This window comes from Dipteris shenzhenensis, chromosome 31 (assembly GCF_047967505.1).
Source record: "Dipteris shenzhenensis isolate YYH24624 ecotype China chromosome 31, Dip_SZ_1.0, whole genome shotgun sequence".
NCBI lineage: Eukaryota > Viridiplantae > Streptophyta > Polypodiopsida > Gleicheniales > Dipteridaceae > Dipteris > Dipteris shenzhenensis.
The window spans coordinates 5,248,611-5,392,789 of NC_141626.1; the positions used below are offsets into that span (position 1 = coordinate 5,248,611).

The following is a 144,179-nucleotide window of genomic DNA, read 5'->3' on the forward strand; positions in this document are numbered from 1 at the left end:
ATGAGATCTCTGATTGCTGCAAACAGCCACCTTCCTTTGGTCCCTAGTCGACTCCCTGAGGCAGGATTATTTGCCCAAAATATGACTCCAGTCTGAAGTAAAGAATGAGCCTTGGAAGGGCTCTTTTAATAGGCTGGAGGCTGGCCAAAAATACCGGACTGAACTGTCCCTTCTAGCCAAACCAGTCCGTAAACCCTACAGACTGGCCGACCTGGTAGATGCCCCCTGGACTGGCCCATTTCCTGTGCCCTCCTGCCACTTGCCACATCTGCCTTTTCTGCCTGTCTACTGGTCATGCAGTCCCCAGGCTCACATACCTCCAAGCCTTGTCTATAGTGCTTCGGCCTGCTGTGCAATCTGCTCCAGCCATTTGCAGCATCTTCCAAACTCTGCTCTCACCTGTGAAACAGTTTCAAAGTCAGCACCTGACTGCCATGTGGCAGCCCTGATCATGTGACCCTGTTCAGCTCCTTTCTGTGCATCAGATCTGCTCCAAACAAACACCAGGTGCCACACAGACTTTCACTGCTCATTGCAGCATCCAATGATAGCCAGGTAAGCTCTCTTGTGCTGCCCACATGGCAGCCTGAATGCTGCCCATGTGGCAGCCCTTCAATCTTATTATACTTGTTGCCCACATGGCAGCCCATGTGCTGCCCATGTGGCGGCCTTTCATTCTCTGTTAGATCTGCCCATGTGGCAGCTTCAATCAATATGCCTAGATGGCACCTAACCTATGCTTGGGCACCTCCCCCATGGTCTTCTCAGTTGGTGGCCCACAAATGGGGAGGTGACCACCTAAACTCAACAACCCCTCTCACTGATACATCGTGGGCCAATCCCAACACGTTGATGAAAAGCTCCATTAGCTCCCATGGAGAAGCCTTTTGGAACATCTCGGAGTCATCGCCGTCCTTTGACTTTCAACGAGCAGCTCTCGTTCCTCCAGGTTGAGTCCTGCACAAGAGAACCATCATGGTACACAGGTATAATCTTGGTAGTACCACAAGTCCATGGTACCACCAACTCCAATCACGAACCCGCCAATGATCTCAAGCAAACTTGATGCAAACATCATCCAGCTGTCCCTCTCACAACAAATGAACAGCCTAGAGTCTTCCAAGCGTCGTGTTCCTGAGGGTTGAACCTGTCCTTTCTCTGGCAAGCTCTGGATCCGAAGAACCAACCACAAATCTCCCAGCCCAAGTATAACTCCATATAACATGGACCATGAGCCCTCAAGCAAGTTCTCTTTTGGGTTCATCACTCTCTGCACCTGTAGATGTTCTTGTCTCCATCTCTAAGGCTTCAATAAGTTTGTAATCTCCACGTTCCAACAACTCGCTTCCAAGCTTTGAAGAAGCACCACGCTTTCCCTTTTGCCTTACACACTTTGAAGAAGCACCACACTTCCCCTTTTGCCTTCCACGAAGGCATACACCTCCCAACCTTTCATTACATGAGAAACAAAAATTACAAAATTTGCCCACGACATGCTATTAAGGCTTAATTGAATAAACAATGAATGCATATACTGCTTGATCCACCTACATGTTTGCGTGCTTTCAAAACAAGCCCTGTACCTCAAAGAGGCACTATGTGTAATCTTGAATTGCCCACTTCAGGGTCACGGCTTCCATCTGACCTTAAATCCTCAGGTCCTTCCAAAGAGCCTTCTCTTTGTACCTCAGTAAAGCATGGAAATGTCACCACAAAAAGTTCTTCATTGGCTACCATGTTTGATGACGTCTTTGTATCTTTTGATTCCTGATTGGACTTCTTTTGATATTGAACCTTCTTCTTCTTGTAGTCCTTTGCGAAGTGTCCTAGTAGGTCATAGTAGAAGCAATTCTTTTGGTGGTCTTTCTTTTTCTTGTTCTCACCATCAAAAGCGTTCTTGTCATCCTCAGAGTTGTCATTCTTGTTGGGCTTTCCATCGCTAGGCTTGCCCCTCCTATGCCTTGTCTTATCCTTGACATTAAAGCCCTTGTCATCAAATCCATCATACTTCTTCTCTTGAGCTCCTCTTGCAGAGGCAAAGGCACTAGCTGCAGTAAAGTTACTGGTGCCAACCGTTGCCTTGCAATCATAGTCGTGAGACGAAGCTCATGGCAGGTTCTTGAGAGCGTGCTTAGCATGGGCATAGCCATTCTTGACCAAGCACTGAGAGTTGGTCCGTCACCACCTTCATCTTGGTGATGCATTCTTGTGCTGAATCCCCCTCATTCATTTGCATGTTGTACCATTTATCTTGAGGTCAAGAATCCTTGCATCATTAGTCTCCTCGTACATGTCCTTCAAGATGGTCTAGACACCAAAAGCAATATCTACAAGATGAATATTTGGTAACCATTAGTTTGTAGGGTGCCAATAATGATGGCCACGGCCTCTGTCTCACACATCACCTAGTCTCCCATTGCTACAAGGGCCGCCAATGTCATAACCACAGTCGCAATCGTAGTGGTCGTGGTCATGGTGGGCTGTGGCATTAGCTCCACTCGTGTAGTGATCTCCCAACTCATCTTCACCACTAAGTGGCTTCGAACCTTCATTTTTCACAAAGGATAATTTGGACCATCAGGCTTACCTACTTTCCTAAATTTTGAATGTGATACCTTATAACCATGAGGAAATGAAAGGGCTAGGAATTTTGTACACTTGTTCGAATCTAAGTCACCCTACTTTTCGCAAGGGCACCTGTCCTTAGACATAGAAATTGATTTCTACAAGCTGAATCAAGAGCTGCTTTCCCAAGGTTGCCTTTGAGCTCCCACCACTCGTGAATCTCCTTGAGGGCTTTGATACCATGTTAGAATAGAAAGAGTGGGAGAGGTCGCTTTCTTAGGCCAACGCTTTCGCATGCAGTGGAAGCTCAAAGCATGGAGAGCCCAAGAAGTTGGAACTCACAGTGGTATATTCAAATCCAACTTCACTTCTGTGGTGTGTACTAGGTAGATATGCGAATAGTAAATGAACAATGCACAATAGAGATGTTTAAACAACAATATATATTTGTCCATGTGGACAAAATCATGTACAAATGGTAGGTAAGTGTGCCACCCTCTATTAGTAGAGTGTTGACTAGATGTGGGCCCTTGTACATCATTTCATTATAATGTTCACCTAAACAATACCAAGATGGCTTGAAATTTTTACTTATGAATTTACTTAAAAAATCTGCACTACTATAGGTATGGATGCAAAGGATTTGTTTGATAGATGGTTCAGATTTCCTTGAAAATCTCAACCCCACTTTCGATGAGCCTGAGGGAAAAAATATAAAATGGCTTGGGCTTGTGCAATCTTGTGCACTTAAATTGGAAAACTACCCCCACAATGGATGGTTTCTTTACGAGTTGGTAGCAGCGGTAGCAACAAGCTACTCATGCGAATTATACTTGAAAATACAAACCACAACCTTTTTGTTAAACTTTAAGGGTTTTTATAATTGTTTGTATGCCTTTCTTACCTTAGTTCTTGAAGGAGAGAGGAGATCTTTGTGATGATTTTAGCTTTGTACTTTGTATGGGTTAACATCTTGTTAAGATCCTCTATCACTAGGGAATCTAGGATTAAAAAGTTTCCCCTAACTCAACTAGGTGCAACACCACAGGAGCAGCATGGATACATCATCGTTTTTGCAATTTTGAAGGATGATTACAAGAGCTAAAAGAGAAGTTAATACTTGATCTTACATTTTCCCTACTCTTTCAAGGGGAATGAATATTTTGATATATACAAACCCTTTCTTTCCACTAAGGATACAGGAAGCTAAATTGTTTTGACAATAAATTTTGGAACCTAGGAGATATGAATGTGATGGCATCGATTGGCATGGATACTTGAATCATATTTTCCTTGTTGATCTTGTTACATGCTCTAGATTTGTTGGTTTGATGTTCACATACTCTCACATTTATTCTACGACTATTGATTATATCGCTAAAGCGCATTGCTAGCTACCACTAATGAAAATATTAGTTGACCTCAGGAGGCACAATATTCTTAGAAGATTATCTTGATGTGCCTTAAGGGGGGATTACCAAGTATTAACCTCAAGAAACATATTATCTTAAAGTTCCTTAAGAAGGGATTACCAGGTGCTTGAGAACATATTTTAAAAAAGATTAGTAAAAGAAAGGACCTATGCTATGTAAGTGCACTTTTTTTGGACTTCTTTAGGGCAAAAAATCCCTTCCTATAGTGCTAGGAGGGATTGTTGACCTCCCTTGCCTATGGAAGAAGAAAAATGGATAAGTTTGGCTCTCTTTCTCACGCATACGCGTACACACACACGTGTGCACTCTCTCTCTCTCTCTCTCTCTCTCTCTCTCTCTCTCTCTCATGCACATGCCCATATTCACACACATGAGCATGCGCATTCATGCGCATTTGCACTTGCATGCACGCAACCACATGCATGTGCACATGCATGCATACTCGTACACTCACGCACTCATGCACATACACTAGTTCACTGATACTTTGATTTGCATTCAAGAGAAGAATCTTTCTTGCATACATACATCGGGTTTGGGTTTTATTGGTTTTCGGATGGTTTACGAGTTTTGGGATTTGGATTCTGCATTCTATGGTTCTAGGTTTAAGGTTCACGGGCTTCAGATTCTAGATTCATTTTGTTCTAGGTTCTATGTTTCAAGCTCTAGATTCACTTGTTATGTGTACCTTGGTTTGGGTTCTAGGTTTCTATGTTTTGGGTTTTCATCCACTGAGCTCAATTGTTTTGGCTTTTGAGTTCAATTGATTGGAGTTTTGGGGTCAAACTTCAGTGATCTGAGTCCACTTGTTTGGGATTTCGGGTGAACCCAAAAAACCTCAAATCCAAAACAAGTGGACTTTGGTTCACTTGGGTTCACTTACCTTGGAATCTAGGTTCATTTACCTTAGAATCTGGCTTCACTTGTTTTGAATTCTGTGTTCCGAGTTCTATTAACCCAAGCTCCAAGTTCTAGATTTTGGGTTCACTTAGTCCATGTTCACTTGTTTCAAATTCTACAAATTGAGTTCTTGGTTCCATACTCACTTTTTTTTGATTTCATAGGTAACTTGTTCTAGCTCACTAACTCTACTATGCCATGTTCATTGGTTCCAAATTGTTTGTGTCCACAATATATTTGTTTGGATATTCTTGAAGCTAGATTTTCTTGTCCTAGGTTATAGGTTCGAGGTTTAGGGGTTCTAGGTCCACATGTTCTAGGTTCCTAGCATTGGTTCTCGATTTGTCATTTCAAGATGTTAGGAAATTAATTTCCCTAGAGGTAAACAAGGCAAACACAATGCCAACAACAATTATGATTAATAACAAAGTGTAGTATAGATGAGTGCATTATGGTTTGAGCAACATAGACATGATCCACCTAAAGATGAAGAAGCCTTGGATGACAAAATGAAGCTACAAAGCAGTCTCTCTCATTCTGTGAGGTGTGAATCGACAACATTCAAGGAGCCATTCCTTGGATTCTCTTGTTTACATGTAGATCTAATATGCTAAGGGTATATTAATAGATGTGACCTTACATGTCATTGTGAGATGCTGCAAATTGAAGCAACTAAAGTGGAGTTGGACCCCAACATCACATGTGATCATAGTTCTAGAGTTCAATAAAAAATAAGGTGATACATCAAGCAAGAGACTTCTTAATGTTAACATGAGGCATAGTTAGTAGTTTAGAGGGTTGTTAAAGCTTTGGTAGGGTTAGTTAGTAATTTAGAGGGTTGTTAAAGCTTTGGTTGGCCTTTATGAAATTTATGACATGGAGAATTAACAGTAGACAATGGCTCCACTCCCAACCTCTTCTTTTTATTCCCAATGATTTTCATTGAACCAGAGATTAGGAACCAAACTATATGAACCACTATTTGAAACTGACCACGCAACCATAGAGCTCACTCCAAAGGAGGTAACACATAAGTTATATGGCCTTAGATATTCAGATCACATACCACGAACCTCTCTCTACAAGGGAGGAATTGGACTAGCTTGCCAGCCTACCACACCTATGGTAGAGATCCACAATTCATGTACTAATATTACAATAAATTCACATGCACCAAGCCCTCAGGCTAATATCTTGCTCATCTATAGCCTATGCCATGGCCAAATATATCCATTTGGTATTTCTTAACATTAGCCTTAGGACCTTCCACCCTAGGCTAACAGCCTTGCCCTCTAGGATCTCCCCTAGCTGTAGGGCTAGCTATTGGCAACCATGGTTAGCTAGAGATGTAACTCCTCTCCTCTCCTCCCTCTTCATGCCTCTCACATCCCACCCCTATATGCATTCACCTTCACTCTCTTTTCTCTCATGTCCTCTACCCAACACCCCTCTTCTTCCCCCTTTTGTGTCCCACCCCCATATGCATTCACTTCACTCTCTTTCCTTCTTTCCTTTAACTCTCATGAGAGTCATTGCCTTCATCATCAAGCTAAAAATAGAGCCCTAGGGTCTTGTGACTCATCCTTGTCATCACCACTTCCCCCTGCACTACTCCTCTCCATGTCTGGCAGCTACTGATCATAGATGTCAAGGTCATCCACACAAGTCTACATATCAAAGACACAAAAGATACCAATTTACAGGGCTTTCCATGTCATAATCACGTGTTCATGTAATCACTTAATCATGTGTGGTAAAAACGTCCCCTAACCTTGTATTCACATTGATATTTAGGATGACTCGATATCCATGGACATGTTGACCTACCCATGGTGAACATGCATTTTATGGTGATGTCCATCGGATACCATTGGTATCAATCATTATATTGGTGGTATACTGGTATTGTTGGTATATGAATTTGTACCGATGGTAAGCTCAAGAATTCTATATGTATAAAGTATCTAGCTGCCAACAATGCCAATACAATAGCATATCCTATTTCTGGCACTTTGAGCTCTTTTGCAAGTTGGAAAAACCATTATGGGAATAACAAAAAGTATCTCAAACAAAAATATAATAAAATTTCCATTTTGTTTGCAAAAGTGGGGGGAAGGGGGTGGGGGTACAGGAAATGAGAGTGATTGTGAATGCATCTAAGGTCGGGAGGCAAAAGGGGGAGGGAGAGTGGTGGTGGGTAGAGGAAAGGCGACTATATCAAATTCCAATGATGAGTAAGGATGGCATGCCGCACTTGGTGGAGCCTTTTTAGGGTTGGGTAGCATGTAGCTATTGTGATAGTCTAGGTCAGCTTGTCCTTAAATGTCACTTTGGAATGAATTTTTATAACAATGTTCCTTTGAGAAATCCTTGTATATATATATATGTAATTATTTTAGGGCACACAGGCTATTTTAGCCTGATCTATCCTTTTTTGAAAAACCAAATTGCTAGCATTGATATAATTATCATCATAAGTCTCAATGTATTGATATATTAATGCTCATATCAACAACTATATCGACCTTATGTCAAGGTTCCTTGGCAACATTTTTATCCACACTTACTTCAATACTTTTATTTATTTTGCAAAAATAAAATCTATGTTATTTATTTCGTAATAACTATCACAAATTATGCAAATGGTTGTAGTAGTGGTGGTTGTTTTTATCTTCTTGTCTAAAAAGAGGGACCCCTTGCAAGAGTTAACAACAATACTTGGATACATAGAAATTAGTCCTTGAAACTGCATATGATGTTGAGATAAGTAGTTGTTCTCCTCCCCTCATGAAGCAACTCAAGTTTTATTGCATGCTTTGATCTTTTATTTTCAACTATAATAAACATGATTTGCATGCTTTTCAAAATTGATTAGTCCCTAACCTCTTGTTGCATGATGTAGAACGTGGTTGAAATAGTGGCATCTTGGAAAAAGCTGCTTGGGTCACACCTGGTTCCTGCTCTACGCGGCTCTGACATGAATCCATAGGACCTGATCCTAAAGGAGGCCATTGTGTCAATGGAGAAAAAGATTGAAGCTAAGAAGCACAATTAGATTCCCAAATAGTGCTAGAAAAACTTATTCCTTTAGTGTATTTTACACAAGCTGGGAACTGAGGAAAACCAAGAGTAGTGGGCAGAATTTTGAATGATTTAGTGTAAAAATTAAAAGATGTGTATGTTGTGAGATGAAGAAATGTCTTGAATTTGAAATTTTTGTTTTGATTGGCTAAAAAAGTTGTTGGCTAGCACTATGAATCCAAATCCCCCTGCCACACACCCTCGGTTTCTCATGTCCTTGGATCCCCTCTCTCCCTGTCCCAAGTCTTTGATGGGCACAATACTTTGAAGGGGCCATAATCTCACCATCTTTAAGGATCATGGAAAGCATTGTGCTCATTGAATCTCATTTGCATGGTCAACACATTTTTCCTTGTTTCTCACCACCCATCATGCATGAGGGTCAAAAAACACGCATTGAGGTGCCTCTTTTGAATGTGCAAGTCGTTGATGGGAAAAATACTTTGCATGGCCCTCAATATTACTCACTTTAAGACTTCTACAAAAGTATTTTAGTCATGGGATATCAATATCCTAATTGGGGATGCATTTTTCTTGTTCTTCACCACCTATCATTTATAAAGGTCAAAAGACATGCATTGGGGTGCCTCATTTGAATGTACGAGTCTCCAATAGGCATGGTACTTTAAAAAAGCTTAATCTCACCCACTTTAAAGTGTGTGAAAAGTTCCCCATCAAATATCATCTGCATGGTCAAGAACACATTTTTCCTTACTTTTCACCAGCCCTCATGCATGAGGATAAAAAACCACGCATTAGGATGCCTCATTCGAACATGCATGCTTTGATGAGCATGGTACTTTACACGGTTCTTAAAATCACCACCTTTAAGGCCCATGAACAGTAACTTGTCTGCATGGTTAGCAAAATAAATTTCTTCTTGCTTCTCACCACTTGTCATGCAAGAGGGTCGTAAACACACATCAAGGTATCTCATTCAAACATGGAAGCCTCCGATTGGCACAATACTTTACATGGGCCTTAGTATCATTCACTTTAAGTCCCCTACAAAGTACCATGCCCATTAGATCCCATTTGCATGGTTGGCGATATAATTTTTCTTGTTTTTCACCACTCGTCATGCATGAGGGTTTAAAAATACACATCAGGATGCCTCATTTGAATGTGTGTTTTTGGTGGGCACAAAACCTTGCACGGGTCTTAGTATAATCCACTTTAAGGCCCTAATGGTTTTATTAGGGTCCTTAATCTTACCCACTTTAAGGCCTATGCAAAGTACCATGCCCATCGGCTCTCATTTGCATCATCAACGATGCATTTTTCCTTGTTTTTCACCACTTGTAATGCATGAGGGTAAAAAAGCACTCATCGAGATGTGTCATTCAAGCGTGCGTAACTCTGATGGAGATCTATGGGAAGCAGACTAAATCAGCCCATAAAAGAAGGGGAAAGAAAGAGTTTGAAATGCTTGATTTGGTGCATTCAGACGTATGTGGTCCCATGCCTACACGGTCATTAGGTGGCGCTGAATACTATGTGACATTCATTGATGATGCAACTAGGAACGTGTGGGCTTATGCTATAGCTCGGAAGAGTGATGTGTTCCAGGTATTTCAGAAATGGCTGGCCTTGGTTGAGAATCAGTCAGGTAGAATGCTTAAATGCCTACGGACTGACAATGGTGGAGAGTATCTCTCTCATGACTTTCAACATTTCTGTGATACACGTGGGATTAAGAGGGAGCTCACATCCCCTCATACTCCAGAGCAAAATCCAGTTGCAGAAAAGATGAATTGTACCATTCAAGAAAGGTTGCAATGCATGCTTTCCAATGCAAGTCTTTCTGGTGGTTTTTGGGCTGAGGCAATGAAGACTGCAGTGCATGTGATCAATAGATCACCTAGTAAGAGTTTGGATGGTGGTATTCCTGAAGAGGCATGGAGTGGCAAGAAGCCCTCTTACTCTCATTTTCGTATATTTGGGTGTGAGGCATATGCACATGTGCCAAAAGAGCTTCGAAAGAAGCTAGATCCTAAGTCTAGGAAATGCATCTTTCTGGGTTATGGTGAAAGTGGAGAGATGGGCTATCATCTCTGGGATCCAGAAGCAAAGAAGATCATGCGCAGCCATGATGTCATCTTCAATGAGAAGAAGATGCATAAGGCACCCATGAGGGATGTGGAAATGAGGAGAATCACTTTCCAGGATGTGAATCCACCTGCATATGTTGATAGACAGCAAGCTATCCATGCACCAAATGTGCAAGAAATAGTGCCACCAAGTACTCCCATAGGTATACAATCAAGGGTAGATGATGGATCATCTATTGGTGGAAATGATGAGCCAAATGTGGCTGATATGCAGGTGGGACAGCAAGCTGAAATGCCCTTGAGAAGATCATCTAGAGTGTCTAGACCACCTGATAGTTTTGTTCCAGGGGTAGACTATGTGATGCTTACTGATTGCGGGGAGCCTTCTTGCTACAGAGAGGCTATGATGCGTGAGGATCAACGCAAGTGGGAGTATGCTATGCAATCAGAGATGAGTTCACTTATGAAGAATAAGACTTGGGACTTGGTTTCTTTGCCACATGGAAAGAAAGCATTGCCATGTAAATGGGTCTATAAAATGAAGGTCACAGGTGATGACGTGCCTAGGTACAAGGCCCGTTTGGTTGCTAAAGGACTCAAGCAAGAGAAGGGTGTGGACTTTGATGAGATATTCTCTTCGGTTGTGAAGATGACCACACTTAGATGCATGCTTGGACTAGTGGCAGCAGAGGATATGAAGCTTATGCAGATGGATGTCAAGACAGCTTTCTTGCATGGGGATTTGCATGAGGAAATTTACATGGTTCAGCCGGAAGGCTTTGAAGAAAAGGGCAAAGAGCATTTAGTTTGCAAGCTGAAGAAGAGTCTCTATGGTCTTAAGCAAGTGCCTAGAGAATGGTATCAGAAGTTTGATGCTTTCATTCGGTCCCAGGGTTTTAGAAGGAGTGAAATTGATCACTGTCTCTACACTAAAAGGGCTAAGGATAATAGCCTGATAATCTTGGCACTATATGTGGATGATATGCTATTGGCTAGCAAGAATACTTATGAGCTAGATGCATTAAAGGCCAAGTTGCATGAGGCCTTTGATATGAAGGATTTGGGACTTGCAGGTCATATTCTTAGTATGCACATCACGTGTGATCGGAGTAGGAAACTCCTTTGGCTTTCACAAAAAGAGTATGTTATAAAAGTATTACAACGTTTCAATATGGAGGGGGGGAAGGCAATGAGTACTCCATTGCCTCCATATGTGAAACTGAGTCATACAGATAGTCCCAAATCAGATGAGGAAAGGGCCATGATGGCCAAGGTTCCTTATGCATCTGCAGTTGGGAGTCTTATGTATGCTATGATAGCTACTAGACCAGACATTGCATTTGCAGTGGGAGTTGTTAGCCGGTATATGGCTAATCCAGGAAAGAGGCATTGGGAGGCAGTTAAGTGCATCATGAGGTACATGAAGGGTACCAAGGAGATGTGCATCTGCTTTGGTAGAGGAGACATGCGTGTACTTCGGTACACAGATTCAGACTATGCAGGGGGCATGTGGATAGTAGGAGATCCACTTTTGGTTATGTGTTCACCTTTGCAGGTGGTGCAGTTTCGTGGATGTCTCGCACACAGAAGTGCATTGCTTTGTCTACCACAAAGGCTGAGTATGTTGCAGCCATAGAGGGTTGCAAGGAGGCTATATGGCTTGATCAGCTAGTGGGAGATTTGGGGATTCATACAAGGGTACCGACATTGCATAGTGATTTACAAGGGTACCGACATTGCATAGTGATTCCATGAGTACTATTCAGCTAGCACGGAATCCGGTCTTTCATGCAAAGACCAAACACATTGAGGTCAGGTACCATTTCATCAGGGAGATACTTGAGGACAAGCGCATAGAGCTTGTCAAGGTTCATACAGATGATAACCCTGCAGATATGCTGATGAAGAGTCTACCTAGTTAGTGGTTTGAGTATTTTCGTGTATTGATGGGCATTGGATAGTATGCTCACTGGTTGTTCTCTATTAAAGGCACATTGTCCTTTAAGTGGGAGGTTGTGGGGGTTAAAGGTCACTGTGCCTTTACCCGGTTATGTACAATACTCAAACACATATATAAATGAATGAAAAAGAAGATTAGGGTGGTTCTGCACCCACCAAAACTTGTGTGGCTCTCTGTTTCTCTCTCTCCTTCTTCCGTTCTTGCTTTTGTTGAGAGCACTCTCAATATATCCCCAGGCATCATAGTAAAGTGTAAAATTATATCACATTGTCAACTTTGGTTCTCCATTTCATGCTTTTGGATCCATTCCTCTATCCAAAGCCTTATTTTTCCAAGAAAATACTACTTCAATATTGCTAACCCATCATCAAATCTCGTATCATGTCTATCTTTCTACACCCTTACACTCTTAGACTTTTGCATACAGCTAATTTGGTGTGTCCAATGCCTTATGCTCCCTATGCAACCCATGGTTACATCATGAAACACTCTAACACTGTCTTCTTTTATTCACTTTTTTTTTAATGGAACCCTTCTATATAGGGTGTAATATCCATTTTAGGGCATCTCATCTCACATCCTATGTGGGTGATTCCACAAGTCCATGCATCGCTCTTGATATGAATTAAGTGTGTGTGTGTGTGCACATGCACATGCACATGGAAATACGGGTGTGTGCATGGGTGTGTGTGTGTGGGGAGAGAGAGAGAGAGAGAGAGAGAGAGAGAGAGAGAGAGAGAGAGAGAGAGAGAGAGAGAGAGGGGGGGGGGGGGGGAGAGGGAGAGAGATTAATGTCTGTCCTCACGGGCCTATGGACACCTATGGGACAAAATACAAAATCTCAAAAAGACTTACAACATCTGGATAAACGAGAGAGTCAAGGAGTGCACATGGCATCTCAGCTTGACATTATTTTAGCACACATGTAAATTCTAGTCCTATCATAAAATGGCCTTCACTACATCAGTTTAAGGCTGAGGGTCTTTGGGTCTAGATTTGAAATCTCTAATTAATGCCAATCCATCTTGGTAGACTACCCATTTTCAGCTTTGTGTGCATATTTACTTTATAAGGTTTGATATTTCTTTGTTTAAGCTGAGTGCAAGTAAGCTACTCAAGTATCCATACCCATGTACCTTCAACTTGTTTGTCTAGCAGAGAATCTTTGTTGTATGTGGAGCCTGATCCTTTTTCACATATTGTTTTTTGTCATGCTTTGGACCCAGGGATGCTTATACCCATTCTATGAAGGGGGGTGGGGGGGGCAATGCCCCCCCTAGGACGTCACAGGGGGGTCCCGAGGGGGGTCGGCGACATGCATTAGGCCCCCCTTGGTGGGGGTTCATGGGTGGTGCCCCTAAAGCCAAAAATACATGAAAATTGGTGGATGAGTTGCTTATGAGCTGTGTGGTCAAAATTGTAAGATAAGGTGTGGCTCACATAGTAAGAAATCACTTGTATCTTCTCACTTGCTAGATGAGAAAGATGCAAGACTGGCTGTTTCTCCGTGGATGGACCACATTTGGTGAACCACATATATTGGTGTCTCTTTGTCTTTTCCATTCTATGCGCTTTCTGTATTGTGTATTTTACGCATTCTGCTTCTCGCATTGTTGCTCCTAACAATCTTTACTCTTCTTGCCCTCTCATTGAAATAATCTTGTAGCTATTTTTCCCTTTTTAGAGATACAATTAATGTCATTTGCATCCCACTCAACTTGCGCTAACTCCTTCTTGAGGCATGTGATCATCTCTTCTTCATTGTATCCTTCATTGTCTTCAAAGCAACCAAGGCAATCTTTAGATAACCCCCTAATGCATAGTATTTTCTTATTATATACTCTAGCTTCTTGCCCTTTTACTTTTATACAAAGTTCTTCTTTGTTGATTTTGTTGTTGGCCACAATGGCCATCTCTTGTTTGGCTAAACTTACTTGAGCAGCAGCCATCTGTTTGACCATGGAGACAAGTGCTGGAGCTGGTGGAGATGTACTACACTTTTGTTCGACCTCTGCAATTATTGCTTGCTTACCATTCCTGCCATCTCCTTCACTTTCTTATCAAGAGTTGCAACCATAAGTATGAGCTCTCTGACTTCTTGTCGTAGAAAGTATAATTGCTCCTTTGGATCAGCAGATCCAATCCTCCTCTTGTAATGCAATACATAGGGGCTGGTGTCAATGCCAAGGTTGCAACATTAGAGCTCCATTAGAGTAAGAGAGCTTTCTAATTGGTGTAGCGGCAAAAGTCTTTATCTTCAAGAACTCCATGGTGTCCTGTGTAGACTTTAACAAGTTCTTTTACTAAAGCTAGCCCCCCAAGCTGAGCCAAGAGCTCCGCTCAACCTAGGATAAACTTAAACCCTTCTCTACTATGCTGTACAGACGAGGCAAGTACACACTACTCTATTGCGCTATACAATGATGTATTGTACGATATGGATGATGGGTTGTATGAAGGTATGGGTGATGAGTTGTACAAAGGTACTTGAAAGGAGGTCAGGGTTATATGGGCAACTAAATATACAGAGATATGGATGACAGGTGAGGAATTTATGGCAAAGAGTGACGAGATGTATGGATGATGAGAGAGAGAGAGAGAGAGAGAGAGAGAGAGAGAGAAGAGGAAGGGGAGGAGGAAAAACCCCATTTGTGGATTCACTAAAGCCCCACTAAAGCAAAGCAAGTAAGTTCAAGACATGGTAGAAGGCTACACTTACAAATAGTTTGAATAATTGCAAAGTAGACATTGAATTGGTAGTTGTATATTGATATATATGTATGTATGTAGGTAGGTAGAGTGATATAATCCCAAAGGAATAAGAGAAAATATTGGGCTACCATCATGGATCCATTCACTTTTGTGCTAAGGCTTGTAGATAAATGGGTTGTATACCCCCACTAGGATTGGTCAAGGGATGTCCAAGTAAACCTAACATTAATGATGACCTTTGTGGTGATGCAAAATGGGAATAACTCAAGCCCACATAGTCCATGATTGGAGAGCAATTGGTCCATTATTAGGGAACATGATTAGGAAGTAGACCAACTCATGGTTCCCTATGAACAAGGAATAGTAGGGGATTCTCTTTGATAATACAAGTGAAGCCCGATTAAGTATTACATGATTGGGGAGAGTTTACTAACTCATGGTACCCCATGGGTGAGGAAGGGTAAGAAAATCCCTCCACAATTCTAGTGAAGCCTTCTAGTGAAGCCTAATGGAGTGAAGGGATGCTTCTAGCATATGTTATGATGTAAGGGGCAATGGAGTCCTTAGGTTGTACTAGTGTTGGACTCAAAGGCTATTAGGCCTGGTTGAGTAGTCCATGATTTGGGAGAGTAGACCAACTCATGACTTCCCCTTAAAATAGACTCTAGGAAGAGTGGGAGACTTCCCCATCAAGGGTACCTTGGTACATGAGAGAGTTATCTTGGAAGAGGTAGCCAAGAAAGGTAGAGAGCTTGGCAGGTACAAAAGGGATGTGGTGAACCTAACTCGGGCAACTTACCCCAACCAATCTTCATTAGCAATTGGGTATGGGAGAAGCTCATGAAACCCCGAAACATGGTCTTCTTCAAAGAATTTGTGGATGTGTTTCCTTAGACATATGATGATTTCGTAGGAGTATTATAGGGCATTGGAGTCCATTGCATCCCCCTCGCCTAAAGCCACTAAGGAATGAATCTCAATCATGAAGAGGAGCTAACAAAGATGGAGAGGGTAGGACTCGTAACACCTATAGAGCACTCATTCATTATGATAGTATCCATTACTTCCAATGATCATACCCATTCATTGATTATGATAGTGCCTAGTGTGAGCACTCACTCATTATAATAGTACCCGATAAAAGATTTTGTAGATTATCAGTAGTTCAAAGAAATATAGAAACCTACTACCATTAATGTATAGACTTTAAAGATTTGGTTAGATACTCCTCGTTCTCTTTCACAGATTTAGTGGGTATAAGCAAGTATCCATAACTGAGGAAGACTAGGACAAGATCACACATAAGTATGAGAAGATGGCATTTGACCTAAGAAACACCCCCAACCTTCCAAAGGGTCATCACCCAACTATTCCATGAGCATCTCACACATCCCATGCATGCATTCCTAGATGACTTTGCTTGCGAAAATGGGAAGGGTATGAAACCAAGAAATTTTATCTAAAGAAGCATATTTTACTTATTGCTTTGCTCAAAAACTCCAACACTAACACTATGAGCTACTCTTGGTGATGAGGGAAACTTTGTTGGGACATGTAATTTCCCACATGCGCAGGTTCCTTGACCTCAAGAAGATCATAAACATTGTGACCATGGAGCCTCCTATTGATGTCATGGTGCTGTGGGTCTTCCTTGGACACTTAAGATACCAGATGAAGTTTATCTTCCGTTTCACACACACTACCTATGCACTCATGGAATTGCTTTTCAACATGATGTACCCTTCCAACTAGGGGCACAAACCTTACATTGCCTTGAGTTAGTCCTACATCTCCATGTATATTGAAAATGCAAGTTGCATGACCATTTTCATGTTTAAAATCTTCTTTTGTGGGGTTTAATATATATACTCTCTCTCTTCACTAATTCCCTAGTTTGTTTCTTTGCAACACCTCAAAGATAGATTGACTATCCCTCATTATGATGGGATAACTCACCTAGATATCAGTCAACTACTCCTTGTTGCATGCTCTTCTAGATTCAAACTTATGTGAGCAAAATTGTTTTGAGAAAGGGACGCAACTTCACGAGTTCTATGCAGGTGCTTAAATTTTAGAAGTATTCATGAAATGTAGCATGCCATACTTTGTTCTTCTACCCCTCCATGTACATTAATCTATGATAAGTGGGCTAAGGGGGATGCATGATGCTTTTGCCCAAATGGCTACTTAGAAGGATAGAGAGAAAGAAAAGAAAGAAAGAAAGAAAGAGAGAAAAGAAAAGAATTTTGGTTAATGTCTACAACACACCAAAGGGTCTATGAGACTGAAAAGAAACCAGATACAATGAAAGTTAAGAGTGAGGCCACTAAAATGGAAACCCCTAGCCAAGGTTGATGCCTCTAATGAGAAAAAAACCTAGTACATTATGCTATTGCTTTGAGAGAAACCCACAAAGGGGGAGCAAACACCAAGGAGAATCACTAGGTCATCTATCAATCGGTCACCCTTCCTTGAGTAGTTGGACCTGTGTATGCTGTTTGTGTGATCAACACGACCAGACAACTAAGGAGGGACAAGAGGAGCTTGTCTAACAATGCCTCAGAATATGGCGAGCAATGGCATCGAGAGAAACAATCAATGATAGAACGCTACTATTGATCTATTTGTTTGGGTTCATCCCTCCTCTGTAGTCTCTATGATGTGACTAGCTATCTGATGTGTGCACATCACTCCAACATCTATCTTCCCACATTGAAGAGAGAGGATATGTGCGGGACCTCACGTGAGTCCCACTCAGGATCGGATCTGGCAAGTCATGTCCTCCAGGGGGGGGGAGAGAGAGAGAGAGAGAGAGAGAGAGAGAGAGAGAGAGAGAGAGAAAGAGAGGGATTACATGGCATGGTGGGAGAACAACCATGCTAGATTTTCCACTTTACATACATTAATAGTAAATTGAATGCCTCCAGATGACAACTGCTCTTCCATCATGGTTAACTACCTATTTACCTGCTTTCTTGGCTTCCTTGACTTTCTCGAATGCCCTTGGTTTTTGCTCGAGGTGAGTTGGATAAGATCATCTAATATTCAAACCATTGTGCCTTTTGGTTTCTTTGGCTTGTTTGAGAAACTCAATTTCAAGTTCTCGTGATTCAAATGTAACAATGTCATGCTTAGTAATTTAATCGATGCTAACTATCCAATCTCGAAATTCCATGCTATTTTTGGTACGACTTCCCTTAAATGCCTAATTCAAGTCCCATCCTACCTTCAACTTCTTTTTTAACTTCTTTGTGTACCTTCATGTCCAATGCATCATTTGTACCTGCAAAAGCCTCTGAGCCGTTTTATCCGAGCGCAATTTTTAGGAGATCTTAAAAATAGTATTTCTTTTGGAAACAAGGTTTTTGCATTTTTATTTTCACTAGAACTAGATTCCTCTGTCATAAAAGTAGATAGAATAGTCATTCATTTACTTTCTCATAAAGTAAATTTTCGTGTTCATAGACATCCTCTGTTCCCCTGTGATTAGCTAAGAAGAACATTAAAAAATAATTTCCTTAAGAAACATCCCTCACAGTCACTCTCAATGTACATATATAACTACGTATTAAACACATTTAAATCAATATGACAAGAGCTCTCTAGTATATTTATAGCATAAATAATAAGATATTTATGGATATGAAGCTACAATTACTATAAATAAATATTAACTTGGGCCTATATATCTACTCTCATAAAATACATGTAAGATTTAAGACTATATATGAAATATTGTGCAACATATAAACCCATAGATGTGCTCAAATGTCCTTATTGAATTTTCAATCACTTTGAGTGGTTGAATGATATTGGACATTGGATGTGAAAGTTGTGTTCCTTTTAAAAGTGTTGTCCAAGGTATTTTCGCGAGAGTGAAACTACTTTGGAAGACCTAGTTCAAAGAGGTCTCGTTAGCAAAACTACCTTGGATGGCTTGCTTCAATGGACAAAACCCTTTTGTGAAGATAGGTTCAAAGAGGGTCTCTACCCCCCCTATTAAGTAAAAGTTGTAAGAAGGACCATAAGGGAATTTTCATAAAGAAATCTACTCTACATGTGGGTTATCCTAGGATGTTATTCACCATCCCCAATGATTTATGTAAAAAATGGGCATTATTATAATACCTCGTATATTTCTAAGGGAAACTATGTTTTCTTTTGATCCATTTTTGCCATATTTTTATATAGTTGGAAGCGTTTTTTTCCCTGTGTAGATGCTTGGAAGATTTCACTCAGACAATGCAATGGTTATCCCCCTTCATGTCCATTTCCTAGTGAATAGCCTCAACCATCTTTCCATGAACTAGGGGGGGGGGGAGAGAGAGAGAGAGAGAGAGAGAGAGGGAGAGAGAGAGGGAGAGAGAGAGAGAGAGAGAGAGAGAGAGAGAGATCAAAACAATTGGCGGAAGTAATGCTAGGCGTGAATATGTACTTGAGAGTTCAGCACAAAGGCTATAAGGATCCCTTGGGCTAATATAAGGTTTGAACATACCTCCTCCATCCCTATCCAAAGGGGAAAGATGATGCAAGAGAAATAAAAGGTGCTTTACTTGTTTTGTAGAAAGTGCCATGTTTTGTGGAAAGTGTCACTCATTTTACTCATGCTCACGGAAGTGTTAGGTGCTTTAGTCATGTGCAACTTTATAAAAGGTAAAAAAGGGAAAGATGACTTTGTGTGTGTGTGTGTGTGTGTGTGTGTGTGTGTGTGCGTGGGTGTGTGTGCATGTGTGTGTGTGTGTGTGTGTGTGTGTGTGTGTGTGTGTGTGTGTGTGTGTGTGTGAGAGAGAGAGAGAGAGAGAGAGAGATTGGTTTATGAGGGGGGATTCGGGTGCTAAAGACTATAGAGACAAGATCTTTACATCCATCTCATCTCAAACCTCTCACCAATTGTTGCCTTCCTTGTTTGGATTTGGCAAGTAATAAATTTAATTCCTTGTAGAGAAAATTGCATGAATGTCATCAAAAAATAAACTCCTTCATGTTATTATTTTAGCATATTACAATCAGCATTTGTATCTACAAGCTCTAAAAACTGTATTGCTCTCCTTGCCAAACCCTAAGGCTACGTGTCTCAATGTGGTGTTACCTTTATGGGGCCTTTCAAGCCAAAAACACCTTATGTTACCTTCAATAACTAGAATGCTTTCCAAAAATAAATGACCATGTCTTTGATGCCATGTTTCTCTATCTAAAATTTAATATCCTAGCACTTGATCACGCACTTCATCACATTTGACTTATGGAGTCTATATCCCCTAAATTACTTTGCAGCTTGTAACCAAATTGGAATGATTCCTAGGACATCTTATAGCAGTATGTGACCGTATTTTTTATGCTATAGCACTCTATTGTTTGACATTGACAATCTTGATAATCCTTGATCATTTTTCTTATTGAGTCTATTGCCCCTACAATACTTTGCAACTTGTGGCCAATTGAAAATATTCCTACAACCTCTCGCAAAAATATATGACCATATTTTTATGCCATAGCTATCCACAATCTGAATTTGATGATCTTGACCCTTGATTGCAAACTTTGTCATGTAATTATAGAGTCTATTATCTAAAGTACTTTGGAAGCTATGACCAATCTAGATTGATATTTAGAATCTCTTGTAGGCATTATAACCTTTAGATTGATATTTAGAATCTCTTTTAGGCAATATATTTGAGATACTTTACTTGAAAAACTCCAGTTTCATATATCAGATTAAATCATCTGCCAATTCAAGCGCATACTAATCTTGATGGATTTGATATTACCTTTGCATATTTTAATTAGCACTACACCACCAAACTTTCAATGTGGATTATATGCTGTTGGCTCTTGAGATTGCATCCCCAATACTTAGCAAACGAAGATTTCCTAATAGATCCCTTAAATTCACCAAAGCTTCATAACTTTTACAATCACTCGACAGGAATCCCGTTTATGTTTTGGTTCAAATTAGTTCAAATTTAAAGTCCTTCGCAAAAGCGCCTCTATAACATCCCTATATGTACACCAAATTTTGGTTTAATGTGCCAAGTTTCACCCCCAAAACAAATTGGGGAAGGGAGCACATTTGTTTCCAAGGATGACCTAGTTTGACTTTAAGTGCTCGAAACAAATCTATGGATGTAGATCCATTTTTGGTTCAAAGAGGCAAGGGTCATTTACTTTTTCAAAGCCCACTTGTTTATGATAATATGGCACCTAGCCTAAACACCCCTCATCCTAAGCCAAGTTTGATGGATTTTTGCTAAAATAGCAACAATCACTCTCAAGTTTGTATGGCTCAGCTATATTGTTGTAATCATGGCCCATAGGTTGCATGGCCAATCATGTGTAGGGGTGTGAACTTCTAGCTAGTTATATCTCCTCAATTTCATGTCATTATGTGCTTCAGCCATAAATAGGATTAAGTATACTATTCTCTCTCTCTCTCTCTTCATAGGTCACCTACTATCCGAGTCAGCATGTCATCTATGGTTCTCTGCGGTGTTTTTACTAGACTTCTTTTGTTCCACCTTAGTCCACGTCCTTTTAGAGGAAATTCAAGAAGGGACTAGCACCACGCTGATATAGGAAGGGAACAAATGACCCATGCAAGTGCTATAAAACTAGAACAGGTACGCCCTATTGCGCACAAGATACCTTATTAAAAAATTGAGCACCTACCCATAGGTACCTTTTTTCCACACCACCTAAGTACTATGAAGTATGTTTTTTGTAATTAAGAGAGGTATCCATGATCTACAAGACCGTAAAAAGAGCTATCAATGATCTATAGGACACTGAAAATACAACAAGTGATTGGTATACTTGAAGGGTGCCCAACGTTGGGCAACAAAACTTGGTCAATGATCAAGTTAGAAGATCCCCCCCCCCCCTCTCTCTCTCTCTCTCTCTTTGTGCCAACATTTCTGCTATGCCTAGTGAGCAAACTTGTTGGTTACTGGAGTAACTCATGTGGTAGGGTGTCTTCAACTCCCGATCTGCAAGATTGACGTCTGATGACCCATGAGGCCCCTACCTTGCAGTGTAACTTTTAAAAAATTCCTCTCTGTTTCTCTGCCTCTCTCTCTCTCTCTCTTTTCAAAGAAGATTAACAAAAATAGTAATTCAAACAATTCTTTTTGTGTACAATAGTAGCCTTTCTTTCAAAGATACCTTTACATTCTTTCAAAGCCTTAATAGCATCACATATAAAATGGCTTTGTTGTGTTATATTGTGGTTTTGCATTATCATACATAGAAGTAGAAGGGGGCAATAAAAGTCAACAGCCAACATAATAGAAAAACTCTTTTTCAAGCATGCTTTTATATTATTGGTAGCATCACATAACAAGACACGAGCAGCAAGTATGCAGAGCAGAGTAGCAAGACGACAATGTGCACTCTTGAAATGACACCAATCTTTCTTAGTGGCTTTTAAAACATTCATTACTTGGATGAACTGTGTTTACACTTTAAGTGAAGAAATATTATATTCTAATCATATTAAAAAATTAGCCCCTTTAAATGAAGATCATGCATGCATTGTTCAAGTTAAGAAAGAAATGGTCTGGTGAACAAACCGACAACTAATATGTTTCTATAAAAAATCTCATCTACTGAGTTCGAGGGGCTTTGCTAGCATTATCACACTACCTCCTTTAAGACATGAATGGATATTAAGCTCATTGTCCCTTTTGGGCTAAGTTCTTCTCGAAATCATATGCTTTCGCATTGCATTACAACTTTAAAGCGTTGTTATTTAACACCTCTTTTTCTTTCCATAGTTGCACATTGTCACTACCTTATACAAGCTATAAGGCAAGCTTTGAGGTTACTAACACCTACCCAATGCTATGCTCTCTTCTTATCAACTAGCCAATACAAAGATTTGTTAAGTACTTGTATTTTCATGTGTTACTTCATTTAATGATTTCTTGTTTAAGCGCCAACTAAACAATTTTAGTGGGACCTTCATCATAACAAATGAATATGAGGGTTGCTTAAGATGGAATCCAAAAATCTATGACCAAATAAAAGGCCTTTACAACTCATTAGAAAATCCACCATGAAAATTCTCTTCAAGACATCCCAAGGGTAACAATCAAAAGAGGTGTTCACTATGAGACCAATTCTTCAACAATAAAAATAAGATTTTCCATTGAGGGACGCGTGATTCAAAGTCATATTATAATTGATTTGCAGGAACTAGAGATCCTAGAACCAAATCTAGCTTGCATCTTCATGTAATGGGAACTTCCAAACATTAAATAAATTTGTCATAAATAGGCTTGAAATGATGGATGACTCAATTGTAATCTGAAAGGGTTATGGTTACAATCATGAGAATAAACGTTGTCCAAGTGTATCCTCTTCTAGATAGATTGATATGCTTAACCAAAAAAAGGCCTCTAATGTAAAAAAGAGCTTGACAAGAAACATGTTGCCACTTCTACATCATTAACGAGTAGTATTATGGAATAGAGACTCAAACATTTCACCAACAAATGCCTCTACTATATAATAGAGTCCCGAATGCATACTCCACTGGGTCGTTAATTCTTACCCAATCTACAACAAAGATGAAGCTTATAAGAGTATATGATTCCAATAGGAAGCAAGGAACTATTTCTCGTCATCTTTAATGCAAAAAGGCATAGGGTTCTAGTGTTGCATGAATTTAGCACTTGGGGTTTATGTCCCCATTTGCTAGATGCATTAGCAATTTGCAAGTAATAACTTTAGACCTATTTTGAAAGGACACATCGTCAAGGAGCCTTACTAATATTCTTGGTAACCCTTTATCAAAGAAGGTGGTCATTTATGACCCAAAAGTCATTGAAGGTGGTATGTCTCAACCAATCCATGTACAAAGTAGCTAATAGCCATAAATCTGATCAAGAGCAAATTTTTCTTCTTAACCGATGGCCTCTACACAACATAAGGTAGCTAAAACCATCTCCTACCAATGCCACTCCTACCAATGCCATTCTTTCTTAAGCTGACTCCTAACAAAACCTAAAACCTTTTAAAAAGATTCTTTGATGTTAAGGCATGTGTCGTCTGATTCTTTATCAATACACTAAACTATTGAGCTATTGGCATTTCTTCAAGCACAAAGTTGTCTAACAAATACTGATTTGTTCAAACATTTAACCTGTAAGTTACTTGCTACTTTGCATTCAAAAAACATATTTGAAAGGATTTTGTATCAAGTGGCTCATCTAACAAGCCAACTCTGAGTAGCATTTGGATGCATAATTCAGCTGACTTGGACAAGGAGTTAGTAAGTCGAGAACCTCATAGACATGCATGCTTTAAGTCTTACCTCCAAAAGAGTGGGCTCGTTGATCAATAGCTTTTAAAAGATGGCTTGCAAAAATGTTTTTACTTGACCTTCCATACCCCGATGACAGGTGTGTCGTAACGTAACACATAAAACACAAATCAAATTTATTTCGTCCTTGTAAGACAGCCATCTTTTAGTATCGTTAGGCTTTGAATGCATGCTAGGATGGGGCCATTTAAAATGCTGCTTCTCAATGCAAGACATCAATGTGTATGTATCGAGCCCTTATTAATTCATCTCATCTTTTTTACACAGGTAAATATCTCAGATGAACCTAGCTTTCAAGCTATGTAAGGCATCATGCAACATACACAATTTAGACGTGTCAATTCCCAATCAACAAGATAACTTGCGACTTTGAAATGTCAACAAGTAGGACCCTCAAATAACAATAAGCATAAGACATGCCAGTGTCTCCCAAGCATTCAAGACTTGGGAAGACAACATTGTGTGACCAAAACTTATAAAACAGGTACTCTACTTCAGTAAGAGTCATCCTATCACGGGACAAATAGAGAAGAGTTGAAAAGGAAAGTAAAAATTAAAAAACTGGAAGAGAAGGCTCAGTCAACAGAACAAGACAAAGGGACTCTATCGACCCAACAGGAACCTGAGTCTCACCACGACACAGCTATGAAGCACGAATCATCTCCAAATACCTCTACAAATAGGACTTGTCTTTGTCCTACTGTGTTATGCCATGCAAAGTGACATGAGATTGCTTGACGATACATGCGGATGCACTGCTGTATTTTGAAAGCTATGAAACCCTTAGCAGGAGCACCAAAAAATGCGTATATCAATACAGAACAGAAGGCTTAACAGATCCCCGTGTGGATCGACATGACAGCCAACCTGATTTTCAGTTGAAAATGAAAACAAGTTTCGAAATGTCTTTTTCCTGCTACGTGGTGAAATGCCCAGTCTTGCATGTAATGACACCACCCAACAACTACTGTCAAGCTGAAGAAATATGTTTGGTGACGTGCAACTTAACCAAGCAGAAGAATAAGAGGTTTCTTGCCAGGTCTGATGGTAGCAACCTAATGATTCCTTTTTTCTGTTATGTTCGCTATTGCGTTAGTATATAATGTAAGAAATAAGGGGGGCAATAAATACAAGAAATTTAGCTACGTAAATCAAGTAGAGATGCCACTTTTTACCATGTCCCTGCAGCACCAAAGTGCACCCTTGATAAACTTCCTCTGAACACCACATTTGCATTTTGTATCTTCCCACAAAATCCACTCGCGCTCTCATCTCGATTGCCTAGCCTTCAGCTGAAACCATTTTGACACACCATAGTATGACTCTTTTTAGAGAAAACTTAACAACTACTCGTTTTCATCATTGCAGCCTTCCGACCATGCTCTACAGTCGAAGTCCATGAAACACAACTGCATTTCAACATCCACGGAGCCCATCGCAGTTAGAACTGTCTTGCAGTTTGTGGATGGATAACAACGTTCAGTACACCTTACATTCATCTTTACACCTTTCCACCAAGCTAGCAATAACATTTGCCCTTGTGTGCGACTCATGCATGATTACCTCTGGGATATAAATCCTGATAATTCGATAGCTTGAGACAAGTTATCTTCCTGCTGCTGAAGATATGATAAATGAAACCTGAGATTGCGACTGCATGGTCCCTTGAAAAAAAGATGCAGGGCCTAAAGCACCAATGCAACGGAGCAGTCCTATGTCTGGTACTTTAAAACAAGATTCATCTTATAACAATTTTACCCATCCACAGGTACCCTTCCATACATGAACAAATTAATGAAGCAGGAATTACAACAGTCAAGTCAATTTCCCAGTTTCCCTAACAAGCAGTCATATTTGCACCACAAGATAAGAACATCTGTGCCTGCCCATCAACGCTCACAGCTAGAGTGAAGATAATTTTACGATGTCTGCCAAAAGCTTATCGGCAGTAAATAGTCTGGTCAATCTGAGGCGGTATCGGCTTGATCTCGGTACCCAATTCCTGCTCAATCCTATATCTGCATAATAACGAGCAGAAAAAAAGAACATCAAGGAGATTAAGTCTGGAATGGTCTTGGGACAATGCAATCATCCTCTGTAAGCATAGCAACTGCAGCCAATAACTTCCACAAGCGTCTTACAAGTTGAAACGATCTTCATATGTGATGAGATTTACAGCCAATCCAAGGTGTCCAAATCGTCCTGATCGTCCAACCTGTTAAATATTTCCATGGCAATGTAAGAGTATACTAGAGTTAAACACAGAGATGCATGAATAGAAACCTGAGCAACTGCATCTTCTAAGAGACATAGGACAAATCGAGGACAAGAATAACTGTCAGGGCTTTACCCTGTGAAGATACGTCTCTGAATTCTTTGGAAAGTCAAAGTTAATAACTACATTGACAGCTTGAATATCAATCCCCCTCGTGAAAAGATCTGCAAAGAAAAACCCAAACACAGAAACTCATACCAAGCACCACAGTTGATACATTCTTTGTTATGTTCTCTCTCTGAAAATAAATCGAGTGGGAGAAGGTAGAGGTATAAGAGGTTACCTTCGTTAGGGGACAGGTACAGTGAAAACACACACACACACACATACACACATCAAAAAGAACCATAAAGAAAAAGAAGAAGAAGAAGAAGAAGCACCTGAACAAACAAGGTTCCTGCATGCACCATTCCGAAAGTCGTGAAACACCCTGTTACGGTGTGATTGCACCATCTTTGCATGAATGTAAAAACAAGAATATCCAAGCTCAGTTATCTTCTTTGCAAGAAGCTCCACACGATTGACGGAGTTGCAGAATATGATTGATTGGTTTATTTGCAGCTGCAACAATGAATGCACCAAGTGTCATCACCCCCCGAGAGTGGTTGCAAAACAACTGTAAGCACTAAGTAGATAGCGCCAGCATGCTTTGAATAACAAAGAGCCAGCTCCAAGTATTTTGCATACCTTAGAGAAAAGCGTGTTTAGGCAGTGCACTTTCTGTCTTTCCTCAACAAAAGCATAATATTGGGTAATACCTTTCAACGTCAACTCGTCCATCAGATTGATCACATATGGTTTTTGCAAAAATTTATCCTTAAAATACTTGACTGTAACAGGAAACGTTGCTGAGAAAAGCAAGATTTGTCGATTGCCAGGAAGAAAGCTAATCAGTTGCTCAACAAGAGGTTGAAACTCTGGAGAAAGCAGCTTATCTGCCTGCAAATCCAAATATTTTTTGCTGTAATTGCACAGAAAACTTCCAACTTTAAACCTACCTTAAAACATGCAAGAACAATCAGACACCCATTAGTCCAGGCACAAACCAGAGAGTATTCACCCATATAATAACGACGCTTTAATGAAGTAACAAAAACAAGCAACCACAACCAGGAAAAAATCTTGTGTGTGCAGGAGTAAAATGAGGGGGGGCAGGGGCAACCCAAAGTTTCTGCTCTTATCAAGCAGAAGGTCAAATTGTCAACAACGCTTGACATAGAACCCATATGTTCAAAAGTATGTGCACAAAGGAGGGGCAAACGGAAAGGACAATTGTTTAAAACAAGATCAATGAGAGTAATAAAATTAACAAAAGTAATGTCCGTCAAAGGGCCCAGATGCCTCCCTCAGACCCTTAACATAGTGAAACTCATTCTACCTCAATTTAATCCCAAGAAATGTATCTATCGGAGGTGATACACTAGGAGCATTGACATTGAAATTTCTAAAGGCTGAGAAACAGGAGACTAGTTGCGTGCGTGCATGTGTTTGTGTATGTGTGTGTGTGTGTATACACCCATCTAATAACAACACTTTACAGAAGTAATGAAAACAAGCAAGCACAGCCAGGAAGAAATCTCGTGTGTTCAAGAGTAAGACGAATGGGGGCAGGGGCAACCCACAGTTTCTGCTCTCATCAAGCAGAAGGGTCAAATTGTCAACAACGCTTGACATAGAACCAAAATGTCTAGAAGTCCATGTACAAGCATACACAAAGGACAGGGCGATGGGGAAGGGCAATTGTTTAAAACGAGGTCAATGAGAGCAATAAATGTACAAAAGTAAACTCCATTAAAGGGCCCCGATGCCTCCCTCAAACACTCAACATAGCCAAACTCATTCTATCTCAATCTATTCCCAAGAATTGTAACCATTGTAGGTGATACAATAGGAGCATTGATATTCAAATTTCTAAAGACTCAGAACAGGAGACTAGTTGCCTCTGTGTGTGTGTGTGTGTGTGTGTGTGTGTGTGTGTGTGTGTGTGTGTGAGAGAGAGAGAGAGAAGAAACGAAGTTTATTTAAAGCCTTCGAAAAACCTAAGGGTCTATGAGACTGAAAAAACCAGATACACGAAGCTGAATAAGCCGGCATCTGCACCCCAAAAAAATACAAACACAAAAACTATTATAAACTATCTGAGCCCATGGAGAGGATAGTGTGGTTGGGTAAGTATAGATATCAGTTAATTGCTCATTTACAGGGATCCTTGGGATAGGCTCCTTAAGACTGGTACCTTGAGCAGGCCTATGCCTAGTTCGGCTGAACACCTCAATCGGTGGACTCCTGGGTATGGGATGCAGGGGTAGTCATGGACCTGGGCTGTGCTTGGCTATCCTTAGGCTCAGAGGGTGATCCTTTATGTTGGATCTACCGCTGGGAGGTGGGCTTGCCAACTACTCCAGTATGAGTCTTCCTAATCTATTGTTGTTTTGCAAGTCTTGTGTTACGCTCAAGTTAAGATAGCATGGCCTCATAAGGGTAAATAGGCATTATCCTTTAAAGGCCGACAATTGTATTTGTGTTGCGCTTTATTATATGGTCAAGAGGTTTAATGCCAAGGTTGGCGGTGAGGGTGAATGGCACGGACTAGATGCGTCTAAGGCCAAAGGCTTGGTGCATCAAATTGTGCAAATGTGCCTAATGGGCAAATGGATTTAATGTATCCCAACATGGGGGGGGGGAGAGTGCGTCAAAGGAGGGCCTTGATTATGGGACATGCGATTCATCAAGGGAGATGGAGTTCGACAACAAAACATGGAATCGTGAAGGTTTATCTTTGTTTTATTCTACGTTGGTTGTTAAGGATGGTTGGGAGGAAAATCTGCCATTGCCCATGATATTTTGATAGTAAGTTCAGCAAATTCATCTATATTGTTATATTGTTTATCTGGAAAGAAGATTTAAGCGACCCAGTTCTAAGAATCCGTCTGGATGATCGGATTTCCTTGGTATTGATATCTTTGTCTCTACAAAAGGTCCAGAGAAAGAGGCACCACTCATCATAGCTAATACCATGATGTTAAACCTTAACGATTGAACCGTCTACAGATCACGAAGATCATAAGCCCGGCTGATTTGTGATGAGAAATGGAGCGCCTTCAGAGTTATGTGACGAACATTCTCCAATCGGTTGACGTTGATGGGCATGGGTCTTTGAAGTATGCATGTTTCATCACCGACATGTGCGGGCTGCTATACCTCAAAGTTGCGCCTCGGCTTTGTAATAAACAAACGCTTCTCAGCCGTGTGCAGCAAAAAGACAAATCGCTGCTTCTTAGTCGGGTGCTCCCAGTGACCGCTTCAATTCTGGTGTGTCTTATTTCAGGGCTAGCTTTTGAATTGTTTTTTACTTCTTACTAGTCCAAGAGTTTATTAGCAGAGCAAAGTTTGACTCCATATTGAGGTTGAGGAGGGGCTTGCGTCAAATCACAATTAGTTCACACAAGCAAATCTGGTCTGAAGACAAGAATTGATACATTTCAATTTTCAATCTCTCTGTTGTCATATTTCAAGGAGAAGCATAAGCGCGCCAAGGGGAACTCTCTATTCCTCATTGAATTCAGTATCATTAAGTTTTGAATTTCTTTAAATTGTCAAGTCGCAATCTTTTCATGGTTGCAGTTGATTTGAGACTGTAGGTATTTTCCTAGTCTATTTCCTTTAGTTATAGGCAATCTATAGCTTTGTAGTTTTGGAGTTGAAAACACTTACAAATGTTTGGGACTATGCATGAATAGTAGTGTTTTGAGATTCAATTTACACCGAAGTAATTACATCTTTGGATAGTGTACTATTTGGATGTGTATTGAGACAGGAGGGAAAAAAACCTTGGGATGCTATGAATAAAGTAAAGCAATAGAAATGGAGGTTGAGGGAGAAGCCTCATAGGTAGATCTCATGGAATCAGGAGTCCGGCCAGCAGCACAAGTGTCGCGTCCTATGGCCCATACACTAACTAGTAGAATTATTGTTTTGGAGGATACCTTTAAAAAAATGCTGACTTAGCAGCTACAAGCCGATCAATGACAGTCAAAGTTAAGAAGGATGGTTCAAGTACTATCTAGAAGGCCATCCAGGGAGGAGAAAGAAAAGTCTCATGTGGAACCGGTTCAAACTTTGAAAGCATATAATAATGAATTCATACGTTGCAGTCCTTGCTTCCCTCTTTTTCTGACCAGCTATGGCGACTATTTATTATAGTGTCTCCAACGAGACTATCAAAATGATGTTCACCAGAACAAACCTAGATCCTCCACAAAGACCTACAATGATACCATCAAATTGCGTGGCAAGAAAGGTGCACTTGATGGTTTTGAATTTTCCTCAAAAGCAGCAGCAAATGGATTCAAGAAACTCGGTAAAGGACAACAAGCAACTGTCACAAGGGGGTCACATGGCCAAGGACTGTACTTTTGTGGCCAAAAAGGATGGGGTAAAGAGAAAGCATTTCATGTGGCTGAAGTTTCTATGCCAGGTATGTCTGCTGAAATTTCCAGCATGATTTGTTTACCTCTGGCATGATTAGTGATATTTATGGTTTGTTTTCCTTGACATTTGGACCACATGATCTTATACTTATGCGTGGATCCATAAAAGGACATCAAGTGAATGTTCTCTTTGATAATGCTACTAGTCACAATTTTATTGGCATGTCTCCGGTGAAAATATTGAACTTGCCTATGGTAGGCAGTAACCACTCTTATGTGCTCAGGGGGGCTCTGAAGTTTGGGATCGTAGTGTACCAATGGCTCCTTCGCGGGTTCACAAAGATGAAGAGAATCTCTCTTTTCATGTTCTGAAGATGGGCTACATAGATACACTACTTGGCATACCTGTGGCCCCTTTGAAGATGAAGAGAATCTCTCTTTTCATGTTCTAAAGATGAACTACATAGATACCTTGCTTGGCAAAAATTGTATCTTTTGATGGAACCCAAATGTGAATTATATGAGCCACAATAATACCTTTTGTATGCACCATCAGCGCAATACTTCGAAGGCTGACCTCAATGGCCCTATAGCCAAAGTTTGTAATTCACATTATATTAATAAAGGCAAGCAGCTTTTATATCATGATGCTTCGATGTCTTTATACTCAATGGAGGTTGATATGATGATAAATAAGCCAGATGTTATAGCTCATCTTTGTTTCATTACATCATATTTCACAACTATCTCCTGTGAATCGCAAAAAGAGCTAATTTTCATATGTGAATGAAGCAATCCATTTGGCTCATATAGTTGGATGTAGTGCATGAAGCTCATTCCATGGATTTGGAATGCCATCCAATGGATTTTGGACGTACTAGCAAGATTATAAATACAATCCACTTGAATCCATCACTAGAGCTTCTAGTAAACTGGGACAAGCTGTCCATGCTGAGCTTAACTGATGTCAAATTTTAAAAACGACCACTTGTTGGTCCAGAATTGACATCAATGAGCATGCTAATTGAGCATTTACTCATGTCTTGTGAATGTAAACCCTGCCACAAGCCGTCCAAGATGACCAAATGGAGCTCCTAACATGTCAAACACAAGAATGAACCCTTTGGTGACTACTCATATGGAGATAGATGGCCCATATACATGCCCTGTAATTGGAATCATGTGTGTGTGACCACAACTCATCCCCCTTAAATGCAAGCTGCATAGATGATCAGAGCTCTCTCCAAGGTAGTCGATGTCTACCCACGTTTGTCATGTCAAGTATGTGATTATCTGCAATGAGACACCCACATGGACGCTCCAAACTCAGCCAAGATAATGTCATATGGAGATTTCCTAAAATAGATGGGGCTCGAGGGAAACCACACTCTAGAGTACAAGCCTAATTGAGTTTGCCACCCCACACTAACACAAGCACGCCACTTTAGTGACCAACACAATCTCAATTTTCAATTTGGTTGTTGTTGGCACCTCGTCCGCAGCACTTCTTGATCAGGATCCTGTACAGGTGCCTCCTCCTTTGGATAGAGGGAAGGGGGTCTTACATTCTATCCCTGCTTCGGTAGGAATCCTTCGTACACCCTCCCCAGTGTTAAAAATGGGGAGAGGGTGAGAGACACTCAATCATAGGTTAGAGACAAGAGCTGAGGCACGAACTGATGTTGATAGATTGTGTAATCATAGCAAGTACATAGCCTCATTTATAGGCTGGGCAAGCCTTATCTTCCCACACAGACACCTCATAGATGAGGTCACACACAAGAGAATCTGGATCCTATAATCTAGGGGAGGAATCACACCTACCACATGAGGTGGCACAAGTGGCCTCAAGACTCTTCACACACACAACTGTAGGACACTCCTAGGACTCTAGGACCACACACACTAGGACTCCGATAGTTCCAACAAACCCCCCTTCGGAGCTAGGGTGAGAAACTATGACATCATCCAGACTGTGAATCCCAGGCAATCTCAGAGGCTAACAGCTGAGCATAATTCAGAGGTTGAACCAAGCACTCTCATGGCTTAGGTGTCAACGTGATCAGAGACTCAAATCTGAGCATGGATGCATGACCAACTCATAGGTCTAGGGAGTACACCAACATCCTGGAACTCGGCCAGGCCTGATAAAGGAAAGACATAACAACCCCCCTGTCTCCTAACTGGGTACATGGAAATAAGTGGAGCCTTTCATAGGACAAGGCACACAAAATGACAAATTATTACATCATTTTAGGGAGACTACCCAAGGTAGGGTACCTTACACACATGAGGAATATAGAAAATATTTATGCATAGCAAGGGCAGAGAACCCGTATAAGCCCGAAGTAGCTGCTTGCTTAAGAGTGTGCATGCACATTCCCCCGTATCGATCAAGTGTCGATGAAGCGCATGATGGGAATGCCCGGAAGATATGTCGATGTCGGCCATGGGAGCAGCTACATGGGACAATCAGCCCATGACTCTCAAAGTGACAGTGTGAGAGTCACCAAGGGTCGGAGAAGAATCTCAAGTTTGAGCAATTAGGCCCAAGGGGGGGCAAAATTCCCAAATGAATGTACCAAATGGTGATGAAATTACACGAATTTGGCAAAATCCCCAAAAGATTTACATAGTAGAAGCTTCAATTATGCCAAAGGAAGACACAGGACAGAAAAGCCCTAAATTTTAGGGTTAGGGTTGCTGCAAAATTAGGGTTTGCAGAAAGTTGGGGCTTTTCAAAATTTCCTAGAGCATAGTGTTCTAGCAATACTAGGGAAGCTTCACATCATAAAAGCCCCAACAAATTCACCCAAAATGGGGTAAAATTCTTGAAAATCGCAATTTAGGATTTTGGGCTCAGAAATGGGCTGGAACAAGCCGCTCTTCAGGTCGTCATGGAGCAGAAATGCTGGGCTTCAAGGTCGGTCTGAATCCCCTCCAAATGTGGCGGCGATTTTGAAACGGGCAGCTGAAAGACGACTCCCGGGCAGCAAGATAGTGCAGCATACCTCCGAGTTCACAGCAGGGAAATGGACCGGGCAGTCAAGCTGAGCAAAGGCGGAACTGTTTGCTGAGGCGTGGGCAACACAGATCAGCACGGAAGCAACATAGGATGGTCTTCGATGTAGATTAAGGAAGCGTGAACTGCAAATCAAAAGAGCTGCGTTGACGTGCGAGTCGATGGCCACGGCCCTCACAAGGTCGTCAGTCGCCGGTACATGCGAGACACCGCCAAATCATCGCAACGACACCTTCGCAGGAGCTGTCGCAGGTCATTGGGGCAGAATGCTGCTGCTGGAGATTGCGCAGATCAGGGGCGGAAGGAGGAGAGCTGAGAGGCGGCAGCAGCAATGGGCAGAACTGAAGCGGCCATCTGGACAGCAACGTGGAGATGGCGGAAGAGTGGCCCAGCGGAGGAGAGAGGTAGCGGGTAGAGGAGTTAGCAGGAAAGAGGTAGCATCAGCATGGGTAGGATTACTGCCGCGACTTCGGCATTCTTGAGGCTGATGGCGCAACAAACAACATCAACTCGATGAACAACATAGAGCTGCTCAATCGAAGAGGAATGCCATCAAGCAGGAGCTTCAAGGTGGCTCTGATACCAACTGTTGAAAATGGGGAGAGGGTGAGAGACACTCAATCACACGTTAGAGACAAGAGCTGAGGCACGAACTGATGTTGATAGATTGTGTAATCATAGCAAGTACATAGCCTCATTTATAGGCTGGGCAAGCCTTATCTTCCCACACAGACACCTCATAGATGAGGTCACACACAAGAGAATCTAGATCCTATAATCTAGGGGAGGAATCACACCTACCACATGAGGTGGCACAAGTGGCCTCAAGACTCTTCACACTCACACAACTGTAGGACACTCCTAGGACTCTAGGACCACACACACTAGGACTCTGATAGTTCCAACACCCATGACTGGCTCAGCGCTCCTTTTCCGCTTTGGAGGACCTCTCTGAACTCCCAGATGATGATTTTGTACATTCTACTTTCAGAGATCCAGTTATCGGCATCCCTTGTGAGAGATCCTTCTCTTTCACCTGTGGACTTTCCTCCCCTTGGACCTCGTGTGTATGGCAGGAGGTCAGCTCCGGCGGAGGGTTCTTTTTCCGCCTCCAGGTCGGGTAAGGTATTCCAACCCGCTTCCTCCTGCCGATGAGGATAGCCAGTTGGAATATACAGGGATTGGGCGGCATCCCTCGCCATCGCAGACAGCTGATCGAGAATCAGCTCCATCCAGGTCTTCTCAGGTGGTTCCCTAGACATTCTTTTTCTTCAGTAACACAAATTGGATGTCAGAGATTCTTGCTCCAAGTCAGGTAAGCTACTTTCACGCCGGACTTTTTAGCTTCCTGCCTTGGGAACCAGAGGAGGTACATGCATATCAGTTTCAGATTCTATTCTCCCTCTGATCATTGGACACGGCACCATAACCCCCTCCAGAGTCCAGTGGGTTTTACTTCTGATTGACGGACGTAAGGTTGGTTTCCTCAACCTCCAACCTCTATGCTCCGAACAACAGAGGGGACCGTGTTCTGTTCTGGAAAGAGTTGCTCTCGTGGGCTGACATTGCAGATTCATGGATTATTGGAGGTGACTTCAACATGGTTGAGGCACCTTCTGATAAGCAAGGGGGCAGAGAAGGTGGTAATCATTCCCTCGAGAGAGCAACTTGGGATGCCTTCTTATTCAAGTTCAGTGGCAGAGACGTTTGGTCAGATGATGCATTTCATATTCAGTCTCAGTCACTTTTGTTTTCATGGTCGAACCATAGGGTGCATATGCCTATCCATGCTCGGATTGACAGATTCTATGTGGATGACTGGGCTCTTGATAGAGGGGGAACAGTTTGCATTGCACCTGGTGTTTCCACTTCCGACCATTTTCCAGTAGTTCTTTCCATCTCAGAGGCCCATCTGAGAGGACGGTCTCACAGTATCAGGATCCTCGATGCCTTATACACGGATGAGACTCTCACAGAGGCAGTCTTGGAGATCTGGGTTTCTCACATGCAGGGGGGGTGGCCGGTCCTTCACATGTGGCTACAGCACTTGCCAGTATCAACGACTTTTATCACTCCGTTGCTAGTGCTTGGCGAGGTGAGGTACTCAGGCGGGAGGTTGGTATCCGCCGGCAGTTGGCAGCCTTGGAGAGGGAGGAGCAGAAACGACCATCAGATGCTTGGATACAAGAGCGCCTTGCTGCGGCAAGGGCTCACTTGGAGACATTGCTTGATCAAAGAGTAGAGTATGCCTTCCATGCACGGAAGTCATTTTGGATACAGATGGGAGGGAGAGTCAATAAACACTTTTTCTCTACACTTGGTCCCAGACATAGTAGAGAGAGTGTCAGGCAGCTTACTGAATCTAACAGCGTTTTGCAGTCTCATCCGAATACCGTCTTGCACTTAGCGACAGCTTTCTATGCCTCCCTCCTTTCCGCAGATCCTGACACACAGGCCAGAGATGTGGCTAGAGAGGAAGTTTGGCAGAGTTTACCTGTGTTGGTCTCACCAGAGATGATATGCTTACTTGACGCACGCTTTACCAACACAGAATTCAAGTCTACCCTCTCCACCCTTCACAAGGGGAAATGCCCTAGTTCCGATGGTATTACTCTTTCTTTCTTTATAGCCTTTTGGGATATGATAGGTGATCCTATTACTTCAGCCCTGCAGGGCATTTGAGACGCGGGTGAGATGCCTGACTCACTAACCGAGGGACTCATACACCTTATCCGGAAAGGTGGCAACAGGAATTTTGTATCCCATTGGCGACCCATCACTCTGTTGGGCACTTTATACAAAATCCTTGCCAAGGCGATCAGCATCTGATTGCAGCCCCTTCTTCCAGATCTCATCCATGATACTCAGACAGGCTTTCTGCATGGCAGGAGCATATTTGATATTATCTTTTCCTTTTGGGAAGCCACTGGCTGGGCTATGCAGAGCGGGCAGAGGCTGGGAGTTCTACTCCTGGACTTTGAGAAAGCCTATGACAGAGTAGATTGGGGCTTTCTTGAGGGCACTCTTCTACGTTTTGGTTTTTCAGATGTATGGATTAGAGGGGTGGCCTCCCTTTATAGATCAGCTCACAGCCAGGTTTTGATTGGAGGGGTAAGGGGTGACAGATTTCAAATTTCCAGATCAGTTCGTCAGGGATGCCCTTTAGCCCCCTTCCTCTTTCTTTTTGTGGCAGAAGCTATGAGTATCTTCCTTAGATCTCAGGCTGAGCTTTTTGGGTTGAGATTGCCCTTGAGATAGGAGCAGGAGCTTCTTGACTGTGAGTTGGTTGATGACACTGCTATATTTATTGAGGCCTCTTCGCAGTCACTTGATTCTTTTCGGACAGCCTTGAATATTTTTTGCTCAGCTGCAGGGACACACATTAACTCACATAAATCCTTCGGCTTTTGGATCAGTGATGAGGAAACTCCAGACTGGGGAGTTGACCTTGGCTTTTCTTGGATTCAGAGGGGTGTTCCTGTCAGATATCTGGGATGCCAGGTAGGGTTTCCAGCACAACAGTTTGCCCCAGTACTAGAAAGTATAAGGAAAAAGCTACTTTTTGGAGCTCAACCCAACTCGACCTTGCCTCTAGAGTTGTGGTAGTGAACCAGGTTCTTTTGGCCACCGCCTGGTTTGTGTGTTCTTGCTGGTGCCGGTCTAGGGATTGCATCACTCAGCTCATTAGACCAGTCATGAATTTTTTATGGAGTGGACTTGATGGCACAGCAGATGTTGCAGCGAGGGTGGCCTGGGAGACCATTATTCTCCCTACATCTGAAGGGAGCCTTAACATCATTGACCCGGATCTGCAGTGCAGGGCATTGCTTTGTAAGGTGGTGGTGAGGGGACTCATGCCTGGGCAAGAACCTTGGAAGGATTTCTTTTTTGGACGCATTCAGGCTTGCACACCAACCTTGGAAGATGATTGGGTGGACAGCCCAAGATGGATTTTTACTTCAGCCCCTCTCAGATCTCCTGCCTCTCCTCTCATCTCTGCCATCCTGAAAGCTTGGGGGAGCTTCAAGAACACTCTTCGAAGGGTTCCACCCTCTACCCTAGAAGAGATTGATAGGCAGCCAGTCATTTGGAATGATAGTATACTTGATGAGCATGGCAGACCACTGGGCACTTCCCATTACATGCAGTGGTCTAGATGAGAGAGAGGCCCCGCCTACATAGTAGGTACTTAGAAGGCATTTATCAGGCTACCTGAGGATCAGAGACTGCACTCCGTGAGTCATGTAAACTACTCGGTGCTTTCTATCAATTCAAACAACGGATTTTGCAGAGGCATTTGAATGAGATGATTGCGAGTTGCCAAACACATATACTTGAACTTAAGAGTTTGCAATTAAGCTGGAATTAAGACTTATACAGCTTAAACACAAAGTGACATCATTGGAGAATGCAATATGATTGAGGGGCCAAGACGGGCCCTCCCCCTTATCCAGGCTCACTTTATTCTTGAAAATGGAGATACAAGACCAAGGTGCAATGCACCTTCCAAACTGATGAACTCAGTGAAAACCTAGGACCTAGATACAAGACTCAAAAGCATATGTACAAGGTAGACAACAAAAAGGAGGACTCCAAGCTCAGGTTTCAGCTCTTGGCTTGCCCAATCCACAAGGAAGAAGCCTGCAACAATCACCACTTACATCCAACATTAGAGACAAACACTAGTTTCTAGAAAGATAGTAGAAACAACATGAAATAGTGCTGTAAATGAGATAAACTTGACAATACAGGCTCCCTTCGTGACTTGACCCTTTTGTAGATGAAGTCCTTGATGCCTCTGAAGCTACCTTGGGTGAGGGGAGTGTGGAAATGGGGCTGGAATGAGAACAGCTTAGAAAAACAGCCTGTAGGCTAGAGAGAGAAAGCTTTTATGGAGTGATAACTGTAGAGAGAGAGTGCCAATGCTGATCCCAAGGGAGGAGATGTAAGAGAGGAGCTGCTGCTGTTCCAGAGGTGCACAGAAAGGCAGATTTCTGCAAGGGAAATGGGCTGGAACAGTAGAGAGAGAAATTCTGCAGAAGAGAGAGAAAGACTGCAGCAGGAGAGAGAAAGGGGCTGTGGCTGCTCCGGGCTAGGTGAAGGAGAGAGGATGCTGCTGCTGTTCCAGAAGAGCTGAGAGGGGGCAGATTTCTGGAGAGGAGGGGCTGGAACTGTAGAGAGAGAATGTGCTGTTGTAGAGAGAGAAAGTGCTGCTGAGGTGAGAGAATGGCCTGGGGAGAAGCTGGCTGCACCCAAGGAGCTGGAGAGGTTCTGCTGCATCATCCAAAAGGAGGGAGAAGAAAAGTGACGAAATTTTCATGTGAGGAATGAAGGGGAGAGGCCTTCTTTTATAGGCTCAGCCCCCCCCCTAGACCTAGAGTGGAAGGTGGACACTTGTCCCAGATTTTTGGTGGGCTGCAGTCCCAAAGAGGACAGCCCACCACTTGCCCTAAATCTACCAGATTTGGGGCCAAACACTTGGCCTGCATGCCCTGCCACTTGCCATGCATGCTGCCACATGTGTGGGACAGGTGGACTGACCTGCCAGCTCAGATTCCATGTGGCAGTCTGCCACGTGTCAGCTGCCACGTCACTCCCAAAAACCCTAAAATTTCAAAGTTGTCAGAATTTAATTCTGATCGCACCCACGGGTTCCTAACAGCTTAGACTATCTATTGATGTACTCTAAGGTCATAACTGAGCCATACTGAGCTCATTTGTTTGTCGTCTTATCTTGTATCTCCATTACTCTTGGCATGCTGCCAGGCCCACACCCAAAGCTCAGGGAACATTCTCTTGAATGGTTCCTAGGTCGGTATGCAATCTGTGCATTTGATTGGTCCCATGTTTGGGTACTCAGGTGGGGTGTGGTTTCTAGATGTCCCTCTCAAAGAGAGGCCATCACTCTTGTGGGTCACTAATGCCCATAACCCCAAGCAAGGGGGTCCACCCTCAAATGCTAGACCTAGTCCCCATTGTCCGTAACTGAACAGAAGGAAAACATTTCATTTCTTAATAAACATACTATTGAAAAACAAAAAGAAATAGTACCAAGCAAGTGGATACATGTTGAAGCAGGATGACATTCCCTCCGTCTTTCATTCGGTTGTCCGCAACTGAAATGCTTCCTCATAAGCATCCAGGATTTCAGGACACTCCTGAAATGTAGCTCTGTCCACCCATTGGGCATCGGTGGATGGGAGCCCTCTGAACTTCAAAAGGTACATTTTGCGAGTCGTGCCTCGACGTCCCGTAGTGAAGTTATGCAAAATAATTTATTCTGGGATCAACAAGATCTCAGTGTCCTCTACTTCAGGTGCATCGTCCAGTGTGGGCTCTTGAGGTGGTTCCCCAATGAAGGGTTTCACCAAGCTTACGTGGAAGACATTGTGGATCTTCCAATGCTCTGGAAGTCTCAATCGGACTGAGACATCATTTATGACCTGCAACACCTGAAAAGGACCATAATATCGAAAGGATAGCTTGAAGAAGATGCGCTTTTTGCCCACTTTGGTTTTTAACCGGGCTTTCTCAAATTTCAATAAGACCCATTGGCCTTCTTTCACTGCAAACGCCCTCCGTCTTTTATTTGCAGTTGCTCTTTGTTTCGCCTGTGCCTTTTGAATGGCTGCTCGAACCGTGGCATAAGCAGAGTCATAATCCTCCACGAATTGATCAGTGGCAAAGATTTTCTCTTTTGTTTGCATGAGTGGAGTTGGTAAAGATCTACCATATACAATTTCGAAAGGAGCTTTTCCAGTGGAGGAATGAATTGTGTTGTTATAAGCAAACTCCACAAGAGGAAGGAATTTCTCCCAAAAGGTTTGCTGGTCATGCACATAAAATTTCAGCAAATCCAAGAGTGTACTATTCGTAACTTCAGTTTGGCCATCCGTTTGAGGATGAAAAGCTGAGGAGAAACTTAGAAGAGTTCCAAGGTTCTCAAACAAAGCCTGCCAGAAGTTACTAGTGAACTTTGAGTCTCTATCTGATACTATAGACTTGGGCATGCCGTGGTGTCTAAAGATGTGTCTAATAAATAAATGGGCAGCTTCAGGTGCCTTGAGATTCTTTCTGCAAGGAATGAAGTGGGCTTGCTTGCTGAATCGATCTACTATCACCCAAATCATGTCATGATTTTGATTGGTCCTGGGAATTCTTGTAATGAAGTCCATGGTGATGTGTTCCCATGGTCTCTCAGGAATGGGTAGGGGCTGAAGTAAACCCTTGGGTTTTCCTCTCTCATACTTAGCTTTTTGACATGCGAGACAAGCTAAAATGTAGGCAGCAGTGTCCTTTTTCGTATTAGGCCAGTAGAAAAATTTATCCATGGCTGAAAAAGTGGCCACAATACCCCTATGACCAGCATAGGGTGGGTTATGGCTTTCCTCCATCACTTTAGATCTAAGCTACTTTGTGATACATAGTTTGTTCTCCATGAATAAATAGCCATCCCTGATGTGGTAGGCATGATGGGTGCCTCCATCTTTCAAATGTGCCCATGGCTGAGCAAAATCAGCATCTCCCTCATAGAATTCTCTGAGGGCTGTTAGCTCATCATGATAGGGAACTGAAATATGGTGAAGCCGTGGTCTACGAGAAAGGGCATCAGCCACTACATTCTCTCTCTACAGTTCCAGCCCCTCCTCTCCAGAAATCTGCCCCCTCTCAGCTCTTCTGGAACAGCAGCAGCATCCTCTCTCCTTCACCTAGCCTGGAGCAGCCACAGCCCCTTTCTCTCTCCTGCTGCAGTCTTTCTCTCTCTTCTGCAGAATTTCTCTCTCTACTGTTCCAGCCCATTTCCCTTGCAGAAATCTGCCTTTCTGTGCACCTCTGGAACAGCAGCAGCTCCTCTCTTACATCTCCTCCCTTGGGATCAGCATTGGCACTCTCTCTCTACAGCTATCACTCCATAAAAGCTTTCTCTCTCTAGCCTACAGGCTGTTTTTCTAAGCTGTTCTCATTCCAGCCCCATTTCCACACTCCCCTCACCCAAGGTAGCTTCAGAGGCATCAAGGACTTCATCTACAAAAGGGTCAAGTCACGAAAGGAGCCTGTATTGTCAAGTTTATCTCATTTACAGCACTATTTCATGTTGTTTCTACTATCTTTCTAGAAACTAGTGTTTGTCTCTAATGTTGGATGTAAGTGGTGATTGTTGCAGGCTTCTTCCTTGTGGATTGGGCAAGCCAAGAGCTGAAACCTGAGCTTGGAGTCCTCCTTTTTGTTGTCTACCTTGTACATATGCTTTTGAGTCTTGTATCTAGGTCCTAGGTTTTCACTGAGTTCATCAGTTTGGAAGGTGCATTGCACCTTGGTCTTGTATCTCCATTTTCAAGAATAAAGTGAGCCTGGATAAGGGGGGGGCCCCGTCTTGGCCCCTCAATCATATTGCATTCTCCAATGATGTCACTTTGTGTTTAAGCTGTATAAGTCTTAATTCCAGCTTAATTGCAAACTCTTAAGTTCAAGTATATGTGTTTGGCAACTCGCAATCATCTCATTCAAATGCCTCTGCAAAATCCGTTGTTTGAATTGATAGAAAGCACCGAGTAGTTTACAAGTCACCTCAGAGGGGTAGCATGCAGGGTTCAGCAGATAGATGCAACCATCCCGGCGGAATAGGCAGTTGAGTTGCCTATTATTTCCACCACTTGGATGGGAGCTTTTTCAAGGACAGCAATTCCTCTACAGGTGATCGCTCTTCGAGGTCTCTGAGAAGATGCACTGGTCTTTGACGTTGGGGATGGAGGTGTACTCTCTAGATCCACGGATGATATTCTTCTAGAGGTTGCCTTTCAGCCTATCAGGATTGCTTGTTTTGTGGACCATGGAGCGGGCTTGGAGTGGTACTTAGACCCCGACCCTCTGATCTTGGAGGTTGTGGTTGTATGGAGGTGCACCTATCAGGTGCTTGCAGTGGGACCCAGGAGAGTAGGAGTGGATAGATCATGGGCACCGAGAGAGGGGAATTTCCTTTTTTCGTTTCACGGTTGGTAATGCCAGGAGATTTCAGCTGAACAGTAGGGGTTGGGTTCCCTCCAGAGCCCCCCATTGGGACAGCTTCTTCATCACTGCAGATTTGCATAGGAATTTCTAGAGGAGGCTCTGGAAATCCCTCACAAATAGAAAGATCACTCTTTTCTTTTGGCTTTCTATTCATGGAGGGATTGCAGTGAACCTGTGGAGATCACGTTTGGGGCTGATCCCACTTGCCGTCGCTGTCATTCTGCAGAGGAGTCAGTGCGACATTGCCTTTGGGACTGCAGTCAGGCAAGGACTATTTGGAAAGGGGTTGCGAGGATACTCAGCATTTTTCATACTTCCCCTTTCTTCATGACTTGGGACTCGATCGCATGGTTATCCCTTACTGCGCCCCAGGTGTTTTATGAGGGTAAGCCTTCTTCTTGGGCACTCTCGGTCTGCCGGCAGGTGATAGAGCCCTGCTCTCTTCAGGATGTACCACTTACTCCCTTCAGGGCTTCTCATGCTTCAGTGGACACCTCTTGGGAGATCTTGGCTAGCATTTCCTCTTGGCACATTTGGAGAGCCAGATGTACAGAGGCCTTGGATGGCACCCAAATACACCCTTCACAGGTGTTCACGGGTATTTGGACTGACACGAGCAACTTGTACGGCGCTGCAGTATGAAATTGTACAGACGACTAGCAGGTACGGACAACGCACAACAGATGTACGACGTGTGGCAGATGTACGGACGGCCTAGCGATGGAACTGTGTAGAACCATACAGGTGCAAGGAAGCAAGTACGGAGTCCGTACAGTCGTACGGAATGGCTGCAAGAGGGCACGAGCTAGAGCGAGATGGAGGCGGAGGCAGGAAGAACCTGCTTTGATACCAAATGTGAGAACAAGGGGAGCAAGCAAGAGTGAACTGAACGTCTCAATCGAAGAAGGGAGAAGTACAAGAAAAAGTGGAGTTTTGTCTAAATGACAAAACCCTTATCCTATCCACTAACCGTAGTTAAGGATTGGACTATGCTCAAGAGGAAAAACCTCAATGAGGGAAAAGTGCCCCTAACCTACTTATTACATTACATTGGCCACTGCCTAGAATATAACAATAATTCTAACACTAAGTACATCTACATCCTTTGCACACAGAGCACATCATTTGCATAAAGTTGGAGGATAAAAGCATAACCAGCAACCTGAGCCCTTGCTCTACTATGCAATCTCAACTACTCATTTAGCTTGTCTATGAAGCTATTTGTTTGGTGGCTACTTATTATTATCTTTCATCTAGTTTTAAATTGTCTACTAGGGATCTTCCGAATTTAGCCAAAACTTATTTCCTTAGTGTAAGAGTAGGTTCCCTTAACACCTAGGGGATGCATAATACAGTGCATCGTTTGGCTGAAAATCCCAACCTAGTGGTCCAAGAAACTCACACATGAGGGTGACCTTGCCCTCTTTAGTTCCGCCCATTTGTTGAGCTTCGGAGTATTTTCCAATAATCTTGGCCGACTGCTTACCATAATTCATATGTGATTTCCCTTGTTTGCAGCTTTACTATTTTCTTTACGGCTACCTCTCAACTGAAAAGTGTTATTCCTTGAGTGCAAAGGATAATACCCTATGGTAAGACTCCAAACATGTCTCTTCAATTTCGAAATTCATTATCATCCAGGCTGGAAAGGGGCTGGTTATAAGAAAGCCTAGAACACTTGATCTTTTCGGCATCTAGCATGTAAAGAGGCATGTGTGTTGAATGCTATAGCTCCATTGCATGTGTTGATTCATGCAGCCACAGTGTAAGAAGAGGAAGGATGTCTCCATTGTCCCCTCTTACTTCCGGCCAATGCATCCCCTCCTTTCCTCTCAATCTCCTCCAGCCACACTAGATCTCTATTCCCTGGCTTGAGTGTGTTCTTGCCGAGAACTGTATTTCTAGGATCATCATACCTTGTTTTTAGTAGTCTTCAACGTCTGATTAGAGCTATTTCCAATACTTCTATGCACAGGGGATTGAGGGCTTGCAAATCGCAGCTTGCCATGATCATTTGGTACATATACAGTTATTTCAATCTTCTCACGGTTATTGCTTTGTAGCATCCTTCCCTAATGGCATGTTTCCAAAGCTAGACACATATCAGCATGTCTTCCAAATCTGTGGTTTTGTCGATTGTTTCTCTCCATTCCATAAATTGATCCTGAGGTTGACGACCAAGAAGAAGTGAAGGAGGCGCTCTTTTTGTTGAAGCATATAGACAGCACTGAGAGAGAGAGAGAGAGAGAGAGAGAGAGCAGGGGACAGCAGGTGCATAATTTCAAGTTCTGCAGCGAAAACGGAATTCAGGTAATCACTAACACTTGCCAAGCAGCTAATTTGAATAGCATAAAGAACCATACAGGACGGTTTCTCACCTCATCCATTACCAGCATTGTGCACTCACTCAAGTTGCAGACTCCTTTCTTGGCCAAGTCTAGAACCCTCCCGGGAGTTCCTACAAGAATATGCACTGGTTGATATAGCCGCATGATATCATCCTTCAAGCTTGTTCCACCAGTTGTAACCATAATCTGGATGCTCAAGTGCTTAGCGAGCTCCTTGCACACTTGTGATGTTTGTAATGCTAGCTCTCGGGTGGGCACGAGAAGAAGGGCTGCAAGAAAGAATTTCAAATTCAACAAAAAGTTATTAGGATCCAGGAAACGTTAGACAGCAGCAGGAAGGGGGAGGGGGGGCTGCTTCCAAAAAAGTATATCTCAGACATGCAGAGCAGAACCTCCAATCCACACTGCACAGCATGCTTCTATCAAACTTCACAAAAGAGACAAAACAAGGATATGGATATTAAATTCTTCGACAAACACACAAGCATAAGGGGATGGAGATAATGGATATGTAAGGAGCTCACTCTGACTCAGCTCAAGCAAGAAGCCACTGAACTTACTAAAATGAAAGAAGCTAGGAAAGCAAGAAAATGGGCAGTCTACCGAGAAGGACAAGGAATGGTGGACAAAACCCGGGGACAAAAATGCAGTTCTACAAACCGTTAATTAACTCATTGGACAGCTACAGAATGCAAAATACCTAGGGGAAGATATATCAATGTTTAAAAAGGTATCTTATCTGCAAAATCAGAACCAGTTCACAAAATCTAGAGGTGGAGAGGGGCAGGTGGGCAAGACCCAGGATCCCTAGAGAAGAACGGACTTGCAAAATGTGCCCCATAGGGGAGGTAGAAAATGTACTCCTAAGATGTAGAGCCTACGCATACATCACAGAAGGTTATGGGGTAAAAATCTGCTGGAGCAGCCAGCCAAAAAGCTAGGAAGCTACTTAGAAGAGGTTTTGAAACACAGCCTCAAGGTATTAGGACTAGCACACAAGCTAGCACAATGGATCTATTGGATTGGCAATCACCATTAACTAATATGATCCTTTACATCCAATGAAAGAAAATAATACAAACTTGCTATGTAATGAGTGTTTGTAAGGATCTTGCGTGAGCTTTAATCATATCATCTCTCTCTCTCTCTCTCTCTCTCTCTCTCTCTCTCTCTCTCTCTCTCGGACAGAAGAGTCTCACATGCGCCATTGGGTAGATGCGGGTTTCATCCCATCAGCTGAGGATTGAGACAGGGAGAGCAGCAGGTATACCTAGAGAGCAGCGGACTTTCACGCTATGCACACTGGGAGTGGTTGAGACAGAGGAACACTTTCTTTGCACCTGCCCAGGCTATTACGAGATCCGGGGACGATACCATTGCCTCTATCAGGATGGGAGTGGCTTCAGCCCACAATCATGCATGATCCATTTCCATGACTAGGTCTGCATTGAGCTCTACCTACATGCACTGAGGATCGCCTCTGGACAGATGTGGGTTTCGTCCCATCAACTGAGGATTGAGAGGGGGAGAGCCGCAGGTATACCCAGAGAGCAACGGATCTGCAAGTTATGCACATTGGATGTAGTTGAGACAGAGGAGCATTTTCTATGTGCCTGCCCAGCCTACTATGAGATCCGGGGATGCTACCATTGTCTCTACCTAAAGGTGAGCGGCTTCGGTCCACTCTCACAACTAATCCACTTTCATGACCAAGTCTACATTGGGCTCTATTTGATGGAGATGTGCCGACATAGGGAGACACTACAACAGAGAGCAGAAGGAGGTGACTAGACCACAAGATATAGAGGCTAACCAAGCACAGCGACGTGTCACATACTTCTATACATTTGAGTAGCTCCAGGACACAGCGGAGTCAAGGAGGAGGAGCTAGCTGATATGAGGGCAGCCTAGATTAGCAGGGAGAGACACGGTGCCACCGAGAGAAGGACGCAGAGACCACGCACAAGAAAGAGAGCACCTAGAGCACACACTATTCTGGTCCCACCTATCACAGCTTTCCTTAAGGGAGACCAACAGAGACAAGGAGGCACTCTGGACATATCTCCACGGTCTAGAGATCGAGGAGACCCCGTCCCCCACCACAACGTGAGACAACTCGACAAACGCACATACGTGAGCGAGCCTTGAGCCATCTGACAACATCTAAGGCACAACGGATCTCGCAAGGAAATTGATAAGTCGTAAGAGGCGGTCTTTCCCCACACCTAGGATGGATGAGGTGATCCGATCATTTCGAGGAAGAGATCCCACGATTGGGTGCAAGCTTCTATCTAAGGAAAAGCCAACTTTCCCATCATAGACCCAGATGTTTGGCACATATAAGCGAGCTCACTCTATGATGTCTCCATGCAAACACCACCTATTATGTTCACTATGTCCAAGCCCGCTACTTGTCACTTATTAACGACATAGAATGTATAGACTACACTCTGGCCGGAGGGCTCACGATCATGAGGCACTATGGGCAAGAGGTCCTAGCTTCGATTTTAGCAAAAATGTACACCCACGTTGTATGCCATGGCTTTCCACCTGCTTGGAGTAATACATAAAGCACAATATCCCCAGGGAACTACTGCACTCTGATTGGCCATACCTTAGCCAAGATTTACGGGTCGATATTAGAGAGGCAAATCAATGGCTACACAAAGGTGCACACGCGGGCTCTAGGACAGGTAGGATTCCGAACACAGCACTCCACCCTAGACCACATCTTCACCTTGCAAGTTATCATTGAAGCGACGAGGTCGAGATCCCAAAAACTCTACGCTTGCTTTGTAGACTTCCAAAAGGCCTTTGACACTGGCCCCCTTCGATCTCGTATGAGAGACTTCATGAGAGACAGATTTCAGAGGGGAGGTGATGAGCCTATACGAGTCCGTCAGAGGGAGAGTCCATGTCCCAAGAGGCCGATCAGATTGGGTTGAGAGCACAATCAGAGTTGCTTAGCAGGCTTTCACCGACTCTCTGACAAGATCACATCCTTTATTAACCATCTACGAGGAAAGAGATCAATGCTGGCCGATTTGATGATACAAATACTGCTATATGCGGATGACATAGTCCTCACATCATCCTCGGCAAAGGGACTGCAAAGACACTTGGAGGCCCTAGAGGTATTTTGCAAAAAGAGAGAGACTTGACAGTTCACCTTGGAAAGACCAAAATTACTATTTTCAACATGTCACACGCAGTACTCCACTGACATAGTTTCACTTACCGAGGTGAGCCAATGGAGATAGTGCAATCTTACATATACTTGGCGACAATCTTCACAAGGCTAGCTTTCGCAATGACCTATGCAACTAGGTCACGACTCACGAGGACAAGGAGCTTTGGCTCAACTAGAGAGGCAATGCTTTCAGACGCACTTTCATGATCCACCGAAGAAGGGTTGGATTTTCGACACCCTAGTAAGATTGACTGCCATGTATACAACAACTTTTTGGAAGGGTGATTTCCCGGTGACCGACTAGAGGAGATTTGAGTGTCTACAAGTGATTATGGGGTCTAGGATGATTCAGAGTAAGATCTCACCTCCACATCAGGTACTACAAGCAAAGTTTGCCATGACAACACTCCAAATTTATGCCATCTTTCAGATAGTGACATTTCTCCACAGAGTTTGGGCCTTAACGCACTGGAGACTGCGAAGGCTGGTACTAGAGTCATCCAAACAGTTAGTAGAGGTGGGGTCAGCTCAACACGGTAGGCACGCGTATCCACATGGTTTGCCAATCAGGGCATTCAAATGGACCGTCTTTTGTCCTTTCACGAGATGAGATTAACCATATCACATAGTTAGATCTCCTCCAACTCTATATCTCTCGAACTTGGAGGGGGGGGGGGGGACCAGGATTTCCCCACCAAGTTCCATTCTATCACAACCACTTCTTCATAGTCTTAGAGGATGGACTCGTCATGAAACCCCACTACCTAGAGGGTGGAGTCGTCTCACATGCACTGAGGATTGCCATTGGACAGATGCGGGTCTCATCCCATCAAAGTTGCAGGCACACCCACGGAACAACAAATCTGTAGGTTATGCTCGCTGGGGGAGATCAAGACAGAGGAGCACTTCTTGTGTGCCTGCCCAGCCTACTGTGAGGTCCGGGGATGATACCACTGCCTCTTTCAGGAGGGACACGGCTTTGGTCCACTCTCACGGTTAATCCGTTTCCATGACCTCGGCTCTATCTAATTAAGATGCGACGGCATAGAGAGACACTATTAAGAAAGATGGGACAGCAACAAGAGATGACCGCGCCACAGGAGGCTGAGGTAGACCGAGCACAGCAACATGTCCCGGACTTCTATGCCTTTGAGTTGGCTCCAACACATAGTGGGGTGGAGGAGCTAGCTAACATGAGAAGGCAGTATGGATCAGCAAGAAAAGAACACGACGCTGCTAAGCCAGGGACGCAAAGACCACACATGACAGTAAGAATTGAGGTCTGGTCTATCTCGGCTCTCCTCAAAAGAGACCGCCAGAGACGAGGCGTCACTCTTGACATAGCCCATCGGATAAAAACATCGAGGAGACCACGTCCTCCGCCACAACGAAAGACAGCTCGGTAGATTCAGATCCGAGACATCTTTGCAGCCCGCCGGAGAGCCACCATGACGCTAGGGTTCGGATCTTGAGTTTTAGTTTTGAGTTTTGAGCTTGAGCTCTTGCTTAGCATAGCATTCAGCAAGGGCCCTAGCCCACCCCCTGCTTCAGCCCATAGAGGCTTGTATGAGTGTTTGCTTTTGATACTCTTTGTCCAATAGACCCATGAGGCCTTCCAAGGACATAAATCTCTCTCTCTCTCTCTCTCTCTGTGCAAAAAAATGATGTTTTATTGATTATGCTTTGTGTGATAATACAATAGCGACTCAGCTAATCATCTCCGCAAGAGAAGGAGAGTGCATCTCAAAATACGAGTTTTGATTTTTGTAAGGGAGCAACCAGCGAGATGCACTTCCAGCGAAATTCTGCATCATAATCAAGTTCTGATAATGTTGCAGAATTTGGCTGGGGATGCCAAGGCAAGATCTAATTGCTGAAAAGGAAGACAAAGCACTGGGACAGAAAGGGTGGCCAGGCCTAGCAAAGGGATCCAAAGGGACTGAGCCAAGCATAAAAGGAGCCAAGCAAGTGAACAAAAAGGACTAAGCCGTCTGGACAAGGGAATCAAGCACCCAAACCGAGTGAAAGGGGCATCCAAGCCAAGTAAATTGTGAAGCAGAGCAGAGTGCACTGAACAGTGAGTCCGAGGCCTGAGCTAGAAAGTCCGAAAAGGAAAGTGATGAAGCTTCTCACCTTGAATCACATTTTTACTTGGATCTGTCTTCTCAATAGCTGGAATACAGAAGGCTGCAGTTTTTCCTGTTCCATTTTTGGCTCTTGCCAAAATATCACTTCCTGTCAAAGCTATCGGTATACTTTCTTCTTGGATAGGGGAGGGCCTCTCAAAGCCTTTCTCATAAATCCCCATCAATAACTCCCGCTTCAAAAAATAGTCTTCAAATTCATTTCCTTTGGTAGCTGTGACATCCTGCAATGCAATTCATGCTTTTGTCACCCATGTCATCATGACAAAAACTGGTGAAGCTAATCAGACTACGTATGGCAAGCAATGAACAAATACGCAACCTCAGTCTTGTAGCGTGAATCTGGAGGTGGCAATCTGATGTGAGCTTTCCAGTCCTGCAAACTGGCACAAGAAAAAACATAGTGAGAGCAATACATATCATCTACTCCTACCTCAGTAATAACAATTTTAGAGACTGCCAAATAAATGCAGCTATAATATTCAAAATCCTTTTACCAGTTAGGAAAGATCCGAAACTAAACGATCTATCAATCAATCCCCCCCTTTTCTCTCTCTCCCTCCCCCCCCCCCCCCCCGGCCTGCCTGTCTATCTCTACACACACACACAGAGCCTCCACGCCCACAAAAAATAAGAGGGCTGTTGCTTCCAGAGGTCGACAGCTGCCCAATGCCTTGAACCAACCAAAAGTCAGGGTTTGTAGCCAATGACAACTTACAAACTTTTACCAGACAAGATGGCTAAAGCAGACATCAAACCTTTGTCGTTATCAATGCAGCTTGGTCACTTATCAATACAGCAGCTTGGTGACTTATCAATCCAGACTGCTGACATTCGTCAATCCTCCAAGACCACGGTCCGGAACCTGACAAATTCACCACTCTGAGACTCCTTCCTTGAGTCTGCTGGCATGATCATCTTCAGTGCATAATCTGGAACTCTCACCACACAATTGAGCCATCAGCTCACCCCCAAGCACCAGAAGTCATAGGGAAGACAAACAGCCCGACTCTGGACCAGTAGACCTCCGAGTTCCATACCATGGAGGCCCCGTCCATGAGGGGTGCATCTACATAGCTTGCCAGATACAGCCATGCCTCTTGCAGGAACCACTATCCAAGTACTGATCCATGTCCTCAAAACTGAGCCCTCTATACCAATATATAGCATAAGTCCACAGCTATAATTAGCATACATGTCCCATTCCCTTCTAGACCTCCTTCCAAAATAATGCTAGTTAGGATTAATTTTCCTATCCTCCTGACTCCATCAACAACAATCCAACATTTAACTCAAGTGGCCGACGGGAGTACCTCAAAACTGAAAATTCTTCAAAAGGGGGCCTACTTGACACTTTGCAGACCCGCATCTCTACCTATGATAGTCACCCTCTTAGCATGGATCACACAAGAGTTTGAGCCCTTAAGGGGTCCTCTAGTCTATTCACCCTCATTGCCCTATCATGATTCATGAATCATATTTTTATGTTCATGTAATCTCTTAGACCAAACATTGGAAGGGGCCACAAAGATATACAACTTTCCATCGAACGTTAGTACTTATTGATCTAATGGAGATGTTGGCCATCTCCTCCTATTGCCAAAGCCTCAAAGGATATCATTGACATCATAGACGATAGTAGAGAGGCGGACGGCACAAGCGGGGGCTAGTTTGTGATCAAAGTGCATCTCTAGGAAAGAGGTGTAAGTGGGATGGGATGTCCTCGGTGGTGAGAGTGGCATGGATAGGCTAAAAAGTAGGCATGTATGGTCAGCTCCACGTGGTGATGAAAGTATAGAGAAGTCAGACACATAGAAAGAAGACCTCATGAGATAGTCAACTACTCTAGACCTTCCTCCATACGGGAAACAAGTTACCATATCGAAAAGAGGGCCATCTCTGCATACCCTTGTAGGTGATCAGATCATGCATCTTGCCCATGTCTATGAAGGTACGCTTGTATGAAGTGATTGTGGATTATAGACTCCGAAGAACTTGCCTCGCGGCTAAATCAATGTCAAGGAACAGAATCGTTTCCTGCTGAAAATCAATGACTGGTATATGGTGGTCAGCAATCCTAGTGCAGCAACTTGAGAAGTCCATGATATCTGGGTATAACCCTCGATGATGTGCTTCTGATCGACATCCAAAAGAATCTAGCATGTGGGTCACACCGCTCCAAGGCGATCATCCCCATGAGAGATTATCGGTATAGAACTGCGACCCCACACGATCCACGTAATTCTCCTACCTCTCTGGTCTCATCTCGATAGTTGACTCCTATGTGTGGTAGTAGGTGCTCCAAGCTTTGATGAGTTACTACATAGAATCAATGTCTTCTTCTGCGTGACTTCAAGAAGTTCCCTAGCTCTGACCATAAGGCTCCATTGCAATTCCAAACAGAACAAGTCAAAATCTTCATCCTATGAATCTAAGCGGGTGTGTCAACGAGCCCTCGTGTAACACGCAATGGTTAATAATCGTGTAATTGCAGCGAGACCTCCTTTAAACCTTATTGCAAGACGTAAGCGTATGCACCACAGAGAGAAAAGAGAGAGAAAGAGAGAGAGAGACTTAAGGTTAGAGAAATGGAGACGACAACTGATAGGATCCCTGTATCTACTGAGGGCCACCTCCCCCAATATAAGGGAGAATTTGCCTTATAATTGGAGAACTCCTCAATACAAAAGACACTCCTCAAGAGTGCACGGAGATGAAACTCTGAAGATGACACCTTAAACACGGAGAGCTGACCCACAAATGCCTGAGAAACAGATCAAATACGACCAAGGCCCCAATGTCGCCCACATTGACAACGTAGACCACTGTGCAAGGCTATCGAAGAGGCTCGTGCTGTCCACGAGTATGCAGTAGAATTGCATGAGTGAGAGAAATCAACGGAAGTGAAACTGAGAACAGAAAGAGTTGAGATATGGAGCTGAAAGATGAACCGAGTAAAAACTGAAAGATGAGAGTTGAACGGTGAGATGAGAAAGAGCTACAAAAGAGCTATAAAACTGAAAGGGGAAAGCTGCTGAAACAGATCATGTAATCGCAGCGAGACCTTTTTTAAACCTTATTGCGAGGCATATGTGTACGGGCCAGAGAGAGAGAGAAATTTTATTAGAGTCTTCGGAAGACCGATGGGTCTATGAGACTGAAAGAAAACCTGTACAAATCACAGTAAGGGTGGAGCTACTGAAACGAGCATCATCACCCGTGCTGAACCCTAAGTCTGATCATACATAATCAAATACATCTGGATGTAACAATGAAAAGAAAAGGACTGGAGCGGGGCGAAATCCTTCGTATGTCATGTCGCCCTGGCTGGTGCATAGCCGGTGATGGGACGCTGGTGCCCGTCAAGGGGTGCCGTGCGTCTCGGTCTCCTGGACGAGGCTCGACACAAGACCAGAGTCACTGTGACTCCCGTGGGACGTATCCCGGGTCTAAACAATGACGGGAGGTCCCCAGAGTGATCTGTGTCTCCCCTCGATGTCTCGTGTGTCGTGCTGCGGTCGTCGCGTCGGGGTCTCTGTCACGTCTGCGGCTAGAGACTTGACGATCAATGTCACTCGATGGGAAGAACTCTGTGATCCTGCTCTAAGAGGTGTCTAATGATGTGGCCAAGCCTCATCCCCTGAGAGGAGCACAGAGCCGTCTCTGACGAGGCAGTGGTAGCAATCTCGGATCTTGTAGTACACTGGGCACAGAGTCAGCGATAAGCCTTGCACTCCGCATCGTACCAATTGTTGCAAGGTACAGAACCAAGAGGTGGTGGTCTAGTGGACTGTGTGGTGTGGGGAAAGATTTGGAGGGCAACCTCGTGGAGCGTGCGACTAATCAAGGCAGCACGGTCCTCTATGAATGATATGTGATCGATGTAGGTTAGGAGTCTCTTTAGGCGTCCAAAGTAGGCCGGTGAGAGACTGTGATCAAAGTGTATGCCGTGGTAGGTGTCGTGCTTCCTATGTGGTGTGTGTGGTGTGGCTAAGCGTGGGGTGGCGATAGTGAAGAATAGGTATGTGTGATCAGCTCCTTAAGGGAGTGGTGCTATGGTGAAGCCGGTGATACATGAAGTGAAGGTAGGGGATTCCATGATGTAATCTACTACACTAGTGGCCCCCCCGTGTGGGAAGCAAGTAAAACCACCTGAGGAGGGCCATAGGTCGAGCCCGTTGTAGATGATGAGATCATGCATCATGCCCAGATCAAGGAGTGCGTGTCCATATGGTGTAACAGGCCCATGTCGGTCCGATGAGGTCCTGGTCATACCTGCTCCGTCTAGGTCCATGTCTGGTAGCATGATAGAGTCGTCTCGAAAGTCCAGAAGTGGTGCCTGGCGCGTGCTCGTCTTGGCGTTGAAGTCCCCAACGAGGAGAACTTCCCCACGGGCTGAAAGGTCTGGGATATCCTAATGTAAGGGTGCATATGGCAATGTCTCACCCTCCTCCCGTGCCACTCTAGCGAAGTGGGATGTGTCTGGCGGAAAGTAGCATATTGCTATGAAAAGGTCACGGGTGTCTGTGCGTCGGATCCGGATCCACACGAATCGGGAGTGTGCGTCCTTCCTCTCAATGGAGATGGCTCCAACGAGGGAAGACATGTACAATCAATCTGTAGTGGTGTCAAATCCTCGTCCATGGACAGGGTGGGATGCTCTCGTAGAGAGGCTCGGCGTCGAAGTGTCGCTAGTCGAGCATGTGAATCTCTAAAGCGAATGACTAGGGACTGCTCTCACTTGGGATCTCTCCCAACACACCATGCTCCCTCTATGCCATGGTCGGGGACTCCCATGGTGGTGGTCACAAAGGTGATCGCCTCCTCCATGGGCGTCATAGTGGTGCTGGTGCTGTCTCGCGTGATCCCTCGTACCCGGATGTTGAGGGCCTTCAAAGCCCTCTTATGCTACTTGTCACGGGGGCGTGAAATTCTAGGTACTTTAATGTACTACAAGACCGTGACAACTTTGGTTTTAAAAGTCCAAGCGTGGGCTTAATAATGTGTAATTAAACGCGGCATGGTGCCTAGCACATAAGCGTAATTAATCCCTAGGCCCAAAGGCATTCCAAGGAATTAAAAGAGTGGTTGTTGGGAAATGATGACGTGGCATTTTTAATGGGCCCCCTAGAGGGCCATGTACCTTCAGTGGCCCCCCTAGAGTTCCAGGTGGCTCTAGTGCCTTCTACATGCTCCTTTGCCATTCCTGGACCTTCCTGGGCCTTCTAAACTTCACATGTGTGGTTTTCTCTCTCATCTTCTCCCTTTGTTGAGATTTTGGACTGGTTTTTCAGCCTCCTTCAGCTGAATTCCGTTTTTCTTCATAACTCCTCACCCGTTTGGATTCCTCAACTTCCGTTTGGCCCGATGGCTTCCCCTCTGCCTCCCCTTCGTAGTGATATGCTTTTCCCTCCGTGCGTTTGGTAGAACGGGCAGAGCTGAGCACTTCTTTTGCTGGACGAATTTGCAAAAGTGGCTTTTTCTGGACCTTTTTGCTTCTACCGCCTCCTGGGCCTCTCCTCTTGCAAAGCTACAGCTTTCTGTTGAATTTCGAGTGGTCCGACGTGCTGGTTGACTGGTTTTTCTCAGTTTTGGAGGACTTTCCGGCGATGAAACTTCTCCAAAACCTTCTCAATGCATTCCTCTCTGAAGCACGCTTCTTTTGAGCCCAAGAACTCCCACTTCTTCGCGACAGAAGTGTTTCTTTTCGCATTTTTCAGTGGAATTCTTGCTGGTCGGCTCTTGTAAATGCTCTTTCTTCATGCCTTTGCACTCCTCTTTGGCTGAGAATGCAATTGGGCATTGGCTACTATGTCCTCTTGGCGATTGAGGACTTGGTTCGAGTCTTCAGGGCTTGGTGAGTTGTGATTTTGCTACTGCAATTTCTTTTTGCCATAAGCTATTGGTTGGCCTCGTGTGCCGCCTCTTTCTTGGCTCACAGGTGCCCAGGCAGTGCTACATGAGTCATTCTTTGGTTGGGTACTTTGCTGATTTTATTTCGGAGCTTTGAAAAGCTTTGTGAATGCCATCTGGAAACCACTCAAGGAGAGTGCAGCTGGGGTGCAGTGTGATTGCATCTGGACAGCCAATGGAATTGCACTCGGAAAAGAGAATGCCTTTGGGTTGAGCCTACGGGTTAAGTGCACTTATGTGATGGTGTTATATGCTTGAAAGCCTTGCGAAGGCTTAGTGAATTGGGGCTGCGTGCTCAGTTGCAGGGAAGGTCTCCCAGATGCAACTTGTAATCATTTCACTGTGAAATATAAAGAAATACCGAAAGGGGCGCCACGGTGTTTGGGGCCAATCGGGTGCACTTGTCTATGTCTGTTGAGCAGGGGCATTCTAGCCTCCATCCCTTTTTCAGTGGTTTTGTTTGTGAACAAATGGGTAAATGCCAAATGGTGATCATGCAATGGTTAATGGTTGTGATATATGCTTTGTGAGCTGTAAATAAGTGCTGAAGTGATTAAAGGTTTAGTTCCACTGCCCTCTGAGTGATTAGAGGCCGGTTTCATTGGTTCCGTTGCCGGGACACCACACACTCTTTCTCAAGAGGTGGGCCTTGGTAGTTTGGTGGAAGGATATCTTTGCTGCACTTTTTGACAGCTGAATATTACAACCATGAACATGGTGAGTACCCATGAGCAAGAGAGCTCCACAACTCCTCAAAGGAGAAGGCAGGAAAGCCTTAATGATCCAGCTAGTGTACAGCTGCAGGAAGCACAACAAATGCCTTTTGAGCAGGCCACACATGAAGCTACAACTGAGCTCAACAGTGATACTAGTTCTAGCAGTGAGTCAGATGATGCTACTATGTTGAATGCACAGCTTGCAAGTGCAGTGACTGCTTTGACTCAGCTGGCTCAAAATTTGGCTCAGATTGTGCAAACAAATGCCAAGAAGAAGAAGAAACCAAGAAAGCACAAGCACGGAAAGAGTGAGTACACACATGCATCGGTTTCCCATGAGGGACAGCCATCAAAAATGACTCAGAAAGTGACTTCCAAGAGAGAGGAATCGCCCAAAAGAGCACTTGAGAAAGAGGTACAAAAAGTACATCCAGTGCAACAGTATGAGCAGCCTATGAGCAGCCAGCACAAGGCCTTGGTTTGGGTATTTCTACTCCTCAAAATAATAATGTGCAGTCCATAAATGTGGCTCAACCACCTCAGCCATATTTGAGGCAGCAACCTGAATATTTTGGTACAGATTCTATTTTTGATGCTATGTTGATTTCACCGCCAATTGGGCATAGAAAACAAGCCATGTATGACAATGTGGGAATGCAGCCAGGCATGCAAGCCACAGCATATGCTCCCATGCCTAATGTTCAGCCAAGCATGGCTCTCCCTAGTCAAGGGAATGCTGCAAATATACAGCCATCTTTGGGACAGCCAATATCAAATGTATATAAAGAATTTAAGGATGGTGGTTCTCATGTCAAGTTTGATACATATAATGGAGTACAGGACAGGTACAAAGCCCTCACATTCCTTCAACAGTTTGATGCTGCATTTCTTGGGGGTTTGTTTACAGAAGCATCCAAGATGAGGAAGGTTGCCACATTTTTGAAAGGCAATGCACTTAAGTGGTACACTAACCTTATGCTTCATGGAGATGCGCCTGCTACTTGGCTGGAATTTAAGCAAGTGTTCTCTTCTACTTGGCTTACTCCAACTTTTGAAGTTGAAGTACTTTCACACTGGCATGACTTGTCATACAAACTTTGCAAGAATCTTGATGATTACACCCAGAGGTTTTGGGATGTTTTGCTGCCATTGAGCTCTTACAGGCATGTTTCTTTGAAAGAGCAAATAGAGAGGTACTGTTGTGGATTGCCTAGTGAGCTACGTGATTATTGCATCAAAACCAAGGTGGGTTCTATGACTCAATTAATTGAGAATGCAAGGACAGCATATGCATGGATGCAGGAGAAGAATTTGGGCTTTATGGACAGCAAGAAAGAAGACAACAAACGGGCTGCCAAACACCAGGATAAGGACATCAAATCTGAAAATAAAAATTATGGCAAACGACCGTTTCAAAAGGGAGGAAAAGCCCAATTCAAAGCTGGTCAAAGGCGTGGACAGCCTAATAAACAGCCCCGTACCAAGTTATCTGATGAAGAGAAAAAGTCACTCATGGAGCAAAACAAATGTTTTATATGCAAAGAAGAGGGACACCGCTCTTATGATTGCCCATTCAAGAAAAGAGACAGGTCAGATGATGATAAGAATGGTGATAAACAGGCTGATCGGAAGGGCAAAAAGCCTAAACCTTCTGCAGGACTTCTTCCAGATGTGATTGGGAGTTTGCCACATGCACATGATGAAGAGGAAATGAAAAAGACTGAGATGTGCAGAGCATGGGGAAAAATCAGAAATCAGAATTGTTTGTTTTTCTTTGATTCTGGGGCAAAGGCAAATTTCATAACTCCTGATATGGCAGGAAGGCTTGGCATCGAGCCTGAGGAAATGGGGCCATCCGACATGTGTGATATGGCCAACCCTGAACTCAACACACCTGTCACTCCTATCATTGGCAAGTTGAGGATGCATATCCAGGGATATCAGGATGCAGAGGACTTCTACATTATGCCTTTGCCAGAGTGTGATGCTTTGCTTGGGATGCCTTGGATGTACAGGGTGGGGGCTGATGTGCAGATGAGAAACAAGAAGATTTCTTTAACTCATAGAGGCAAAAATCATGTACTTGATGTAAAGTTGAAAGGGGAGTCCATCCCTGTAGTTTCAGCTTCTTGTATTTCCAATGTAATAAAGCGTCATATTTCAGCGTACTTGATTTTTGTCAAAGAGGACAGCCAACCAGTTCAGGAGGGCTCTACTCTTCCTGCTTTAGATAGAGAAAGGGCTGCTTTTATTTCAGATTTTCAGGATTGTTTCTCAGATGCACTTCCTCAAGAATTACCTCCCAAGAGGCCCGAGGATCATCAAATTGATATAATTCCAGGAAGCTCACCGCCTAATATACCTCCCTATCGTGTCAGTAAGGCACAACAGGAAGAGATAATGTCACAAGTGAAGGAACTCTTGGAAAAGGAATTAATACAGCCAAGTAATTCTCCTTACTGTTCCCCTGTGTTGCTTGTGCAAAAGAAGGATGGCAGTTGGAGAATGTGTATTGATTATAGGGCTTTGAATAAAGTCACAATTAAGAACCGTTTTCCAATTCCACGCATTGATGATATATTGGATCGGTTGGAAGGTTCCTCAATGTTCAGTCGTATTGACCTTAAAAGTGGATACCATCAGATAAGGATACGGCCTGAAGATGTCTACAAGACTGCCTTCCGCACTTCATTTGGCTTATATGAGTTCCTTGTGATGCCTTTTGGTTTGACTAATGCACCTGCCACTTTCAATAGAATGATGGACAGAATTTTTAGAGCACACAGAAAGTTTGTGGGCACTTTCTTTGATGACATCATTGTGTTCTCTAAAAATGAGCAGGAGCACAGGAAACACCTCACTATTGTGTTTCAAGAGTTGAAAAGACACAAGCTATTAATAAACACCAAGAAAAGTGAATTCTTTATGCATGAGATTCATTTTCTCGGTCATATAGTGTCAAAGGATGGAGTCAAGATGGATCCTGCAAAAGTTGAGGCCATAAGGAGTTGGCCAATTTTGAAAAATCTGCATGAAGTCAGAAGCTTTCTTGGGTTGTGTTCATACTATCGGAGGTTTATAAAGTACTTTGCAGAAATTGCTTCTCCCTTGCATGCTTTACAAAAGAAAGCTGTACCGTTTCGGTGGGGACCAAAGGAAAATGCAGCTTTTGAAGAGCTGAAGCAAAAATTGTGTTCTGAACCCGTTATTATCTTGCCAGATCTTGCAAAACCCTTTGCTGTAACTTGTGATGCATGTGGAAACAGCATAGGAGGCACTTTGATGCAGGATGGCAGAGTGGTTGCATATGAGAGTAGAGTTCTCAAAGATGCTGAATTGTACTTGCAGACATACGAGAAGGAAATGTTAGCAGTGATACATGCTTTGACCACATGGAAACATTACCTTCTTGGAGCTGATTTTTATGTGCAAACAGATCATCAGTCACTTAGATATTTTCTCACGCAGAGAAAATTATCTGAAAAGCACATGAGATGGGCTAACTTCCTCTCAATGTTTCATTTTCAAATTGTACATGTACCGGGTAACAAAAATGTCGTGGCTGATGCACTTTCCAGGAAACCACAGCCTGAAGCAGTCTCCAAGAAACCCAGTGTTTCAGCAGTGAGCATTGCTTACAACAATGTGTTAGATGTGATGAAAGATCAGTATGTTAATGATGCTGATTTTTCAACTATTTATGATCAGCTTTCTGATGGTCAAAGGCATGATCACTATATGTTGAAAGAGGGTTTCATTTTGATGCATGGACGACTCTGTGTCACTGATCAGATGCGACAGAAAGTCATAATGGAAAGTCATGCTCCTCCATATGCAGGACATAGGGGAATTACAGCAACAATTACAGCAGTGGAGCAATACTTTTATTGGCCATCTTTGAGGAAAGATGTGGAAGATTATGTGAGAACATGCATGGTTTGTCAGAAAGTAAAGTTTGACAGGCAGAAGGCACCTGGGTTGTTACACCCTTTGCCAATTCCTGATAGACCATGGCAAAGCATAGCTATGGATTTTGTGTTTGATCTTCCACGTACTCCTACTGGACATGATGGATTGTGGACAATAATTTGCAGGTTTAGCAAACAAGCCCACTTTGTGCCAGTAAGAAAGAAAATTACAGCAGATCAAATGGCCAGATTGTTTTTGCAGCATGTCTTCAAGTATCATGGGATGCCTGAATCCATAATCAGTGATAGAGATCCGAGGATGACCAGCCTCTTTTGGAGAGGACTGTTTGAAAATATGGGCACTACGCTGAATTTTTCGTCATCTTTTCACCCTCAGTCTGATGGACAATCGGAGCAGGAAAACTCTACCATCTTGGATATGTTTAAATGCTATGTCTCAGACCACAAAAGCAAATGGGAGCATTATTTGCCTTTGCTGGAATATGCTTACAATAATACGGTGCACACATCCACAGGTAAAGCACCTTTTGAAATAGTGGAAGGTGCCAGGAAGATACCTCCCATTTTGCATACAAAAGAGAAAATCTTCGAAGCTGATCGTTTTGTGGAAAGCCTTGAAGAGGCTTACAAGAAGATCAAATATGCCTTGCAAAGAAGTCAAGACAAGCAGAAAAGAGCAGCAGATAAGCACCGCAGGGAATTGGTATTCACAGAAGGTGATTGGGTTTTGCTGCGTTTTCAGAAGGCAAGGCTGAAAAATAAGAAAGGCAAGGAAAGGTTGTACACAAAGCTGAACATGCGTTACTATGGTCCTTTCCAGGTTTCTGAAAAGATAAACGAGGTAGCTTACAGGCTGAAGTTGCCTCCGCATTGGAAGATACATAATGCCTTTCATGTGAGCTTATTAAAGCAATATCATGGAGATATTCCCGAGGATGTACCTGATGAGGTGCAGCCTGAAGTGGAAGAACAGGATGAACTTCTGGTCCCAGAGCAGATTCTGGCACACAGAGATAGAAAGCTCAAGGGTAAAGTTATCCGTCGCTACTTGGTAAAATTTCAAAATTACCCATCACTTGATGCGAAATGGATGGAGGAAGGTGAACTGGCAGATTCACCTGGGATATTGCAGCTTTACCTTGATGCTTTCCAATTAGAGCCGACTGCGGTCCGGGCTCCTACAGGTAGTTCAGCAGAGCGAGCGTCTGGAGCATTACCTGATGTTCGAGAGGGGGGTAGCACCTCCACTCCCTCAGTACAGACGGGCTCACCGTGATTTCATGAGGTCGCTTGATGACACTGTATGTTTCATCTGAGATACTGAGCTGACAGTATTTCTGCTGTGAGACTTCATGATATTGATGCATCTTCACTATTGATCGCCGAGGATCACATAGATTTTGAGCAGTATATATGGATGGATGCATGCCTCTCCTAGCCATATTTTCACTGTCTCTGTATACTATAGCTGCGGCTTTCTTGTATACTCTTTTATGCTATATTTCATGCTCGCTCCTGTGTTTTGGGGCAGCAAACTGTGGTTTGCTGTTTCAAGAGAGGGGTATGTCACGGGGGCGTGAAATTCTAGGTACTTTAATGTACTACAAGACCGTGACAACTTTGGTTTTAAAAGTCCAAGCGTGGGCTTAATAATGTGTAATTAAACGCGGCATGGTGCCTAGCACATAAGCGTAATTAATCCCTAGGCCCAAAGGCATTCCAAGGAATTAAAAGAGTGGTTGTTGGGAAATGATGACGTGGCATTTTTAATGGGCCCCCTAGAGGGCCATGTACCTTCAGTGGCCCCCCTAGAGTTCCAGGTGGCTCTAGTGCCTTCTACATGCTCCTTTGCCATTCCTGGACCTTCCTGGGCCTTCTAAACTTCACATGTGTGGTTTTCTCTCTCATCTTCTCCCTTTGTTGAGATTTTGGACTGGTTTTTCAGCCTCCTTCAGCTGAATTCCGTTTTTCTTCATAACTCCTCACCCGTTTGGATTCCTCAACTTCCGTTTGGCCCGATGGCTTCCCCTCTGCCTCCCCTTCGTAGTGATATGCTTTTCCCTCCGTGCGTTTGGTAGAACGGGCAGAGCTGAGCACTTCTTTTGCTGGACGAATTTGCAAAAGTGGCTTTTTCTGGACCTTTTTGCTTCTACCGCCTCCTGGGCCTCTCCTCTTGCAAAGCTACAGCTTTCTGTTGAATTTCGAGTGGTCCGACGTGCTGGTTGACTGGTTTTTCTCAGTTTTGGAGGACTTTCCGGCGATGAAACTTCTCCAAAACCTTCTCAATGCATTCCTCTCTGAAGCACGCTTCTTTTGAGCCCAAGAACTCCCACTTCTTCGCGACAGAAGTGTTTCTTTTCGCATTTTTCAGTGGAATTCTTGCTGGTCGGCTCTTGTAAATGCTCTTTCTTCATGCCTTTGCACTCCTCTTTGGCTGAGAATGCAATTGGGCATTGGCTACTATGTCCTCTTGGCGATTGAGGACTTGGTTCGAGTCTTCAGGGCTTGGTGAGTTGTGATTTTGCTACTGCAATTTCTTTTTGCCATAAGCTATTGGTTGGCCTCGTGTGCCGCCTCTTTCTTGGCTCACAGGTGCCCAGGCAGTGCTACATGAGTCATTCTTTGGTTGGGTACTTTGCTGATTTTATTTCGGAGCTTTGAAAAGCTTTGTGAATGCCATCTGGAAACCACTCAAGGAGAGTGCAGCTGGGGTGCAGTGTGATTGCATCTGGACAGCCAATGGAATTGCACTCGGAAAAGAGAATGCCTTTGGGTTGAGCCTACGGGTTAAGTGCACTTATGTGATGGTGTTATATGCTTGAAAGCCTTGCGAAGGCTTAGTGAATTGGGGCTGCGTGCTCAGTTGCAGGGAAGGTCTCCCAGATGCAACTTGTAATCATTTCACTGTGAAATATAAAGAAATACCGAAAGGGGCGCCACGGTGTTTGGGGCCAATCGGGTGCACTTGTCTATGTCTGTTGAGCAGGGGCATTCTAGCCTCCATCCCTTTTTCAGTGGTTTTGTTTGTGAACAAATGGGTAAATGCCAAATGGTGATCATGCAATGGTTAATGGTTGTGATATATGCTTTGTGAGCTGTAAATAAGTGCTGAAGTGATTAAAGGTTTAGTTCCACTGCCCTCTGAGTGATTAGAGGCCGGTTTCACTACTCCTGTATGGCAACTGAAACGGTTGCCTTTGCGGGCTCCCGTTTCGCCACGTCCACCCATCTAGTTGTCTCTGCTATAGCCGACTGTATCGTGGCTATCTGTGCCTCCATCTCTGTGACTGGGGTCCCTCGAGGCGCTGCTCTGAGGGTCCCAAGCTCCTCTCGAAGCTGTGTGATGTCGTGTCTGAGTCCCTGGATAAGGGTGCCCTACTCCTATATAATGCGGACCTGCTCCTAGGTGTATCGGGCCTGCTCATGGGTGTAATGTGTCAGCTCTGCCTAACCGGCCCGGATGCTGTGTATCTCAGCCAATAGGGAGTCCCAAGCATCTAGCGGGGGCCTAAGATGTCCTGGTCCACGTGGGAACTGGATCTCGAGAGGGGTTGGAATGAAGGTGGGCTGCTGAGGTTGTACTGAGGGTGGGGGCAACATGATCTCGGCAGGGGAGTGATATGTAGGAGTAGCGAGGCCGGACAAGGTGATGAAGGGTGGCTGACTGAGAGGTGGAGGTGATACAAGGGGAAAGTACTATGGAGCCGTGGCTAGTGGGGCCAGTGGTGAGGCTACTGGAGAGGAGACCTGTGATGATGATGCAGGAGAGAGGGAGGAGAGAGGTGGCGTAGATGATGAGGCGGATGATGGTGGTGAAATAGTGGTGGTAACCATAGAGGTCGAGGATGTGGTGAGCGGCATGGGCTTTGGGTGGGCCCCTTTCTTCTGGCCCGCGGTGCTGTCCACTATCAAACCGCTCCAGTTGCTGCGTTTGTTGAAGTCCTCCAGACTGAGTTGCTTTTGTGTTTTCGCCTTGTCACCGTTCCCCTTCCCCATCTCCACGCATATGCAGATTTGGATCGAAAGGTCTCCCGCCTAGTCTCCTATCCTCATCCCCCTATTCCCTTCATTATGGGGGAAACAGCAGTGGGCAAAGAAGGGACTGCAGGAGTTCAAAGCTTCTTCTCTTTTTTTTTCTTTTCTTTTTTTTAAAGTCGGAGGGGGGGTTTTTTTTTTTTTGGGCCACCAAAAAAAAAATGAGGGGGGGGAGGGGCGGCGGGGGGTAGCAGGGGGTTAGCGGAGGGAGTAGCGGGGGGGTAGAGAGGGGTAGCGGGGGGGTAGCAAGGGTAGCGGAGGGGGTTAGCGAGGGGGTAGCAGAGGTAGCCGGGGGGGGGGGGTTAGCGAGGGGTAGCGGAGGGGGTAGCAGAGTTAGCGGGAGGGGGTAGCAGAGGTAGCAAGAGGGGTAGCGGGGGCGTAGCAGAGGTAGCGGGAGGAGGTAGCGGGAGGGGTGAGCGAGGGGCTGAGCGGGGGGGTTGAGCGAGGGGCTGCGAGGGCTGAGTGGAGGGGTGAGAGGAGGGGTACGAGGGGGTGAGCGGGGGGCTGAGCGAGGGGGTAGGTAGAGAGGGGGGCCATACAGCCGTCCGGCAAAGGGGAGGGCAGCGGGGCTGAGAGGTAAGGCAGCGGGGCTGAGAGGAGAGGACTACAAGGCTGAGAGGAGGTACGGGAGGGAGAGGAGAGCGCTAGGGAGGGCCATACAGTCGTATGGCTGAGGAGACGGAGAGGAGCAGCAAAGGTCGGGGAGGAGAGAGAGAGAGAGAGAGAGAGAGAGAGAGAGAGAGAGAGAGAGAGAGATGTAATGACGTCTTCAAGGGGCGTCGTGGCAAAAGTACAATCAACACAATAGCTCGTACAAGCCACTATGGGCTGAAGTAAAGGGCTCCCTAAGGCCCTTGTTGAGTGCTAAACTAAGCTAATAATCTCAAAATCTCTCAGAAACTCTCAAGAGATCAAGTAGGTAGTGTGAAAGCTCCAAGAACAAAGATGTCGCGTATCTGTAGCTGTCAAGCTCTCTCTCTGTGGCGGGGGGTGTGGTCTTTGGGATCTCCATATCCAATGAGCCATATCAAAGGGGACACCTAGGGTCGGTCGGTCTCCTTTGAGTAGAGCAGCAATGGGCTGGACCTCTATCGCGCGTGCTCTAGTCATCCTCTGTGCCGCATGCTCCACCACTCCACAACATCTCTTCCCGCTGATCCATGCTGCCCTCGTATCGGCTATCATCCTCTAACCAGTGTGCCTTGGGATTGACTCGAAGGCATAGAAGTAGGTGACATGTCTCTGTGCCTATGGTATTGTCACCTCCTGCTGTCTGATCTGGCATAGTAGGGTTAGAGAAATGGAGACAACAACTGATTGGGTCCATGTACCCGCTAGGCAACCCTCCCCCAAGATAGGGGAGAAGTTTCTTTATACTTAGAGAACTTGTCAATACAAAAGACAATCCTGAAGAGTGCACGGAGATGTGACTCCGAGGATGACACCTTGAACACGAAGAGCTGACCCACAGATGCCTAAGAAACAAACAAACCACGACCAGCCCACATTGACAATGTAGACCACTGTGCAAGGCTATTGAGTAGACTTGTGTTGTCCACGATCATGCAGTAGAACTTTGTGAGTGAGAGGTGTGAAATCGACCTCTTCCTTCGTCGGAGGACAACGTATGGGAGACAGTAGCTAGCATTACAGCATGGAACATCTGAGTTGCTCTCTATGGGCCAGCACTATGTTCCACCGTCAGTCACCTTGGTAGCCATCTCACACACATCATCTTCACGCTTCGCGCCATTTGGGAGCGAGGCTCTCCAAGTTCTTGAGCTACCGTCGCACGACAGGAACATTTCTACAAAGGCTTGGCATGTAGGTGTTTTCTACAACATCACCCCGAGAGGGATCAGATGGTTGTATAGTCCACCACCCTAGTTGTTAGCCGTTGTTACAGAGAATCCCTAGGCAGTGAGCTGGGATCTCTAGCAGGAGGAGTGTCATAGATTTTATGGTTGGCACCTTTATGGTATTTGCCAACTTGTATGGTCGTTTTTTACAAGCATCAATAGAAGTTCTTTTCTCTTTGGGGGGGGGGGGGCAGAGGGTGGAAGTCCATGTAGTTCTATGTCATAGATGGAGTAATTTTTTTGGGTGTCATTCAACTTTCTCGTATAGTGAGCTGCTGGCCTGTCTTCTGTCTGTAAAACTACCCCAATGGCCACATTACTTGCATCTAGGATGACCAAGAATGGATCATCCCAAGATGCTATTTTCATAACTGGAGCTGTAGTGGCCAACCCTCTAAATCATTGAAGGCCTGCAAAGCTATGCCAATGACTAAAATATTTTGCCAGCATGTGCTACCTTAGATTTGGCTAAATGAAGAAAGCATTGACTTGTGGGAAGGGGTTAGCTTCTACCTTTCCTTGCCCTTGATTTGAGCTAGTCCTTCACTTGTCCATTAGCCATCCACCATCCACACACTTCCATTCATCCTCGGCCTTAATTTAACCCCTTTTAATAAACCTGTTAAGGATGCTAAAGTGGTCGAGAATCCAAGCATGTGAGAGCTCTACACCTGGCAAAGCCCAACAAAGGACCAGATTTCCTAACCCATCGTGGGGACTACCAACTTGTGATAGCTTGAACCTTTTTGGGGTCCAAGCGGAAGCCATCTACACTAATGATATGGCCGAAATACTGCATTTCGATCAGCCCAAATTCACTCTTTCTTACATTGAGTTTGTAAAACTAGAATAAGTCCAATCATACAAATTTAGATTTTTTGTTGTTCTAAAGACCAAAAATCTACACATATAAATGACAAAGAAGAAAAAAGAGGTAAACAAGAACTTCTATGAAAAACAAAAGGAAGACATACTTAGCAAGCAAAGCAACACGTATGTCGTCATTAGTGCCCAAGCATAAGCAGCTATACTGGGTTTCTAAAGACCCGCGGAGTCTCTTGGGCAAACCCAGTGCTTACTAAAATACGTCAAATAAGCAAAAGAGAAAGAAAACAAGAAATAAAGAAAAAGGAAGAAGGTGACTAAGCAAAAATAAACAAGTTAAGAAACAAAATCTTGCAAAAAACTTGAATTCTCTTTCTCTCTCTCTCTCTCTTAACATAAAAAGCTAAAAGGACCCTTTACACTTATGTATCGCTTCCTACAAAGAGGCAAAATTACATTCCTAACTTAGAAAGCACAAGCATACTCAATCAAACTCTCTTTTGAAACTAAAAGAAAAATGGGCTATTCAGCTCCCCGCTTTTTGTTTTCAGCTTATGTTCAATCATTCTAAACATACCTAAGGCCGATACACCAAAGATAAAAGACTTCATATCTAAGATTGTGCGTACTTTTTTCATTATTTTCCTTGGATTATACCTCTTGTGTAATAGTAAAGTGATCAAATTACTACATTGAGTGATAAAAGACTCCTTAGTTGTACAAAGGCGGGAAAATCTATGGAATTGGGAAGAAATGACCTAATATTTGGCCAAATCAGAAATGTTTGGTCAATGTGAGGCATTTTTATAATGTGTAAACCACTATATTCAGGTTGTTCACGTTTATCATATATATCAACCTCTAATCCTGTGGGAGATTGAGAAAGTGTAAGATCTAAGAAAACACAAGAATCCCCTCTTGAAGTGTAGTTCAGTCACAAGAGTCACGAGAATAGATTCCTTCTCCAGAAGCACAAGCATCTTTGTACATAAAGTCTTGAAAGTTAGGAACAACTGGTACAAATAAATCATCTATAAAACGCCTAACTTGGCTAAGCTTATGTAAAATAATAGGGCATGTATTGATAGAAATAAGACAATGCATAAACTCAAATTCATAAGTGGAAAGATACAAGTTTGCTAAAAAGACAGCACAATTAGTGCCCATAGGGATTCCTATAATTTGTTGAAACAAAGAATCACCTATTGTGATGTAAAGATTATCTGAAAGAAAATCTATCCAAGAGCAAACATCTTCAACACTTATTACCTTTGTGTATCTTTTCTTTTTAGAACCGATGTCATGATCTTTATTTTTTAGCCACAAAAAGTCAAAGCATAAGGCTGTTTTCTCAACTTTTAGCACTTAGCATCTATCTTTGTCAAATCTCAGCTTGAAAACTTCAGCCACTAGCTTTTCTATTCTAAACTTCAGATCTTCCAGCTCGATCTTTGTATAAAGCGTGGTAAAATCATAGGTTTGAAGGAGAGTAGAAGACTCTTTTTCCTAAATGCTTCGAGAGGAATTAAAAAATTTTACAACAGGAATCACTCCTACAAAGTCATTTAAAATCCAACTTGAGTGCGAGGGGACATCTGCCTCCAAGCTGATTGTCGTTGTATCGCCTTCCACGTATCCTTTAATTGCTGCTCTATTGTAGCTGAAAAAATCAAGATAGCATCTAAAAAGATGAATAGGCACACTCATATATGTTCAGCAAATACCCATGACATCATTTTATTAAAAGTTGGCGGCCCACACTTGAGACCAAATGGCATGCCTACGAACTCGTAACAAGCTAGCTCTATCCTAAACGTTATCTTTGGGATGTCGGCGTCAAAGCTTCGGACTTGATGGTAACCACTCTTAAGGTCTATCTCAAAAAAATATTTTGTACCGTTTAGCCACTCTAAGATGTACTATATGTGGGGCATCAGAATTTTATTACTGACTATAATCTTATTGAGTGCCCTATAGTCCACACATAATCGTGTTGAATTATCCTTTTCCTCTACAAATAATATTGGAGCCGCAAATGGCGATGAAGATCGCTAGAGAAATCCAGTGCACAGTAACTGAGTCACATGTTCTTCTAACTCCTCCTCTATAGACTTAGAAAGATGATACGGAAACTTACTTGGTGGGACAAGCTCAAGCCGTAGATACTACAGCAAGGAAAGACCATATCCATCGATGCCACCAATGTCAAAAGAGGAGGAGCAAACCCTAAGGAGAAAACAAAGGTACTTTGGTTGCAAAAAGGTAGTAGCCAGTCATGCATTTTCAGACTATCTAATGTTGCTCGAACATCTAGGTAAGTCAAACTCCATTAAGAGCAAAAAAACCATACAAGGGGGACCACTCGAGAAGATGGAAACCTGATCCAACTATTCATGCAATCCAAATCAACTCGTCAATTTGAAAAAGAGAGACTTTGGGTTTGGGGGAAGGGGAAGGGGGGACTTGTCAATTTGAACAACAAGATCTTTGCTAATGGGCAAAGGATTGTAATTATGATCTAACTAGTGTTTGTGCCGTCAAGATAATGCCTCAACCCGTAGTAGAATTTGCTCTTTTGGGCACTTTTAGGCCACAAAGAAGAAAGTACTTCCATTGTGAAAGGAGTTTCCTTTCAAGCTTCAGAAGTATCAAGATGCAAGACATTTTCTAGTGGATCCTTTACTCAATATAAATTTGATTTTGGGCAAACTTTGACATCAATCGATCCTCATGTAATGTGTTCTATTTGCAAGTGGGAGAAGACCCTACTCGAGGGGGGAAAAGCATTCCTTCCGTTCAATCTTTAGCTCCACTCAAGCAAAGGAAGCTTTTCAAAAGCGTACAAGTTAGCATTATTTGACTCCTAAAGATTTAAAACAGCATGGATTCAATCGAACATATGAATATACCTAGATGAATCCACAAACATTCCCAAACTCATCCTCTAAAAACAACATAGTGCAGTTTCAATCTCACGAGAGACACTCATAAGATTGAGAACCATAAACTCCATCATGCATAGCAGGGACTAGCTACTATGACATCCCCACTGACGTCATCAGCACCCAACAGTGGGTGTAGACCATAGTATAAAAGTATGCTCTCACACATACAAATCCACACACCCACACATACTTGAGCATCCATTTATACAAAGTCTTCGTACTGAGTTTCTGTCGGCACTCCGGAGGTGAAGGGCAAACTCAGCCATGACGAAGGCTAGCACTAAACGAGAAGGCTAATCAAAAAGTAGTCCAAATCTCTTCATTCAAGCTACAACTGCTTGTGAAGTCTAAACGATTTCATTTTAGTCTCTCCCAAACGAGCATCTAAATCTAAATCTAGCTGGTAGGGCAACGCACCATTTAAGATAGAAAGAATTATCGCAATACCAACACGCCACAACTTGGACAAAAACTTCACAAGGTGAAATTTGCATGTCCGCTAATACAGCAGGAGCATATACCTACATGAATCCAAGAACATTCCCAAACTCATCCTCTAAAAACACAAGTGCAGTTTCAATCTCACGAGAGTCACTCATAAGATTGAGAACCATAAACTCCATCATGCATAGCAGGGACTAGCTACTTAGCTCAACGGAATAATAAGGCAACGGAGTTAGCTAAGGTTAAGGCTGCTAGAAAGGATTAAAAATGGGAAGTATACCATGAAGTCATAGCAATTATCAAAGAGTTTAAATCGAAACCAAAAGACTCTCAGTCTTACATTGATGTATGGCCGATTATATTTTTCAGATGATTTGGCACTTCATGGGAGCTGCCATGTGCAAACGCTAAGCAAATGTACTAGATGGTTCTTTTGTTGTCCCATAGACCGTGGACATTAATAGACTCTCTCTCTCTCTCTCTCTCTCTCTCTCTCTCTCTCATCCCCTTGCCTCCCCCTCTCTCTCTCTTACCTTTCTTCATTCCATGGACACTGCAGAGGAGAACCGTGAGATAGGATCGACAGGACATGCAAGAACAGCACCCTTGGAAAGGTATGATCATTCTACACACTCTCTTGATCCTTCATGTTTAAAGCTCCATATCCTTCATGTTTAGAGCTCCATTCAAGACACTTTGGACACATCAGGTCTTATCAATCCTCCTTCCCACGCTACTAGCACAAATGTAATGCTCACTTGTATGTTGCTGAATTGCTTGCTACGCAAGCCTCATTTTTCAATCTGAGAGACATCTGCCTCTCTGTGTCAAGAAGAGTTGTGGAAGACCTTAGGACCTCTTAATGTGAAGCGAAGTCCTTATTGAAGCATGACTGTAGCCAAAGAGAATGTATACTAATTGCTGAAGAATTAGGATAAATCACTCATCCCATAACATGTTGGCACGTACATCCATGGCCGCGGTGATAGAAGCAACGCTTAGGTTTACCTACGTTCTTTTAAGTTTTCACCGATTGTTTGGCTTCTAGACATGTGAGAAACCCATGTAGAGATAGATTTGATTTTTTAGCTAGATCGAATTTTAGTTGGAATATGGAAGAAAGAACTAGAACTAGAAACTAGAAATGAGATGACAAGACTGAAAGATAAGAAATACCTTGAGAAGAGTGTAGACAAGACACAAGCTAGATTACAATGATGTGACCCATTGAATATATGGGCCAAAGTACTAGACATAAAGCAAGAGTGCTTATGGGATAATTGTAGAGGTGCCACATGGCACACACTAAAGACTAGACTTAGACTTAGACAAATGTAGACTAGGAAATAGTACACTTAGTGTGCACTTATCTCCAACACCCAACGCACATTCTATTGCATCTACAAGGCCTCGCGGAGTTCAAGTTCTTCGATAACGTGCGGTCTCGCAACACCACAGATCTTGAAGAGCCCTGAGATCCTGGAGCTGCACACCGCAGTGACGGATCATATAAGCTGGTGCAACGACGTCTTATCTTGGAAAGTTGAGAACAATAGGGGCGACTATTGGAACCTCCCTTCGGTTCTCTGCGCAAATACTTCCTGCACACCCGAAGAAGCTATGTACCGAGTGGTCAGCATGATCGACAAAGTGGACAAGAAATGCCTCAGGCTGGTCGACGAGATAGAAAAATCAAGCATGTGCGCAGGGAATCCGGAGATACGAAGCTACATATCGGGTGTGTGCTCAGTGATGTCGGGTTGCTTCCCTTAAGTGGACACTAGGAGTAAGACAGAAAGACAAGACTAGAAGACAGACTGATAGACTGAGAGACAGGATAGAAAACATGACAGACAAATGATCCTGAGACACCCCTCCTCAAGTGATATCCTCATATGGGTCCACAAGGGTAAGGACAAGATGGATCTAAGACACAGTCAGATTGATAGAGAAATAGTCAGACAGACAAGACTAGATAGACAGAAGACTGACTGTGGACAAATAGAAAGACCAAGACACTAGAACCCCTTGACCTACATCATCGGTGGTCAAGGTGGTAAACATGACATAGAGGCAATCAGAAAGCCCACTTCTCATCATGTGAGGAAGGAACAGCAGGATCAGCTGATGGAGATGTTGCAGCAACATGGGCTGAGGTAGTTGCAGGAGCTGATGTAGAGGTTTTGGAGTAGCAGTCCTTCTCCCGGTGATTATCACGGCCACAAATGGTGCATGGATGAGCCTTGAAACAGTCCTTCTCCACATGATTAGTTTTGCCACAATGGGTGGAAAGCTTTCTTACCTTAGAACTTCCTTTCTTTGCTAAAAATGCAGTGTCAGTTACCTTTCATTGTTGAGTTCTTTCTTCCTCTTGGAGAGCATTGATGATACCCTCAAGACAAGGATTATTATGATACTTGAAGGTAGTGACAAGAGTATCATAGGAGTCAGGTAAGCTTTTGAGAAGCACAGCAATAGCAATATCTTCGGAGATGGGAGACTTGACTGACGCAAGCTCAACCATAAGACTGCGAAGATAATTGACATGAGAGGCTATAGTAGCTCCTTCCTGCATATGTAGATCAAAGAATGAGATCATAAGTGCAATCTTAGAGCTTTTAGATCAGGCTCCAAAAAGAGTATCCAAGGTGATCCATGCTTGAGGAGTAGACTGTATGTCGGAGATGTGATGAATGTAATCATCTCCAAGGCCGAGCAATATGATAGCATAGGCTTTGTCATTCTTGGCAGCGACAACTTGCTCAGATGGACCTTTGGGAGCATCACGGTGAACAATGTCCCAAAGGCCTTCTTTCATAAGATGGCACTTGATTTTGATTTGCCAAGTATGAAAGTTGGACCCATTGAATTTGTCGATAGATATGAGAGAATGAGAGGAAGATGCCATGTGGGAAAGTCTTACCTCTTGCTAGGATGCAAGGGCAGTGTCTATTCCCTTACAATATTGCAGAAATAAATGAGAGGAAGAGATCCCAGAAGCCGGTTCTCTCACCACTTTGTCAGGGCCATAGCATATGACAGCCCATCGAAGCAGGAGGAACCAGCAAAAAAAGGAGAGACTGTTCAGCAAACTGAAAGAGGCAAAAGCTCAGTACCTTAATCCCGGGCAGAAGAAGAAGTGTAAAAAGGATGCAGATCTCCGTGAAGATGGAGCTGGAGAAGTCGTCAACCTGTGCAGGTATGGATTCCGTACGGACTGTACGGACTGTACGAACAGGGAGCAGAGTACGGAGTACGGCCGACATACGGATGTCGTGCAGAGTACGGACGACGTAATGTCATGCAGAGTACGGACGACGGCGCAGAACTGTACGGATCTGTCCGACGTACGGATGACGGCGCAGAGCTGTACGGATAGCAAGAACGGGTGCTAGATCTGTCGTGACAGCAGAGTGCTGCGCAGATCTGGCGTGACAGCAGATCTGGCACTCAGATTTGTGGCTGAGCTGCACAGATCTGAAGCGCAGATCTGGCGCAGAGATTTGAGGCAGGCGGAGCAGGCGTACATGCAGCAGAGTCGCGCAGATCTGGAGCGCAATGGCGGGGCAGAAAGAGGGCAGATCTCGGGGAAGAAGCAGCCAGCAGAAGCGTAGAAGAGGGCGGTGCAGAGGTAGAGATGCCACGAGAGGCTGAAGAGAGAGATGCCGGAGGGAGAGGTAAACTGAAAGGAGAAGACGAAGCTATGGCTGCAGCAGAGTGAGAGGAGAGGAGAGGGGATCTACATGCTCTGATACCAAGTTGGAATATGGAAGAAAGAACTAGAACTAGAAACTAGAAATGAGATGATAAGACTGAAAGATAAGAAATACCTTGAGAAGAGTGTAGACAAGACACAAGCTAGACTGATAGATTACAATGATGTGACCCATTGAATATATGGGCCAAAGTACAAGACATAAAGCAAGAGTGCTTATGGGATAATTGTAGAGGTGCCACATGGCACACACTAAAGACTAGACTTAGACTTAGACTTAGACAAATGTAGACTAGGAAATAGTACACTTAGTGTGCACTTATCTCCAACAATTTTATGCACTAACATCAGGTGGATATTGGTGCATTCAGAAGCACCGATGTATCAGTGGAGCTCCATCACCTCAGCAGGGTGACTAGGACTATGGTATTCTCTTGCTATCAAGGTAAAAGGGGCAGGTGGGACCATTATCTCGTTAAGAATCTTGACTCCACACTCCTCCACATGCCTTCCACACGCTTGGCATGTGGCCTCTCTTATATTATTGGAGCACATGGACATGAGCCCACCTTTTATATGACTCACTCTTCCTATTTTCTAAAAACCCCATAATATCCCATACACAAATAACTCTCACCCCATACCAAGGTATTTATAATTCATACCTATGGTATTTACAATGATCTATTCCACTCATCCTCTCAATCCCATACAATATCTTAGAAAATAGAAATAAGTGAGAGCCGCTAGGCTATCACTTGATACTCAAACTCTTATCAAACATAGAAGAAAACAATACCAATGCCAAATAAAAAATATCAATTTTTGGCGTCACACTGCCATACATGCTTGCGTGTCAGACCAAGGAGTCAAAAAGGAGAACCTTGGTCTATGGTTTCTAGGAATGCGATTGGAAGCATTGTCTCTTCAGTCGAGCAAGGGAGGTGTAGCTTCTGCTTAGGCGGGCCTACCTCCTTGGTCTCATCGTGAAGATAGGGCCAAAAAATAGAACCCCCATGTATGTGTATGATGAGAAAATCTCAACTAGTTACCCATCAAAAGAAAACTGCTATGCAATAACATTATTCTATCCTACAACATTGCTGGACATATCCAACTCCAAAAGAAGGCCTTTGCACCTCCATGCCTGGAGATTTTAGAATGAATCATGCCCCTCTCAAAAAATAATTACACCTGATCCTCATGGCATCTGGCATGAACCACCATGTTTGCATCTCCCACACAGCTTGACTCTTCCTCTTTGTGCATCTCGACAGCCAGACTTTACATTAGAAAGAAAATCCCAAAATCAAAACCAAAAAACACAAGGTAAGTCGAGCATCAACTGGACTGGCATGGACATGCATGCACTGCTCCAATGACTGATGCCATGCAGCAAACTAAACAGCAAAGACAGACACTAACCTCAAACTTGTCTGCCCTTGCGAATGTGAGTTTGCCTTGTTTGCATTAGGTTGTGGTTTCATTGTTGTAGTCATATTGTGCATCTGTGCTACACCTGTTGAAGGAAGTTCAAATGGCGTACGCACAGGGTGATGACGTGAGTCCCCGTACATATCTGTGCCCTACACATGCAATGAAGTCACCAGGCCAAATAAGCACGCAGTTTATGAGAGTGCCCCCAAGATCAGTATCAACTGGATTAATCTCTTGGACTATGGTCCCTATAAAGAGCTTAAGTAGTTGCAAATCTCTCATTACTGCAGTTATGATCATGACCATCACAAATGAACCTAAAAATAGCAGAAATAAAAAACATAGCTCTGCAAAAAAAGCCATGATCATCACAGCTGAAACTAGCACTAGTTTCAAGCACATGTCAGGTCTGAAACTTACTTTACTTTTCTGTAGGAGCAATTAAGACGGTGCCAAAAAATCCCCAACTAAGTCTCCTCATTCAGGTTCATACACTACAGATCTCAGGTACCCCTGCGATTTTTCACAAGCCATTGTGCATTGAGCTATACATCCTTCAAGGAACTTGCCATCATCTAACCTTCAAGTGAGACAAATGAACAAACAGATTAATTTATGCAGCCTGACTGTAAATGTTACATACTGTTCAACTCCAAGATTGTGTCGAAGGAAAATCAGATATGTGAGCAAAAAAATACAGTGGATAAGACCAAAAAGAACAGAGCTCTAGGTGGAAAAGTTTACTCCCTAAGGGCAAATTTGTAAAATGGGAGGGACCCAGGTAATAAACAAACTGGCAGCATGTGTCAGTGAAGAAATTCTAAAAGATGAAGAGGAGCCTAAAACCCACCCCTGTGGATCAAATGTAAGCAAACAAAATGAGCAGTACAACCATGACAACGACAGACCACAACCATACACAGGAAGAAGTCGATGGACAAACAAAAAAGGCAATGACGTTCACAAAAATGTAGCTTGAGCACACAGCACACATTCACAAATGAAGAATAAAATGCTTCGACATGTTCATCGCTTGTGCAACTCTAGACTACAAGTAGCCGGAATACAACAAAACATGTGCAACCTAAGACCTCAGCCATCCATACACATAGCTCCGCAACAAAAGCATACCTATGCATATACGGACTGCATACAATGGCAACCTTACTTATGTCAACAGCATCTAAAAGGAAGTGTGGATCACACAAACAAATAAGAGTCCACATTAGTATTCACACACTCAACAAGACACCTCACCTGCATGCTGAGTTCTTATCACTTCTTTAAAGACAAGGCACACTTGGAAATGTTTTTTAAAATCCCAACCATGCAAGAAAAGAGCATAATAATGAGTACTTCCAGAGAAAGCTCAGCTGGAGCACCGTACAACCGTTCGTATCTGCACGCCATCCGTACCTATACGCATCCCTGTACTGTCAGTGTACCTGCATTTTCGTACAAGTCGTCTTACAACAGCTGACAGGTTCCATACAGATTCGCAGTACTGCATCTTCGGTACCAGTCATCTGTACACTGTACGGATTCCGTACACAAACTACGCCGTACCAGCTCGTCCATACATCAACACCGTACATTTCCGCACAAGTGTACGGATCCCGTCCGTACAGGCCGTACAGCTGTACTTTGCCATACTGACAGTTTAGTACTGTCAGTTCCGTACAGTTTAAAAGCATCGGTACTTTGAGCAGTTTTTTCTTTGCAAGTGGAATTTGGAAGGAGCATTCTTGCAAATAGTCATTGTTTGGCTTCCATTCGGGGAGCACATTTGGGGCAGCTTTTGTTGCAGGCATTGCAGTCAGGTTGCAAAACCTACTCCAAAAATTTGGGGCTTTTTGGTTCTATTTGCAATCTTGCAGGCAAAATTTGGGGCTTTTGCAGTTTTTTGCATATAATTGCAAAATTTTGGGGCTTTAAGTTGATTTGCCCCTTTCAACTGCAATTTCTTGCAGAAATTTGGAGCTTTTGCATTTCGGATGCAATTTGGTAGTTGAAAGAGCATTTGGGAGATTTGCAACTAGTTTTGGACTCAGTGTGAGTCAAATTGCAGATTTTTGCCACTTTTTCAAGATTTTCTTTGCAGATTTTTGGGCATTCGCAGAGCATTGTGGTGCATTTCAAGCTTTTGATAGACTGTGGCAATAATTGTCACTGTGGGCAGGTTTTCTTTGGTAGACTCTGGTTGTGCATTTTATATCCCAGGAAGGGATTTTACTTGTTCAGTTTGATGCGTTTTTTGAGTTTTACTGGCAAAAATGGCTCAAAATAACCCAAATGAGGTGTTTGGAGTCCTCACACAGGAGGATAAGTTGGATGGCACCAACTACTCCTTTGTGGAGTTTTATGGTTCGCAACATCTTGGTTGGCAGACATCTTTGGGATTATGTCAATGGAGATAAGGCAAGGCCAAATTCTATGGCTACACCTATCACTCCTTCAGCTGGAGGCAAGAGTAGAGGTCAAAATGCAGCACAAGTAATTGGAGCAACTGCTGCTCCAGTGGCTCCCACAGCAGAGCAGAAAAGATGGGATTCTAGGGATGCACAAGCTCTTTCTGTGATTTCTCTTTCTATCAAGAGGTTCATTATTCCTCACATTCGGTCATGTAAGACCTCAAAGGCAACTTGGGAGATTTTAGAGAGTAGGTTTGCACCAAGAAATGATGCCAGGGTTTCCTTCCTGAAGAGAGAGCTATCTCATACGCATATGGATGAGGGAGATTCCATGAATACTCACCTCACAAAGCTTCAGGATTTGAGGGAGCAGTTGATGAATATAGATGAAGTTATTCCGGATTCAGATATGATTACCACCACTCTGAATTCTCTTCTTGAGTCCTATCTTGGTTTCCACACCTCGCTGAACTTGTCATTGAGGGGGGGTAGCAATCCTCTCTCTTTTCACGAGTTGGTAGGACTTTTGTTGCAGGAAGAGCAGACAAGAAGAAATATGGCAACACGGGCTGGCGAGCACGCCATGCTTTCTAAGTTTAAGCCCAAAGGAAAAGGGCAGCAAAACCAACACACCAATCAGCCCGCACATCAGCATAAAGCTGGTTCAAGACCACCCTCTTAGAAGGCTAAGGGTGATACAGATAAGCCTAAAAAGAAGGGCATTTGTCACTACTGCAAGAAGCCAGGTCATTGTATTGGTGAATGCAAGAAGCGCATAGCTAAAGAAAAGAAAAGGGATTCAAGTATGGCTGTATGTCTTGAATCGGGCTCCCACAAAGGCTTTGAAGACAATCACTCCCTATGAGACATGGCATGGAAGAAAGCCTTCAGTGGATCATTTCAGAGTTTTTGGTTGTGTTGCATATGCCCACGTGCCTGTGGAGTTTCGACATAAGTTGTCAGATAAGATTTTTGTGAGTAGAGATGTTATATTTTCAGAGAATTCAGCACATACACATGCTGAATTTACTATTCCAACTTCTTTAGATGATGTTTTTGAGGGGATGCTTCCTATAGCATCTGGTTCCCCAGCTGACGCTCAATGCTGAAAATCAGAATTTACAGCAACCTCCTCCTGATCCACATGCCCCGATTCAGCCACAAGTTGATTTTGTACCTCCACAAAGTGTGGATGAAGTTGTCAGGCAAGAGATTCAAGAAACACGCGCAGTCAAAACAGTTCCGAATTGGTTGCTACAGGCTCTCAAGGAGAGTAGGCTTAAGGCACCATTGCCTGGCAGGACTCATAGTGCAGTAAGGCACGCAGAGTGGGCTCTTTCAGTTGAGACAGCTTAAGCATGTAGGCTATCTCACGGGCTATCCATAGATGTCACTTATACCTTGGTATGAGCCTTGTAGGCCTAGTTATAGTCAGTTAGGACTATTGGTACAATTAGTTTATGTACCATCTAGGTCAGTTAGGACACTTAGTCCGATTAGGACAGTTAGCCCTAGGGTTTTGTTATGTTGGCTCTCCCTTGAGCCTCCACACTTCAGTTTTGCAGCAATCTATTACACCATCTCGTTTTTCTCCATTGTGCTTCCATTGCTTCCAACACCCAACACTGGTATCAGAGCAGGTCGGGAATCCATTCCCTCAGCCATTGACAGCTTTCCCAAGCTGTTTGGCAACCTCTGGAGCTCTCACTCTTGCTGGTCTTGCTGGTTTTCACACTCCCATGAGTCTTTGAGACCTTTCCAAGCACTTCTGTCGCGAAAAACCTCATTTAGTAGCGAGAAAACCGCACTTTGGAGCAACTCTCGCCAAGGAAACTGTTTTTCGGTGCATTTTCCAGCCTGCTACAGCAAAAAAACAACCACACGCGAGCATTTACGGCATCTGTACGGAATTCCGAACCTGTCTCCCTTTAAAAAATTCTGTACGATTCATTAGAAAGAATATACATTCATAGTTGTCTAAAAACGAGACAGTTGGAGAGCTGCTGCTGCTCCCCGCTCCCTCCTGCTGCCCTCCTCGCTGCTCCCTCCCTCCCCTCCTTGCTGCTTCCTCCCTCCCCCCTACCCTCGACTCCCCTCCTTCTCTTCCGCTGATGCAGCCCACCCTGCGCGCTGCCTCCTCCCCCTTGCGCGCTGCCTCCTCCCTCCCCTCCCCCTTGCCTGCTGCTCCCCCCTGCGCTGCTGCAGCACCCCCCCCCCCGCTGCCTCCCCCTTGCGCGCTACCTCCTCCCCTCTGCACGCTGCCTCCCCCCTGCGCGCTGTCTCCTCACTCCCCTCCCCCTTGCCTGCTGCTCCCCCCTGCGCTGCTGCCAGCCCCCCCTGCGCTGCTTCAGCCCCCCCTCGCTGCTGCCAGCCCCTCCCCCTCCCTCTCCTCCACTCCTCCTCTCCTCTTTCCTCCCCTCCTCTTCCTTCTTCCTCTTCCTTTGCTGCCCCCTCTTCTTCCTCCCCTCTACTTGCTGACTCCTCCTCTCCTTGCTCATTCCTCTCTCTCTCTCTCCTTCCTTTCACCCTCCCCCTCATCTGGAGTACCCCTATTTTTGTTAGGGGTCTCCTGGGCTTCAGGAAAGCGGACGGAGTTCTTCTTTTGGTTTTGAATCGGCCTTCCCCACCTCGATTGACAAATGGGTTCCCATTCAATCAATCCGTTACCGCCCACACCGGCCGCGAGAACCGTCACTTTCTCAAAAGACAAGCTGCAGCAGCTGCAAAAGGATTTGGAGCATGAGTGTTCCACTACTCTCTTTGCACGCATCCATGGCTCCCACCCCTCCACGTCACAATCTAGAGATTGGATGCTTGCGGCACTTCCCCAGGAGCACGCCCCCCACCTTAAGGATGTTCGTTTGTTGGGACGAGGTTTCTTTCAGGTGTGCCTAGATTCCCCGGATGTCACAAGAGACCTGCTACAGGCCGGTTTTCTTTTTCTAGGCTTCAGGAGGATTTTTTTGTTTCCCTTTCAACTGGGCTTTCACCCTGTTGAAGAGGACAAGCAGGGAGTTTCTGTTTTCATCAGATTCCCTGGTCTTCCCTCAATTTATCACCGGCTACTTTCAGTTATTCGCGAGAGGTTTGGTGTGGTAGCAAAGATCCCCCCTCTCCCTGGCGAACCCTCTTCGGCTGCTAAGGCGGTCAAGATGGATGGGGTACCTAGGGTTAGGGTCATTGTCCACGACCCCAATATTTCAGATGACCACATCATGCTACAGCGACCCGATGGGTCCTTCTTCTGCCATAGATTTGAGGTTGCAGGTCAGCAGGACCAGTGCAGGATTTGCAGATCCTCGAGGCACTTCGCCAGAGATTGCCCAAAGAAGAAAAAGACGCCCAGAAAGCAACCAGCTCGTACTAGCTTATGACAGAGAGCTAGAGCAGGACCTACTTCTCCACATGCACCGCCTCAGACACGGGCTCCCCCCCCCTCCTAGGGCTACCCGAGTCCCTCCTGCACCTCGCACCATCTCTGGCCCACGGTGGGTTCCGACCGTGGTTAGGCCCTCTACTTCATATCACACAACCACCGCTTCGAAGGCTACCCCCTTGGAGCCTCGGGAGGAGACTAGTGTTCAAGAGCCTTGTTCGACCCCATCCCTGGATCAGGCCGTACCAGCAGCGCAGGTTGTTGGCACCTCGTCCGCAGCACTTCTTGATTAGGATCCAGTACAGGTGCCTCCTTCTTTGGATAGAGGCAAGGGGGTCTTACATTCTATCCCTGCTTCGGTAGGAATCCTTTGTACACCCTCCCCAGGACTGGCTCAGCGGAACTCCTTTTCCGCTTTGGAGGACCTCTATGAACTCCCAGATGATGATTTTGTACCTTCTACTTTCGGAGAGCCAGTTATCGGCATCCCTTGTGAGAGATCCTTCTCTCTTTCACCTCTGGACTTTCCTCCCCTTGGACCTCGTGTGTATGGCAGGAGGTCAGCTCCGGCAGAGAGTTCTTTTTCCGCCACCAGGTCGGGTAAGGTATTGCAACCTGCTTTCACCCGCCGATGAGGATAGCCAGTTGGAATATACAGGGATTGCGCGGCATCCCTCATCGCCGTCGCCGCTGATCAGGAATCAGCTCCATCCAAGTGTTTCAAGTGATTCCCTAGACATTCCTTTTCTTCAGTAACACAAATTGGATGTCAGAGATTGCTCCAAGTCAAGTAAGATGCTTTCAGGCTGAACTTTTTGGCTTCCTGCCTTGGGAAGCAGAGGAGGTACACGCATATCAGTTTCAGATTCTATTCTCCCTCTGATCATTGGACACGGCACCATAACCCCCTCCAGAGCCCAGTGGGTTTAACTTCTGATTGACGGACGTAAGGTTGGCTTCCTCAACCTCTATGCTCCGAACAATAGAGGGGACCGTGTTCTGTTCTGGAAAGAGTTGCTCTCGTGGGCTGACATTGCAGATTCATGGATTATTGGAGGTGACTTCAACATGGTTGAGGCACCTTCTGATAAGCAAGGGGGCAGAGAAGGTGGTATTCATTCCCTCGACAGAGCAGCTTGGGATGCCTTCTTATTCAGGTTCAGTGGCAGAGATGTTTGGTCAGATGATGCATTTCATATTCAGTCTCAGTCACTTTTGTTTTCATGGCCAAACCATAGGGTGCATATGCCTATCCATGCTCGGATGACAGATTCTATGTGGATGACTAGGCTCTTGATAGAGGGGGGACAGTTTGCATTGCACCTGGTGTTTTCACTTCCGACCATTTTCCAGTAGTTCTGTTTATCTCAGAGGCCCATCTGAGAGGACGGTGTCACAGTATCAGGATCCCTGATGCCTTATATACGGATGAGACTCTCACAGAGGCAGTCTTGGAGATCTGGGTTTCTCACATGCAGGGGGGGCGGCCGGTCCTTCACATGTGGCCACAGCACTTGCCAGTATCAGCGACTTTTATCACTCCGTTGCTAGTGCTCGACAAGGTGAGGTACTCAGGCAAGAGGTTGGTATCTGCCGGCAGTTCGCAGCCTTGCATAGGGAGGAGCAGAGACGACCATCAGATGCTTGGATACAGGAGCGCCTTGCTGCGGCAAGGGCTCAGTTGCAGACATTGCTTGATCAGAGAGCAGAGTATGCCTTCCATGCACGGGAGTCATTTTGGATACAGATGGGAGGGAGAGTCAATAAACACTTTTTCTCTACACTTGGTCCCAGACATAGTAGAGAGAGTGTCAAGCAGCTTATTGACTCTGACGGCGTTTTGCAGTCTCATCCGAATACCGTCTTGCACTTAGCGACAACTTTCTATGCCTCCCTCCTTTCCGCAAATCCTGACACATAGGCCAGAGATGTGGCTAGAGAGGAAGTTTGGCAGAGTTTCCCTGTGTTAGTCTCACCAGAGATGATATGCTTACTTGATGCATGCTTTACCAACACAGAATTCAAGTCTGCCCTCTCCGCCCTTCATAAGGGAAAATGCCTTGGTTTCGATGGTATTACTCCTTTCTTTCTTTATAGCCTTTTCCGATATGATAGGTGATCCTATTACTTCAGCCCTGCAGGGCATTTGGGACTCGAGTGAGATGCCTGACTCACTGATCGAGGGCCTCTGCTTTTAGCCTTGGGATCTTGGAGGTTGTGGTTGTATGGAGGTGCACCTATCAGGTGCTTGCAGTGAGACCCAGGAGAGTGGAAGTGGATAGATCATGGGCACCGAGAGAGGAAAATTCCCTTTTTTCGTTTCACGGTTGGTAATGCCAAGAGATTTCAGCTGAACAGTAGGGTTGGGTTCCCTCCCCCCATTGGGACAGCTTCTTCATCACTGCCTTTTCACATCTCTGCATCCACCTCCCGTTGGTAAAAAGGTCACATGTGCCAACAACTCCTCCTATTCAGTTCGTGGTACAGGAGAAGTTGAACTTACAGCCATTGATGGCTCAATATTCAAAATTTCTGATGTCTTGTATGTGCCTGGTATCACAAAAAATCTACTTTCAGTGTCCACTCTTAACAGAGCTGGATTTCAAGTCATTTTTAAAGATGACAAGTGTGCAGTCCACGACAGAGAGCATGACTATGCCTTGAGATTGTCTGGCACTTTGTTACGTGGTCTTTTTCAGCTTGACATGTATGAGAAAAGACCAGCACATGCTCTTGCAGTTTCCACTCCTACTGCTGCTATGCAGAATGCGGAGTTATGGCATGCCAGTTGAAACACCTTCTCCACATGCCTGTGAAGGGTGCATTCTTGGTAAAATGCACAGATTTCCTTTCAAGAAGGATGGATCAGTAAAAGCTGTTCGAAAATTACAGCTTATCCATAGTGATGTATGTGGTCCCATGAGGACTCCATCATTGGGTGGTCATCTTTACTTTGTCACTTTTATAGATCACTACTCCAACTACACTTGGGTTTATGGGCTGAAACGCAAATCAGAAGTGTTTATGGTTTTCAAACACTTTGCAGCCATGGTTGAGAATGAATCAGGACTCAAGATACAGACATTACGCACAGATAGAGGAGGGGAGTATTTGTCTGCAGATTTTGATGCTTTTTTGAAAGACAAGGGCATTGCACATCAACTTACAATGAGGCTAACTCCTCAGCAAAATGGCAAAGCTGAGAGGAAAAATCGTACTCTTATGGAGATAGATAGATGCATGCTAAAAAGCAAAAAATTCCCTCACAAATTTTGGCTTGAAGGTCTCATGTGTGCCAATTATGTTTTGAATCGAGCACCCACAAAAGCTTTGAAGACCAAGACTCCCTATGAAGTTTGGCAAGGGAGAAAGCCTTCTGTGGATCATTTTTGTGTTTTTGGATGCCTTGCATATGCTCATGTGCCCGTTGAGTTTCGGCATAAGTTGTCTGATAAGGCAATCAAATGCATTTTTGTTGGGTACAGTGCAGAGAGCAAGAGCTACCGTCTCTACAATCTTGTCACACGCAAGATTATTGTCAGTAGAGATGTTATATTTTCAGAAAATTCAGCTCACACTCAAGCTGAAATTGATTTGCCTACTTCTTCCGATGATGGGTTCCCCTGCTGATATATTTGATGCAAATCAAAATTTTCAGATACCTCCACATGCACCGATTCAGCCACAGGATGTCTTACCACCTCCACAAGCAATGGAAGAGGTTGTTCAGCAAGAAATTGCAGATATACATGCAACAAAAACAGTCCCAAATTGGCTGTTACAAACTCTCAGGGAGAGTAAAATTGATGCCCCATTACCTAGCATAACTCGGAGTGCAGTAAGGCAGGGGGGGGGAGCTCTTTCAGTTGAATCAGCTTATGCAGGTACTCTTCTTGATGAGGAGGAGCCTAAGACATTTGAAGAGGCATAGGATAATGTGCATTGGATGAATGCCATGCACGATGAATTGCAGTCCATTCAAAAAAATCAGACATGGGAAGTTGTCGATTTGCCACCAGGTAAACATGCCATAGGTACACGATGGGTTTTCAAAGTTAAAAGAAAACCAGATGGGACCATTGACCGGTACAAGGCAAGGCTGGTTGCAAAAGGATATGCTCGAAAAAGGGCATAGACTATGAGGAGACTTTTGCTCCTACATCCAGAATGACAACCATCCGGTCAGTTATAGCTATGGCTGCAAACTTTAAATGGGATGTTCATCAGTTGGACATTAAAACAGCTTTCCTTAATGGAGACTTGTTGAAAGAGGTTTATGTCAAACAACCTCCGGGCTTTGAAATTTCAGAAAATGCACTTCAGATATGCAAGCTGAATAAAGCTTTGTATGGGCTGAAACAAACCCCACGTGCATGGTATGCAAAAATTCATGCCTTTCTGACCAACAAGGGGCTACACAATAGTCTAACTGAGAGCACCCTCTACATCAAGAAGGATGGGAGGGATATTTTAGTCATCATTCTTTATGTAGATGACTTACTGCTCACAGGGTCACATGAAGATAATATTGCAGATTTTAAAGCTGAATTGCAGACCACTTTTGACATGTCAGATTTGGGGCTGCTACAATTTTATTTGGGGATCCAGTTCACTCAAGCGAAAAGCGGCATCGTTATGTCTCAATCCAAGTATGTGCAGAAACTCTTGGACAGATTCAACATGCAGGATTGTAAGCCCATAGCTACTCCCATGGAGCCGGGGCTGAAGCTTACAATGCATGATGCAGGTGAATCAATTGATGTCACACTCTACAGTCAAGCTGTTGGATGCCTCATTTATCTCTGCAATACACGACTTGATATTCAGTTTGCACTTTCTCAGGTGAGCAGATATATGCACAGCCCAAAGACTATGCATTGGCAGGCTGTAAAACGCATCTTCCGTTATTTGCAAGGTACCAAGTCTTCTGGCTTGATGTTTCTCGGGGGGGTGACTTGCAAATGCATGCCTACAGTGACTCAGATTGGGCTGGAGACTATGACACTAGGCAGTCCACAAGTGGCAATTGTTTCTTTTGGGGCAAAGCTTGTATTTCTTGGTTGAGCAAGAAACAATCTACAATGGCTACTTCTTCATGTGAAGCTGAGTACAGGGCAGCTTTCACAGCAACAGTTGAATGTGTTTGGCTGCATCGTTTATTTGCTGATCTTCATCTTTCATTGGAGGGTCCTTCTCCAATTCTCACTGATAGTCAGAGTGCTATTGCAGTGGCAAAGAATCATGTGTTTCATGCTCACACGAAGCACATTGAGGTTCACTATCACTACGTCAGAGAGAAGTTGCGTGCAGGAGAGATCAGTATGATCTATGTGTCAACACATGACAATGTTGCAGACATTTTCACCAAAGCACTTCCACGTGAAAAGTTTGAGGCATTTCGCAGTGCCCTGAACTTATCTCCTTTTGGTGATTGATCATTTCCTTGTACATGACATTGGCACTGCAGGGGGGTGTTAGAATTATTGTTATAATTTAGCAGTGACCAATGTAATGTAATAAGTAGGTTAAGGGCACTTTTCCCTCATTTAGAGGTTTTTTCCCCTAACCACAGTTAGTTCACTAACTACAGTTAGTGAAGGATAAGGTATTGTCACTTAGACAAAACCTATCACTCTCTTCAATTGTAACACACTCTTCCATTGCAACTATTGTTTTCAGCTCGTTTTCAGCTCTCACTCTAATGCTCTCACACTTTGCTCTCTCCCTTGCACCCACATCCAGTTGGTAAGCCACATATCCCATCTTCTTGATTTATGAGCCTGGTAATATATATATGCCGACTTGGTGTTATTGTTGCCTTTGAAAGTAGCATATATATTCTTGTGCAACCTGAGATGCACCAAATTCCTTTGGCCTCGTTTTCTTATCTGTATATCTTCATCCTTTCTCGAGTTGAAGCCATATTCTCCTTGGCTAACTGTAGAAAGGCTTCCCTTTTTTCCAAATTAACCTTAACCCTGTGAGTTGCAAGTTCTTTGCCCGCTATGGCTAATGGATGTTTGACCTTATCTTCAAAGGAACTCGTCCTAATGGAGAGTAATTAGTACCATTAATGACAAAATTGTGCTAATGATAACCACCTATCCCAAGTCTTCTGGGTTTTTAAAACAAGAGTGGCTCACAATATTCTTCCAACCTCTTATTAGCATATCTTCTATCTGACCATCAGCTATGGGTGGGAAGAAGTAGTAGGTGTAAGTGTAGTCCCCACAATATTGGACAATAATAGCCACATATTACACATAAATATAACACCCCACCCTGTTTAGCTAACAAGGCTTGCATTGTTTAACAAAATCAATGACATTCTTCCACGACCCTTTCCAATAGCAGCTCTTCTTTATCCTGGAGACTATCCCGCATTGCCTATGGAGCTGCCGTAGCACAGCAAGGATCTGGATGAGAGCCCTCAGGATCATGACACGTTTGCAGAGTCTTCATAGAGAGTACACCTGAGGGAGGACACGTGTTTCAGATTGATGAGATCTCCCCAGCCTACCGGATACACGGTCAGAGCATCCAAAGGATTGCACTCCATGAGGCAGTCCCTCCTAACAGCCTAGCTCCTCCTCCTCCTAGGGAGGACAGTGTTTGGGAGGTGGTAGCCAGCATCACAGCTTGGAACATTTGGGTGGCTCGCTCCAGTATTGTGATGGGTGAGCACCCGGTTCCACCCTCGGCTATCCTAGTTGCCATCTAGCAGGATATCATTTACACTCTATGATCCACCTGGGAGCGTGGGACTCCAGGCTCCAGGGCGACTGTCGAGAGGCATGCTCGTTTCTGCAAGGCTTGGCTTGCAGGTGTTTTCTACATCTTCACTCTGCGGGGGATTTGCTGGCTGTATAGTCCCCCCACTTGGCTATTAGCCCCAGTTCCAGAGATCCCCTAGAAAGTGAGCTGGGCTTCTCTGGAACAGGCCGGTTTCTTTCTTTCAGCCTTTTCCGGTTTTTTCCATACTCAGCACCTTCGGGGCTGCTGTCTTGTATGAAATCTTTCAAGCATTAATAGAAGGTTCCTTTCTTTGAAAAAAAAAAAGGCAACCCTTCTTTATCTTCTCATGTCTTATTGAGAACAATAGCATTGACACTAGAGAGAGAAGTGATTCCTCAAGGGTGAACTTCTAAGTTACAACATTCTGTTTTGAGACCATCTACATTCTAAGCTCCTTTCAATATATGAGCTGGATATTCCAAGGAATAAGGTTCCTCCATATACCTTTGTAAGACTAGAATAAGTCCAATCATACAAATTTAGATTTTTTGTCGTTCTAAACATCAAAAATCTACACAAAAAATAAAAGAGAAAATGAAAGAGAAGAAAAAAGAGGTAAACAAAAACTTTTATGAAAAACAAAAGGAAGACATACTTAGCAAGCAAAGCAACACTTATGTCGTCATCAGTGCCCAAGAGACTCCGCGGGTCTTTAGAACCTAGTACAGCTGCTTATGCTACAACCAACTCTTCTACTTGGGAGTAAGGGTTGGTTGTGACGGAACATACTTGAGTGTCTCACGATTTGTCCTCACCTTGCATTGGCTGCCATACGCAAAGTGGTGCCCCATCTTAATAGCCACGATGATGGCCTGGTCAAGGGTAGCATGCACCTGCTATTTTTAATTCAGCTTCCTGCTCTCATAGGCTATATAACTCCATGTAGGTACCTGCTTAAGCCACAGCTGCTCTAGTATGAGCTGGTAGAGGAGCATATTGTTTGCTGTCTTTTAGAGTGTCAAGGAGACAAAGGGGAAGGCTTCTGGGCTCCTAAATTTCAGCTCTCTCTTGGTCGATGGCCCTGTACACAATATCTTGATCAATCGCGGAGGCATATCAGGCTGTAAATCCTGCTGAGTTTCAGACTGCACAAGTGGCTGTAAATGGCCATTAGAAGGAGGAGGATGCTTCACAGGCACGCTTTGAAGGCATATGCATCTTAGGAAGATCAACAACCATATCAAGTTCTTTATGCAACTTTACCAAAGCCCCAAGTTGAGGTGTCCAAATCTCTCATTCTATAAATGAGTATCTACCATGATAGAAGCATGAACAGCATAAGCCTCCGCATCTGCAAGTCCAGCATCATCCAAGCATCTATCATATGCATCAAGTCTATAAAGTCCTCTAATCAATGTGCCAGTGAATACCATGGTAAAGGCATGTGTAGCATCATAGAGGCATCCTGCATGTAGGAACTTTTTGTAGGCATGCTCCATGTAGGTGAGACAAGTATCCCAAGTCTTGAGCTTACTGTGATAGTAAAGCTGATTAAAAGAAATATAATTCTATCAACAACCTTTCTCTCACCATCAATTGGTAGATGCTAGGTTGAGCTATGAGTGTCCATATATTACCACAAGGTGGGCCAAAAAGTAGAGAGAAATCGAGAATCTGTGTTAGAGACACTGGAGGTGGGTAGAACACAATGTATCTAAACATGCTTGAAGAATTGTTGGGATGCTTAGATAGACCAAAATGCACCTAGACATTCTTGAAGAAGACTTGGGATGCTTACATCACATCACAATGCTTGGTGGTAGGCATAAAGTTTTCCATCTTGGAGAATCTATCAATAACAATGCAATCATGTCCCTTCTTAATGGTGGGAAGGCCAGAAAGAAATCCATTGAAACATGTTACCATGACCTGGATGGGACTACAAGAGGAGAGAGTATAACCCTACAGCCACATTCATATTCTTATTCTATATAGCCATCCATGTTACCACCCACTTCAAGCTTTAAATACTTCACCTGCTTGCCGAGATAGGCCACTCTAGCCTCATTCCGCACCTGATATAAGGAGGCAAGCTGATCCCATGCATGTTTAGCTGTCTTGCATGAACGGACATGAGGGATAATGACCCTTTTCACTGACAGAGCAATCAAGGCCTGTGCTTTGGCATCACGTCCATTCCACTAAATCTGCTCCTGAGTAGGAGGCAAAGTACCTGTGGTGGAAGAGGCCGCTGCTACAATAGAGAAATGAGTACAAAGTACACCCAATATAACAAAACCTAGGACAAGGTGCTAGTACTACTACCTGTACTAACTGGTACATGTGCTAGCTGTACCATGTGCCCTAACCACCTATAACTAGGCACATACCAAGGTATGAGCGGCACCTATGGATAGCCCATAGAATGGCCTACACTTCTTAGCAAATTAGTGAGTGCTGCTCCCCTAGAATAGAGCTTGATGAACCTTCTGTTAAACGAAGTTAATACAGGAATCCTCTCATATGAGTAATGTTTTCTAGCTGTGACCAGTGTCTTACCAACTGAAACTTTGCCTAACCAAACATCATCCACTCCAGGATGATGTTACAACAAGGGTACACAACAAATTTAATGGTGTGCATGCAACTAATCTCTAGCAATAGCATGTGGCATCTACTTTCGCTGTTCAACCCCTTACGGGATAATTACCTGCTACATGACAGGCTGGGAATAGCCCATGTATTCCCATTCAAATATCTTGAGATTCACAAATCCAAATTAGACAACCGAATAAGCTATACCTACCTACACTTCAAGACCTAAATGAGGATAATGCTAACTTGAACAATATAAGTGCTCCCCCCTATGCTACACTATTTTGGAGAACCCACTGAATTATTCTGCGTAAATCCTCGGGAATTTTGCATGTTCTATTGTTTTGCCATACACGGCTATTATATGTAAGGTTTTATAAAAGTTACATTCCAAACTTTGGATGATATTATCTTACAATCATATACCTAGATGAATCCAGGAACATTCCCAAACTCATCCTCTAAAAACACAACATAGTGCAATTTCAATCTCACGAGTCACTCATAAGATTGAAAACCATAAACTCCATCACGCATCGCAGGGACTAGCTACTATGGCATCCCCACTGATGTCATCAGCGCTTAACAGTGGGTGTAGACCATAGTCTAAAAGTATGCTCTCACACATACAAATCCACGCACCCACACATACTTGAGCATCCATTTATACAAAGTCTTTGTACTGAGTTTTTGTCGGCACTCCGGAGGTGAAGGGCAAACTCAGCCATGACGAAGGCTAGCACTAAAGGAGAAGGCTAATTAAAAAGTAGTCCAAATCTCTTCATTAAAGCTACAACTGCTTGTGAAGTCTAAACGATTTCATTTTCGTCTCTCCCAAACGAGCATCTAAATCTAAATCTAGCTAATAGGGCAACACATCATTTAAGATAGAAAGAGTTATCGCAATACCAGCAGGCTGCAACTTGGACGAAAACTTCACGAGGTGAAATTTGCATGTCCGCTAATACGGCAGAAGCATATACCTAGATGAATCCAGAAACATTTCCAAGCTCATCCTCTAAAAACACAACATAGTGCAGTTTCAATCTCACAAGAGTCACTCATAAGATTGAAAACCATAACCTCCATCACGCATAGCAGGGACTAGCTACTATGACATCCCCACTGACGTCATCAACACCCAACAGTGGGTGTAGACCATAGTATAAAAGTATGCTCTCACACATACAAATCCACACACCCTCACATACTTGAGCATCCATTTATACAAAGTCTTCATACTGAGTTTCTGTCGGCACTCCGGAGGTGAAGGGCAAACTCAGCCATGACGAAGGCTAGCACTAAAGGAGAAGGCTAATAAAAAATTAGTCCAAATCTCTTCATTCAAGCTACAACTGCTTGTGAAGTCTAAAAGATTTCATTTTAGTCTCTCCCAAATGAGCATCTAAATCTAAATCTAGCTGATAGGGCAACGCACCATTTAAGAGAGAAAGAGTTATCACAATACCATGCATCATTAAAGAAATATACCATGATGTAACGTCCAGCAAGGGTAGCCCTTGTTTATACCCCATGCTGCATCAATTTCATTATTTGCAATACTTCTAAAGTCTATCTCATGGACAATATGTGTGAAGTTTGTTGGGTGAGGGAAGCAATGGAAGCAAGAAGGAGAAAAACGAGATGATGTAATAGATTGCTGCAAAACTTAAGTGTGGAGGCTCAAGGGAGAGCCAACATAACAAAACCCTAGGGCTAACTACCTTAACTAGACTAAGAGTCCTAACCGACCTAGATGGTACATAAACTAACTGTACCAATAGTCCTAAGTGACTATAACTAGGTCTACAAGGCACATACGAAGGTATAAGTGGCATCTATGGATAGCCCATGAGATAGCCTACAAACCCCCCTCCATGGTATGGGCTGAAGTATCCTGAACATGGCTTAGAAGACCTAAATATCTAGTGTCATGGTTGCACATGTTCGTCCCGTAGGGATATAGCAACCTATGACTGTACCGAGTACAACAGATAAAGTTACAAAAGGTATTAAGTTTAAAGCTTGCCAAAAAGCCTCAAACTTAGGTCGAAATAGAGCCTTCGTTCAAAGATCTGCCAAGTTGTCTTCAGTGGAAACATAAGACAACTCAATATCACCTGCTGATAATCGCGCTCTCACATAGTGATAGTGAATCTTGATATGCTTTGCGCGAGCATGGAAAACTGGATTCTGTGCAATGGCCAAAGCACTCTGACTATCAGTGAAGATGATGGTAGGAGCAGTTTGACCTGCACAAAGATCTGCAAGTAGCTTCCGAAGCCAAACACACTCGAATGTAGTTCTAAAAGATGCACTGTACTCAGCTTCACAGCTAGAAGTAGCAACTGTACTCTGCTTCTTGCTGAACCAAGAAACACATGAAGTACCAAGCATAAAACTGTTACCACTACGAGTGTCAAAACAACCAGCCCAATCACTATCAATGAATCCATGCATGACAAGTCAAGTATCAGCCCCATAAAGAAGGCCTAAATGCTAAGTGCCTTTGAAAGATCTGAAAACACGCTTCACGGCATGCCAATGGTGCATAGATGGACTGTGCATATATCTGCTCAATTGTGAGACAGCATATTGCAGATGAGGTCTCGTATGGCATAGGTAAATCAAACAACCAACTGCCTACTGATAGAGAGTGACATCACATGTACCACTGCCATCCTCAGAAGAGAAGTGAAAACCAGTTTCTAATGGTGTGGATACTAGCTTGCGGTCCTCAAACTGAAAACGCTGCAAAAGCTGTCCAATGTACTTGGATTGTGACATCAAAATGCCCCCCTCACTGCTAGCAAATTGGATGCCCAGATAGTAGTGCAGAAGACCAAGATCACACATAGCAAATGTCTGCTGCAAATCAATCTTAAAATCTGCAATTTGCTGATCATGTGTCCCAGTCACAAGCATGTCATCCACATAAACGACTAAAATCAGCAAATCTATCCAACGCTTGCGGATGTAAGGGTAGCCTCTGTAGGGCTGTTCTGAAAGCCAAGGGTGAGCAAATGAGTATGAATTCTCAAATACCAAGCCTAAGGTGCCTGCTTCAATCCATAGAGGGCCTTTTTCAAGCGGCATACCTTGGTTTCAGAACCTTCAACCTCAAAGCCAGGAGGTTGGGAAACATAGACCTCTTCCTGCAAATGCCCATGAAGGAAAGTTGTCTTAACATCAAGCTGATGTATCTGCAATGAAAGTGGGCAGCAAAGGCAATAACAATGCGAATGGTAGTGATCCTGGAAGTGGGAGCGAGCAAAAGGTTCCTCAAAGTCAATGCCATGCTGCTGAGCATAGCCCTTAGCAACAAGACGTGCTCACGATCCACTGAACCATCAGCTTTCTGTTTGATTTTGTAAACCCACTTAGTTCCAATGGCATTCTTGCCATGAGGCAAATCACACGACTCCCAAGTGTTATTATGATGGATAGAATCCAATTCAGCTTGCATGGCCTTCATCCAACAATCATTTTGAAAGACATCTTGATGACATAAGGGCTCTTCATTGCATGCTGTAGCAACCAAAGCATAAGCAACAAAACTAGCATGCTCTTTCTAGACAGCTGCTCGCGTATGGGCTGGCAGAGGGGTATCTTGTTTGCTTGTCTTTTAATGTGTCAAGGAGCCAATGGGGTACCTTTTTGGGCTCCTGAATTTCTGCTTTTTACTGGTCAAGAGCCCTGTGCAAATGATCCTGATCAATGAGAGGCATATCAGGCTGAATTTCTGCATGCACATGTGGCTGCAAATGACCAACAGATGGAGGAGATACAACCCCAAATGGAACATCATCCCAAGCATCGGATGGAAACAAAGGCATCAAGCTGTCAAATAAGTCAGGGGCATCAACAACGGGCTGTTTTTGACAGTCCAGCAAAGGCATAGTGAAAGATTCATCAAACACAACATCCAGACTGACAAAACACTTGCTGTGCAGGGCTGATATAGTTTATAGCCCTTGCTCTTTGAACTGTACCCAAGAAAATGCACTTGACAGCTTTATCATCCAACTTAGTGCATTTTTGGGAAGGCACATGAGCATAAGCTAAGCATCCAAAAGTCCTTGTGTGGAAAATGCGAGGCTTACGGCCCGTCCAAGCCTCATAAGGTGTGTGAGTCTACAATGCCTTTATAGGACATCTATTCAAGATGTAATTTGCACACATGACCGCATCCAACCACAACTTATTACACGTGCGAGCTGATATAGTTTATAGCCCTTGCTCTTTGAGCTATACCCAAGAAAAATGCACTTGACAGCTTTATCATCCAACTTAGTGCGTTTCTGGGAAGGCACATGAGCATAAGCTAAGCATCCAAAAGTCCTCGTGTGGAAAATGCGAGGCTTACGACCCGTCCAAGCCTCATAGGATGTGTGAGTCGGCAATGCCTTTGTAGGACATCTATTCAAGATGTAATTTGCACACATGACCGCATCCAACCACAACTTATTAGGCAAATGTTTGCCTTTCAACATGCATCTGGCCATTTCCATCATTGATCTATTCTTTCGCTCAGCCACAGGATTCTGTTGAGGAGTATAAGGCACCATGCATCGATGATTGATGCCATGGGAAGCCAAAAAAACAGCAAACTCCTTCGACATGTATTCACCCCCCTTGTCTGTATTAAGGTGAGCAATGTGCAGCCCACTCTCATTCTCAGTCAAGGCAATAAAGTGCTTGAAGCATGAAGAAACTTTAGATTTGGATTTCAATGCGAAAATCCAAGTGTACCTGGTGAAATCATCAATAAAAGTGACAAAATAGTAGAACCCCCCAAGGAGGCATGAGTAGCATCATACACTGCACACCTAACACCATCAAAAAGAACCTAAAAGCCACATGTAGCACTGGCTGAAATAGAAATGAGGTTCTTACGAATGCCTGAACATAAAGCACATGCTCTAGAGTAACAATACCACAAAAGGCAGAAGTAAGAGCAACTTGCCCAATACCTTTCACGGTATATGATGCATTATTGGCACATGTGGCACTGCCCCCCTGAGATGTAAGCTCCAATGAGCTGAACAACTTCCTATAGGAAGTGATGTGCTTGCTAGCACCACTATCAAAGAACCAGGCATCACGAACATCTGAAACTGCCATACAAGCATCATGAACATCAAGATTATACTGACATGTAACCAAGAAAGCTCAATGGTGGTCTTGTGCGAAATTAGTGGACTCATGTCAATCTTCTGCACTAGAAGAACCAGATACTACAAGACCAGACTCTTTCTTTTTCTTTTTAGATGCTATGCGCTTCCTGCATCCAGAAATATCATGCCCAAGTTTTCTGCAATAATTACATCTCTTCCTCTTTTTGTTATCCCCTGAAGAAGAGGCACCATATGAATGATCAGCATGGGAATGAGAGGGTTTTCCAGCTGAAACCTTGCCTTTACCTTTGTGTTTGTGATGGGCAGCAAATGCTTGATGACTAGCCATAGAAGCATTGTGATTCACACGACTTTACTCCTCCTGAAGAAGAAGAGCAACCAGCTGGTCAAATGAGGAATGATTAGCATCACCCCCTGCAACCAACCTCAATGTAGTAACAAAGCCTTGATATGAATCAGGCAACCCATCAAGGGTATCAGAAACCAGCTGAGCATCAGGCATAATCTCATCAATGTTGGCCAACTGCTCTTTCAAATCCTTCACATTAGTGAGATAGGCATCCATGTTACCACCCTCATCAAGCTTCAAATCTTTCAATTGCTTGTGGAGATAGGCAACCCTCTCTCCGCACCTGATACAAAGATGCAAGCTGATCCCATACTTGCTTAGCTGTCTTGCAAGACCAAATATGAGGGATACTAACCCGTTTCACTGAAAGAGCAATCAAAGCATGTGCTTTGGCATCACGACAATCCCACTGAATTTGCTCCTGTGAAGGAGACAAAGCACCTGGAGCAAGAGGTGCAGGTGTCCTAGTAGTAGCATTAGAACCATCACCTGAAGACCCATCACCAAAAGAAGCAGAGGCTATAGGTGTAGCACCAGAAGTAATAGTGTGTCTAGGCCTGGCCTCGGAACCTGAAAGAATATGCCATAGATTCTTCGCAACCAAAACATGTCCCATCATGTATTACCACATGGAATAATTGGTGCCATCAAGCTTGTCATCAGTCCCAATCAGCCCAAACAAATCATCTTTGCCACCAGACATGGTGCTGAAATACAAGACAAATGCACCAACTGGCAAAGCAAATGAGAGAAAGGCAACCTCTCATAATCAAGTAACAAAAATCTGCCCAAGCTTGAAAGCTTATGCCTGCAAGAGACTCTGCTGTCCTAAGGTGTACCTGTTGCAAGAAAAATCCCCAAAGGCAACGCAAGGCCTTTCCAAAATGCAAATGAAGCAGAAATTGAAAAGAACCAATGCAACAACGGCTTACAAAATGATGTAGCCCGAAAGGACAGCAGTGAAAGGCTCTGAATGCGAGCAAATGAGGACTGGAAATGAGAATTACAGTAAAAGAAAGTGCTCCCGCAAGGAGGAGAGCACTTAGAAATGAAGAGAAAGAGATCCAATGGAGAAGAACTGCTCTGTACTATTTGTACGGACCACACGTGTGAAGATGTACTGCAAAAGCTTTCCGTACAGATCCGTACAAGCATTAATGAGCTGTTCAGAATCCGTGCAGCAATAAATGTGCAGATTGCAGGTCTGTACCACCTCGAAAAACTGTACAGCAGCTCCGTACACGTTGGTACATAGGGACAGCAGCTTTAAATGCACACCACACGTGTGAAATCCGTACAAGGTGTACGGAATTCCGTAAAGAAGCTGAGAGCAATAAATGTGTAAATGCACCGATTTCAGTAGAAAAGGCTCCAAAGCATCGATTTCCCGCGCCAAAAGTCGAGTTCCCGCGACAGAAATGCTCGAGGAGGTCACTGGTCTTCATAGATGTATAGAAAACCTTGAAAAACTGAGCAAATCAGCAAGAATGAGGGCTCAAAAGGCTGCCAAACAGCTTGAGAAAGCTGTCATTGGCTGACGGTATGGATTCCTGACCTACTATGATACCACTGTTGGGTGAGGGAAGCAATGGAAGCTCAAAAATGGAAGCAAGAAGGAGAAAAACGAGATGATGTAATAGCTTGCTACAAAACTAAAGTGTGGAGGCTCAAGGGAGAGCCAACATAACAAAACCCTAGGGCTAACTGCCCTAACTAGACCAAGTGTCCTAACTGACCTAGATGGTACATAAACTAACTGTACCAATAGTCCTAACTGACTATAACTAGGCCTACAAGGCACATACCAAGGTATAAGTGGCATCTATGGATAGCCCATGAGATGGCCTACAAAGTTTGAGATCTTTGTTGTTCTAAATTGAATTTCCAAATTTTGGATATCTAATAATTCAAGAAATTAGTTAAAGTGTTAAGTGAAATCACTCAAAATTATGACGTCGTTCAAATAGTAACATACGCACTCTTTTCTTTCAATAACAATCACTCTTTTAAGGAACCACGACCACATACATGTTGCGACTTCCAAAGAAATCTACAAAAATAGGCAACAATCAAGTGAGTCTAACAAAACTTATGGTCAATCTTTATTCATTTCTTTTCAAGTATTAGCACTAAATGACAACTATGCTACTACAACCACATCCACATCAAAAGATGACATGTAGCATCTTTGCAACACCTTTAAACATCATAGGACGTAGGAATTTCTAAAGCCCCTCTTTTTTAAGTAAATTTGCTATACACTTTCACCATCGTGTAAATATCCTAAGTCAAAGTACAATTGATCATTTATTTGATCATAATTAAAGAGTTTTCATATGTATTAATTATGGTCAAAGAGTTCTTTTAATGGTCAGAGAATTGACTACGGTCAAAGATACTTGACTCTGGTCAAGTAAGCCTGACTTCGGTCAAAAAGACTTGGTTTATTACCAAAAGGGTTAACTGCGGTTAACCAGAGAACTACAGAGCTGACTACGGTCCAAGAGTGTTGACTTCGGTCAACGAGACTTGGCAAACTGCGGTTAACCAAGATGTGCCAACTTCGGTTGGAGAGTTGTGCCAACTTCGGTTGGAGAGACTTGACTATAACTAAGGCGCCTCGACCCTTGGTCAAAGCCCCTTAATTATGATCAAGAGCGTTGACTTCGGTCAACCAGAGAATAAATATGTTTGTTATATTTGTTATGTGTGCACATGTGTTCAGTGGGGACGCCCACCGTGACTAGAATTAGTCCACAGTGTGTTATTTGCATGCAAAGTGCTAACAATTAATGGGTGCCATGGTGGTGCACTTTGATTAATTGTTGCAAGTACTAGGAAGAGTTATTTTCCTAAGCGCTACGGGAGCCTAACAAGAGTCTAGGAGGCCGTTCGCGTGACCAAGTGCCTCGAAGACTCCAGAGTTGCCCTTAGTGTCATGTATTTAGGAAAGTAAAGTAGAATTTGACAAGTGGCTTGTTGCCAAGAAAGGGAGCCTAAGAGCTCATGTAATGATTTCATTCACGTTTTGGGATATGTATGAACAGCTCTACGCTGAACGATGTACTTCATCTTCTCTCAAGTAATAAAATCCTTCGGGGGGTCCAACCCGACTCTTGTCCTGGGCCCTAGTGTCTCTGAGAGAGAGGGAGAGTAATTGGGAGTATTATTGACTGTCTTTTAAGAGCGAAAAGTTTCATTGGTATCAGAGCGAAAGGGACCTCCCTGCCTTCTATGGTGGGAGCGATCAAGGGAAAAAGAATGCTTCTTGCATTTGTTTTGCAAGCAAGTGTGCACAGTGACGGGATAACACGAATAAGGTGATATCCACTGCTTCCATAAGGCCTTGTTGGCCATCGCAACTTCTGTTGAGGGAAGCAAAGGGGCGTAGGATCTGGCGTCAAACTGCCTCTGCATACTTTCGACAGTGATGAATAAGACACTACTTCTGTCATGCGCGACGCAAGCGAGGCCGCAGGCGTGACGTGGCCACGGAAGGCGTATGGTGCTCTCTGACGATGTTAGTTGTTGTTTTCTTCGACATTTGAAAACTTTACACGCACCTCCAACTGTGCATACAGGAGGACTCAACCTTGGGTCGTGGACAGGGAGTGACGAATGGGCGTGAAGGCAATCTTACGTTGACGACCAAAGAGAAATTCGTAGGTTAATTTTCTTCTAGGCGTTGACGTCGAGCTACGTAGACCTTGGGGGGTCTCAAAAGGGAGCGTGAACGCACAAAGCCAGGCGTGGCTGTAATAACCAGAGAAACGCCTCCACGCAAGCCCATGTTCAACAGAAGATTCATGATGGACGAATCCCAATGGAATTTCGAGGCTGTGATGGTGCACTGGGTGGGATTTCGAGGTCGTGCAGGCGACGGGGAGACGTCGTTTCTTGATGATAGGCTGATGAGGTTGCTGACATGGCATGCAGGCCTGAGGGGTGCTGACGTGGCAGTACACGTGGCAGAGCAGACAGGCCTACACGTGGCAGCACGTGTGAAAGCTGATGAGGCACACGTGTGGCCTTGGCAGTGGCGTGTCATCTGATATGGCAAGTGGCAGGGAATATGCTGACTTAGCAGCTTGCTGATGTGTCAGTTGAGGTGGCTGACTGTGGTTAGGGTAACTTTGGGTCAAGTTAATTGCAGTTAGTTAACCATGGTTTGGTTAACCTTGTCCAAGGTTTAATTACTCTAACTATCTGGTTAGTGGAACTAGTTAAGTCAACCGGACAGATTCTCTAGTCCCAGTTGACCTCCAAACAGACCAAACTGGTCCAGTTAACCAGATCTCAGTCTGGTTCAGTTACTCCAGTTAGCCAGTTTAGTTACCGTCCAAAAAAAAAAAAAAGACAGTTGCAGAGACACTTTCTGCCATCAGTTTCCACCTACCTGTCAGACTTTTCCTGTCTGAAAAACAGCAGAAAAATCAGTAAAATCAGAGATTTGCACAAGTAAAGAAATGCATGCCTTTGTGCACAGAGAAGGGAATCAGATGCATACTCAGTGCTTTTTGTAGTAGCCAGAAAAAGGGGCAATATAGTTGTTGATGGCTTGACAACTTTGTGGGTATATGCCTTGAGTTGACAGCCCGGTATTGGCATAGATTGTGAATGCAAGATACCTCTTACTGAGGTAAATCTTCTCTTTGAAAAGCAAAGGTTGCGTGAATCAGTTGCATACACAGTGTGTGTGAGAAACTTGCAGATCTCAGAAGAGTTATAAGAGAATGGCTCAATCACCTATCCACTGGGATTCACAAGATAGGGATGCACATCTAAGACAGAGAAGTGTACAACAAACTCAGCAAGAATTTGAGCAGATGGTACGCACTCGTATGCAGTAGATGGAAAATCTCAGAAGGGATCCAAGAGCTCAGCACATGCAGCGTATGATGTGCCAATGCCAGAGGCACACTCTCGTGTACAGCCAGAGAAAGAGAGAATTCATAGGGGACGGGGTCTCATAGCAGGAAGAGATCAAGGCATCATCACCGATCTCCAAGTCCTTCACCGTCTACCTCGAGCTCCACTTCTGAATCTTCTTCTTTATCAGATAAACCAAAAGAAGGAAACACAAGAAGTCTAGGAAGAGAAAGTCTTCCAAAGAGACCAAGGAATTCAAAGAGGGAGGTAAATTTGTCAAGTTTATGACCTACAATGGACAGTATGGTCATACAGACAAAGCATTGCAGTTCATCAGGCAGTTTGTTGCTGCATTCGGTACAGAAAAGTTTTCAGAATCCTCCAAGTTGAGAATGGTCAGTTTGCACTTGACAGCGATAGCTAGTGCATGGTGGAGTGCACAGATCACAGATGGATCAGCCCCAAAGAAGTGGAAGGACTTCAAGAAAGCCTTCTACCAGCAGTTTATGCCTAAACAATTTAGAGATCATGTTCTTCAAGATTGGGACAGTTTGCATATGGTGTATGTGTACAACCAAAAGTTTTGGGATGCTTATTTGCAGGTTGCACCTTTCAAAAAGATCTCCAAAGGAACCCAAATGAGAAAGTACAGAGCAGGTCTCAGTCCAAGAATTCAGGCAGTAGTGAATGCTTTAGGGGCAAAGAACATTCAAGACCTTATGCATTCAGCTTCAGTAGCTAGTCTTGCGCCATTACAAGATCCATCCACAGTACTATCCTTGCATGCAGGACGTGCTAAAAGAAAGAAAACTGATTTTTTAAAATCAGAAAAGAAAGAGTATCCCAAGGTTGAAAAGAAAAGATTTCAGCCTCAGAAGTCGAGGGGTACTCAGTTTTCAAAGACACATAAAGATAAATCCCCATTCAATCCTGAACAGATAGCAGAATTCCGCAGAGATAAAATGCTTTAAGTGTGGGAAAGAGGGGCATGTGGCTGCCCAGTGCCCAGAAAAGCCTTCAACTTCGAAGGGAAAAGAGGCAGAGAAGCCAAGGGGACCACAAAAGCCAATGGCAAGAGGAATTCCTGGGTTATGTTTCAAATCCAGAAGAACGAGAATTGTTGCTATCATGGGGCAAAGTCAGAGACCAGCAAGCGCTGATTTTATTTGATCCAGGGGCTACTGATAATTTCATATTAGAGGACCTAGCCCTGAGGTTGGGAATAAAGACGGAGGAGTTGGGCAGGGCTTTGGATGCTGATCAGATGTTCTGTGGAAACCCTGTGCCAATCACTCCCTTGATAGGGAAGCTCCGTCTTCATGTACAGAGTTATGTGGATCATGAAGACTTCTTCATTTCTCCACTCAAACATCATGATGTAGTCTTGGGTATGCCTTGGTTTCACCGCAAGGCAGTGAAGTTGACCCTTCCTGAAAGAGTGCTGGAGTTTGTACATAGGGGCAAAGTATATCGTGTGGTTGCTAGGAATAGAGGGGAAACTATTCCCATTGTATCAAACAGTTCTGTTGAAAAAGAAATAAAGTCTGCAGTTTCAGCTTACATGATTTTTGTAAAAGAGAGAGATGTGGAAATGCATGCTGAAATAAGTGAGGCAGATCAGAATAAATTTCAGTTCCTTGAAAATTTTAAAGATTGCTTTTCTTACGTTTTGCCAGAGGAGCTACCCCCCGAGAGACCTGAGGATCATGGCATAGAACTCATTCCTGGCAACAAACCACCCAATAGGCCCCCATACAAAGTTAGTGCAACTCAGCGAGAAGAGATTATGACTCAGGTGCAAGACTTGTTGTCCAAGGGGTTGATTCAGCCCAGTTCTTCTCCTTTTTGTTCCCCTGTACTGCTAGTACAGAAGAAAGATGGTTCATTCCATATGTGCGTTGATTATCGCGCACTGAACAAAATGACCATCAAGAATAGATTCCCTATTCTGCGCATGGATGATGTGCTGGATCAGTTAAATGGAGCTTCATTTTTCAGCAAGATAGACTTAAAGAGTGGCTATCACCAAGTGAGGATACAGCCTCAGGATGTGCACAAGACAATGTTCCGCACTACTTTTGGGTTGTATGAATATCTCGTGATGCCTTTTGGATTGACCAATGCCCCAGCTACCTTCAATAGGATGATGGATCGTATCTTCCAACCCTACAGACAGTTCACTAGTACCTTCTTCGATGACATAATTGTCTTTTCTAAGTCCATAGAAGAGCACAAGGAACATCTTGCTATAGTGTTTCAAGAGCTGAGAAATCATCAGCTCTATGCAAACAGCAAGAAAAGTGAGTTCTTCCTGGGAGAAATCCATTACTTGGGGCATATAATATCCAAATATGGGATACGGATGGATCCAGCAAAGATTTGTGCCATTCATGAATGGCCAGAGCTGAAAACTGAGAAATCATCAGCTCTATGCAAACAGCAAGAAAAGTGAGTTCTTCCTCGAAGAAATCCATTACTTGGGGCATATAATATCCAAAGATGGGATACGGATGGATCCAACAAAGATCCGTGCCATTCATGAATGGCCAGAGCTGAAAAATGTCCATGAAGTTCGAAGTTTCCTAGGCATGTGTTCTTACTATAGAAGATTTATCAGGCATTTTGCAGATATAGCCACTCCACTCCACGATCTTACTAAGAAAAATGCAGCTTTCAAATGGGGAATTCCTCTAAAGACAGCCTTCACCACACTCAAAGAGAAGCTGACCACAGAGCCAATCTTAATAGTTCCAGATTTGTATCAGCCATTTGATGTGGATTGTGATGCTTGTGGGGAATGTGTTGGGGCTACATTGCATCAGAATGGTCATGTAGTGGCTTATGAGAGCAGGAGACTCCGGGATGCAGAGAAATATCTGGGAATCTATGAGAAAGAGTTATTGGCTGTAATCCATGCCATCCATACATGGAAGCACTATCTTTTGGGTGCAGATTTTACTGTTAAAACAGATCACCAAAGTGTGATATATTTTCTAACTCAGACAAAACTTTTCGAGAAGCATATGAAATGGGCAAATATGCTATCAATGTATCATTTTCAGATTGTCCATACCCCAGGAATTCGGAACAGCGGCAGATGCCTTGTCCCGAAGACCCCAGGTCAATAATGTGACTATTGCTTATCATCAGGACCTGAAAGGCATGAGGGAGCAATATGCTAATGATGCAGATTTTGGTGAGATTTTACAGCAAATGCAAGAGGGGCAATCCACCAGTCACTATTCCCTGAAAGAAGGGTATCTAATGAAAGATGACTGCCTATGCATCACCCAGGAGATGAGGAAAAAGATTTTGGGGGAATGCCATGCACCTCCCTATGCTGGACATAGAGGAATTACAGCAACAACTCTAGCACTAGAGAGGTATTTCTTTTGGCCAGGGATGCGGAAAGATATACACCAATTTGTTACTGAATGCCTTACGTGTCAGAAAGTGAAGTATGATAGACGGAAGGCACCTGGCCTACTTATGCCTCTTCCTGTGCCTCAGGCACCATGGAAAAGTATTACAATGGACTTCATTTTTTATTTGCCAAGATCAAAGTCAGGGAATGATGGGATTTGGACTATCATTGATAGATTCAGCAAGCAAGCTCATTTCATTCCGGTTCGCAAAACCATAAAGGCAAATCATATGGCTAAGCTTTTCATGGCACAGATCTTTAAGCACCATGGTATGCCTAAGTCCATTGTTAGTGATCGAGATCCCAGAATGACCAGTCTATTCTAGAGAACTTTATTTGATAATATGGGGATTTTTCTTCTTCTTTCCATCCCCAGACAGATGGTTAAAGTGAAGTAGCAAATTCTACAGCATTGGATATACTGAAATGCTACGTGGGTGGCCAAGGTTCAAACTGGGAAAAGTACCTACCATTGGTAGAGTTTGCTTACAAGAATACAGTACATAGCTCTACAGGCAAAGCTCCCTTTGAGGTCATCTATGGAAAGGTGATTCTGCTACCTATCCTGAGGACCAAGGATGAAATATTTGCAGCTGATCAGTTTGTGAGAGACCTCCAAACAGCTTACAGCCAAGTCCAGACAGCTCTCAAGAGAAGCATGAACGAGCTGCAGATAAGCATAGGAGATAGCTAGATCTCAAGGAAGGGGATTGGGTACTTTTAAAGTTCGAGAAAACTAGGCTCCGTAAGTTTAAAGGCAAACAGAAAGTGTATGCAAAGTTATCTCCTAGGTACTATGGCCCTTTCAGGGTTACAAAAAGAATAAATGAGGTTGCATACAGGCTAACATTGCCAAAGCATTGGAGGATTCACAATGCATTCCATGTGAGTCTTCTAAAGAAATTCCAGGGGTCAGAGCCTATAGAGCCCATATCAGAGGATCCACCAGAAGTGGATGAGCTGGAGGAGGTCCTTCAGCCAGAGCAAATTGTGTATCATACGGTACGCAAAGGCCCTCAAGGCAAGGAGTTTTACAGGTATCTTATAAAATTCAAAAATTATACGGCATTAGATGCCAAGTGGATGGATGAAAACATGTTGTCCGATCATCCACAGCTTTTGGATGTTTACAAGGGATTTTCACTTGAGGTCAACTAAATAGAAGCCAAGGGGATGTCACCATCATGTAAATATCCTAAGTCAAAGTACAATTGATCATTTATTTCATCATAACTAAAGAGTTTTCATATGTATTAATTATGGTCAAAGAGTTCTTTTAATGGTCAGAGAATTAACTACGGTCAAAGATACTTGACTCTAGTCAAGTAGGCCTGACTTCGGTCAGGAAGACTTGGTTTATTACCAAGAGGGTTAACTGCGGTTAACTAGAGAACTACAGAGCTGACTACGATCAGAGAGTGTTGACGACTTCAATCAACGAGTATTGGCATACGCCAAGAGGGTTAACTACGGTTAACCAAGATGTGCCAACTTCGGTTAGAGAGTTGTGCCAACTTCGGTTGGAGAGACTTGACTATAACTAAGGTGCCTCCCTCGGTCAAAGCCCCTTAATTATGATCAAGAGCGTTAACTTTGGTCAACCAAAGAATAAATATGTTTGTTATATTTGTTATGTGTGCACATGTGTTCAGTGGGGACGCCCCCCGTGACTAGAATTAGTCCACTGTGTGTTATTTGCATGCAAAGCGCTAACAATTAATGGATGCCATGGTGGTGCGCTTTGATTAATTGTTGCAGGTACTAGGAAGAGTTATTTTCCTAAGCGCTACGAGAGCCTAACAAGAGTCTAGGAGGCGATTCGCATGACCAAGTGCTTCGAAGACTCCAGAGTTGCCCTTAGTGGCATGTATTAGGAAAGTAAAGTAGAATTTGACAAGTGGCTTGTTGCCAAGAAAGGTAGCCTAAGAGCTCATGTAATGATTTCATTCACGTTTTGGGATATGTATGAACAGCTCTACGCTGAACGATGTACTTCATCTTCTCTCAAGTAATAAAATCCTTCGGGGGGTCCAGCCCGACTGTTGTCCTGGGCCCTAGTGTCTCTGAGAGAGAGGGGGAGAGGGAGAGTAATTGGGAGTATTATTGACTGTCTTTTAAGAGCGAAAAGTTTCATACACCCTAATTTCAGCATTAGAGCAACGAGTAATAGGGACTTATAAAATGTTCAAGTTATCCACTTACCCTTCATCCATTGAAGCCATAAGAAAGCTTGCACGAGAAATCATTGATGAGCAAACTCGGGGTGTTCCATTATGTCACTATGCGCTATTGGTGCAACAAAAGCTGTAAGAAACCATGCGCATCTAGCTGACCAGTTCACTATTTCCCCTCGTTAATATGCACCATTGCATCCATCAAGGAAGCTGCAAATGAGAAAGCAAGCCCATCAAAAGGATGACCACATATGGAGTATGGAGGTTGTTAGAAACGATAAATTCCACAACGCTTTCAAATTCTGGTACAACCAAACTATAAGAATAAAAAAGACAACCAATTCCGCTCTTTGAGCTTCAAATTTATGCAATCAAAGTGCACCTAAGCACTGCAACTCTCCCGGCCAAGTTACTCGCTGTCAAAGCGAGAGCACCTCAATATCGTGACCAAAATGCGTTTAAACAAAAGCCTTTGAGTCGCTCATCGAGAAAATGAGTCCCCCAGATTTGAATTGCAAAGAACACTCTTCCACTTAAAGTAACAGCTCGGAACTATAGATATCGCAATCAGCGCACAGAACCTATATCATGAAGACACATTAGAAAGCCAGACAAAATCCGCATGTAAAATTAGAAGACGCCAAAAAGCAACATGTCGCTGCCTAGTTTTTTGGAAGAGGAAAGAGCTGGAAAGCAACCAGGTCACATACCTTGCAGAGAAATGGCTTCATATCTGTTCTCTGAAACTGAAGAGCTACATCAATTTCTAAGTTGATGTACAAAATATTTTCAAGCGGGTGCTCCGAATAATAGATGGTCATCTGGCACGGGACGTTGGATATTAGTTTAAGAAAGGTGAATTGTGCGTTCAAGATTTAAAATCGCCGATGCCGGCGAAAGGCTATGATATCCAAAAGAGCATGATGCTCGGAACATAATCGTCAAGAGACACTCGAAAGCAGGAATTAAGAAACGCAAGATCCAAACAAATCCAAGCAAAAAACTGACTTTTTCAGGCAATCTGCTGCAAGGAGACGCTGGAACAGCTAGAACAGCCAAGCGTGTTGCAATCGGTATCATTGCAGAAGGGGAAGGTGAAGATCAAGCAACAAGGTCCATGGAGAGCAAGGGAACCAACCTGGGAGGGAAGCAACCACCATAGCCTGATCTTGCGAGCTCATCAAATACTTCAAGCATATCAAATGAACGTACCGATGGAAGGAGGAGAGTTGTCTAAAGCCAGAAATAAGTCATCCCTATTCCCTAATTCTCTTTAACCCCACCATTTAACTCTAATCCTACTTTTACACATTTTTGTCATGAATATATTCCTTGACCTTACAACACTACTCTCTTTAGGGAAACACACGAGACTTTCAGGGCTTAGACGAAAGACTTTAAGGGCTTTGCGCTCATTTCTCGAAAACCGTTACAAATATGTTCGATGAAAAACTTCAAACAAGTAACATCACATTGGATTGCTCGAATGACTCCCAATTAATGGAAAATTTATGCACCTCATCACAGCACTATGGTGTGGAGACACGGCTTATTGGAAACTTGGAAGGACGCTCCTTCCTTCAAATGTTATGGAGAGTTATTGCATGTAAGCTACCTATCAGTAGGAACAGGCTGGCTAAATGGAATGCAAAGATCTCACCATTGTGTCCCTCAAAAGTGAAAAAAGAAACTTCTTTACATATTTTTGGGGAATGCCCGATAGTCAAAGCAGTATGGTGGAAGGTGAATAAATGGCACCTTGGAAGATCTCGTTGTTGAGAGACAAAGGGAAATTAAATTACCTATTTTATGCTTGCTAGCAAGTTGTGAATCTGCCATATTTGGAAATACCAAAATGCTATGGTTTTTAGGAAGGCACATGTTGCAAGAACACTTCATGATGATATAATAGAAGATTTAAGCAAAACTTTGCAGTTTTTTTTATCGTAAGCATCCGCCTTTACTCTCGATCACCTTAGTAATAGATTGACAACTTTGGTTTTATGCCTTTCCTCAGGAGGCTGCCTTTCTTTTGTAATCTCATTTCTGTTTAGATTGATATTAATATAGTTTTACTTCTTTTTTTGGGGGGAAAAAAACACTAGCACCAAAAATTCGAATATCTTATAAAATACCATTCAAACTCTAGAGTCTAGTTTTATGAACTATGCATTTGAGGGTTGAAAATAGTTTGCAAGGAAAAGGACAAGTGTATGAGAGCCTCATCTTAGCATCCAGCCGGTTTAAGTTTCAAATGGGTTGTTTGGATTAACCAATAGGAAACCAATGTGTCATAATTTTAGGCTTTTTAGTTACATTGCTAGTCAATTTGCAGTTGAAATTTCAAATTTGCCGGTTTGATTGCTCTTCAAGATGAAATTGGCTGGTTGAGCTTGTGTTTTTTCCCAAACACGGGGAAATATTATTTCATTTGCTTAAAGATTTTACCCTATTAATCATAAGCTAACAACCGAAAGTCCTTTTAATTAAGAACAACTATATCATTGGCTAAATTTAGAAAATGAACAACCACAAGGCATTTTGGGTAAGTGTGAAGGACAAGCAGTGTCCTAAATCCCCCCAAGATATGAGAATAAGAGATATTGACTCATACATCAATATACTCCTATTCACAATCTAGTTAGATTCATTATGTGCAAGGATCAAAAATTTCAGGAACATGAGCTTTGCAAGTAATTGCTTCACTGAGATGGGAGCCACTCCTCTTGGCTACAGGTACTTATTTGCTTTGCATGTGTTTGTTTGTGCTTTGTGAAAGGGCATAGTATGGTCACCTTATGTGTTTAAGTAGCAATTGATATGAGTGATGAGCTTATTGAAGAGTGAAGAGCATATCTATACAATTAAATGCATTGATGTGGCCATCATCAAGACATGAGATTTATGGGAGTGTGAAATTGTATTTACTAGCAAGTGTATATGCATAAAGAAAGACTACAATTTTTTGAAGTGTGCTTGCGACTGCACATGCACTGTGGCTACCATCAAAACATGAGTTTTATGGGAGTATGAAGTTGTATTTACTATAGCAAGTGTATATGCATATAGAAAGACTACATATTTTGAAGTGCTTGTGCACAACTATGTAATGACTTTTGCTATCCCAGATTGAAAAAAGGATGATAGTGGCCTCCAAGACTCTCTTTGATTAACATGGTTGACAATTCGATTTATACATGCCCATCCTTTTAGATAGTATAAGGCTGACATAATTTTATAACATGAAAACTTTTGCAATAAGGTTATAGTACTATTTCTATGTGTGAGGTTAGGTATATATAGAGTCACTAATGAGCTAAATGAAAAGTGACTTGGCAATGCTTAATGCATTCATGTTGCTGAGCATTTGTTATCATGCAAGATCCTTCTTAGGAAGTAGCTATATAAAGTAGAAGTTGTCAAGTTTTTGAACTATCTCAAGCTTGACATCCTAGTGCACACTATTTGCTCAATGGTGAGATACGTTTTACTTTGTATTTATTTGTATAGCTAAATGACCAATTCATAAGTTGTGATCCTTTCTAGCCCTCATTTATCCATATTTTGGTTGTCATTAATTAGTATCTCCACAGACAATTAGTAGTTGGCCATTTTTCTTTCTTGCATGAATGCAGCATAGTTCTTTAATGTTTCTTGATGGTCTATGCCCTAGTACTTGGAGTTTCATTCATATGCCTTTGTTTTAAAGTTGATTTGTATGCTTAATTTGTTGCACGTCAGCAAGTCCTATGACTCCCCTCCAAATTGTCTCCTATCCTCTTTACATCTTGTCTTGTCTAGGATAATTCTATTATATTTCTTCCCTTCCACAAATTATACGTTAGAGGTTATACGTTAGAGGATATAGCAAGCCAATTGGTCTAGAGTATTTTACTCAAAAAGTATTGACTTGATCAATACTTAACCACATGTACTAGACACACGTGCTTCTTTCTATATTTTAATTAGCTCAGAGGCTTGTAAATACCAAGATGAATTTGCACACTTGCTAGCATTCAATGTAGTGGAAGAACTTTGATATATATTCTCAATATCATTGGAGCTCCCATCTTGGATAAATTGCCATAAATCACCAAGGTATACATTATGTGACCTGATTACCTCTAGGTCTTACATGGTTCAATTTGAGATAGGTGACATATAAAGTCAACTTTGGTGAAAAAGAAACATTTCACCTTACTAATAATCAAATTTTGTGCAATAGCCATTCATATTTGTCTTTGCTTTCTTCATAAAGTGCCAAAGTCAAGCCGATATTGTAGCTTAGCCCATCTGGTAATTTTACCTTCCATCTCTTCTTGATCTTAAAATTGCAAAAGGGGTTCAAATACAAATAGTGACAAGAATATACCAAAGGTCACTTTATAGGATTTTTAAAACACTAACAATGTTGTCACTATAGCCTTATCATCCTTAGTTATGAGTAACTAAAGCTATAGACATAACAAGGCCACAATGTATTTGTGTCCCCGTTTCCTTTAAAAATTTTGTTAATCAAGAAGATGACTCATCCTTTATAGGATTTTCTCAAATTTCAATAAGTCAACTCATTATGATTCCATATTTTTTCTTAAATAAGTATACTAATGTCTTGTCCACTGGATATGGTAAGGATGGTTGAAGTCACCATAAACCTCATTTTTCACCCAGTGTTATACACAACCTCAGTAGTAGTCATATGGCACACTACCATCTCCTTTTTGTGCTACATAGGCATATTTGCATTGAAACGCATGCAAACACATTGCTACATCACCACATCAGTTCTGAATGCCGTGCTATGATTTGTAAGCACTTTTTTTTGTCAAACTTAAGCAAATTTTAAAAATGCCATAACTTTTTATCCATAAAGAATTTTGACGTACTACAACAAGGAAAAATGCACAACATCTCATGCTTTACACAATAATCACCTCACATATTAGTAACTGAAATCATTCCTTAATTCATTAAGCCTCTAACAAAGAAAAGCAAATCTTTTGATGTATTTCTTCTCTCAACATATAGTCTAGTTTAACACTCGCAAATCTTTAGAGGTGATTGAATTCCACAAAGACAAGTGATCCCTTCCCTAAAAGACTTGATTAGTTCCTAATAGAGTTCGTCCCACTTGATCTATCATTGGTTTTCACAGTCTACATATGACATCGCCTCAATACCTTGGGTAGTGGGAAGCTCATATGAGTGATTAACTTGCCAAAGTGGTCTCTTCTTTCAAGTACAAAACAACTACATTTCTTTTGTATTACACATGCCACCCTTGTGAAGTCATTTAGTTGACCATTTCTAGCATTAATTTCTACACATACATTAGCCTTACAAAGTCTCTTGTCTATTTTGAGAATGTTGTTCCATTATCTTATTTTAGTTTTTAATCTTCCTCATCTAGTTGTCCCATCATGGCTTGGATCAAACATTTCTAATAATAACCCTCTCGTATCCATGCAAGTTGGACTATGTTTTGCAAAATAGTTTGTTTTGAGACAGTTTGTTTTGGTCGTGCATATTTGTAGTAGCTAAAAACTTAGTATGAGGCCCTTTCATCTACATCAACATAGTTTGATTTTTGTAGCGATTACAACCATCACATGCTTGCATGGATCAAACTCCACTTTTTTATCATGTAGGTTTGTAATTAAGCCTCATCGTGAGGCTCTTCTATCTCCATTAAATTTCAGATATTTATGCCATAATGCATCATACTTGTATTTAGTTTTCACCACCACCACTTGTGATCAATAGATGAGTCTTCATCATGAGGACATTTTAGCATTAGTTTCATCATGCCATAGTGCATCACTCTTGGATTCAACTTCCACAACAACTCTTGGATTCAATATTCACCACCACTTGTGATCAATAGGTCAAAATCCTCAGCCTCATATATTTTAGCATTAGTTCTTCTCTACCATAGTATAGATGATATTATAAGTTTTTACCATAGAGATAATTGGAAACAATACTGTTCTAGCATGCATTTATGATTACTTTGATAGTCCATACTTGATCAAATTTTGTGGTGTCATCCAAGACTATCAATTTGCCCAAAATGTCATTTCAACATCTGGCAACTCACATGTTTTTTGGATAGTTTGTGTATTCCTTTTTGCAATCAAGGCTATTAGGACTTCTTACTGTGAGTCCTTTGTGAGCTTATGATAAATTCAACTACATCATCTGATGCAGATAGATGTTTAGACACTCCCAATGTAGATGACCTTTAGCTCATGTTACTTGAGCATTCAATATATTTTGGCAATCAAGCCTTCCCAAGGAATCTCCCAAATCCTTTTACTACCATAGCTTTCTAAGATTATGGGATGTAGAGCAGAGTCTCTTATTTACAAGTACCATACTTATTCCTCCATCCCTTTGATTTTATGTAGCTATTGCTTTTCCTTATCAAGATAGTGATTATGTAGTTACTCAATAGAGTTGTCCTGTAGTGTATATTTGGGATTTTGTTCCCAAAGGTGAAGGATGATCAATAATAATGACATGCAAAAGTGGATTCAAAGGTATGAAAAGGTCGAGAGAGAGAGAGAAAGAGAGAGAGAGAGAGAGAGAGAGAGAGAGAGAGAGAGAGAGAGAGAGAGAGTAGTTTTGCAAGTCCAACATAAAATAATGATCCTTAGAGAAAATGTACTCAAGCAAGTGCAAAAGTAACTATCCTACCACTTTCTAGTGTCAGTGTGCTCTATGGAGAAATAGATTGCCCCTCTAAAAGCACAAATGGACAATACATATGGAGTCTCTTTCTTGACAATTTAAAACCTATTGGGATGACCACCCCCACCATCTAGTTAATGCATATAACATGCTCATAATATTTCCAATGCACTATCTCCATCTTAATTGCATCTTGATCAACCCTAGTAAGCCTAGTCAATTAACCTCATGCACCAAATTGATATAACACATGCTCCACTCATGGACAATAAATATTGAATGAAATCACATGGGCTGGTAGGTATCATTCCTTTAAGGTTGCTAAGGGAATAAACAACATCATAAAACAATATAAAGTCTATAAGGTATATTGACAACAACATGCATCACACTCTCATGAGTATCTCACAAACCATTGCACCTCTCAAAAGACCTTTGACCAATCTTGAAGTGGGGATGTGCCTTCACCGACTAAGTGTACAATTTATTTTGGCTAACATGCCCCATGCTCAATGAAAATACCTTGTGATACTCTCTTCCTCAATGGCTCCTTGAAAATTACTTCTTGATAGTATCTTCCTCAAATGTGATGACCTAAAATTCTCCTCCTAGAGTTGCCCAATCCAAGACTTGGCGCTATCATTAAGCAAGAAATCACTTCAAGGTGCATGACCACTAGATTCCACAAATGGATGCCCACAAAGAATCAATGAAATTGGCATCCAAACTCTCCCTTCTCATCATACTATAAGGGTGCATGGTGCTATGCTAAGGATGCATCTTGGTGGCTTGATTATGTGACATTTGTATATCCATGCATGAGGGATGACATGGCATCTACTAGTATCCATGCATGGGATGATCAAATGGCACATATAGTGATCAAATGGAAACTTGCACAAATGTCATGGCATGCAACATGCACTACATGCATGGACATGTGGAAGGTTGATGGGGCAAGTTGACCTTGAATTGAATGATGTGGCACTTGGTGAGCACATGACATCTCATAAATGATTTGTCATGATGCACGAGATGGATGCATGGGACAATGACATGCTATTGAGTGGTTAGATGAGATGTAAAATGCATAAAGTCTTTGACAAGTTGCCTCTATTTGTAAGAGAGTATCAATAGATTTTAGCACTCGCTTAATGGGGACTGCCCTTCTAATGGGGGTGCATGTGAATAAGTGTAAACGTGGGTGGGTAGCACCCACAAGGACTTGTCAAAGGGCATGCATCTAAGGTTAAAAATGCTAGGGAGTGAGGTAGTAGATGTTAGGTGCGAATGATTGTAGTTAGCACCCACAACCACTTGTTGAAGGGCATGCATCTAAGGTTCTAAATGTTAGGGAGTGAGGTCATCTTGTTGGTAGTGTAACTCATGTGCATAGAGTTTGGCTAAAGAGTTGGTTGTATCTTCTCAATTGCACATAGAGGCTTAAGTACTACAAAGTACTTTTCTTCCATTGGCTATGGACTATATTTTCTTTCCTATATTTTCCATGTTGTTTCTATGTAACACACTCCTCATTGCCTCTGACATTTTTCTCTTCATTGCATATGACTAGCACTCATTGTTTACAATGTGCACCATAACTTGGCAATTTTAAAATGGTAGCTTGCCATACATACCCAAAGAAAATGTGTAATGCATGAGGTGCGCTCAGAAGAAGCAAAATACCTACACACTCATAATTCAGGTAGGACATTGTGGGGATCACACTAGGAAATGAAGTGTGGTTTGCAATGGAAGCTAGTGATGGAAACAATGCAAATCGTCTCATAGTGAATAATAAAAACAATAGATGTAAGACATCAATGTTGAAAAAAGTATTAATGGCAAAGAGACAAGTTGATAGTAGGAATAGAAGCTTAAGCAAGTGAACTCTATAGGTTGATCATGAAGAGACCCATAGCAGGAGGAGTGAGTAATACAAGTGCTTCATCAAAGACATCATTTAATCAAGGGAGGAACAAGGGTGAGACCAAAGAAGTATATCCCCCACCTCAAAAAGATTCAAAAAAAGTTTGGCAAGAACCAGGAAGCTAACCCTTACAAACCTCATAAGGGCATAGTCTGAGTATATCATAGTGAGTGCAATGAGATGTTTGATGCAAGCACACCAAGTTTGCACCAATATGCCAAAACAACGAGAGGATAAAAAATAAGAAGTAAATTTCATTAAAACATGGGGTACAAGTCCTCAATCTTGTGTATAAAGTTTTATACAAATGGTTGCAATGTCCTTGATGGTGACTCATGTGTCATGGGGATCTTGGGGGAACGCCGTCGAAGCTTGTACTCTCAAACAACTCCTTGTGGGAGCTCCATATGCACAAATCATCCGCTTGTTTCACACAAGCGTCTACTAGATCATGTGCAAGTGATTCCACAGGGAAAGGGGAAGAGAGGGGAAAGAGGGAGAGAAGGGGAATGAGAGCATGAGGGAGAGAAGATGGAAGTAAGGGAGTAGTTGGCAATCATAAGACAACTCACAAGGAAGAGCAAGGAAACTCAATGCAAGAGAATAAGAGAAAAGAGAGCTTCTTTTCCATTCCTTGAAAGTACACAATGAAAACCAAAGTCAAACTTTTGGCCTTTTATACATATATCTAGCTTTTAAAGGGAGGGCTAACACTTTAACTCTTTTATACCTCTCTTCTCCCATTTTACAATCGCTTGGGACATTCGGCTCTAAGGGAATTATCAGTCGCTACTCCTCACGCTCTCTCCTACCTTTCTACTCGCTTCTTGTAATATAAGAACTATTAACCAAGCAGTAGTTAACATGGACCCCTTCCTACTCACAACCCATACATGGATTGTGTTTGGTGCATAATATTAGACTTGATGGTGTTATTCATTATGTGGTAGCAGTCGAATGTCCTACAGGAGAAGAAGCAAAATGGATGTAATGGCTTCTAAAAATGTGTTTCAAATATATATTCGAAGGTCTACATGTGATGACCATGAAGATTTCTAACATGTACATATAGCCACATTACTTGAGGGAATAAGGGGCCCTCATTGAGATTGAACACAATCTCTACCTGTAGCTGCTCTGCTAGTGCTCTTCCACTCGTAAGTCTAGTGCTGGTAGGTCCCTTAGCAAAATAATTAGCAGCAAAAAAAAATGCATGGTGGCTATAACGGCGGGCCTGGATCTAGGATGGACGATGTTGGGATTTGCTTCTCACATCTTATCAAAATCAGGCCAACTCCAATGTCAGCACAGTGGCATAAATGTGGGATTGATCCATTGTTCGAGCCCTGTGCAACAATAGGTCATCCAAAATGCTACATGCTTCAAAAATGGGATTCTCCATTGAGGCTGGAGACCCACATCACTCTCCGCCTTGGGTATAATGTTGTAATCTGCTTAGGTGTAGCCTCCCTGAGTATCTTGACTGGCGCCATTCCCAGAAGCTATACTAAATAAGTTATGTGAGGGCTCTCACCTCCATAATGTCTTTCCATGAGAGGTCAAAACTTTGCAGCTTTTGCCACATTTTCGACCGATCTAAATGAGGTTATGGCCTCATACCAAGTATCATGGTCGAGTGTGGAGTCTTGTGGCTAGTCCTCTTCTGCAAGGTGTTGTTGTGCAACTTCTTCCTGTGGCTCTTCTTCGTATGGCTCTTTGAGATTGAAAAGATCATGGGCTCGTGAATATTATACCATTGTTTGGTACCCATGTCTTTTGTCTTCCTCCATCGACAGGCTGCTCTTGCATGTCCCTGTTTCATGTTGCGAAGTGGACGGCTGTGCGATGGTGTTCGTGCTTGGGTGAGTGCCAATGAGGGTGGAGCTTGGGCCTATGCTAGGTGTTGTGTCAAGGTGTGAGGGGGGAGGTGGAGGTGGCATAGTTGAAAAAAGATCAAAAGCTAAGTCCATATCATTGGTATGGACTTCGGTGAGGTAGGCTACATGGGAATCATCAAACTAGCTTATTTCAGTCTGAACCATATTCTGCAGGGCTAGCATAATATTATTATAAAGATAAATGATGCCCGTAGGAGGATACCTTTTGCTTGCTACCCTAAACAAGCAATGGAAAATGTATTCGACATCATTGTGACCGCTCCTCTGCATCCATTCTAGACTTTGTTGGAGCATTTCAAGATTGCAGGGGAGGTCTTCTAGGGTGGTAGGTTTGACTAGTTCTAATAATGGCTTAGTTATTAGAAGTTGGCGGAGTCTCGATGCACTGTTTCCCACGCCATAAAATTATAGATAGTGGGGTGGTAACAGAAAGTCGAGATATCCATTTCTACTTCCAAGACTAAAATGGAAGTATGCCATAACTAGTAGCGAGTGTGCTTGGATGGTGGAGTGGCAGAAGGCCTCATTGAGGTTGTGCTATGTTAGTGTATTTTCAAAATGGATATTGTGAGGGAGTAGTGTGGCAATGAGTGTGTGCAAAAAGTATGTGTATGTGTCGAGGACCATGCGTGTTATGAAGTAGAGGGTGGAAACACGAGGCAACACTTCTTGCTACCTATCATGGATATGATATGGTTCTCGTACTAGAGGGAAAGATGCATGTGCTATTTGTAGGTCTGCTTGGAGGTCCTGAACGTGCTACACTCATTGCTGGGAAGCTTCATGTAGTTGTGCAATGAGGGTGGCCTATTGTTGGACTTAGAGCTCCAGTGCTTGTTTCTCTTCTACACCCCGGGCATGATGTTGCTAATCCAAAGTCACCTGTTGCTGCAATGCCTCAAAGTTTTCTTGGAGGTTGTTCATGTGTGATCTCTCTGTGTGAAGAGCCTCTTGTGTTTGGAGCAGCTCTTGTTCAAACTTCTTGCCGATCTCAATTGCCCCTAGTCCGCTGGCTTCAAGTACCAAGTGAGATAGGCTTTCTACTTTTGTAAGGTTGTTGTTGTCTACTTGAGTTGGTGTGTGACATGAACTACTTCCACGTGTTGTTGCCTAAAGGCCTCTTGGCACCATTGAAGGGTATTTTATGCAGCCAAATTGAGTGTGGAGATCGATTGCATGAAGGCCATCTCCTTGAGATCTATGTTTTTATCTCATCATATCAAATCTCGATACCCTTCAGCCCAGGTGTATGCATTTGATGTACAAAATTCCATGGCTTCTTGGTACAAGTTCGGGAGGAATGGAACTTGGACAGGCAGTTGCATTGGAGCTGCTGCTGGCTACTAAGTTGGCCGTGGGGGTTGGGCTCATGAGGATCCTAAAGTTAAATCTGTTATCTGCTCATTCGTACTGATTGGTTGCTTAAACCTATGTTCGTGTTTCCAAAGTTCTTGTAATTTTGTTGCTTTTTTTGCTCCTCCTTTGATCGAAGCCTCTCTAGTTCTGCTTACTATCTCATGAGGTCCTTATGTTGTTTCTATGCCTCCTCTCTTTTGTTATCAATCGCTACATTAAGGTTATAGCAATGACTCGACTTTGAAGACCCTGGTGATGATTTTGATTGTATGGCTACCTCTGCTAGGCTTCATCTCAGTTCGTGCCAATGCATGTAACGTGGTGCAGACAATGTGGTGGAGAAAAAGTAAATAGTATGACCCCGGCCATGTGTTGGTGTGTGACTGACTTAGTGAATGAAGTGAGAGTGGACACATGAAGCCTAGCCACCTACTTGAGATGGACTAAACTGCTACGGGGTGGAGGTTTGACTAATGAAGGATGAACACTCACTTGACCCTACTCTATTCTCAGCTAAGATGTAGATTTGTTATTTTCACCTAGATCCAATGCATGGACGATGGACTAGAAGTGTTAGGTCTGGAAGTACTAAGAATCTCTCCAAGCAGCATATTTGCTCATCGCACCTGTGAAGAGTGTATGTGAAGCCTGTAGAAGTGGCATTGCATGTTTGTTGGTATTGATCTCAATTGATTGAAATATTGCCTCGAGTTCAACATATACATGAGGAATTGATTGATTTTTGAGTGCCTTGGTAGATCATTTTTATGTGCCTCAGATGTTAGCATCGTAGAAATAGCGACAAGTCCTTGTGGGTCTCTATCCTTGCTTTGGAGATAGGTTCTTATGGTACTACTGCATATGTTGCCTTTGTAGGAGTCGATGCTAAAGTTGCTTGTAGCAAAGGGTACTTTGGAACCCAATGAGCTTCAATCTTTGCCTTGGGTATAGTAGTTCTTATGTTACTACCCTTTTTTTAGGGATAGCTTCTTGTGTAACTACTGTAGCTTGAACTGCTGATTCCTATAGCATAATGATTTGTGGGTGCAAAGGTGTGTCAAATTGTTTTATCTTTGTTGTATTACCCCTTAAGATCCCAATAGTAGTTCTTGTGTTGCTACCTCACTTTGATAGGCAGGTTCTTGTGTAACTACTAGGGTTTGATCTAGGATGTTGCCTGGTATTACTTGAAAAGGTGTGTGCCTTGGGCACCCTTATGAAGCTATTTCCCTAATAGAATCCTTGAGCTTCCAATAATCACTTCAATATCCACCTAGAATGGCACTTTCACTGACCCTTCATTTGTTGGTGTCTACTTACATTGTTTCTCATCGGGCATGTAGCTTTAGCTAATCAGGGATGCAACGAGAGAGTGGGTAGATTGAATTATACTTTAGCTCTTTCTTTGCAAGACCTGAGAAGAGGAACCATTGTTTGAGTCCTTTCGGGAGCCAGTGTGAGCACTTGCCTAGATGTGTGTTTGATGCAGATGGGGTTATAGACCATCATCTTTCTTGAATGTAGCTACGGTGGGGACAACTCATGGAACTACAGGGTCCATCGGCTGCTTGCTAGCTTTTCTTACTATAGAGGATGTCGTGATGGAAGTCTTATCATCGATCAAGGCCATAGTTGTGTAGTCGTTGTTAGTTAGGGTAGCCATTCATTCTCGCTAGTCAATTTGGCAGCTGACTATCCAACACCATGTAAAGAGTTTATTTTTGGTACACTATAAGGAACTCACTCATTAATATTCTAATTGTATCATTCATGAAGTGCATCCCTCTATCGCTCACAATCTCAAGCGGAAGGCTAAACCATGTTATTACATTTTTGTATAGGAACTTCATGGTGGCTCTTGCATCTGCTTTTTGGGTGGCTTTGGCCTCTACCCATTTGGTGAAGTAATCCATGGCCATGATAATATAGCAAGCCTTAGCTCCCTTAGCCATGAGATTGATTGGACCAACAAAATCTATGCCCCATTTTTCAAAGGGCTGGTCAGTGAGGGCTCCGGTCAATGGCATGTAGTCCAGGCTATGGGGTATGGAGAGATGTTGGCAACAAAGATCATAGTGTTTAACAAACTCTGTGGCATCCGTGAAGAGTGTTGGCCACCATACCTGGCTTGTAGTACTTTACGGGCTATAAGCTCTCCTGCAAAGTGGCCACTAGCAATGCCAAAATGAGCTTCCTCAAGAACCTCTACAAACTCATCTTCCCAAATACATCGACGCATAATGCCATCATAACTCATCAGGTAGAGTTTGACAAAGTGTGGATAGTACTAGCCTAATCTATCACTTAATGAGCATAAAGATCATGGAGGATCAAACCAAATACGAAAAGCCATGGGGAGAGAGACAGGAAGTATGAAACACTCAATCTATTGCAAAATGTGTACTCAACAATACATGATAGGCTTCTTATATAGAGAGAGCCTTTAGAATAGTCAAACCATGTGGGATCCTCTCATCCACATCTCTCCTTGTGGATATCCTCAATCCACATCTCCACATCTTGTAGTCCACATCCTAGGGTGGCTACTTTAATTCTTTCCTATACCATACCTTAGCCCTTTAATCTATGTGCTCATGGCACCATATCTCTCAACACCTCCCCTTGGTGCCATGATCCTTTGGCTACTGCAAGGTGGTCAGATGTGAGTTACATTCCATCACCTCCCCTTAGTGCTTGCATTGCTATTTAAGGTGGTAAAGTGTGGTTTACATGTCAATACCTCCCCTGGGTGCTTTCATAGCTACTCTCAGGTGGTCAGGTTTGATTACAAAACATAGGCAAGGTTGGCAAGGTTTTTGCTTCTCAATACATTCCATTTATGTCACCTTTTGGCTCATGGCTTGATGACGACTCGTTTGCTTCTTTGCTTAGTGTAGCTACCTGCATGATGCTTTGTTCTACCATATGCCTTGATGCTTTATGTGTGGATGCCATGCTTTCTGCTATGGTCATCTCATGCACTTGTGCTTTCGGCTTGCTTTTTACATCGATGTTTGCATTCATGCTTTGCTTTTCCAATTGTTGCAAAGGTCTTACCAATTGATTTCTTTCAATATTGGCAATGTCTAATTGCATACAATGATTCTGATCTGACAGACGCGTAGAGCTTGAAAAGACGATCACTTTTCCTTTTTGGAGTGTGTGCAAATTCTTCCTGGATTGGAAGTTACGGCTTGTCGAGTTTTGATGAAGAAGAAGAAGCATGATGATGTGGCACAGGGATTCACATGTTGAATTCCAAACTGTGCTTGGTAGGGCCTATGTGCTTAGGTGGCACTGTGGTGATGTGGGAATCCTTGAACCCCAATTGCATTAACCAAAGGTTTAACCAAACTTAACCATAGTGAATCTAATCTTGCCATGTGTCAATTTGTTTACCACTGAGCAAATGGTAACCCTTAGTCTAACCATAGTTCTAACCCAAGATGAGTGTGGCTTATCTACCACGTGTGTAGAGAACCTTAGCAGAAAATTGAAGCTTTGAAACATTGCTGAAGTCGAAGCTCTTGCGGGATGTCGCTTCTGATTTCCAGCGATTTCAAGTTTTTGTGGGTCGTCAACGCACACGCTCTTCTTGGAGATTGTTTGCATAGGCTCTCTTCCCCTTGCGGATCGTCAATGCACAAGTTGTGCGGCCAAATACAATTCATATCACAAGCACAACTGTGGCAAAGAGCTTCGTTGGCATAGGAGAAGTTAAGGAGTCGGCTGGCTGCAGTCTGGGTAGCCTATGCAGAGTAGTCATTGGCCGGTGGACTGGAACCAGGGGCTGTTTTTGAAGAAATGGTTGTAGATGGAGTCCACAGGAGAAGGGCTATTTGGTGGGAATCATTGTTGGAGTCGTTGATGGCGACTGAGCGCTACGGAGGCGTTGTAGGAGTCATGTGCTTGTATGTAGGAGCCAACTAGGTGCAGGGTCCGTCGTGCACTTGTAGTCCCATCATTGCTCGGATCGTCGCACCTGAAGAGATGTTTGGGGCTGCTGCTGTAAGGTCGCATGTGGGCTAATGGAGCCACTCTAGAGCTTTTGTTACAGGAGGGCCGTTGGCTGTCGGCTGTTGCTAGCTGTGAGACTTGCGACTATGGCACTCGGCCGAGCGAGCAAATGAAGGAGCTCTTAGAAGCTTATTGGCTCATAAGAGATGGAGGCAGCCTTAGTCAAATTGGAGGTCTGCTTTGTTGAGGGTGAGGCCGGTTGGGAGGCGTGCTGTGAGATCGCTTGTTACAGGAGTCTCTGCTGCAGATCAAAGTAGAAGGTGTTGCTGGGCTGTAGAGCCTCTATCATTGAGGGGTTGGTGGAGGCGCGCGATCAGAAGAAACCGAAATCCTCTGAAATTGAAAAACATGCACAGTATACCAAAGAGACTCTCCCTTGACTCTCTCTCTCTCAAAGAACAACAGAGTTAAACAGCTCTTAAGCTCTCTCAATGAGTGGAACTTCCCCAAAACAAACTGAAATTCTCTCCACCATGGAAGATAACGCTCAATCTAAAACTAGAACTAATCTAACAGAAAACATTAGCTTCCTAAGGTGTGCCTACAATGGATCTAGGAGACTAGACCTAAGCTCTGATACCATGACAAAGTGTGGATAGTACTAGCCTAATCTATCACTTAATGAGCATAAAGATCATGGAGGATCAAACCAAATACGAAAAGCCATGGGGAGAGAGACAGGAAGTATGAAACACTCAATCTATTGCAAAATGTGTACTCAACAATACATGATAGGCTTCTTATATAGAGAGAGCCTTTAGAATAGTCAAACCATGTGGGATCCTCTCATCCACATCTCTCCTTGTGGATATCCTCAATCCACATCTCCACATCTTGTAGTCCACATCCTAGGGTGGCTACTTTAATTCTTTCCTATACCATACCTTAGCCCTTTAATCTATGTGCTCATGGCACCATATCTCTCAACAGAGTTATCTGGCTACCAGTTGATATGGGGCTACATCTTTGATAAGTTTTCTAGCCCTATCGTTATTGAGTGTTTGTCCTTGGGAAACCCATTTGCTAAGGAGTGTCCGATCTCCTGTGCCCATTAGGAACTAGGTCTACTGGGAATAATAGGGCATCTAAAAGATTGTGTTCCACTCCTATTCACGAGTTCTCTATTAGGGATCTAAGACATGTGATCAACCATGAAGTGTGTATGTCCCTTCCTAACCACCAGTATAAAGTCAAATTCTGGGAGAATGAGCATCCATTGAGATGCAACTGATCATGCATGGTTTATTAACTAAGTAAAGGAGGGCCTGGTGATCACCAAAGAAGACAAACTTGTTCGCTAACAAGTAATGCCTAAAATTTTTAACCGCATATACCATGGCCAATTCTTCATGTTCAGTGGTGATGTAATTCATCTCGGCATCGTTTAGATGGCGACTAGTGAAGTATATTAGATAATCCAAAATAAACTCGCATGGCTATGCCAGTCCGCACCCTATTGCAAATTTAGAGGCATTAATGTGAACATGGAATACTAAGTCCCAATTGGGTGCTTATGGAATAGGGGCGGATGCTAAGACCAACTTAAGGGTCTCATAGGATAATTGATACTCTTTTGTCCATTAGAATATAATCAGTAACTTGTAGAGGGGGCACTGATCCAAGCTCATTTTTTGGTGTTTACAAAAGGAATGTGACTCCATACGCACCTCAGCAATCATCCTACTAGCTACTCCTACAATGTGGCAACTAAAAAGCATAAAAAAAGAAGCTTAAATGAGCAAAAAATACTCTATGGATGGAAATGGCTGTTTCTACTTTTCCTACTCCAAAATCACACTTTTCTCCATCTAAACCAGCCTATATTCCACTAGCAACACCTCTAGATAAGCTAGAAGCATTGTGCAATGTGTGGATATTGATAGAAAGCTTGTGTAATATGGAAGTGCAAAAAATGTGATGTCTCCGGTGGTGACTCACGTGTCATGGGGATCTTGGGGAAACGCCATCAAAGACTCTAATCTTGAACAACGCCGGGGACGAGCATTTTCTGAGCGAAATCTTCCGAGCATCCGAGCGAAGGAAAAAAAAAGCTTCCAACTATGCATAAATATGGCAAAAATCGATCAGAAGAAAACATAGTTTCACTTAGAAATATGCAAAGTATTATAGCAATGCCTATTTTATACAAAAATCTTTAGGTGAATCTGTAGGAATGGTGAGAGCATAATGGGATGGCTTTTGAAGAAACCCACATGTAGAGTAGACTTCTCTATGAAAATTCCCTTATGATCCTTCTTACAACTTTTACTTAATAGGGGGTGACATTGAAAACCCTCTCTCAACCTATCTTCATGAAAGAGCTTCTTCAAAGAAAACTCATTGAAGCAAGCCATCCAGGTAGTTTCGCCAGCGAAACCCCTTTGAAGCAAGTCTCCCAAGGTAGTTTCGCTGGCGAAACTACCTTGGACAGCACTTTTAAAAGTGACATAACTTTCATATCCAATGTCCAAATATAGTCATTCAACCACTCAAATTGATCGGAACACCCCATTTGAGCACATCTATGAAGTTATATTTTGGAAAATCTTCCATATATAGTATTAAATATTACATGTATTTTATGAGAGTGATATATAAGCCCAAGTTAATACTTATTTATAGTAATTTAAACTTCTTTAGAAACATGTCCATAAATATGCTATAAAAACACTAAAAAGATATTGCCATATGATATAAATGTGTTAATAAGTAATTATATATGCATAGTATTATTACATTGAGAGTGATTATGAGGAATGTTTCTTAAAGGAATCAACACTTTTTTAAGGTAATAACAGGGGTACAAAGGGATGTCTCTAAATAAGAAAATTATGTTGTGTAAAAATGAATGAGTGACTAGTCTGTATATTTTTATGATAAAGGGATCTAGTTCTACTGAAAATAAAAGTGTAAAAACCATGTTTCCTAAAGAAAAACATTTTTAAAAATCTCTTGAAAAACACGCTCGGATAAACCTGCTCATAGGTTTTTGCTCGTAAAATTGACGCATCCAACAACGCCTTATGGGCTCCATATGCACAAATCATCTACTTGTTTCACACAAGCGTCTAACCGAATCATGTGCAAGTGATTCCACGGGGAAAGAGAAAGAGAGGGGAAAGAGGGAGAGAAGGGGAATGAGAGCATGAGGGAGAGAAGATGGAAGTAAGGGAGTAGTTGGCAATTACAAGACAACTCACAAGGAAGAGCAAGCAAACTCAATGCAAGAGAATAAGAGAAAAGAGAGCTTCTATTCCATTCCTTGAAAGTACACAATGAAAACCAAAGTCAAACTTTTGGCCTTTTATACATATATCCACCTTTTAAAGGGAGGGCTAACCCTTGCACTCTTGTGTACCTCTTTTCTCACATTTTACAACCGCTTGGGCCCAGTTGGCTCCAAGGGAATTATCACCTGCTATTCCTCATGCTCTCTCCTACATTTTTGCTCACCCCTTGTAATATAAGAACTGTTAACCAAGTGGCAGTTAACAATGGTGGTGATATTGCAAGTCAATATGGAGGAAGAGTACCCTAATGTACTTCCCCACCATGCTCATAGACAAAGCCACTGAATGGTTTGGTCAATACTTAAATAAACACTTTTCCACATGGAACTGGTTGAAGGATGACCTTTAAAGAGGGTTTCAACATGAGCTCAATAAGGAACATGTTAGACAAATTTTTTTGAACTAACACTTGTCCCTACTCATGTCGCTGCCTCCTCCCCACCTTCTCCTTTCCCCTCTTTGTCTCTAGTCCTTCCTATGTTCCCCTTATTGCTTTCTACATGCCTTCTCTTGCACACCCTTTTGCCCCTTTTTTGTCCATTTGGATGGGCTTTTTGCCGTACCATTCTCGGATAAAGGCCACCCTTAAGCTTAGCCTCATTTTGCACCTATTGGCAACCTTTCTACAACCACGTTTGGTCAGCTTGCCATTTGGGTCAAAGTAGTTGCTATTCGCGTAACCTATTATTTGTTTTGGAAGCTAGGGTGCGTTTTAAGTTGCTCATGCTAGTGTTTTGTGGAGTTCGTGTAGGTAAGGAGCAGTGCCTTGACTTTGCCCCCATACCCGTACAACCCCTATAGGCCTATTCAAAGCTACACCTTCACCTCTCTCCTAGCATGTGGTCCTCTGGTTGGCCAAGGAAGAACCCTCTCCTATACATGGTAACAATTTGAATGTGGTCACCCTCTAGCACTAGACTTGCTTGATACCAATTGTGCACCTGAATCCTCATGGGCGTGAGTCCAACTATCTTGCCCACAATTGCTTTGTCTTGGAGTGAGTTGATGGCATTCTTCACCTAGTACTTGTCTTCTTGGAAAAGGAGAACCTTTATAGTTTGGGGATTGAGAACGTTTCCATTTGAGATCCTTGTACCGTAGAAAACAAACATGAACTCTATGCTACCAAGAAAGAGGAAGGGGTGATAGAAAAAAGGGGGGAAAGGCAAAGGAAACATGGTCAAGAGCCCTAAAATATAACTAGCTAGGAAGGCCAGCATAGCAAAAGAGCTAACAACTAAGGAAAGAGGCTTAGGCCTCTAGCACCATGACCTAAAGGAGAAGCATGGGTTGTTGCAAAGTAGTGTGAGTAGCTACACTACTTTCAAGAGATTCTAGAACAACCTTTTGAGGATCTTGTAACCAAGAGAAGTTGGGGGAGGATGCAAAGGTAGAGCACCTTGAAGGGAGCTCAAAGAATGCATCAAAAAGACAATGTAAGGCTGAGCTCTATTGACATCACCTAGACCTTGTGGAGTAGAGCCCGCTCCTCCTTGGTGCATGCCTTGTATACTTCATTCCCTTCTACCATGGGTTTAGAGTTGATGACATGGATTTGACTCATCATGTGCCATACTTCCTAGGTATGCTCCACTTCTTGAGGCATCGGTCCATCATCCACTCCATTGGGAGAGCTTTTCACATAGTGGTGGAGTTGCCACCTCAAACAAAAGTGTTAGTGATATAGTAGACGATGAAGTGCCTTAACTCAGGCTATTATTTTAGTGGCCAAAGTCCCATTTAGAGGAGATCTTTCTCAAGGATCTTGATGGCAGAGAGTTCAAAAAGCACATTGAGATCTTGGGGCTGCTAGGCCAATGCTTATGATGCAAGCAAATGGGACACTTGGCTTGTGATTGTCAAAGGTGTTTGGGCAATGCTCCTACATAGCCTCACCAAGAATAGAGGGCTGCTTGCCCAGAGAGAGCATGGTGTGGGCCCAAAGACTATATGGACTCCCAAACACTCTGGGTGGAACCTTTTCGGGGAGACCTAGACCAAGGTGGAGCACAAGAGCCTAGTAGGAAGGCTTAGAAGTACTGCAAGCACTAAGCCAAAATTCACGATCTTGTGAGTGCAGAGTGCAAGGTAGCTCCCCATTCCTATGAGTCAAAGGGTGCATCAACAAACCACCCACATATCTTAAAGAATGAAACTTTCTTCAATGTTCAGGTAGAACCTCCAGTGGTGGCAGGGGTCTAGAGCACACCGCTAGCATAGCAGTAGGATTCTAGGGCTCCGTCAACTTCAGTGACTATTGTTTTGATAGTCCCCTCCCTCCCCACCCACTAGATCTCCCCTCCCCTCACTGGAGTTTCCCCCTCCCCCTCATCCCTCCGCCCCTTTCTTCCTCGCCCCTATGGTCTACTCCCCAATTATAAACACTCTTACTATGTGCCTATGGTCCGTTGCCCCCTAGTTGTAAACACTCTTACTACATGCCCCCCTCTACCTCTTCTCCTCTTCTTGTTGTAGCAAGATTGATAACTTCTTATTTCTCCTCCCATCCCCCCCTTGACCCAGCTCTATTGGCCCAAAGCCCTCGGGCAAGGGTGTGGTTGAGTACCCCCCCCAAACTATGGCCTCCCTTTCTCAACCCGGAGTTGACTCCCTCTCATCTTTAGGTTTTAGCTTCATCAAAGAGGCTAGTTTCAAACTATTTGTTCTCCCAACTTCTAGGTCTGAAGCCTCCCTTGGGACAACCTTTTTCAAGGAAGTTTTGGAGGGTTCAACCATGGAACTACCTTGAGATTCTAGATGAGTATCCCATTGCCTTAGAGATGAGAGTCATGATCTTGTAGGCCCAAAAAGGAGGCTCCATTGGATTGATTCATTGGAGTGATTGGTTCTTGTGCTCACCCTTTTTGGGGCTTCTACTTTGCCTCCATGGGAAAGGAGAAGTGGACCCCATTTTATTTGATTGTATGATGAAAGTGCATATATTTTGCTTCATGGTGGAGTGAATGGAGCCCCAGGTGATAGAGTTTTTGATCAACCATGGAGACTCCTCTACTTTTTATCTTGATTTCTCTATAGAGAGGCTGGGCATAGTAGGCCAGGTAATGGTGGTAATCTGACTGGGCCTAGAGGTGCAGTTCACATAGATTATGCACTAGACACTCCACAGTGTGCAACCAAGCTAGGGATAGAGGTCTCTTTCACAATGCAATGGGATCTAAAGGTAGGCATGGAACCAATCAGACCTCTAGTATGATGTCACATAGATGCAAATTACTCCTCTGTCAAACCCCCCTAAAAAATGTAGAAGTTTGAGGTGCTATGCAAGATCCTACTCATAAGAAAGCCATGTTATCTCATGCCACCTCCCCATGAATTGGAACATTGTGAGTTGGAACATGCACATTCTCCACGATCATGCACAACAACAGCCACAATATCTGATTCTTTGCCAAGTGTAGCAAAGGGATGTGGTAGGATGTACAACAGAATTTCTACTAATTCAGGAGCATATCTTTTCAGTAGTAGATTTCATATCCTGGCACCACCTTCTTCCATGAAGAGAACCAAAGGTGTGGTCCCTTACAATTAGAATGAGTGGAAGGGTTTGCATTTCTATTCCATAGGTAGTGGCTATGGATGTATATGATCAAGTGGTGATGATCACATGAAGGATATATGTTTGGGCAACTCTAGCATATGCATTTTGGAGTTCCCCAAACTTCTAGATAGTCTCTGATTCTCTTTTAGTTAGTGTAGCATGATGGACTTAGCATGATGGACTTCTAGAGGATCTAGATGGAGGTTCTATGTAGGTGATTGGGTGATGCATAATGGAGACTCACTGGCATTTTGGCTGGCACCTTAATGTCTAACCACTCATCGATTGTTTTACACTTTGAACAACCCCATCATGGGGTCCCCTAGAGAGGAATCATGATTTTGGATGCCCTACTACCATAAGGAGATGGAGCTATAGGAGGTAATCATAGAGATTTGGCAGTAGTAGCTCATGATTCTTCTAGAGGGAGTTTGGGCCACATGGGCAGCACTTGCAATCCATAGGAGCATTGAGGAGCTTTAGTCCTAGGCTCTCTACCATTGCCACCTCCTTGAGGATCTTGAGAGAGCATTGTGATAGGACTGGGAGCATCTCAAGAAGCAAGAACTAGGCTCACAAGGGCTCACAGATTGATACAATGTGCATGGCTTTGTCCTCCAGGACATGAAGTTCCATCAATTTCCTACCACTTATCTACTACAACGTAGTGGGTGGTATAGTAGCATGGTAGAATGACCAAGTAGTTCTTTCAAGCCATAGGACCTTGGTCATTAGGGATGTAACTATAGAGACTAAGAACTGCGAGTAGTCAAGTGCATTTAGAACCCCAAAATAGTATAGAGATGACTACAAATTTATATAAGAATTTGTTCCATGTTGAGGAGGAGTCCCCCCTTGTGCTTGTAGCCTTAGAGTCTATTTGGACCCACATGCCAACCGTGGTATCTCAGAGCTTGAGCACACTATTAGAGATGCATTTCATGGATGAGGAGATTTTGGAGGCTCTTAGTGCCCTCCCTTTGTAGAAGTGTCCTAAAGAGGATGGATTGACACCATCTTTCTTTTAGTGTTTTTTTGGGAGCACATGCACACCCCCCTTTTCAACTAGGTTTCTAGGAGATTTTTGGACTTAGGCTCTCTCCCATTGTCTCTAAGTTGTGGGTGGATTTCTTTGAGCCCAAAGGGGGGTGATAGGGTAGATCTATGGTAGTGCAGACCGATTAGTTAGCTAAATATTATGTATAATATCTTGGCCAAGTCTTGAGTTTGGGATTGCAGCCCCATCTAGTGGATATCATTCATGACAATGGAGATAGGGTTTGCTTAGGAACACAACATATTTGACAGCATATTCACTTTTGTGGAGGTACTAGATTGGGAATCTTATCTTCTTGCTATCCTTCTCTTCAATTTTGAGAAGGCTTATGACATGGTGGAGTGGTCTTTCTTAAGGGCACCATGCAACGTTTGGGTTTTTCAAATAGATGGATCTAAAGGGTCTTGCAAGGAGTTGCACTTGGATTCTTATTGGGGGCCATATGGGTGAGGCATTAGCTCTTTCCTACTCAGTTTAATAGAGTTGTACCATTACCCCCTTTCTCTTTTTGTAGTGGGGGTGTTGGGATATTTTTTGCACTCTCAGGCTACAAGCGTTATAGGGATGAGGCTCCCAATATGATAAGAGGAGGAATTGTTAGATTTAGAGTTTGCAAACAACATGGCAGTTTATGTGGAGGGTTTTACAGAGAACCTTTAGGCAGTCAGGCCAGAGACTGCAAGGCCTCCAAGGCTATGATCGATTGGAACAAATCAATTGGATTCCTTAAAGAGGTTGAGAAGGTCTAGGTGGCTCAAGATAGGGGGAGAACCCTTGGTTTTAGATGGATTGCATGATGGCAGACAATGAGATACATTGGGTGCCAATTGGGCATGGATGCATGAGCAGAGCAATAGATTGCCATGATACTAGAGAGTGTATGGTGCAGGCTTCTCTACTAGAGCTCAACCAAACTCTTCTTAGTAGGTAGGGCCCTAGTGACCAACTAAGTCCTCCTTGCCATAGCCTGGTACATAGCCTTGTGTTGGTGCTTTCATAAGGGATGCATGGGATAGCTTAGGCACTTTGTGAACAATTTCCTTTGGATAGGATTGGATGGCACATGGAACACTAGAGCTCCGATAGTTTATAGTGATTCTACCGTAAGTACAGGGAGGCCTTGGTATCATAGACCCAAAGATGTAGAACAAAGCCCTCTTGGGCAACTTGGTGGTACACATTCTCACTCTAGGTGCCAAGCCTTAGAAGCTGGGTCTTCTCAAGAAGCTATCCAATAGATGGATTTTCTCGGAGGCCCCCTCACAGTAGGGAAGGGCTCCCCCTTGATGTGGAGCCTTTTTAGACTCTAGAAGCATTGGGGGGTAGCTACTATAGGTGGCTTTCCTTCCATGTGATAGGTCATAATGTACCACCACCTAGAGTTTACAATTTGTTCTTCTTAGAAAATTTCTGCTATAGAGAACAATAGGATAATATATAACAAGCATGGACAAGGGAACTATCAACTTATTTTATTTTTGAAGAGAGGAATGATTTAGTTTCCAAACCTATGAAAGGACACCTTTATGGCTTGTAGTGTTACCAAAATATTATTAAGGGATGCACCTCTGTGTGTGTGCTCCCATATGGTAGTCCCTCCTTACTTAATTAGACACATCATCTATTGAGTAACATGCTCAAGAAGTACCTATATATAAAAAAATATGGTAGGTACTATAAGTGGCTCTCATCCCACACATGTAGCTAATTAAAACTTCCAAGGGAACATCATGTACCACCAAGTAAATTTTACAATATGCTATCTTGTAGAACTCTCTTAGTTGTCAAACTCACTCACAAAACTTGTGGTAAAACAACTCCCCTCCCCCCCCCCCCCTCTCTCTCTCTCTCTCATCTTACCCAATCAATGTCTTAAATCAGCATCTTGGGCATAATCGCTTGTTGTTTTGCATAATGAGAATAAAGTTTACATGCTTATGCTCAATTAATAGTGAGTCTTCCATGCCTTATTTTACATTTCTCTTTTATACATATGGTTTATACATATGGTATAGAAAACTATTGAGGAATGTAGAAAGCTTTTTGGGAGATTGAATTTTGCAAAAAGATCAAAATGTTGACATTTTGCTACTCTGTAGTGATTAAATATTGTCTCGTTTGTGGTATAGGGTTCTTCCATGCTTTTTAACATGACATATGCATGGTTTCCTTAGAAATTTTTATCTCAACTCTTAGAGATATATGTAGATGAATATTTTGAGTTCTTATGTGGAGAGAGAGAGAGAGAGAGAGAGAGAGAGAGAGAGAGAGAGAGAGAGAGAGAGAGAGAGAGAGAACCTTAGAAAAAGAGAAATATTAAATCCATGCTTAAGCATTACATGTAGCCATAAACCATTGAAATATTTAAAGGGCCACAATAAGATAACTTTTGAGGGGGTATATTGGAATGCTAAATATTAAAGAATGACATTCAATCAATATTAGCAACTTAATTAGAAGGAAAAGCTAGTAATTTGTTGAAGGAGAAGTAATGATGTGAACTTGAGTAGGAGCAGAAGGTTTTATCCAATTGGGGATGCGTCAATTTTACGAGCAAAAGCCTATGAGCAGGTTTATATGAGCGTGTTTTTCAAGAGATTTTAAAAATAGTATTTCTTTAGGAAACATGGTTTTTACACTTTTATTTTCATTAGAACTAGATCCCTTTATCATAAAATTATACATAACATAAATCTTCTTATTCATAGACATCCCTTTGTACCCTTGTTATTACCTTAAAAAATATTGAAAAATAATTCATTTAAGAAACGCCCCTCATAATCACTCTCAATATAATAATATTATACATAAATAATTACTTATTAAACACATTTATATCATATGGCAATATCTTTCAAGTGTTTTTATAGTATTAATAACAAGATATTTATGGACATGTTTCTACAGAAGTTTAAATTACTGTAAATAAGTATTAACTTGGGCTTATATATCACTCTCATAAAATACATGTAATATTTAATACTATATATGCAAGGTTTTAACCCCATAGATGTGCTCAAATGGGGTTTTTCGATCAATTTGAGTGGCTGAATGACTATATTTGGACATTGGATGTGAAAGTTATGTCACTTTTGAAAGTGATGTCCAAGGTAGTTTCGCTAGCGAAACTACCTTGAAAGACCTTATTCAAAGGGGTTTCGCTGGCAAAACTACCTTGATGGCTTGCTTCAATGAGTTTTCTTTGGAAAAACCCTTTCATGAAGATAGGTTGAGAGAGGTTTTTCAATGTCACCCCCTATTAAGTAAAAAGTTGTAAGAAGGATCATAAGGGAATTTTCATAGAGAAGTCTACTCTACATGTGGGTTTCTTCAAAAGCCATCCCATTATGTTCTCACCATTCCCAAAGATTCACATAAATATTCGTGTATAAAATAGGCATTCCTATAATACTTTTCATATTTCTAAGCGAAACTATGTTTTCTTTTGATCCATTTTTATCATATTTTTGCATAGTTGGAAGCTTTTTTTTTACTTCGCTCGGACGCTCAGAAGATTTCGCTCGAAAAATGCTCATCCCATGGGGATATTGTTTGGAAGGGAGGTTGTGCATGTTGAATTTATGCTCTATGCATATGCATAAAGTGTCCATTCCATAGTAATGTGAATTTTTAGGTTGTATAAGTACTTCTTATATACCCATAGGAACTAAAATCCTCTTTGAAAATAGTGCAAGTTCTTGCCTTTTTATTTGAAGAGAGTACAATTTTATAGAAGAAGGGGACAAGTATGAGCCAGTAAGGAAAAAAAGATCATTACCTTCTTCAAAATGATTGTGAAAGATATTCTCCTTTTTCAATTCCCTTCTTTTTAGGCAAGCATGTTGGTCATTCATCCCTTGGAATATCCCCCAAATTTCCACTCTCTAAGCAAAGGACTGTATAGGTTAAGGGCTTAGGTACCTAAATCCATGACATAAAAGCACAACAAACACCACAAAGACATGGATATATGGATCTTATGATGAGGGGCTATCAAGCCCCAAGAATTTGTTCCCTTGTGTAATAATTTATGGAAAGAAGCCACATTGTAGTTCATAGTCAAAGATGTACTTGCATGACAAGTCTTGCATGCTAATTATCAAACTAAGTAGGGTGAAAGAGCTAACCAATACTTGTACATGATCCATCTCAACATCAAATATGAAATGATTCCTATCATTCATAATAGAAAAAATATTTTCTTATTCTGGGAAAATAGGTTTGCTCTACAAAATCATACCAAGAGTTATTTTGCTTGGAAATAGACTTAGCACCAAAGAAAAATTCTTTTAATAATTTAAGAAAGTTGTGTTGATCAAGTTGAGGAAATTATTCCCAAAGCAAAAAATGCTTGATTACCCCAAACTTCCCTACATGGACATGACAACAAGTATGTTTAGTTTATAATAGTAGTGCTAACTACATAAATTTAGCTAAAGAAAGTTCTTCAAATTTTGAGATCATGCCTAAGATGCTAAACCATGACCAAACTATAGATGAGATTCCATTGAAAAAAAAAACATGCATGCATTTGTAGCCAAATGACCATGAAATTGCAGCTAGTATGACATACATAATTATGATACTCAATGTAAGAAAAAGCCAAGTGATGAATTGCCTAGGCAAAAATTATGAGAATCTGTAAGTAAAGTCAATCATGTATATGAATTCAACAACAAATTTTTTTTAGTACATACACAAAACTGATTAAGTGGAAACGAAAGTGGAAAGCTTGTTGTTGCTAATTGATTCATGAATCATATCTTGGATCAACAAACATTTAAATGATTCTTAGAAAATAAAAAATGTAGCATTTATTTTGGTACATAACATTGGTACTCATTTTAAGATGCCTCAACATTTCTTTTAAAAAATATTTTTTGAAAAATAAAGCTACAGTTTGCATAGTAAAAAAGAAAAACATGCAAAATTCATGCATTTCTCATACTTCATGCCTACGGAGTAACAAGCAACTCCAATACATAACAAAATATTTTGTATTGTCAAATTCAAAATTTCCAAGTATTCAACTTTACCTTTTTATATCTCATATGTTACTTTTATTTTAAAAATATGGGTGGATGATTTTCTCTTGGTCAAACTCTAGCGACTCATTAGTAAAAATAATTATTTTTTTCATGTCCTATGCCCTTTCTCTTTGATATCTTGATCATTACACTCCTTGAAGCTTGCATACATAATTATACATGAGTGATTGAATAGGAATGTTCCTTCAACTAATGAGAACTTGAAGGTTCTCTTAACCAATCAACAATAGATCTTGCTTTCTCACGTGAATACTAGAGTGCCCATGATCCATTAGGACAATTGCCTTTAAGTTAGAGTAAATGTCAGTTTTGGTACGAGAGTATGTGGAAATCTCCTAGTGATCCTCTTCTTTAGACCCCCCCCAAAGAACTCTTTGAAGTTGATATTTTTATCCCTTGCATAAACTCATAAGCCTTCATAACTTGATTGATCTAATGGTGAATAAGGCCTTGTAAATATAGAAAACATAACACATTAAGTTTTAGTTCCAAAAACTAAATTATATGTACAAAAGATACAAAACAAATTATACCAAAATAAATATGGATAGTTGCTAGCCTTCCCTCCTTTTTTGATTTTGATGAGTTGTTCACCTATTGAATGAGGAGCAAGAATTTATAAGAAAATAAGTTTTCCACAACAAGACATACAAGATATTTCTTATTGTTATCCCAAGAATTTTACGTTAGTTTCACTCTTTGCTATGCCTTTTATTTTGCTAATTGATTTAAAGGGTTATCTGCCACGTGAAAGCTCCTTTGGTAGCATTTAGACATCTCTTCTACATCTTTTGCACTTTATTCTTCTCCCATTATTTCCTTTGCTGAAAAGAAGATTCATCACGGGACATAAACATCATAAACTTTTTGTAGTTTTTTAAATTTGGGATTTGTTTTCTTGCCATGCTTGTTCTTTAAGGTTATTCACTTGCTCTAGGAAGATGCATCCTTACTAAAAGTCTTTGCAAATATGCCAGCCTTCCAAAAAAAAAAGGATGTCATTGCTTGAAAAGACAAGCGAAGAATGTAATATTTAAAATATAATATATGAAAGAGAAATTTTAAAGACTTTAACATGGAAGCTTCAATATGTTAATGCCACACATGAAAGATAATAATTTCTTTACTGTAATCCTCATTGAATTACATTCAACAAAGATATAAAATCTTTATATTCACAAAAATACAAAGATCAAAATGAATGAAATGGGGTTTTTATACTTATTGTCCAATTAGCACGAAGTATTTGCATTGAACCAACAAAACATGCTAAAAAGGATTAATTTTAAAAAGCATTCAAAATAATAAAAAGTGCATCACAAAATATTTTACTTATAGAGAAAAAAAACATGTTTCAATATTATCAAGAAATCACTTTTGCTATTTTCATGTAAAATTTTTACCAAAAGTGGAAGGAGAGGCAACAACTCTAGAGGAGATGGGGAAGGGTTAGGGGTGGAAGGAGAGGAAGCAACATAGGAGGAGGAAGGTTAGGGGTAAGTGCATAGTTTGAAGTAAATTATAGAATTCAAATTGAATTTTGATAATACTATGACCATCTAACAATTGATCGCTTTGTCCATGATGTCATTGACTAAGCATTTATTTTGGTCATCTAACATAGCCAAGCTATAGCTTGGTTGATGATATCATTGAGTAGGCTAAGAACATTAGATAGAATCACCATTTGCTATCTCCATATGAAGAAATTCCCTACCTCAAATTCAACTACCTTCGTAAGAAAATTTGCAACTTGAATTTTGCTACCTCATAATTCAAAATTTGCTAGCTCCATGTGGCAAAATTTACTATCTTCATATAGGGACAATTTTCTACCTCCATGTGAGAAATCCTCTCCATGTACTGAAAATTTGCTATAGGGTAGCAATACAAAGAGCTTCTTGCAAGAAATTTGATGAAAAGTTTAAAAAGAAGAAATAAGTCTCTTAATATAGAGATCACATGAAAAGTAGCTCAAAAAAGTTTTCTTAAACTAATATAGATTGCTTTATAGAAATAAGCATACTCTAGATGAAACTACCTAATTAATTTTGCATGAAAAGACAATAGAATTTGAATCTTTGTTTTCATAGTAAATAGTCATATATATTGATTTAACACTTAATTTGTAATGATAATTTCTAAGGATAATATACTCAAACATTTTCCACCTATACACAAATAAAATTTCATTTGCACGCCATTATTTAATTTATTAAATTTGATTCCTCATTACAAAATCTAGAGTCATCTCAAAGAAATCTCCAATATAAAAAAAGCACGAAGCTAAATGATGCTATGAAAGGGCAACTAGAATATGATAATATTGTTTTTGGCTATTGGTGTCTCATCATAGTCAAACCCTTCATTTTGATCTGGTAGACCCATTTGTTACCAATGGAAGTATTTTTTGGTAGTAAATCTCATAACTCCCAAGCTTTATTTTGTATGATACTATCATACTCCTCTTTCATGGCTTCTTACCACTTGGGATTATCATTAGCATCCTCATGTCTCCTAATTTTGGCTATATCTTTCATAATGGTCATTAATGCATCACTCTCATTGAGCCTATCAGGTGCCCTTTGGATTCTTGTAGATCTCTTATGGAGCTCCTAAGTGACACATATCCTCATATCTTGTAGACTTGCTATATATTTCATAGTGGTCATTAATGAGTCACTCACATTGAGCCTATCAGGTGCCCTTTGGATTCTTATAGATCTCGTAAGGTGCTCTTAAGTCCTTACTCAATATTTGAGGATTTAGCAATAACTTGAACTTCTTTGATGGTCTCATAAAACCAATTTGGTACAATCCTTGACTTAGGTTCGTAGGTTCGACATCACCAAATATTCTTAGGTGATCTATTCTAGGATTTATGGCTATAAAGGCCTCTTCAAGTGTTTTGTTTTAAAAAGGATTTTGTACCACTCTAATTATGGAGGTACATAGTTGTATTTACTACTTTGCCCCACAAGTATTTAGTATATTACCATCTTTAGCATACTCCTTGTCTTCTCACTGACAGTGCAATTCATGCACTTTGGTACACCATTTTGTTGGAGAGTTTGAGAAATAGAATGTTGCTTTTATCAAGTTGCCTTTCTCTTTATAGAATTCAACACATTTTGTTTGAGATATATTATCCCCTTTTGTCTAATCTAAGAGCCTTAACATGTTTGCTAGTTTGGCGTTCAACCTTGGCAAGGTATTCCTTAAATTAATTAAGGGTCTTAGACTTCTCCTTCAGGAAGTAACACCCATGTCTTTCAAGAATAATTGCCTATAAATGTTAAGAAGTATACATCATCTCCTACTAATTTGATATTCATAGGACCACATGAATTAGAAGGTATTGAAAGATTTACAACTGTAAAGGCCTCTTCAATTGTTTTGTCTAGTATGGATTTTTTACCACTCTAGCTATGAAGCTACATGGTTGTATTTACTACTTTGCCCCACAAGTATTATATATATTACCATCTTTAGCATACTCCTAGTCTTCTCATTGACAGTACAATTCATGCGATCTGGTACACCATTTTGTTGGAGAGTTCGAGAAATAGAATGTTCCCTTTCTCTTTATAGAATTCAACACATTTTGTTTGAGTTATCTTATCCCCTTTTGTCTAATCTAAGAGCCTTAACATATTTGCTAGTTTGGCTTTCAACCTTGGCAAGGTATTCCTTAAATTAATTAAGGGTTTTAGACTTCTCCTTTAGGAAGTACACCCATGTCTTTTGAGAATAATTGCCTATAAACTTCAAGAAGTATACATCACCTCCTACTAGTTTGATATTCATAGGACCATATAAATTAAAAGGTATTAGTTCAAGGATACATGCCTTTCTAGAACCCTCATTTTTGAGATTGAAGTTACATGTGTACCATTTGCTAATATGAGGAGCCCTCATCCAAATCAAAGACTAGCTCATGCCATACATTTAGATGCCACTCTTTGACTATGGGAGTGCCCTCGGGAATATCATGGAGTAGAGCAATAAGTAGTCAAAAAAAGTGTATAGAGGCCATGACTGCGGGATCAAGCACTTAGCATATATATAAATGAAGTGCTGCACATGATATGTCAGGGTGTAGGTAGTAGCCACCTTCAAAAAGTCAAGGTAAGAAAATTTGTAGAGAACATTCCGGTCCCTCACTTGTATCTTTTGGAAGAGGCTCCATTCCCATCTTTAGTGCAGGTGCATATATGTAGGATGGATGTGGCAAAACATTGTAGTGCACCTTCTGATACTTTGGCTACTTCAAAAAGGGTATCCTCCAAGCTGGCTAAATTTTTGCATCTGTGTCATTGATGGGAACAACTTTGGAATTGGGATCCGTATATTTGCCTCAAGTCTCTTTAGCATTGGTAGCCTACGATTGCCAAAAAGTTTTCTCAATAAAGGTGGTCAGGGCCCATACTTCCATTATATCCATAGCCTTGAGATTAAAATTTTGCAACTTGCCTTTCCACATACTCAAATTGGTTGTCTTAAAAAGGCCTATATTTATGTCAAACACTGTACCACTTGGGATCTTTGATCGGGATATTTCAATCTAGTCATCCCCATCTGTTGGAAAGTGGTTTGACTCCATACGAAGTGGCTATTTTGGAAGAGGCTTAGCTGAGATGAAGGCCAATTGGAGTATACTTTAGAGTGTTTGGGAGTGAACGAAACAGGTTGATTAGAATTCTATAATGCAGTGTAGTGCCTATGGAGGGCTATGAGGTGGAAGGGTCCATGGAGGTGGAAGAAGTCGGTGGCATGGAGTGAGTGGGAAAATTAAAATATGTTTTTAGGGGAGAAGGAGATGGGTAGTGAATATTAATGGAGTGGTGTGGCAAGTGAGACATGTCAAGATGTGTTGTGGAGTTAAAAATTGCTATACCTATATCGGACTCTTCCTTGATTAGTTGTGTGGGATAGGTGACATGCTTAGTCTCAAAATGGCTGAAGCCTTCATTGAGCATTCTCTGCATTGCCCCCAACATCTTATTATATAGTATAAGGATACTTGAGGGTTGCTAAATGATGTTCTTCCTTCATAAAGCATATATGCGATGCCATAGTACTCACTGTATGGTGGGAATTTATGTGCACTGCATAGTCTCAGTCATGGTTGGTTGGGGTGGGCCTTGCAACTCCTCTCACACTCAATGTTTCCTAGTAAATGAATTTACATCTCAACTAGTTCTAACAACCCAAGCCTTCCCATCATGTTGGAAAAGGTTTCTTGGAGTTGAGAGGATATGATAGACGGGGTGGGGGAATGGGGTCTAATCGAGCTAGAATTAGGAGCCATGGAGCTCTATCAAAACTCATTGAATCATCTGAGCTAGACATATCAGGTCCATGTATGGAGTGTGATCTCAATGTTGAATTTTTAGATTGGATCGATGCTAAGCTTGGTATTTGGTCAGATAGGATGTTGTTGGTAGTACTGTCTTCCAGTTCAAGCTCAGATGCAAGCACGCCTCTAGACCTCAGGTGCATGTAAGTGAATTAGTGTAGACAAACACCTAGGTAAAAGCTAGCAATTAGGTCAATAAGCTCCAACTGATAGTCAACTACTATTTCAATGTGCGCTGAAATAGCAATTCACCATGCATTGGGATGCTATCTCAGCATGCATTGGGATAATAATATAGCGTGTACTAGGTTATGGTTAATTCAACATTGTGTCTTTTTTGAGCAATTTTTGGGCTCAAATGATAATTTTCAATGCTTGTAACTGTTTGGAGATTATCTTGATATCACAGATTTTCAAGGATGCTCAATTTTTATGATCTTCTCTTTTAGTTCAATCAATTACCAACTTTACCCCTTTCATCAATGTTTGAGTTTTACTTCAGTGGTTCTAGGGCGGTTGGTGAATAGTTAGTTAATAGCCGATTGATCACTTAATGATCAAAATGATCAATTCAATTCAAACCCTTGCAATGATGATCCGTTAATTGGCCTTAACTCAGCATGCGTTGGTTTGCTAACTCTACATGCACTAAATTAATAACTCAACACGTGGTGGCTTAGGAGTTTTGACTCCTATTTTGATTTGGTGCATTTAATGTGTCAATTGGAAGATCTTGTCAAATATCAGAGTGTCAGATTGTGTCAGGTACTCAAAGCTAATTTAGCATGATTAAACTATACAACATGCATTGGGTTAGTCTTAACCCAATGCGTCTTCCCCAAATTGTGTCACCAATGGAATTTTTAGACATTTTTGAGTTTCAATGGCTTATGTGTAATGCTAGGGGGGGACTTCTCTACCTATTCTACCTACTACGAATAAGAAACAACAAGAAAAAAAAAAAAAAGTTTGAAGCAAAATGGAGTGTTTCTCAAAAGGAGGATAGTTTGCCATTTCCAAGACCAACACTCACCCAATCATCACTTTTTAGCTTTTTTCTAAAAATTGGATAGCATGCAAGGTTGAGCAATGATCACATCTACCTTTTCCTAGATTTGTACAACTAGAAACCTCAAAAAGCATCTACAAATAACTCAAATTGAATACCTCTCTCTTCTTACTCACTTTTCCTCTTTTTTCAGCTCATACCTTTCCAAAACACCAAAACCAAGTACTTTGAACCAAGCTACTAGCTGTTGGGCAATAGGAAGGAATGGGATAAGTGCATGCAAGCAAACGCATACCTCTAACTCCCTACAACAATGGTCACAAAAATGTGTGGTCTCAACAATGTCTCACGTGTTGTGGGGATCTTGAGCCAAAGGAATTGGCTATATCTTACCATGAGAATTTGTGTGGTCTCAAAACTAGAGTTCAATGTCTAAAGAAGGCTAGCAAAAGCATCGACTATCCAATAGGAGCACAGGGAGCACAAGCAGAGAGACTCGACCATGCTACCCCAGGGGTGAATTACTATGTAGAGTTAGAAGGTTGACTGAGGTGCTCTAAGAGACTGGCAGATGAAGGCCCATCATGGCAAGTAGAGTCCCAGCATTCTTCTACAGGAAGTTTGGACTTTGAACGATTGGCCATTTCTCTTTGGATCATTGAAATGAGTGTGAAGATTATGCCAATGAACAAAGAGGCAAATGTTTTCCATACTGCACTATCATTCTAGAAAAATCTCATGAAGAAGGGCATGATCAAAGGAGACCGGCCACTGCAGATGGCCAAAGCATCAACAAACAAGAAGAATGACATGCTCTTGATGGGAAAAGATGCCATCGAGTACCTAAAGGGGTGAACATGGAGTAGTTTAGGAAATTTTCTCGAGTTCCTATAACCATGGAAAAAAATCCAATTCAGCCTACTCGTATAAATTGACCTACACCTTTAAGACCTGAAAATATTTCCATGGATCACTTGAAAGTTGGTCAAGAATGACCTCATACACATGAAGGTGCGTATGGCAAATGGAGACTTGGAGATCTTATTCTTCCAAGTGGACAATCTATTTACCCAGGGTATAGAGTAAGCTGAGTGGAACTACTTGTGGGACAAACAAAGAAATCCAAGACCAGTTCAAACATCAAGATAAAATTTTAGAACTTCAAGGGTACTAATGACAAAGACCCATATAGTCATCTTTAAAGCTTCTTGTACGTTTGTCATATAAATGGTGCCACAACAAATGAAGAATACATGGATTATTTCCCATGTACCTTAATTCAAAATGCACAAAGGTGGCTCAACCAATTTCCAATTGAGTATTTTCTTGATTGGTATGCTATGTTAAAAGCATTCCTGTGATGGTTTAGATAGGAAATCAATGAAGAAGATGTTTGCACAAAGTTGAGTGAGCTTAAAAAAAACACAGAGAGTTTGTCCAAGACTTTGTACTTCGGATGTGAGCTCTTATTAATCAATTGACTAATGTACCAGATGACAAGTCTATGAGAGCTTGGTTGATTATGAGATGCACCCAGGTGGACTTGCATAAACCAAAAATAGGCAAACTGACTAAGACATATGAAGAGCTCTTGACATAGCTATCACTCTTGAAAAGAGTGAAGGCTTAAAAGGAAAG

The 144,179-nt window shown here is 42.6% G+C and overlaps 1 protein-coding gene across 3 annotated transcripts; it reads right to left on the reverse strand.

Annotated features, from left to right (window-relative positions):
* Positions 1–24,673: 24,673 nt before the first annotated feature.
* On the reverse strand, positions 24,674–108,601 carry LOC147880942 (DEAD-box ATP-dependent RNA helicase 8-like). Of its 3 annotated transcripts, XR_015543996.1 has the most exons (15): positions 108,467–108,601; positions 108,039–108,149; positions 107,711–107,909; positions 107,357–107,538; positions 76,678–76,770; positions 76,246–76,406; positions 50,762–50,822; positions 50,429–50,663; positions 45,136–45,374; positions 26,984–27,235; positions 26,677–26,857; positions 26,372–26,460; positions 26,163–26,236; positions 25,585–26,039; positions 24,674–25,430 (listed from the first exon to the last, which is right to left on the reverse strand). XR_015543996.1 is itself a non-coding variant. In XM_087402222.1 (14 exons), exons 6-14 carry the CDS (start codon positions 76,395–76,397, stop codon positions 25,961–25,963), a joined length of 1,362 nt encoding a protein of 453 aa, XP_087258348.1. In that variant the 5' UTR covers positions 76,398–76,406; positions 76,678–76,770; positions 107,357–107,538; positions 107,711–107,909; positions 108,039–108,149; positions 108,467–108,601; the 3' UTR covers positions 24,676–25,960. The 3 variants fall into 3 exon arrangements, 2 of the variants coding, with proteins under 2 accessions (XP_087258348.1, XP_087258349.1); XM_087402222.1 differs by having other exon boundaries at positions 24,676–26,039; XM_087402223.1 differs by having other exon boundaries at positions 24,676–26,039; positions 76,678–76,837.
* Between the last annotated feature and the right edge of the window lie 35,578 nt (positions 108,602–144,179).

Bases quoted from the DNA above. Each gene is read 5' to 3' on its own strand.
- LOC147880942 (XM_087402222.1), bottom strand. From the start codon at position 76,397: ATGTACGGGGACTCACGTCATCACCCTGTGCGTACGCCATTTGAACTT. The intron at 26,858-26,983 runs GTATGCAAAATA...TCATTGTTGCAG, and splicing joins TAAACACGCTTTTCTCTAAG to CTGCAAATAAACCAATCAAT. The intron at 26,461-26,676 runs GTGCTTCTTCTT...TTTTCTTTGCAG, and splicing joins CAGGAACCTTGTTTGTTCAG to ATCTTTTCACGAGGGGGATT.